Here is a 144,179-nt window from a genome sequence, read left to right on the forward strand (position 1 = left end):
AATTCTGAGGACATTAATAAGATTTTTTTTAATGCCCTTGTACAGATTGGGAATTGTTATTCTAGAGAAGTGGAATCACATTGTAGTGGGGACACAGGACCTCCATTAACTGGGTAAACCCACTGCATTAATGGCGGACACTGGACGCACATCTAATATCAGCATAGCTGTTATGGCGTCAGTAATCTGCTGTGCAGCTGGGTGTTTGCAGTCATACTTGTTCGCCAATGCAAGGGATTGTGTGATAGTCAATTGTTTTGTTGAAATTCCATCACTATAAAAAGTAGTCTTCTTCCTGGTCCCCTTCTGGGATGAAGATCCACTTATAGCAACAGCAGCAGCATCAGGCATAACACAAGGATCCTTCTGAGGAACAACAGATAGGAGAGGAGTCAGTCCTTATGATATTGGATGCAGGACTACTTCCGATCATGAATGAGGATGTCGATGATGATGCAGGTGTTGGTGGTGGATATTGCAGGCGCTTGGATCCAGATAGAAGGGAGCAGCTTGGGGACACTGGGCTGATTGTTGTTGGTTTTTTTGTCCCCAAAGTTTCTGTACCCTTTCCAATTTGAAGAATGCACTTCAAGTGACATAACAGGGAAAAGGTTCCTAGATGGTTAAGGTCCTTACCTCTACTGTTACTTGGAACCAGTTACAATTGGCTTGGCAAAGGTAGTCCGGATTTGGGTGGAAATAATTCCACACATGAGAAGTGAATTTTTAGTTCTTTGCCCAGGCATGGCAACAATAGGATTTTTCTCACCATGGGCAAAACTGATGCCTGATTTACAGTTTTTACACAAACATCCTCCGCAGCAACATCCTCATCATCATCAACATCCTCATCATCCTTATTGTTATCGCCAACTACGTAAATATCCCCCTCATCCTCCTGGTGCAACTCCACAGAAGCATCCTCGATTTCTACGTCAGAGGGCACACAAATGGTGGTTGGAGGATCCTCCTCAAGTACAGTTTTAGAAAGGTCAGGCTCACACATGGCAACCGCGGACACATGTGGACTCTCTTCTGGGATTTCTGATTTTTCCAAGCACACAGTTGGTTCCGGTGTCTTATTCATCTTAACAATTGTAATTTTTTTTGTACCTCTCCTACAAGCAAAGGGGCTTAAATTGCTTTAACAGGGTAAAAGTAGATTTTTTTAGCCTAACATTTTGGCCTGACTTAAGCCCTGGTACATTGGCCTTCATAGATGACGTTGGCGGCCTTGTATCGTCATCATGACTGCTGTCGGCATCTACAAAACTGGTATGTGGATCCTGCTCTCCAGTCATGTGTCCTCCATACTCACTGCGGTCTTACAGCAGTGTCACCAACCAATTATAGCACAGCTAAGTTGGGGCTAATGCAAACAACCACACATAGACATTTTTTGTTTGTTTGTTTGTTTTTTTGGAACACTGCGGTGAACCCCTGAAAGGAGCAGCAGCCCCTTGACAGACAGCATTATCATTTTATTCCATAATCAAACCTCACAGAAAAGTTTTATCCTATTTGTAGTTTAAGAACATGCCTATCAAATATTGCTCTCCTCAACAGTGATTAGCACCATACGTAATGTACTAAGCACATTTTTCTAGCAAGAAATTTCCAAACTATCCAAACATAAATTATTGCTTTAGAAAAACCATTAACTAATCAAAGGAGATACACCTGCACATAAGCTGATACAAACCTTCCTGCAACAAAGAAACCATTGATCCCAAACAAGATGCAATTAAGGGATCTATTTAAGGCAGCAATAGGAAATCAGCATCAAAACAACTGTCCCTGATGAAGCCCGACTGGGAGAAACGCGTTGGCCACGCCCACCATACACCCGCATTCAAGCGGCAGCAAGACATCACGAGTGACAGTACGTACGGCTCGGGGGGCATGAGCTCTGCCGGACGGAGCTACTCTTACTGCTTAAGCCGCCTGTACCTCCAGCACGCAGCCCTGCAAAGTATATAAAGACTTTGCACGGAGGACGCAGCGCTGCCAGAACACCGCCGGAGGATAAAGCCTAAGCCATCCAGATATACAGCTTCAGGATCGGTTAGAGCCCACGGAGGACACAACCCTGGCTGAACCTCATCAGGAGAAGGAATATTGACATTAAAACCCTCACAAGTCCAGAACAAGCCCGAAGGTACCCAGGAACGGGTGAAGGTAGGAGGTGCGGGCACCTAAACAAATGTGGCCACACATTTAATTACAATACTCTCCACTACCCATATTCCGTCCATACTGAGTTTTTGTCATATTTATGGAACTGGACTATACTCTGGTTACTATTGAAAGGACACCCAGCTGACCTGCTATCTATTAACTCTATTTTATAGACCATTTTCATGAGATTTGAATGCATATTTATATATTTATGTTATATCCTATTCATGTTTATACTTGGACTTGTTTTTATTGAGATATATTCAATTTTTCTGTACATCAATATCAATATTTTGTTGTTTTTATATTATTAACCAATTCATGACTTGTAAACATTTTAAACATTCACCTTTCCATACTCACTTTATACATGAAGATCACACCCCATGTGCGCCCAAAAAGACCAGACGCAGGGAGGAGCTGATGGCTGGAAATCCTGTCTTGAGCTGCATGAGGTCTCACAAAGTGGCCAGGTCCAACATTACAGAGGAGGGGGCTAGGACTAGGAGAGAGGGGTCTCAGCAGCCCAGACATATGGACACAGCATAGTGCACTCAGCTTCACACATATTACACTGGACAACAAGACATAGCAAACCATAATCAGGGCAGAAGAGAGTGGTCTCAGGACCAGGGACTTTAGGGGGCGTGGCCTAATCTAAGGAGTTGTGGCCTAATCTAAGGAGGTGTGGCCTAGTATAAGGAGGTGTGGCCTAATCTAAGGAGGTGTGGCCATGCCTCCTTATAGAACATAATAAAGCAAAAATTGCATTTGCGCTGCTATGTCATTCACAAGGGGGCACCGATGTGTCCCCCAGCCAGGAGCAGAGGAATGGGCTGGGGAGACACTGACAGACAAATGCCGATGACAAGAAAGGGGGAGGAGGGTGGTGGGGTTGAGTGGTGGACCCTGACCCCATCTGGTCCCTTTGACATGCTGAGGTCCAGTTAATTAGTACCCAAAATCCCCCCCTCTCAACACCACTGACATAATACAATAACCAATCTGCATCATGCCCCTCTGTCATGTGTAAACATATATACAGAGTAACAAGGCATTCCAACCATAATCAGTGACTGGGACAAAGCAGCTTTATTAGAAGATGGGCTATTACACACAATAAAGCCAGATGATTCAGATTCACTAATGTAGTGTCCTATTAATATCCAATGCACATTACTGGTCACCGCAACTGTGATGCACAAACACTTCATTTGCATTATAATGTGCACAGGTCCATTATCACACAAGCAGTGTTCTGCACAGGAGAGAACAGCTACCCCCTCCTCCCCCTGCCGTTATATACTGAGGAGAAAGGCTTGGAAAAAGCATACCGTCAGGGTCATTACCTGAGACGAGCCAGACGGGGTGTGGGGTGGGGAGTGCAAGTCCTGACAGTTCTCTGCAGTGCTGCAAAGGGGGACAATGTGTCCATTAGCTGCTGACCTGGGCCCTCGTTGGGCACCAACATGCCAGGTCCGGGTAATTAGTACCAATCCCTCTTCCCTCTTGGTGAATAGGGGAAGACTACCTACAACAATACTATCATATAACCTGAGGTAACCAGGTACTACCAGATAAAATGCTGTATGTATCATGTGTAGAAGAATTCTAATATATATATTTATAAATGAGATTGTCAACAAGGAGACAGGGCCTAATTCAGTACAAATCACAACTGTGATCACAAAAGTGATTACGCACGCAATCTCACTGCGATGATACGCTAATCCTCTGTGATCACTATGCCATCGCAGCACAACATAAGGATGTCCACCTTACCTTACACACATCCGTAACACTAAGAAAGTCTGCGAAACCATCGGTAACATGGAGTACCATCACAGCCTCACACACACTTACACAGGCTCTGACCTTACTCAGGAATCACTAACCTCATCACACACAGTGACTACACAAGACTGAGAAACCATCAGTAACATGGAGTACCATCACAGTCTCACACACACTTACACAGGCTCTGACCTTACTCAGGAATTACTAACCTCATCACACACAGTGACTACACAAGACTGAGAAACCATCAGTAACATGGAGTACCATCACAGTCTCACACACACTTACACAGGCTCTGACCTTACTCAGGAATTACTAACCTCATCACACACAGTGATTACACAAGACTGAGAAACCATCAGTAACATGGAGTACCATCAAAGCCTCACACACACTTACACAGGCTCTTACCTTACTCAGGGATTACTAACCTCATCACACACAGTGACTACACAAGACTGAGAAACCATCAGTAACATGGAGTTAGCCTCACACACTTACACAGGCTCTGACCTTACTCAGGAATTACTAACCTCATCACACACAGTGATTACACAAGACTGAGAAACCATCAGTAACATGGAGTACCATCAAAGCCTCACACACACTTACACAGGCTCTGACCTTACTCAGGAATTACTAACCTCATCACACACAGTGATTACACAAGACTGAGACACCATCATTAACATGGAGTACCATCACAGCCTCACACACACTTACACAGGCTCTGACCTTACTCAGGAATAACTAACCTCAACACACGCAGTGACTACACAAGACTGAGAAACCATCAGTAACATGGGGTACCATCACAGCCTCACACACACTTACACAGGCTCTGACCTTACTCAGGAATTACTAACCTCATCACACACAGTGACTACACAAGACTGAGAAACCACCAGTAACATGGAGTACCATCACAGCCTCACACACACTTACACAGGCTCTGTCCTTACTAAGGAATTACTAACCTCATCACACACAGTGATTACACAAGACTGAGAAACCATCAGTAACATGGAGAACTATCATATTCTCACACACACTTACACAGGCTCTGACCGTACTCAGGAATCACTAACCTCATCACACACAGTGATTACACAAGACTGAGAAACCATCAGTAACATGGAGTACCATCACAGTCTCACACACACTTACACAGGCTCTGACCTTACTCAGGAATTACTAACCTCATCACACACAGTGATTACACAAGACTGAGAAACCATCAGTAACATGCAGTACCATCACATTCTCACACACACTTACATATGGTCTGACCTTACTCAGGAATTACTAACCTCATCACACACAGTGATTACACAAGACTGAGAAACCATCAGTAACATGGAGTAACATCACAGCCTCACACACACTTACACAGGCTCTGACCGTACTCAGGAATCACTAACCTCATCACACACAGTGATTACACAAGACTGAGAAACCATCAGTAACATGGAGTACCATCACAGTCTCACACACACTTACACAGGCTCTGACCTTACTCAGGAATTACTAACCTCATCACACACAGTGACTACACAAGACTGAGAAACCATCAGTAACATGGAGTACCATCACAGTCTCACACACACTTACACAGGCTCTGACCTTACTCAGGAATTACTAACCTCATCACACACAGTGATTACACAAGACTGAGAAACCATCAGTAACATGGAGTACCATCACAGCCTCACACACACTTACACAGGCTCTTACCTTACTCAGGGATTACTAACCTCATCACAAACAGTGACTACACAAGACTGAGAAACCATCAGTAACATGGAGTTAGCCTCACACACACTTACACAGGCTCTGACCTTACTCAGGAATTACTAACCTCATCACACACAGTGATTACACAAGACTGAGAAACCATCAGTAACATGGAGTACCTTCAAAGCCTCACACACACTTACACAGGCTCTGACCTTACTCAGGAATTACTAACCTCATCACACACAGTGATTACACAAGACTGAGACACCATCATTAACATGGAGTACCATCACAGCCTCACACACACTTACACAGGCTCTGACCTTACTCAGGAATAACTAACCTCAACACACGCAGTGACTACACAAGACTGAGAAACCATCAGTAACATGGGGTACCATCACAGCCTCACACACACTTACACAGGCTCTTACCTTACTCAGGAATTACTAACCTCATCACACACAGTGACTACACAAGACTGAGAAACCACCAGTAACATGGAGTACCATCACAGCCTCACACACTTACACAGGCTCTGACCTTACTCAGGAATTACAAACCTCATCACACACAGTGAGTACACAAGACTGAGAGACCATCAGTAACATGGAGTACCATCACAGCCTCACACACACTTACACAGGCTCTGGCCTTACTCATGAATTACTAACCTCATCACACACAGTGATTACACAAGACTGAGAAACCATCAGTAACATAGAGTACCATCACAGCCTCGCACACACTTAATCAGTATCATGGAGTACCATTACAGCCTCACACACACTTACACAGGCTCTTACCGTACTCAGGAATTACTAACCTCATCACACACAGTGACTACACAAGACTGAGAAACCATCAGTAACATGGAGTACCATCACAGCCTCACACACACTTACACAGGCTCTGACCATACTTAGGAATTACTAACCTCATCACACACAGTGACTACACTAGACTGAGAGACCATCAGTAACATGGAGTACCATCACAGCCTCACACACACTTACACAGGCTCTGACCTTACTCAGGAATTACTAACCTCATCACACACAGTGATTACACAAGACTGAGAAACCATCAGTAACATGGAGAACTATCATATTCTCACACACACTTACACAGGCTCTGACCGTACTCAGGAATCACTAACCTCATCACACACAGTGATTACACAAGACTGAGAAACCATCAGTAACATGGAGTACCATCACAGTCTCACACACACTTACACAGGCTCTGACCTTACTCAGGAATTACTAACCTCATCACACACAGTGATTACACAAGACTGAGACACCATCAGTAACATGGAATACCATCACAGCCTCACACACACTTACACAGGCTCTGTCCTTACTAAGGAATAACTAACCTCATCACACACAGTGACTACACAAGACTGAGAAACCATCAGTAACATGGAGAACTATCATATTCTCACACACACTTACACAGGCTCTGACCGTACTCAGGAATCACTAACCTCATCACACACAGTGATTACACAAGACTGAGAAACCATCAGTAACATGGAGTACCATCACAGTCTCACACACACTTACACAGGCTCTGACCTTACTCAGGAATTACTAACCTCATCACACACAGTGATTACACAAGACTGAGAAACCATCAGTAACATGCAGTACCATCACATTCTCACACACACTTACATATGGTCTGACCTTACTCAGGAATTACTAACCTCATCACACACAGTGATTACACAAGACTGAGAAACCATCAGTAACATGGAGTACCATCACAGCCTCACACACACTTACACAGGCTCTGACCTTACTCAGGAATTACTAACCTCATCACACACAGTGACTACACTAGACTGAGAGACCATCAGTAACATGGAGTACCATCACAGCCTCACACACACTTACACAGGCTCTGACCTTACTCAGGAATTACTAACCTCATCACACACAGTGATTACACAAGACTGAGAAACCATCAGTAATATGGAGTACCACCGCAGCCTCACGCACACTTACACAGACTCTGACCTTACTCAGGAATTACTAACCTCATCACACGCAGTGATTACACAAGACTGAGAAACCATCAGTAACATGGAGTACCATCACAGCCTCACACACACTAACACAGGCTCTGACCTTACTCAGGAATTATTAACCTCATCACACCCAGTGATTACACAAGACTGTGAAACCATCAGTAACATGGAGTACCATCACAGCCTCACACACACTTACATAGGCTCTGACCTTTCTCAGGAATTACTAACCTCATCACACAGAGTGACTACACAAGACTGAGAAACCATCAGTAATATGGAGTACCACCGCAGCCTCACGCACACTTACACAGACTCTGACCTTACTCAGGAATTAATAACCTCATCACACGTAGTGATTACACAAGACTGAGAAACCATCAGTAACATGGAGTACCATCACAGCCTCACACACACTTGCACAGGCTCTGACCTTACTCAGGAATTACTAACCTCATCACACACAGTGACTACACTAGACTGAGAGACCATCAGTAACATGGAGTACCATCACAGCCTCACACACACTTACACAGGCTCTGACCTTACTCAGGAATTACTAACCTCATCACACACAGTGACTACACTAGACTGAGAGACCATCAGTAACATGGAGTACCATCACAGCCTCACACATACTTACACAGGCTCTGACCTTACTCAGGAATTACTAACCTCATCACACACAGTGATTACACAAGACTGAGACACCATCAGTAATATGGAGTACCATCACAGCCTCACACACACTAACACAGGCTCTGACCTTACTCAGGAATTACTAACCTCATCACACACAGTGATTACACAAGACTGAGAAACCATCAGTAACATGGAGTACCATCACAGCCTCACACACACTTACACAGGCTCTTACCTTACTCAGGGATTACTAACCTCATCACACACAGTGACTACACTAGACTGAGAAACCATCAGTAACATGGAGTTAGCCTCACACACGCTTACACATGCTCTGAGCTTACTCAGGAATTACTAACCTCATCACACACAGTGATTACACAAGACTGAGAAACCATCAGTAACATGGAGTACCATCAAAGCCTCACACACACTTACACAGGCTCTGACCTTACTCAGGAATTACTAACCTCATCACACACAGTGACTACACTAGACTGAGAGACTATCAGTAACATGGAGTACCATCACAGCCTCACACACACTTACACAGGCTCTGACCTTACTCAGGAATTACTAACCTCATCACACACAGTGATTACACTAAACTGAGAAACCATCAGTATCATGGAGTACCATCACAGCCTCACGCACACTTACACAGGCTCTGACCTTACTCAGGAATTTCTAACCTCATCACACACAGTGATTACACAAGACTGAGAAACCATCAGTAACATGGAGTACCATCACAGCCTCACACACACTTACACAGGCTCTGACCTTACTCAGGAATTACTAACCTCATCACACACAGTGACTACACAAGACTGAGAGACCATCAGTAACATGGAGTACCATCACAGCCTCACACACACTTACACAGGCTCTGACCTTACTCAGGAATTACTAACCTCATCACACACAGTGATTACACAAGACTGAGACACCATCAGTAACATGGAGTACCATCACAGCCTCACACACACTTACACAGGCTCTGACCTTACTCAGGAATTACTAACCTCATCACACGCAGGAATCTATTAGTAAATAGCTGTATTTGTTTTTCAGCTGTTTCAGTTTTGCTACAGTTACATTTGATCCTTTGAAACTGGGAAAGCAGTATGTTATTTTTCTATCTTTTTATGTGGCTGCTTCTATTGTGTAGGTAACTGTTGGTATCAACCTTTTCAATGAAGTTTTTAGTAATGATCTTATCTCCTTCATGTATTAGAATTAGATCCATTAATTCGATGGACTGGTTATTGATACTTGATGTGAACTTGAGGTTCATATTATTGTCTGTAATATGGGAAAAGAGCAACCTAAAAGATTCCTCTGAACCATCCCATATTATAATGTCATCTATGTATCTTTTATGCAAGGTGGCAGCTAATACACGGAGCAGTGCGGTGGAACTAACATATCTGACGGAGACGTGAGACCGCAACAAGACGCTGCGTCGGTCAGGTACTTGTCTCGGGTCACAGCCACCACTCCGTCCTACCTACCACGTGGGGACTTTTGCTGCCCATTCCATCGCTGTGCGGAGTGTCATCCCGGTGGATTATTTTTGGTACACTCATCGCTTTGCACTATCTAGCTAAATAAGGGAAGCTCCGGTGCACTACAAGCACCAGTAAAACGTCGGTATACATCAGCTCATTTACTGGATACCAAACATCAAATGTGTCATTAAGCAGTGAGCATTTGAACTCAATTGTCTATATTTTGACTCAACCCAAGACATTTTATATATAGGGATCTATTGTATTATTATATAGATACATTTTTACCAGTCTCAAGAGTTGTTACAGGAATTGTAGCAATGTGCTGAATACATTCTCTTCAGAGATATATTTTATAAAATTATATATTTTTATTGTGTGTGTAATAAATGTTTTTTATGATCAGAGAAGCTTGTTATTTAGATAAATCAGACACACCCAATTACACGGTAACAGCAGCGCAACTCAGTTCCTCTTTTTCTCTTGTGTTTTCTGCTGTGTATGGCAGATCGGCAACTGACATTAAGTTTTGCAGTGCTGTGGCCTATGTATGAGAACAGCAATTACACATTTTGATCTTTATAATATATGTATTTTTTTTCCAAATCATCTCAATTGTGTTTCATGAAGCGCCAGGTGTAGACGGAGGACTTCAGATTTACTGATGTACTGACAAGCCTCAGTTTAGTTATATAGAGTTTTAAACCCAAATTTGGACTCTCTTTCATTGTAGTTGTTGACAATTGCATTGTCCTTCTTCTAAAATGTCTCTTTAATGTGAGATTTCTGCCAAATTTATTAAGCTTTAAAAATGTTTGAAATTTGGTCATATTATTTGTGGGGGCAAAGTTTAGTCCTTTACTTAAAAGCGAGATTTCTGGTTTCGCTAAAATATGTTTGGACAAATGAAAAATGCCCTTTACTTCAGGTTTTATTGTAAGATTGCTGCTCTTGTGGCTTCTCCCTCGTACCACCCCAATTTCCTCATTGTCCCTTAGATTTCTTTTCATAGGGAACGCTAGTCTTGTCATTTCTTTGAAGAATGATCTTCTCTGGTCTATCACTTCTATACCCGGGGATAAAAAATTATCAGAGTCACTATTTGAGTCCAGGTGTTGTAGTGTAGAGAATCTGTTTCCAAATTGTATTGCCCTATGATGGGCGAGTCGGTGTCACATCTCAAGTTTGATTTCCTTTTATATGATAGTGTACCCCCAGTTGTTTCCTTCATAAGCATGGTTGGAGTGTGGTTGTGTTGTATTAGATTTGGCAAATCTACTCCAGTTTTTGATCTTATTTGAGTCATTGGCCCTCATTCAGAGCCGTACGCTCTGAGCAGAGCGCACGCTCTGAATGAGGGCCGGGCTCCATTTTCATGGAGCGTCCTCCTGGACGCTCGTATAGCTGTGGGTCACCACCCACAGGCTATACGAGTGTGCATTGTGATGGTCGCGATGGTCGAGACCATCGCGACCATCGAATTTGCGAGCCGGAGCCTGCGGTTGAGGTTTTCAACCGCAAGCTCCGGAGTGATTTTGGCTCTATCAGAGCCAAAATCACTCCCACTGACATCACTAGTGATGTCAGTGGGCCGGCTTCTGACGGGAGGCGTTCCCGTGGGAACGCCCCCGTCAGGGAGGCACGCCCCCGGCACGCCCACCAAAGGGGGCGTGCTGTCAATCAACATTGACAGCACGCCCCCTTTGATCGGACACAACGAGCGAAGGACTTTCCTTCGCTCGTCGCGTCTGGCGCATGCCGCTCGCGAGTGGGTCTGAATCAGCCGCTCGCGAGTGGGTCTGAATCAGACCCTTAGTCTTTGTTGTCCCTAATATACTCTTTTTCTTTACCTTGCATGATGCCCCCTTCTATTCTCTCCAGCTTGTGACTTAGGACCTTCTCATTGGCCTCGTAGTCTTTCCTTCTCCTTCAGTCCTTCCATTTGCATTTCCTTATTTCTTTATGTCATTTTCTAATTTCAGAACAGTTATTTTTTTCTCCTGTATTATGAGTTTCATAAGACCCTCTGAACATTGGTGTAAGATATTATCCAATTCTCTAATAAACTCTGATTTGTCCAAACCAAATGTTGGGTTTTTAGAAGTCTTAGGCCCTCATTCAGAGCCGTATGCTCTGAGCAGAGCGCACGCTCTGAATGAGGGCCGTCCTCCATAACTATGGAGCGTCCTCCTGGACGCTCGTATAGCTGTGGGTCACCACCCACAGCCTATACGAGCGTGCAGTTTGATGGCCGCGATGGTCTTGACCATCGCGACCATCGAAACTGCAAGCCGGAGCCTGCGGTTGAGGTTTTCAACCGCAAGGCCCGGAGTGATTTTGGCTCTATCAGAGCCAAAATCACTCCCACTGACATCACTAGTGATGTCAGTGGGCCGGCTTCTGACGGTAGGCGTTCCCTTAGGAACGCCCCCATCAGGGAGGCACGCCCCCGGCACGCCCACCAAAGGGGGCGTGCTGTCAATCAACATCGACAGCACGCCCCCTTTGATCAGACACAACGAGCGAAGGACTTTCCTTCGCTCGTCGCGTCTGGCGCATGCGCACGACGGAGCTCCCTCCGTCGTGCGCATGCTCAGTGCAGAACATCGACCCACTTGCGAGCGGACAGCCGCTCGCGAGTGGGTCTGAATCAGACCCTTAGTCTTTTCGGTACTCTATTTACCGAAATGCAATGCTCAAGGCTTTTAATATCCCACCATGCCTTGATTTCTTAGTAATAAATCTCTCCACTTCCCAAATATATTGTCTATATTATCTGCTGGAATATTCCCTTTAGGTGCAGTGATATTTTCATTGAAAATCTTCTGGCATAGGTCACGCCTCTTATTGTGGTGGTCATTATTTCTAACATAGGTAAAAAGAGTGTCAGTCCCTATAGGCAGCTGAGATCAAATAGCCAACAGAGATAGAGATTGTGGATGATCTCAGTGCCAGATAGGTCTAAATACACATATAAAACTTATACTCCAGTAGTGTTTGTGGTACCAACATAAACTCAATGTAATATATATATAAGCATATAGAAATACATAGATATAGATCTCAAGATCTATTTTGCAGGAAATTCCAACTACAGTATTTATTAAGCACATATTGAGCAGTTTATCTTGAAGTTGTGGTACATATGTCAATCCAGTAGTTGGTGCACCAAGACAAATACTACAGTACATATCATAGAGTCACTGCTCATGTTACTTGCACCCTTTTAGTGTTACTGTAGGTTAAGTTGCTTGCTCACGAGTTAGTAGCTCAAAGCATTTTTTGTGCTAATCCCTGAAGGAAAAACTGCAAATATTGTTTACAAAAACAATTTGTGATCAATGTCTTCAATATAAAACATACATCACAGTATTAGGCATTACTGTCTTTGTAAAATTGGTTCCGCTGAGCAATAACAGACATCCATGCGAGCGAAGCTGCGGGCAAACGCTAGTTATTAAATATGTGTGGAATGATCACTGCCCCTTCCCAAAAATTAAAAAACAAAAATACTACAGTATGATCTTGTGAAAATAGTGTTTATGTGTGAGCCAAACTCACCTATAACTCTTTCACGATAGCCTTAGGAGTCTGATCATTCAGGAGTGACACAATAGCAGAGGTACAAGCTATAACTTTATTACACTATACTATACAGTCATGTCAAATCAGCAACTACAGTCTATATACATTATATACAGAAAATAGCAGCATGTAGCCACACTCTGAGGACCTTACTGTACCATGCCCTTGAAACAGGGACTTCTTCGCTAATAGAAATAAACTCAGTTACGCAGTCCCGCTTATCAGGACGCGGCTTCTCCAAATCCTGGCCACTCTGGCCTGATGTGTCTCCCGAACAGGAACCGAGATTCAACACTTCCAGGTTAGGTTATGTCAAGAACTGCACTAAAGAGCATCATCTATGTATCGCTGTGTCCCCACAGTCAGACAAAGGGATTACCTGATGTCTGTAAATCCTGTCTTGAACACACAAAGTGGCCAGGTCTAACATTACAGAGGAGGGGGCTAGGACTAGGAGAGATGGGTCCCAGCAGCCCAGACATATGGACACAGCATAGTGCACTCAGCTTCACACATATTATACAGGACAACAAGACATTGCAAACCATAATCAGGGCAGAAGAGTGGTCTCAGGACCTGGGACTTTAGGGGGCGTGGCCTCATCTAAGGAGGTGTGGCCTCATCTAAGGAGGTGTGGCCATGCCTTACATAACATAATAAAGATTAAATAGCATTTGCGCTGCTATGTGATTCACAAGTGGGCACCAATGTGTCCCTCAGCCAGGAGCAGAGGAATGGGCTGGAGAGACACTGACAGAAAAAAGCCGATGACAAGAAAGGGGGAGGAGGGTGGTGGGGTTGAGCGGTGGACCCTGACCCCATCAGGCCCCTTCAACAGGCTGAGGTCCAGTTAATTAGTACCCATAATCCCCCCCTCTCTTCACCAATAACCATAATACAATAATCAATCTGCATCATGCCACGCTGTCATGTGTAAACATATTATACAGAGTAACAAGGCATTCCAACCATAATCAGTGACTGGGACAAAGCAGCTGTATTAGAAGATGGGCTATAACACACAATAAAGCCAGATGATTCAGATTCACTAATATAGTGTCTGTGACCGGACGCCTTTCGTCTAGGCCGGCCCTGGTCATGGGTTAGTGCTTTTGGACTCCCACTCACCATCAGTGACCGCCTGTCACTGACTCCGCCCACTGCGCCGTGGGCATTTACTGAAGCTACCACAACCAAACTCTACCATCGGCATTTGGAACAGCTTTTTATATTACTCTCAGGCTCCTACCACCGGTGCCTGGAACCGCTCTCCTGCGTATGTGTCGACTAACTGCGGACACACCTCCTGTTTGGTGTTGGCTGTTCCCACCCGATCCCTCGCAAAGGACCAGGTCTGCACAGTAGCTTGGCAGAGGGCTTGAACTTGGAGACACGGAGCTCTTACCCAGAACAGCAGGAGAACGGAATAGCGTTTTGGCACAATTCTGTTAGTCGCAGGATACAGATCTAGTCGAAGTAAAGGCAAAGGTGTTTATTGCTCTTAGTCTTAAAAAAAGACCCTCCCTTCAGATTGAAAGGGAATATCAGCATACAATACAAGATGTTACGGGAATCAAACAGCAGGTCTTCTCCACAAAGGATTGTCAAAGATGTACAATGTTACCAGGCACGAAGCCTTCTTTTATGCCACTCCAATACACAGTTCCACGGGGGGTAAGCCCGCCCTGTGGTTTCCAACCAATCATCCTAAGTGCATGACCTGTGCATGTGCTGGCCACATGCACATTTAACATTGTCCCCTATGGACAGTGGGGAGTGGTGACTCCCCTGAGCCTGAGACTACCTGGGGTTTTGGTCGCCACCCAGGAGTCGGCTCGTCTAGGGCCGGGGGAAGGTTTCCCTCCAAAACCCTACTTCCAGGAATCTGCTAAGGGACCAAGCTTCCTACCTCTGCCTGAATCTGAGCTCCAGAGGTGGGCAAGCAGGATCCCCGGGCACGGTTATCTGACCATGGAAGGGAAGTAATTTGAAGCTCCCTAAACCCACTTAGCTGGCTGCATTAGCCAGCTTCCTATGCACCCCCTCATACCACTTCCAGGCATGAGGATGCATAGGAGGATACTTTATTTCTCTGGAAGGGGCTGGGGGATCCAGCAGCCCACGGAGGACTCTGGATCCCCTGGCCGTCCAGAGAAACCATAGGTAAGTGCACTTTTTACTTTAAATTATACATTTAAACACTTTTAAACACTTGCAGCATTGCAGCCCAGGACCTGCTGTCCGGGCTCAGTGCTGCAGATACATTTAAAATACATTGTTTTTACCTACACACCAAGCCGGTGCCCTGCTTCAGGCTGTTACACACTTGCAGCACTGCAGCCCAGGACCTCCCTGTCCCTGGCTCAGTGCTGCACAAGCCATTTTACATGCAGCGCTGGGCTCCCTTATCCCTGCAGTACTGGACTGCTGGGTTCAGTGCTGGTGCTCTCTCAGCGCTGGGGGTCCCCAGGAGCTTGCTTGCCTGGTCCCCAGTGCTACCAGCCCCCACTGCTTGGCCACACAACCTCCAGAGCTCCTGGGGCTGGCGGCACCACAGACCCCCGGTGCAGTTCACCGGAGGTTTAGCCTACTTACGGGCTGCTTGCATGGGGAGACGGCTTTCCGGGACCACCCCCAGCGTGCGGCTCCGTGCACTCTCAGTGTTGGAGGTACAGGGAGTCCTCCAGCAGGTGGCTACTCAGCCCTGCTGCGCCGTACAGCTGGGGCACCGGGAGCGATGCTACCAGTCCCCAGCATTCAGCACCACCTGGGGGAGCCGGCTAGCCCGGACCCCCCCTGAGCAACTTAGCCCTGCAGTCTGGGATGATCTTATCCCAGCTGCAGCGGCTTCCTGCTGTCCTGGGGCGCCGGAGCTCTGCTCCCAGTCCCCAGCACCCTGCCCTCCACTGCCTGGCCGCAGTAAGCAGCCGGCCAGGAGAGACCAGCGGCATCCCTGTGGAGCTGGGACGCCGGGAGTTACACTCCCGGGTCCCAGCGCGGAGCGCAGAGCGGCTCCCTGCACTCTGTTCTCTGTGTGGCACACCGGGGGTTACCTCATCCCTGCCGCGGCCGCCAGAGCAGGGCCGGGCCACGGCAGAGAAATACATTTAATTTAAAACACTCGGTGCCTAGCGCCCGTTGTCCATTTAAAAATGGCGCCACAGCACAGGGGTTAACCCCTGCAGTGCCGCGGCCACCATTCCACACGTGGGGCCGGCCTCGGGCCACAGTGTCCTATTAATATCCAATGCACAGTACTGGTCACCGCAGTTCATACATGCCTACCCTCCCGGTTTTCGCGGGAGGCTCCCGATTTTTTGGGTAACCCCCCGCACCCCCGGAAGGGTAGGCATTTCTCCTGCTTTCTGCCCACTTCCTAGTGAAGTGGGCAGAATGGGGAGAACTTCAGCAGCAATCGCGGGTCTCTGTGTAGGGGGCTGGGCTTAATTACACAATTCTGCACGAATCGCGTCATTTAGCCCCGCCCCTAATGCAAATGTACGCCAACCGCAGCAATTTACCGCGAAGGGGGCGGTGCCTAATGACGCAAGATGTCAGGCCCCGCCCCCATCACGACCCGATCTTTCTACTCTCCCCAAGTCTCCCGCAAAAGGGAAATACAATGTAGGCAAGTATGCCGCAACTGTGATGCACAAACACTTCATTTGCATTATAATGTGCACAGGTCCATTATCACACAAGCAGCGTTCTGCACAGGAGAGAACAGCGACCCCCTCCTCCCACTGCCGTTATATCCTGAGAAAGAGAAAGGCTTGGAAAAAGCATACCGGCAGGGTCATTACCTGAGACGAGCCAGACGGGGTGAGGGGTGGGGAGTGCCAGTCCTGACAGTTCTCTGCAGTGCTGCAAAGGGGGACAATGTGTCCATTAGCTGCTGACCTGGGCCCTCGTTGGGCACCACCAACATGCCAGGTCCGGGTAATTAGTACCAATCCCTCTTCCCTCTTGGTGAATAGGGGAAGACTACCTACAACAATACTCTCATATAACCTGAGGTAACCAGGTACTACCAGATAAAATGCTGTATGTATCATGTGTAGCAGAACTGTAATATATATATATTTATAAATGAGAATGTCAACAAGGAGACAGGGCCTAATTCAGTACAAATCACAACTGTGATCACAATAGTGATTACGCACACAATCTCACTGCGACGATACGCTAATCCTCTGCGATCACTATGCCATCGCAGCACAACATAAGAATGTCCACCTTTCCTTACACACATCCGTAACACTTAGCAAGTCTGCGAAATCATCGGTAACATCGAGTACCATCGCAGCCTCACGCACACTTGCTACGGTCTGACCTTACTCAAGAATTGCTAACGTCATCGCACACAGTGCAAGCCCAACTGCATATGGCATCGCAGTGGATAATTTATTCACACCCCAACAACGGCATTCAAACGCACTGGCACGCCTGTGTTTTGTCGACTATCCCCCATCACCTTCCCCAAACGGCACTTCCTGTCACTCACTCTGTGATGGGTCTGTGTGGTCTCTGCGATCGCAGTCCTGATTGCAGTGGAGTGTTCGCGCATGGGCGGAACGCAACAATCGGCCGATTGCGTGCGTAATCACAGTTGCAATCACTGCTGGATCAGGCCCTGTGTGAATAGGCAAAGGAATGCTATCTAGACTGATCAGAGACAATAACCCTACTGAATAAAAAAAATAAAAGTAATTGCACCAAACATGAACCAGAATAAAATACTGTACAAGTTGCCGCTGAACAAGATATATATATATATGTGTGAAGCCCCCACCTGGCTTCTCTATATTGGATTACTGGAAAATGAAAATATATATGTATCTATGTCTTCATAATAATGAATGATTCAATTGGTATATAGAAATGTAAGTTTATTCACAATATAAATATTAGCAATCTATAAGAATAACTATACTGAAATCATAACCCTGTGCAGCCTAATACCGGTATACATAACAATACAACACAAACAAAAATATGTACATTTTATTTATCCAAATCCAGGACAGATCAGAGATTCGGTGGAACATGTTATACTTTTTACTTTTTCTGTATGTGGTTGTGTGCGTTAGCCACAACTTAGCTGTGCTATAATTGCTTGGTGACACTGCTGTAAGACCGCAGTGAGTATGGAGGACACATGACAGGAGAGCAGGATCCATATACCAGTCTTGTAGCTGCCGGCAGTAGTCATGATGATGATGTAAGGCCGCCAACGTCGCCGATGCACCAGGGCTTAAGTCAGGCCATGTAAAAAAATCGACATTTACCCTGTTAAAGAAAAAAAAATCTGAAGCTGTCAGCTTTAGAGAAACAAAAAATTGGCAATATGCCATTCACTACACGAAGTGGCAAGGAAAGGATAAGGCATTGGCCTTTATTTATGACTGGTGGTTCTAGTGATGGTTTAAAACCTTCTGCTTGTAGGAGAGGTACAAAAAAAATGTAAATTGTTAAGACGAGTCAGACACCGGAACCAACTGTGTGCTCTGAAAAAAAATCACAAATCCCGAGGAAAGTGAAAGTGTGTCCGCGGTTGCCATGTGTGAACCTGACCTTTCTAATACTGTATTTGAAGAGGATCCTCCTTCCACCATTTGTGTGCCCTCTGCAAATGTGGGGATGAGCAGCACAAGTTTACATGCTGATGTAGAAATCGAGGATGCTTCTGTGGAATTGCACCAGGAGGATGAGGAGGATATTTACATAGTTGGCGATAACAACAATAATGATGAGGATGTTGATGATGATGAGGATGTTGCTGCGTAGGATGTTTGTGTAAAAACTGTAACTCAGGCAACAGTTGTTGCCCATGGTGGGAAAAATCCCATTGTTGCCATGCTTGGGCAAAGGACCAAAAAATCCACTTCTTATGTGTGGAATTATTTCCACCCAAATCCAGACAACCTTTGCCAAGCCATTTGTAACCATTACCATGTAACAGTGAGTAGAGGTCAGGACCTTAACCATCTAGGAACCTTTTCCCTGTTATGTCACTTGCAGCACTTTCATCAAATTGGAAAGGGTATTTCAAATTCTGAAACTTTGGGGACAAAAAAAACGAACAACAATCAGTCCAGTGTCACCTAGCTGCTCCCTTCTATCTGGATCCAAGCACCTGCTATCTCCACCACTAACAGCTGCATCATCATCAACATCCTCATTTGTGATCGGAAGTAGTCCTGCATCTGATTTTATAAGGACTGACTCCTCTCCTAGCCGTTGTTCCTTAGAAGGATCCTTGAGTGCTGTGCCTGCTGCTGCTGCTGCTGTGAGTGGATCTTCATCCCAGAAGGGGAACAAGAAGAAAACTACTTTTAGTAGATCAACCAAACAATTGACTGTCAAACAATCCTTTGCATTTGGGAGCAAGTATGACAGCAGACACCCAGTTGCACAGCGAATTACTGACGCCATAACAGCTATACTGGAATTAGATGTGCATCCAGTATCCACCATTAATGCAGTGGGTTTTAGACAGTTAATTGAGGTCCTGTGTCCCCGCTAACATGTCCCTTCTAGATTCCACTTCACTAGAATAGCAATTCCCAATCTGTACAAGGACATTAAAAAAACCTTATTAATGTCCTCTGAAATGCCATTGTGCCCACTGTACACTTAACCACAGATATGTGGACAAGTGAGACAGGGAAAACTAATGATTACATGACTGTGACAGCCCACTGGGTAGGTGTATTGCCTCCAACAGTTCAAACAGCAGCAGCATCTAACAAATGCCAGCTCATTCAGAGGCAGCTACTCTGTGTATCACCGGTTTCACTAAGAGGCATAATGCTGAGAACCTCTTAGAAAAACTCAGGGAAATCATTGCAAAACGGCTTACCCCACTTGGACTCTCTTCGGGATTTGTGATTTCTGACAATGCCACCAATATTGTGCGAGCATTACATGTGGGCGAATTAAAACACATCCCATGTTTTGCTCACACAATTTGGTGGTGCAACATTTTTTTTAAAATGAGAGGGGCATGCAGGAAATGCTCTCGGTGGCCCGAAAGATTTCGGGCTATTTTAGAAATTCAGCAAATGCATGTCACAGATTGCAGAACCAGCAAGAACTGTTGAATTTGCCCTGCCATCAGCTGAAGCAAGAGGTAGTAACTAGGTGGAATTCTACCCTCTATATGATTCAGCGGATGGAGGAGCAGAAAAAGGCCATCCAAGCCTATACTACGGCCTATGACATAGGGAAAGGAGCTGGAATGCACCTTAGTCAAGTGCAGTGGAGTATAATTTCTGTGTTGTGCAAGGTTCTCAAGCCCTTTGAACTTGCCACATGTGAAGTTAGTTCAGACACTGCCAGCTTGAGTCAGGTCATTCCCCTAATCAGACTTTTGAAAAGCAGCTGGAGAAACTGAAGGAGGAGCTGAAATGGAGTGATTCCACTAAGTATGTCAGACTTGTAGATCAAGTCCTTCATTCACTTCAACAGGATCCAAGGGTCATCAATCTCTTGAAATCAGATAACTATATTTTGGCGACCATACTAGATCCTAGTCATACCTTGTGTCTTTCTTTCTGATGGACATAAATCTGAAAAGATGCAAACATCTGGTGGTGAAAAAATTGTCAGCTCAAGCAGAATGTGACATGGCAGCATCTCCTCCTTCAGTTTCTGCAGCTGCCAGGAAAAAATTTAATTTTCCTAAGAGACCCACTGCTGGTGGTGATGCAGATCAGTCAGCAAAACCTAATGACATCTGGTTGGGTCTGAAAGAACTGCCTACAATGAGTGACATGTCTACCGTGACTTTGTCTGATACGGTCACCATACAGAGAATGGTGGATGACTATTTTAGGGATAGCATACAAATAGGCATGTCACTCAGTCCGTTTCACTACTGGCAGGAAAAAGAGGCAATTTGGAGTCCCTTACACAAACTGGCTTTGTTTTACTTAAGTTGCCCCCCCTGCAGTGTGTACTCTGAAAGAGTTTTCAGCGCAGCCGGGAACCTTGTCAGTGATCGGCGTAGGAGGTTACGTCCCCAAAATGTGGAAAAGATGATGTTCATTAAAATGAATTCCAAATTCCATGAGGAAGACCTTTACCGGCAATTAAGTAAAAAAAATACAGAAGCGTCTGTAATGGTGGATTCCAGCGATGACGAACTAGTATTGTGTGAAGAGGAGAATGCACACACTGATGGGGATGACGAGGATGATGATGACATCTGATCTTACCTATGTTGTAAAGCCAGTTTGTGTATGGGATCATTGCCACCAATGTCCACTGCGCATTGGCAGCTTGTTTTGTGGGGGGTCCAAACAAACCAATCATTTCAGCCACAAGTGTCAGTCCCTGTCGCTGAAGTGATTGGTTTGTTAAACTGTGAATGTCCTGTTTCATATATACAACATAAGGGTGGGTTGGAGGGCCCAAGGACAATTCCATCTTGCATCTTTGTCCTTTCCATTATATGCTGGTTTGGGCATTGCTGCCTGACATTTTTAATGTTATGGTTTATGTATGTCCAGAAATTGTAATGGCCACAGACAGCATCTCCTACATGACCCCTTCATTTTGTTTTAAAGAAAATTCTGAACCAACTGCTGACAGCACAAGTCGCACAACAGTGACATTCAGCCAAGGGTTCTTCAGCCAGTGGCTGCACCAATTATCAAGTATCAACTCTTTTTACTTCAGCCAGTGGCTACACCAATTATCAACTATCAATTCTTGAATCCTCAAGGGGTACCCCAACCATCATATTTGCACAGTCCGCAACTCTATATTAGGGGTGAGCGGGTTCGGATTTCTGAAATCCGAACCCCCCCGAGCCCCCCCGATCCGAGTCCGATCCGAGTCAGGCTCGACTTTTCCCGCCTGACTCGGATCTGAAATCGAGGCAAAACGTCATCATCCCGCCTTCCGAGTCTCGCGGGTTTTGGATCCTATATAAGGTACCCGCGTCGGCGCCATTTTCTCACTCGGCTGTGGACAGTGAAGAGGGAGGGTGGGAGTTAGGGCTGTGTAGTGTAGTGTAGTGTAGTGTAGTGTAGTGCTGCTGTTGTCCACTACTTCAAAGTCCATAGGGGCTGGCTGTGTTGTGCTGTGCTGCTGTTGTTAATAGGGGCTGTGTCCACTACTTCAAAGTCCATAGGGGCTGGCTGGACTGTGTTGTGCAGTCAGTTCTCCATAGGGGCTGTGTCCACTCCAAAGTCCTGTGCAGTGTCCCAGTCCTAAAGGAGTGCTGTAGTGTTGTCCAGGGGGTGCTCTGTCCATCAGGGGTGCTCCCCCCAAGTGCTAAAAAAATAATATATTTTCTGTGTTTGTGAATTGTGTGCGCAGTAGCCGCACGTGCATCAACAAAGTAGTGCCAAGCGTGCGCCTGTGTCATAAGTAAAGGGCCGGCTGGCTTGACCGTTAAAGGGTGCTGTAACCCCCGAAAGTACACTCTAGTCCAAACCAAAAAAAAATTATTTTCTGTGTTTGTGAATTGTGTGAGCAGTAGCCGCACGTGCATCAACAAAGTAGTGCCAAGCGTGCGCCTGTGTCATAAGTAAAGGGCTGGCTGGCTTGACCGTTAAAGGGTGCTGTAACCCCCAAAGTACACTCCAGTCCAAACCAAAAAAAAAATTATTTTCTGTGTTTGTGAATTGTGTGCGCAGTAGCCGCACGTGCATCAACAAAGTAGTGCCAAGCGTGCGCCTGTGTCATAAGTAAAGGGCCGGCTGGCTTGACCGTTAAAGGGTGCTGTAACCCCCGAAAGTACACTCCAGTCCAAACCAAAAAAAAATTATTTTCTGTGTTTGTGAATTGTGTGCGCAGTAGCCGCACGTGCATCAACAAAGTAGTGCCAAGCGTGCACCTGTGTCATAAGTAAAGGGCCGGCTGGCTTGACCGTTAAGGGTGCTGTAACCCCCGAAAGTACACTCCAGTCCAACTCCAAACCAAAAAAAAAATTATTTTCTGTGTTTGTGAATTGTGTGCGCAGTAGCCACACGTGCATCAACAAAGTAGTGCCAAGCGTGCACCTGTGTCATAAGTAAAGGGCCGGCTGGCTTGACCGTTAAGGGTGCTGTAACCCCCAAAGTACACTCCAGTCCAAACCAAAAAAAAAATTATTTTCTGTGTTTGTGAATTGTGTGCGCAGTAGCCGCACGTGCATCAACAAAGTAGTGCCAAGCGTGCGCCTGTGTCATAAGTAAAGGGCCGGCTGGCTTGACCGTTAAAGGGTGCTGTAACCCCCGAAAGTACACTCCAGTCCAAACCAAAAAAAAATTATTTTCTGTGTTTGTGAATTGTGTGCGCAGTAGCCGCACGTGCATCAACAAAGTAGTGCCAAGCGTGCACCTGTGTCATAAGTAAAGGGCCGGCTGGCTTGACCGTTAAGGGTGCTGTAACCCCCGAAAGTACACTCCAGTCCAACTCCAAACCAAAAAAAAAATTATTTTCTGTGTTTGTGAATTGTGTGCGCAGTAGCCACACGTGCATCAACAAAGTAGTGCCAAGCGTGCACCTGTGTCATAAGTAAAGGGCCGGCTGGCTTGACCGTTAAGGGTGCTGTAACCCCCAAAGTACACTCCAGTCCAAACCAAAAAAAAAATTATTTTCTGTGTTTGTGAATTGTGTGCGCAGTAGCCGCACGTGCATCAACAAAGTAGTGCCAAGCGTGCGCCTGTGTCATAAGTAAAGGGCCGGCTGGCTTGACCGTTAAAGGGTGCTGTAACCCCCGAAAGTACACTCCAGTCCAAACCAAAAAAAAATTATTTTCTGTGTTTGTGAATTGTGTGCGCAGTAGCCGCACGTGCATCAACAAAGTAGTGCCAAGTGTGCGCCTGTGTCATAAGTAAAGGGCCGGCTGGCTTGACCGTTAAAGGGTGCTGTAACCCCCGAAACTACACTCCAGTCCAAACCAAAAAAAAATTATTTTCTGTGTTTGTGAATTGTGTGCGCAGTAGCCGCACGTGCATCAACAAAGTAGTGCCAAGCGTGCACCTGTGTCATAAGTAAAGGGCCGGCTGGCTTGACCGTTAAGGGTGCTGTAACCCCCGAAAGTACACTCCAGTCCAAACCCAAAAAAAATTTATTTTCTGTGTTTGTGAATTGTGTGCGCAGTAGCCGCACGTGCATCAACAAAGTAGTGCCAAGCGTGCACCTGTGTCATAAGTAAAGGGCCGGCTGGCTTGACCGTTAAGGGTGCTGTAACCCCCGAAAGTACACTCCAGTCCAAACCAAAAAAAAAATTATTTTCTGTGTTTGTGAATTGTGTGCGCAGTAGCCGCACGTGCATCAACAAAGTAGTGCCAAGCGTGCGCCTGTGTCATAAGTAAAGGGCCGGCTGGCTTGACCGTTAAAGGGTGCTGTAACCCCCAAAGTACACTCCAGTCCAAACCAAAAAAAAAAATATTTTCTGTGTTTGTGAATTGTGTGCGCAGTAGCCGCACGTGCATCAACAAAGTAGTGCCAAGCGTGCGCCTGTGTCATAAGTAAAGGGCCGGCTGGCTTGACCGTTAAAGGGTGCTGTAACCCCCGAAAGTACACTCCAGTCCAAACCAAAAAAAAATTATTTTCTGTGTTTGTGAATTGTGTGCGCAGTAGCCGCACGTGCATCAACAAAGTAGTGCCAAGCGTGCACCTGTGTCATAAGTAAAGGGCCGGCTGGCTTGACCGTTAAGGGTGCTGTAACCCCCGAAAGTACACTCCAGTCCAAACCAAAAAAAAAATTATTTTCTGTGTTTGTGAATTGTGTGCGCAGTAGCCGCACGTGCATCAACAAAGTAGTGCCAAGCGTGCGCCTGTGTCATAAGTAAAGGGCCGGCTGGCTTGACCGTTAAAGGGTGCTGTAACCCCCAAAGTACACTCCAGTCCAAACCAAAAAAAAAATAATTTTCTGTGTTTGTGAATTGTGTGCGCAGTAGCCGCACGTGCATCAACAAAGTAGTGCCAAGCGTGCGCCTGTGTCATAAGTAAAGGGCCGGCTGGCTTGACCGTTAAAGGGTGCTGTAACCCCCGAAAGTACACTCCAGTCCAAACCAAAAAAAAATTATTTTCTGTGTTTGTGAATTGTGTGCGCAGTAGCCGCAAGTGCATCAACAAAGTAGTGCCAAGCGTGCGCCTGTGTCATAAGTAAAGGGCCGGCTGGCTTGACCGTTAAAGGGTGCTGTAACCCCCGAAAGTACACTCCAGTCCAAACCAAAAAAAAATTATTTTCTGTGTTTGTGAATTGTGTGCGCAGTAGCCGCACGTGCATCAACAAAGTAGTGCCAAGCGTGCGCCTGTGTCATAAGTAAAGGGCCGGCTGGCTTGACCGTTAAAGGGTGCTGTAACCCCCAAAGTACACTCCAGTCCAAACCAAAAAAAAATTATTTTCTGTGTTTGTGAATTGTGTGCGCAGTAGCCGCACGTGCATCAACAAAGTAGTGCCAAGCGTGCGCCTGTGTCATAAGTAAAGGGCCGGCTGGCTTGACCGTTAAAGGGTGCTGTAACCCCCGAAAGTACACTCCAGTCCAAACCAAAAAAAAATTATTTTCTGTGTTTGTGAATTGTGTGCGCAGTAGCCGCACGTGCATCAACAAAGTAGTGCCAAGCGTGCACCTGTGTCATAAGTAAAGGGCCGGCTGGCTTGACCGTTAAGGGTGCTGTAACCCCCGAAAGTACACTCCAGTCCAAACCAAAAAAAAAATTATTTTCTGTGTTTGTGAATTGTGTGCGCAGTAGCCGCACGTGCATCAACAAAGTAGTGCCAAGCGTGCACCTGTGTCATAAGTAAAGGTCCGGCTGGCTTGACCGTTAAGGGTGCTGTAACCCCCGAAAGTACACTCCAGTCCAAACCAAAAAAAAAATTATTCTCTGTGTTTGTGAATTGTGTGCGCAGTAGCCGAACGTGCATCAACAAAGTAGTGCCAAGCGTGCGCCTGTGTCATAAGTAAAGGGCCGGCTGGCTTGACCGTTAAAGGGTGCTGTAACCCCCAAAGTACACTCCAGTCCAAACCAAAAAAAAAATTATTTTCTGTGTTTGTGAATTGTGTGCGCAGTAGCCGCACGTGCATCAACAAAGTAGTGCCAAGCGTGCGCCTGTGTCATAAGTAAAGGGCCAGCTGGCTTGACCGTTAAAGGGTGCTGTAACCCCCGAAAGTACACTCCAGTCCAAACCAAAAAAAAATTATTTTCTGTGTTTGTGAATTGTGTGCGCAGTAGCCGCACGTGCATCAACAAAGTAGTGCCAAGCGTGCGCCTGTGTCATAAGTAAAGGGCCGGCTGGCTTGACCGTTAAAGGGTGCTGTAACCCCCAAAGTACACTCCAGTCCAAACCAAAAAAAAAATTATTTTCTGTGTTTGTGAATTGTGTGCGCAGTAGCCGCACGTGCATCAACAAAGTAGTGCCAAGCGTGCGCCTGTGTCATAAGTAAAGGGCCGGCTGGCTTGACCGTTAAGGGTGCTGTAACCCCCGAAAGTACACTCCAGTCCAAACCAAAAAAAAAATTATTTTCTGTGTTTGTGAATTGTGTGCGCAGTAGCCGCACGTGCATCAACAAAGTAGTGCCAAGCGTGCACCTGTGTCATAAGTAAAGGGCCGGCTGGCTTGACCGTTAAGGGTGCTGTAACCCCCGAAAGTACACTCCAGTCCAAACCAAAAAAAAAATTATTTTCTGTGTTTGTGAATTGTGTGCGCAGTAGCCGCACGTGCATCAACAAAGTAGTGCCAAGCGTGCACCTGTGTCATAAGTAAAGGGCCGGCTGGCTTGACCGTTAAGGGTGCTGTAACCCCCGAAAGTACACTCCAGTCCAAACCAAAAAAAAAATTATTTTCTGTGTTTGTGAATTGTGTGCGCAGTAGCCGCACGTGCATCAGCAAAGTAGTGCCAAGCGTGCGCCTGTGTCATAAGTAAAGGGCCGGCTGGCTTGACCGTTAAAGGGTGCTGTAACCCACAAAGTACACTCCAGTCCAAACCAAAAAAAAAATTATTTTCTGTGTTTAGCCGCACGTATATATCAAATCGATATAACATAAATGGAGGACCAAACTTTCTCCGATAATAATAAAATAGAGAAAGATCAAGAACCACTTCCTCCTAGTGCTGAAGCTGCTGCCACTAGTCATGACATAGACGATAACATGCCATCAACGTCGTCTGCCAAGGCCGATGCCCAATGTCATAGTAGAGGGCACATACAATCCCAAATGGCAAAGTTCAGGAAAATGACCTTGAAAAAGACATTTAAATCAGCTGAAGAGAAACGTAAACTTGCCAATATGCCATTTACGACACGGAGTGGCAAGGAACGGCTAAGGTCGATCCCTAGTATGTTCATGACTAGTGGTTCAGCTTCACATGACGATGGAAGCCCTCCTCCCACTAAAAAAATCAAAAGAGTTAAGCTGGCAAAAGCACAGCGAAGAACTGTGCTTTCTAAGAAGATATCACAAATCCCCAAGGAGAGTCCAAGTGTGGTGGTGGTTGCGATGCCTGACCTTCCCAGCACTGGACGGGAAGAGGTGGCTCTTTCCACCATTTGCACGCCCCCTGCAAGTGCTGAAAGGAGCACCCACAGTCCACTTGCTGATATGCAAATTGAAGATGTCACTGTTGAAGTACAACAGGATGAGGATACTGGTGTAGCTGGCGCTGAGGAGGAAGTTGGCGAGGAGGATTCTGATGGTGATGTGGTTTGTTTAAATCAGGCTCCGGGGGAGACAGTTGTTGTCCGTGGGATGAAAAAGCCCATCACGGTCATGCCTGGGCAGAAGACCAAACATTCCACCTCTTTGGTCTGGCAATATTTCTATCCAAATCCGGACAACAACTGTCTTGCCATATGTACCATATGTAAAGGTGAAATAAGTAGGGGTAGGGACGTCAACCACCTAGGAACATCCTCCCTTATACGGCACCTGCAGCGCGTTCATAAAAAGTTACTGTCAAGTTCAGAAACTTTGGCTAAGACCGTAAGCAGTCCAGGGACACCTAAATCCCGTTGTCCTGTTGTATCCAAGCGCCTGCAAACCACACCGTCAACTCCCTCCTCGTCAATTTCCTCCTTAGTCAGGATCGGAAGTAGTCCTGCAGGCCATGTCACTGGCATGACTGACTCTCCTATCCGGGATTCCTCTGGAGGATCCTGCATTGCTACACCTACTGCTGCCGCTGCTGCTGTTGCTGCTGCTGGGAGTCGTTCATCATCCCAGAGAGGAAGTAGGAACACCACTACTTTTACTAAACAATTGACCCTCCAACAGTCCTTAGCGAGGAGGATGAAGTACGACAGCAGTCATCCTGAAGCAAAACGTATAACTGAGGCCTTGACTGCTATGTTGGTGTTAGACGTGCGTCCGGTATCCGCCATTAGTGCAGTGGGATTTAGACAATTGATGGAGGTAGTGTGTCCCCGGTTCCAAATCCCGTCTAGATTCCACTTCACTAGGCAGGCGATACCGAGACTGTACAGAAACGTCAGAAAAAGTGTCCTCAGTGTCCTGAAAAATGCCGTTGTACACAATGTCCACTTAACCACGGACATGTGGACAAGTGGAACAGGGCAGACTAAGGACTATATGACTGTGACAGCCCACTGGGTAGATGTATCACCTTACGCAGCAACAGCAGCAGCGTCACCAGTAGCAGCATCTCAGAAATGCCAGCTCGTTACAAGGCAGGCTACGCTGTGTATCACCGGTTTCAGTAAGAGGCACACCGCCGACAACCTCTTAGAGAAACTGAGGGAAATCATCGCCCAGTGGCTTACCCCACTTAGACTCTCCTGGGGATTTGTGATATCTGACAACGCCACCAATATTGTGCGGGCATTACATCTGGGCAAATTCCAGCACGTCCCATGTTTTGCTCACACAATAAACTTGGTGGTGCAGAATTTTCTGAAAAGCGACAGGGGCGTGCAGGAGACGCTTTGGGTGGCCCGAAAAATTTCTGGCCACTTTCGCCATTCAGCGACTGCGTGCCGAAGACTGGAGCGCCAGCAAACACTCTTGAACCTGCCCCGCCATCACCTGAAGCAAGAGGTTGTGATGCGGTGGAACTCAACCCTCTATATGCTTCAGAGGATGGAGGAGCAGCAAAAGGCCATACAAGCCTATACATCCACCTATGACATAGGCAAAGGAGGGGGTATGCACCTGACTCAAGCGCAGTGGAGAATGATTTCCGTGTTGTGCAAGGTTCTCCAGCCCTTCGAACTTGCCACACGTGAAGTCAGTTCAGACACTGCCAGCTTGAGTCAGGTCATTCCCCTCATCAGGCTTTTGCAGAAGCAGCTGGAGAAAGTGAAGGAGGAGCTAAGACGGAGCGATTCCGCTCGGCATGTGGGACTTGTGGATGAAGCCCTTCATTCGCTTTGCCAGGATTCCAGGGTGGTCAATCTGTTGAAATCAGACCACTATGTTTTGGCCACCGTGCTCGATCCTAGGTTTAAAGCCTATGTGGTGTCTCTCTTTCCGGCCGACACAAGCCTGCAGAGGTGCAAAGACCTGCTGGTGAACACACTGTCAGCTGAAGCGGAACGTGACACGTCAACGGCTCCTTCTTCATTTTCTCCTGCAACTGGGGCTGCCAGGAAAAAACTTAGGTATCCTAAGCAACCCGCTGGCGGTGATGCAGGGCAGGCAGGACCAAGTTTGGACATCTGGTCCGGACTGAAGGACCTGGCAACAATTTCTGACATGTCTACTGTCACTGCATATGATACTGTCACCATTGACAGAATGGTGGAGGATTACATCGGTGACAGCATCCAAGTAGGCATGGCAGACAGTCCATACCTGTACTGGCAGGAAAAAGAGGCAATTTGGAGGCCCCTGTACAAACTGGCTCTATTTTACCTGAGTTGCCCCCCCTCCAGTGTGTACTCCGAAAGAGTGTTTAGTGCAGCCGGGAACCTTGTCAGCGAAAGGCGTAGGAGGTTGCTTCCACAGAATGTGGAGAAGATGATGTTCATCAAAATGAATTATCAGCTCTTCCAGGGAGACCAGCCTCCAGAAGGTACAGAGGGACCTGTGGTGGTGGATTCAAGTGGGGACGAGTTAATACTTTGTGAGGATGAGGATGTACACACTGAAGAGGGTGAGGAATCGGTGGATGAGGAGGATGAGGATGACATCTTGCCTCCATAGAGCCAGTTTGTGCAGGGACACATTAATTGCCAGCTTGTTTTGTGGGGGCCCAAACGAACCAATCATTTCAGCCACAGTTGTGTGGCAGACCCTGGCGCTGAAATGATTGGTTTGTTAAAGTGTGCATGTCCTGTTTATACAACATAAGGGTGGGTGGGAGGGCCCAAGGACAATTCCATCTTGCACCTCTTTTTTTTCTTTGCATTATGTACAGTTTGGGGCCTAGTTTTTCAAACTGCCATCCTGTCTGCCACTGCAGTTTCACGCCTAGATGGGTCACGTGTTTGTGCCGCCCACTCGTGTCGCTTAGCATAGTCATCCAGCTACCTCGGTGCAACCTTTTGGACATAAAAACACTATTGTGAGGTGTGAGGTGTTCAGAATAGACTGGAAATGAGTGGAAATTAAGGTTATTGAGGTTAATAATAGCATAGGAGCAGAAAAACCTACAAATTCTGTGATTTTAGCTGTTTTTATGCTTTTTAAAAAAAAAATACAGATCCAAAACACAAAACCCAGAACCCAAAACACGGAAGGGTGGTTTTGGCAAAACCAATCCAGATCCAAAACACAAAGAAAGATCCAGATCCAAAACCAAAACACAAAACACGAAAAGTGGCCGGTGCACACCCCTACTCTATATATCACTCAGTTTTGAGCCACATAGCAGGATGCAACCTTTTGGCCCTTAACTAGATGAAAAAATCAATATTGTGAGCTGTGAGGTGGTCAAAATTGACTGGAAACAAGTGGAAATAAATGTTATTGAGGTTAATCATAAAGTATACTGTATACTGTACAAACACAGGCAGATTTTGTGATTTTAGCTGTTTTTATGATTTTTAAGAAAAAATCCAGATCCAAAATCAAAACCAAAAAACAAAATATGGAGGTGAGCTTTTGGCAAAACAAATTCAGATCCAAAACCAGGGGAGATCCAGATCCAAAACCAAAATACAGCGGTCGGCGCACATCTCTACTGTTTACATGCAATCCAAAACCCAAGTTCATTGATTAAAACCGAGTCTCGAACTGATAGCAGACCTGAGCCGCTACCAAAAGTGATTCCGTACTGGGACTTGATTTGACTCAGAACCTCTAAGTTCGGGTTTGTTCTTATTTCAGGAAAACTGAACAGCACGTCTCTAGAAGGGATAAGTGAAACCTATATTGTTTAGTAATTGTTTTGAGCTCCAACAGGCCACAAAGAAACCAAGAATTCTCTTGTAACAGAGAGAGTCTGGTGTGTTTAGTTATAATTCTGTTTTCATTCTGTAAGATAAATACTGTCATAAGGTCTGCATAGGTTGTCTTGGAAAGAGATTGCAGAAATACACCTCCAATGTATTAGCAGAGTGACTAGGACTAGGGCACTAGGTACAAAACCCAATTGGCAGGGTTGGGGCTCTTCACAGTATCTGAGCCCTGGGAGTACTGATGGCGCGTGCTGGATTGGTAAAGTGCGCAGTAAAGGTGCTGGTGGTGGTTATTACACACGTGTATCAGCTTAACCAGATGTTTGGTTTATTATCCGGGCAGAACTAAAGGTGGCTGTAGACACAGGGATAAAGCAGGTGCAATACAACTGGGTATAAGATGCAGTCTAGAGCAATTGGGTATGCTGGGCATTGTAGTACTCTAGTGGTGTGTTACACTGTGCTCCACTAGACAAGCAGTGGTGGTACAAGGTGATTGGGGCAACTGTGGAGCCTTGTGTTGCTGTAATGCTGGCAATAGTCTCAGGGCACATGGACCCCAAGAATAAAGATGTTTGGAGAAGTTGAGCATATGAGTAGTGCATGTGAAGATGTCCAATCTCCTGACAGAGCTGTGGTGGGGCCTAGAGACTGCTGGCACTACATGTATTATGGATAGAGGAAGAGAGACTGCTTCTCTACCAACACCCCCCTTCCCCTTGCTCAAGACTGCCTACTATTACATCTATACATAGTATAAAATAAAGTCCCTGGGAGGCGTCTGTCTGTGTGTTCAGGCTGATCTCCAACCACTGGATGGATTTTGATGCAGTTGTCACCAGGGGCGGATTCAGAACAAACTGACAAGGTGGGGCACCACAATAGGGGAAGGTGCGGGCGGACGGGTTTTGCGCTCGCCGAAGGCACGCAAGTTCCTAGAAAGGTGGATGTGTTCTACTAGCAAGGGGTGTGGCCTCACAGGGAATGCCATACCCATGAGCCATGTCCTCATTTTCATCACGCTGAGGGCATGAAGTACATACAATAGCCAAGGTCAAGACAATTAATGCCCTACCTGTCAGGTGGTGTTCTAAGGTCCGCTGGTAGCTGTATAAATCTTGGAAAGTTTCGGCCTGTCTGGAATAGGGAATGAAGAGCTGCATTTAAAAGTGCCAAATAATTGAGATCCCTCCCCCTGAATCTGCAACTGAGCCAAAATAAGACATTAGAGTGCATGGATCTCTCTCATTGCTCATATCTATGTTACTGCCCACTCCATAGCCGTCTAATTGCCCCCCTCCCTCCATATCGCTCTAATTACCCCCTCCATTGTTGTCTGTGCCCTTGCATATCTCTCTGATTGCCCCATTCACAGCTGTCTCTGCCAGTTCCTTCCATATAACACTTACCCTGCACAGCTCACTCATTGACTTCCTTGCTGCCCCCTAACAGCACCCACTGTCCACTTCAGAGCACTCACTGTCCCTTTCCCCCACACAGCACCCACTGTCCACTTCAGAGCACTCACTGTCCCTTTCCCCCACACAGCACCCACTGTCCCTTTCATTGTCCACCACACAGCACCCACTGTCCCTTTCATTGTCCACCACACAGCACCCACTGTCCCTTTCCCCCACACAGCGCCCACTGTCCCTTTCCCCCACACAGCACCCACTGTCCCTTTCCCCCACACAGCACCCACTGTCCCTTTCCCCCACACAGCGCCCCCTGTCCCTTTCCCCCACACAGCACCCACTGTCCCTTTCCCCCACACAGCACCCACTGTCCTCTTCCCCCACACAGCGCCCACTGTCCCTTTCATTGTCCACCACACAGCACCCACTGTCCCTTTCATTGTCCACCACACAGCACCCACTGTCCCTTTCCCCCACACAGCACCCACTGTCCCTTTCCCCCACACAGCACCCACTGTCCTCTTCCCCCACACAGCATCCACTGTCCCTTTCATTGTCCCCCACACAGCACCCACTGTCCTCTTCCCCCACACAGCACCCACTGTCCCTTTCCCCCACACAGTGTCCACTGTCCCTTTCATTGTCCCCCACACAGCGCCCACTGTCCCTTTCATTGTCCCCCACACAGCACCCACTGTCCCTTTCCCCCACACAGCGTCCACTGTCCCTTTCATTGTCCACCACACAGCACCCACTGTCCCTTTCCCCCACACAGCGCCCACTGTCCCTTTCCCCCACGCAGCGCCCACTGTCCCTTTCCCCCACGCAGCGCCCACTGTCCCTTTCCCCCACGCAGCGCCCACTGTCCCTTTCCCCCACACAGCACCCACTGTCCCTTTCCCCCACACAGCACCCCCAGCCTCTTTAGCAAACTCCTCATAGTTCGCCCTCAGCACTCATCACTCACTAACACCCAGTGAGATACATTTTGAGTCCCCCATCCAACTATATATTAATTAATACTTTTACTATTTTTAATATTAAAAAAACAACAATATTGGCCTCCACAGGGAGAAAAACAACCACATTGCTCCTCAGGGGAAAAAATAAAACACATTTGCCCACCCAAAAAAGATAAAAATACACCCCAGCCCCTCACATACGACTGACCTAACCTGTCAGTAGCAGAAGCTGTGGGCGGCGCAGGTCTGGAGTTTGGCAAGGCCGGAAAGTCTTTGGATTCAGGTCTGGTGGAGGACAGGGCGAGTACGCAGAGATGGGTATGGTAAGCGACAGGGTAAGTGTGCGGGCCAGGTCTGCTAGGTGATCGGATTAGTGTATGTGGGGCAGATGTTGTGGGTGACAGGACAAAAGAGTCAGTAGGCAGTTCTGTACACAGCACCCCTTCCCCTTCAATGTGCTCCTTTCACAGCACTTCCCCACTTCATCATATCACAGCACACACCCGTCACCATCATTTTTCACATTGCAGCATCCTAACCCTTCCTTCAATATTCACCTCACATCACCACGGGCAGCACCAGCAAACTGCTTACCTTCATACTAATGCCCCTGCCAATAACAGCAGCCTGCTCTGACCGACTGCAGAGATGCTCCTAGTGTGCTATAAGTGTAATAAATGCAGGGCATTACCCCTGTGTTTCTGCAACCCCAGCCTTGCAGCCAGTCCCCCTTCTCTGTCCCCAGCTTCAGCAGCCCCACCTCTGTGTCTCCATTCCCAGCAGTTACCCTTCTGTGTCCCCAGCTCCAGCAGCCCCCCTTCTGTGTCTCCACCCTCAGCTGCCCCCTTCTGTGTCCCTAGCCCCAGCAAGCCCCCCCTTCTGTGTTCCCATCCCCAGTAGTCCCACTTCTATATCCCCAGACAGCCCCCTGCCCACTTTCTGTGTCCCTAGCCATAGCAGCCCCCTATTAAGTGCACAGCCAGCCCCAGCAGCCCCCCTTCTGTGTCCACAGCCAGCCTCAGCAGTCCTCCTTCTATGTGCCCAGCCAGCCCCAGCAGCCCCTCTACTATGTGTCCAGCCAGCCTCCCTTCTGTGTCCCAAGCTATGTCCCCACTCCCCAGCCAGCCCCAGCCTTTTATGTCACCTACTCCCCACTCCTCAGCCAGCCCAGCATTTTATGTCCCCACTCCACAGCCAGCCCCAGTAGCCCCCTTCTATGTCCCCACTCCACAGCCAGCCTCCACATGCCCCATTCTATGTCCCCACTCCACAGCCAGCCCCAGCAGCCCCTTCTATGTCCCCACTCCACAGCCAGCCCCAGCAGCCCCCTTCTATGTCCCCACTCCACAGACAGCCACAGCCTTTTAAGTCCCCATTCCCCAGCAAGCTCCCTACTATGTCCCCACGGTAGTGTCATGTTCCCAATCCACAACCAGCCCCCGCTGGCCCTCTTCTATGTCCGAGAAAAACTAGATAAATAGACAGCGCTGTTGAGGTAAAAACTAAACATAAATGATAAAAGGTGCCCATAGATATAAAATAATAAATATACCTATAAATAAACTCTGTTCAGCGCCAGTGGCTAATAATATTTAAACAATTACTGCTGTTCCCTTATATATCCCCACTCCTCAGCAGCCCCCTTTCATGTCCCCACTCCACAGCCAGCCTCCACATGTCCCTTCTATGTCCCAACTCCACAGCCAGCCTCTGCATGTCCCTTCTATGTACCCACTCCACAGCCAGCCTCCGCATGTCCCTTCTATGTCCCCACTCCTCAGCAGCCCCCTTTCATGTCCCCACTCCACAGCCAGCCTCCGCATGTCCCTTCTATGTCCCCACTCCACAGCCAGCCTCTGCATGTCCCTTCTATGTACCCACTTCACAGCCAGCCTCCGCATGTCCCTTCTATGTCCTCACTCCACAGCCAGCCTCCACATGCCCCCTTCTATGTCCTCACTCCACAGCCAGCCTCCGCATGCCCCTTCTATGTCCCCACTACACAGCCAGCCTCCGCATGCCCCATTCTATGTCCCCACTGCACAGCCAGCCTCAGCAGCCCCCTTCTATGTCCCCACTCCACAGCCAGCCCCAGCAGCCCCTTCTATGTCCCCACTCCACAGCCAGCCTCAGCAGCCCCTTTCTATGTCCCCACTCAACAGCCAGCCCCAGCAGCCCCTTCTATGTCCCCACTCCACAGCCAGCCTCAGCAGCCCCCTTCTATGTCCCCACTCCACAGACAGCCACAGCCTTTTAAGTCCACATTCCCCAGCAAGCTCCCTACTATGTCCCCACGGTAGTGTCATGTCCCCAATCCACAGCCAGCCCCCGCTGGCAATCTCTTCTATGTCCGAGAAAAACTAGATAAATAGACAGCGCTGTTGAGGTAAAAACTAAACATAAATGATAAAAGGTGCCCATAGATATAAAAAAATAAATAAATATACCTATAAATAAACTCTGTTCAGCGCCAGTGGCTAATAATATTTAAACAATTACTGCTGTTCCCTTCTATATCCCCACTCCTCAGCAGCCCCCTTCTATGTCCCCACTCCTCAGCAGCCCCCTTTCATGTCCCCACTCCACAGCCAGCCTCCGCATGTCCCTTCTATGTCCCCACTCCACAGCCAGCCTCCGCATGTCCCTTCTATGTCCCCACTCCTCAGCAGCCCCCTTTCATGTCCCCACTCCACAGCCAGCCTCTGCATGCCCCCTTCTATGTCCCCACTCCACATCCAGCCTCCGCATGTCCCTTCTATGTCCCCACTCCACAGCCAGCCTCCGCATGCCCCCTTCTATGTCCCCATTCCACAGCCAGCCTCTGCATGCCCCATTCTATGTCCTCACTCCACAGCCAGCCTCCGCATGCCTCATTCTATGTCCCCACTCAACAGCCAGCCTCCGCATGCCCCTTTCTATGTCCCCACTACACAGCCAGCCTCCGCATGCCTCATTCTATGTCCCCACTCCACAGCCAGCCTCCACATGCCCCCTCTTCCTCTTACCTGATGCGGCTCCTCTCCTCTGTCCTCTCTTCAGCGGCGCTGTGTGACGTCAGGATGTCACGAGCCCACGTGCCTGGGTGCACGTGGGTCACCTAATATATAGTGGTGGGGTTGGGGAGAGAGAGCAAGTCGGCAGTGGCCAGTCAGCAGTACACTGAGGTGGGTGACTCAGCTCCTACAGTTCAGCGTGGCGGTGGTGGGGGATCAGAATTTTTCTTTCTTCCCCTGGGCTCCTCTGATTGGCCAGTGACTGAGAAGGGGGCGAGAGAGAACAGGGAGAAGGCAGGGAGACAAAGGTCTTCTCTTCTCCTCTCAGGAGGCACATTACATCACTTCAGGGCTGCCATCAGAACCCGTGGGGGCCGGTACAAATGTAAGAGACAGCAGGGCCCCCCGTCATTGGTTCCTTCCCTGAAAGGCTTGGTAGATGAAGAGGTGTGGCGTTGAGCTCTGGTACCTGGAGCAAGTGCATCCAATGAGCTCCCACCATGTTACTGATGTGCCTCACATGCCCCTCAGACAAACACACACATACAAAACTAGAAACACTGTCACTCCCTTTCCAGCTTAGTAACGTGCCTGGGTGCCCTCCAAATGGGTGAAGACAATGCAGGATTTTAGTAGAGGCACTCTCAGGCTTTAGGTGGAGTAGAAGAAGGCACTGATGCTCTCTCCTATAGTCAAAGTTTCAGTTTATTCACAAACTTTGTACCACATGGCCCTCAGATCTCTCCACAAAAATAAACAATTTAAAGATTAAAAAGGAATAAAGGATTTTTTGATAGAAAACAGAATACTGTGCTTGCCTGCCATCTTTAGGTTCGAGTACTGTATGTGGCATAGAACACAGCACGGACATGGCAAGGGGGCAGAGACACACATAGGGAGAGACACACCTTGGTAAAAGGGGCAGAGGTGAAAATGGGTAAAGGACACAGACACAGATAGGTAAGGAGCAGAGTCACAGATGAGAGAGTGTAGAGGCAGCGATATGGAGGAGGGGCAAAGGCGCAGGTATGGGGAAACAGGGACACAGATATGGGGGGCATTGGCACATACAGTATAGGGAGGGCATAGAGATACAGATTTTGGGAGGGGAGGGCAGAGGCAGGATTCCGGCATAGTAAAGGGGGCAGGGGGAGGCAGATTGTAGAAGATGGGGAGGGGGGCATAGGCACCTCTGTGTGTGCACCTCAGTCACTCTCTCTTCAGTTCAGTCTCCGTCCAATGAAAGCAGGGGGGAGGAGAGCTGAGGGTGGAGCAACTTTGGAGGCAGCAGAGGTGAATAAAACTTATTTGATGATGTCCTGAGAGGAGGGATCCCAGAGCCAGCCCTATGCATAGACAAACTAAGCAAATGTCTAGGGGCACCCAAGCCCATCCAGGGCTGGCAGAGGTTTGGGGCATTCACAGCTGGGGCTCCTGTTGCTGGCTGGGCAGAGACTCTGGCAGCTGCTACTGTCACTGTGCTGCGTCCATGATAAGAGCTCAGCTGAGAGCTCCGATTGGGCCTGGCAGCAGCAAACAGGGAGTGGGCAGCAGCAGTATGCGGGGATCAGGCATCTGGATGATGGCTAGTGGTTAGTGCGGGTGCTGTGCTGGATGTAGGGTACTGTGCTGTGATCTGTGCTGGTAGAAGGGTGCTGTGCTGGGTGATGTGTGCTGTCCTGTAATTTGTGCTGGGGGATGTGTGCTGTCCTGTAATCTGTGCTGGGTGATGTGTTCTGTCCTGTAATCTGTGCTGGTAGAAGGGTGCTGTGCTGGGTGATGTGTGCTGTCCTGTAATCTGTGCTGGGTGATGTGTGCTGTCCTGTAATCTGTGCTGGGTGATGTGCAATGTCCTGTAATCTGTGCTGGGTGATGGGTGCTGTCCTGTAATCTGTGCTGGGTGATGTGCAATGTCCTGTAATCTGTGCTGGGTGATGTGCAATGTCCTGTAATTTGTGCTGGGTGATGTGTGCTGTCCTGTAATTTGTGCTGGTAGAAGGGTGCTGTGCTGTGTGATGTGTGCTGTCCTGTAATCTGTGCTGGGTGATGTGTGCTGTCCTGTAATCTGTGCTGGGTGATGTGTGCTGTCCTGTAATTTGTGCTGGTAGAATGGTGCTGTGCTGTGTGATGTGTGCTGTCCTGTAATCTGTGCTGGGTGATGTGTGCTGTCCTGTAATCTGTGCTGGTAGAAGGGTGCTGTGCTGGGTGATGTGTGCTGTCCTGTAATCTGTGCTGGGTGATGGGTGCTGTCCTGTAATATGTGCTGGGGGATGGGTGCTGTCCTGTAATATGTGCTGGGGGATGGGTGCTGTCCTGTAATCTGTGTTGGGTGATGTGTGCTGTCCTGTAATCTGTGCTGAATGAAGGGTACCGTCCTATGATCTGTGCTGGATGAGGGGTGCTGAGAAACCTATAATCTGTGCTGGGTGATGTGTGCTGTCCTTTAATCTGTGCTGGGTGACGGGTGCTGTCCTGTAATATGTGCTGGGGGATGGGTGCTGTCCTGTAATATGTGCTGGGGGATGGGTGCTGTCCTGTAATCTGTGTTGGGTGATGTGTGCTGTCCTGTAATCTGTGCTGAATGAAGGGTACCGTCCTATGATCTGTGCTGGATGAGGGGTGCTGAGAAACCTATAATCTGTGCTGGGGGATGTGTGCTGTCCTGTAATCTGTGCTGGGTGATGTGCGCTGTCCTGTAATCTGTACTGGGGGATGTGTGCTGTCCTGTAAAATGTGCTGGGGGATGTGTGCTGTCCTGTAATCTGTGCTGAATGAAGGGTACTGTCCTGTAATCTGTGCTGGGTGATGTGCGCTGTCCTGTAATCTGTGGTGGTAGAAGGGTACTGTGCTGGGGGATGTGAGCTGTTCTGTAATCTGTGCTGGGTGATGGGTGCTGTCCTGTAATCTGTGCTGGGTGATGTGCGCTGTCCTGTAATCTGTGCTGGGTGATGGGTGCTGTGCTGGGGGATGTGTGCTGTCCTGTAATCTATGCTGGGTGATGTGTGCTGTCCTGTAATCTATGATGGGTGATGTGTGCTGTCCTGTAATCTATGCTGGGGGATGTGTGCTGTCCTGTAATCTGTGCTGAATGAAGGGTACTGTCCTGTGATCTGTGCTGGATGAGGGGTGCTGAGAAACCAGCACAATGGGGAAGAGGCCACAGCGCAGTGAGACCACGCACCTTCTGTAAGGCCACAGACTTTTTGCAGGAAAATCTTTTGCACACTTTTGCACCCAAAATCTTGCCAAGGGCACTAATTTGGCTAGGACCAGCTCTGGGGGATCCATCTGCGAGAGGGTGCCCAGTGCTCCTAATGTTATTATAATGTTATCCTCCTGCAGCTGCACTCAGTATCTGAAGCTGGTCATTGGTGCCAGGTAGATGTGTGCTGAAGCTTCTAGTGTTGGCTAGAGAACTTCATTAATGAAGTTAATTAACTCATCACACACATAGAACTCTCCAGACAGCACTAGCAGCTTCAGCTGTCCTGTGTGAGAGTGAATAATTAACACTTAATTAACTCACCCCTCAGCTGTCTGTTCCCGTTACAAGAATACTGCCTGTCCCAAAATGGAAAGCTGAGTGACTTAAGTTATCTACAAAGAAATCATATAAGACCTCACTTAAAAAAGATTATTGATGTAAATTCAAAATTGCTCCCATGAGTGGGTCGCTAGTAAATACTTTGAGCATCACACAACTTTTGATGTCCCACCTGTAATATGAGACAAAGGAGGTTATGTTATACACAACACAAATAAATCAACATGTGTTCCAGTCTACATTTTTGCATGAAAACAACATATCAACGGGAAGTAGCCAGCAATACGGAGTGAGGGATGCCGATGGTTAGAAGACCGGCACTGAAATCCCGACCGGTCAAGATCATGGCACCAGTATCCCGAACATCGGCATCCTGAAGGTAAGTACCAGAGTGTTAGGAGGAGGTTAGGGTTAGGTAGCAGGGTTAGGTATTAGGGGGAGAGATAGGGTTAGGCACTGGGAAGGGGGTGTTAGGTTTAGGGTGCGGGGATTGGAAGGTTAGGTTTAGGCACTAGGGGAGAGGTTAGGTTTAGGGTGTGGGGAGGGGGAGGTTAGGTTTAGGCACTAGGGGGGATGTTAGATTTAGGCACTAGGTGGAGGTTAGATTTAGGCACTAGGGGGGAGGTTAGGTTTAGGCACTAGGGGGAGGTTAGATTTAGGCACTATGGGAGAGGTTAGGTTTAGGCCCTGGGGAGGTGGAGGTTAAGTTTAGGCACTAGGGGGAGGTTAGGTTTAGGCACTAGGGGGAAGGTTAGGTTTAGGTGCCAGGGAGGGGGTCTTAGGTTTAGGGTATGGGGAGGGGGAGGTTAGGTTTAGGTACTTTGGGGGTTAGGGTTAGGCACTGGGGAGGGAGAGTTAGGGTAGGGATTAGAAAACTACTTACCATTGCTGTCTATGGGTGTCGAGATTCTGGCTGTCAGGATGCCGCTGTCGGTATTCTGAGCAGCAACATGTCAGCAACACTGTTCTCACTAGATACAATTGCGGTATTCTCACACAGCTCCCTGACACAGTACAATATTAATGGCTTTCTCTGCACCAACGATATCTGGCGCTTTTTTGGACGTATAAATTATATCACGATTTATTGCCTTTGGGGGTAAGGTGTCCCCCTTCTATATGTCTGAGGCAGCCTAAACCCTGTATTTGCGCACCTAGTGAATACTATTATACCATCAGTTGCCTTTATTACACCATCAGTATTCAGGTGGAGCAAGGATGTTTAAATATAGAGACTCTAGGAGTGACCTCCTACAGGAAGTCTTTTCAACTTAAGAAACTCAGGATATAAATGTAAATGATGAGGATCTGACTACTGTTTTAGAAAAATTAGAAACAAATATGTTGAAAGAAAACCGTCTCTGGTAGGAGGTGGCTACATTGGAACATTATTATAAAAATAAATTGGTTCCAAAAGTCAGAGGATCCAGTAGGAGTTGAAAAAGAAAAAGCTACTTTTAAGCCCAGGTCAAAATTTTATCCTAAACATATAAAGGGAGGAAACATAGATTGTTTTAATTCTATTGAATTAAGGAAACTCATGAACAATAAAAAGAAAAATATAACGGAAAAAGAATGGAAATCCATTTAAACCTTACAAAAAAATTAAAATGTAATTATAAAACCGGCTGACAAAAGGGAGGGGGATGGTTTTAATGAATAAACTTGAGTATATAGAGGAAATAAATAGACAGCTGGGAGACCAGCTTACATATAAAAAACTTAGAGGTAATCCCACTGCAAGTGTCACCATAAACCTCTTGGAATTTACAAATAAAGCTATTATAAAGGGTACCATTTCTAAAGATGAAATGGATTTCATTAATATATCCAACCCCTCCACACCCACTAGTTATGTCTTGCTAAAAATCCATAAGAATCTCACCAAACCGCCAGGTCGCCCAATTATAACTGGAACCAACAGTATTACATCCAATTTATTCGCTATGATAGATTTCTATCTGCAACCCCTTGTTTTAAAGACTAAATCTTTTTTGAAAGACACAGGGGATGTGTTAAGAAAATTAGAAGATTTTATTTGGGATACAAATTGTATTTTAGCCAGTGCGGATGTTAGTAGTTTATATACTGTGATTGAGTGGGAAAAAGGAAGAGAAGCTGTCACGTTCTTTTTAAACCAAAGTGAGCATTCGGAAGATCTGAAGAATTTTATAATAGAGGCCATTGATTTTATTCTTAAAAATAATTATATTTATTTCAATGGCTCTTTTTTTCTGCAAATAAAGTGTACCGCCATGGGCACCAGGTTTGCCCCCAGTTATGCCAATTTGTTTATGGCTTACTGGGAAGAATCCACTATTAACACCACGTTGGTGGAGGGGGCAACCTGGTGTGCTGGTGGCAGTTTATATTCCTCAAGAATATACAAATAAATTGTTTGAAAATTCATACAATCTAATTTGTGGAATTTTTTTGTTCTGATTCTGTCTCTCACAGTTAAAGTGTACCTATGATGGAAATTACAGACCTATTTTTTAAAGTGCAACAACTTGCACAATCTGTAGCTGTCCAAAAGCTTTTTTGCCCCACTGTATATATTGAAGATAATGCTATTTGCACAAAAACTCATAGGAAACCTATGGACTCCAACTCTTATATTGATATAAAAAGTGAACACCACAGAAGGTGGCTAGAAAATATTCCTGTGGGACAATATAAGAGGTTAAAGAGGAATTGCACTAAGGAAGGCACTTTAAATGAGCAAATAGACTAGATGACCACACGATTTGAGCAAAAGGGTTATCCAAATGAAATATAATTAGACAAAGTGAAACTTAAGGTCCAAAATATATATAGAGAAAAGATCTGGTAAAAGAAAAAACAAAGGAAGAAAAATATGAGAAGAATGATAATCCCCAACATTGGGCATTTATAACCGTTTATGGGGCACACCATAAAAAGGTAGAGGGGATTATCAAGAAAAATTGGAGAATCCTAAAAGATGATCCAATTTTAGGGAAAGTGATACCTGAAAACCCGAGGTTTATATACAAAATGGCTTCTTCTCTTAAAAAAATCTTGGTAAAAAGTTCACTTCAAAATGACAAAGACCCGAGTACAAGAATGATAGGATTTCACCAGTGTGGATCCTGCCTAATGTGCAGGACCACAACCAGTAAAGATGTGAATAGGAAAACTGCTGAGTTCCATGTTAATGGCAAAAAATATAAAATAAGGGATTTTATTATGTGCCATTCAAGGAACGTCATTTACCTTTTAGAATGTAAATGTGGAAAACTTCAAGAAATTTAAAATGTAGGTCTGCAGAGCATGTATATAATATTAGGAAGGGGTTATCTACCCAACCACTCTCTGAACTTTTCCACTATGCATGATAAATGTGAAGGAGCCATCGTTCGATTTTTAGGTATCTGACAGGTGAAAAATAATTGGAGGAATAAAGATGTAGAAACCAAACTAGCACAAAATGAGATGAGATGGATTTAATTTAAATACATTGCATCCAAATGGTCATAATGCAGACTTTGAGCTGAAATGGTTTTTAGATTAATTTATGTCCTACATTTTTTACCTGACATTATTTATCTATTTTTTATCTTATTTCATGTTTTATTAATCTTTAAATTTTTTTATTGATTTTATTGAATATAACAATCTATGGATTCTAATATTCTTTTCTTTTTTTGTATATATATATATGGAAATTTTGATGTTCCCCACTTCTGGTAATAGGGATGGACCCGGCTGGAATGCAAAGTACAGCCTAGCACATGGGTAATAAAAGTTGGGGAACCAAGGAGGTAGTTAATCGCAAAGCCTTCAACAACAGCATCCAAAATATGAAAGCTTAAATCTGGAAAATGGATGTATACAACAAAATAGCTGCCATTTGGAACGCATGAGGAAACCTAATGGAATGCACATGTCACTTCCTTACAGAGCGAAACCGGAAGTAGACAAATGGAACGCAAGCATCACTTCCGGTGGACGGAAAACCGGAAACTGACAGATCATTGCTTCCTTTGTTAATTTAGAGGGGTATAAATAGCCGTGGATCACACAGTCATGCTATCCAAACTTGAAGAAGGAGTATATCTCCGAAATGCGTAGTTTGGACAGCATGATTTTATCTGGAAAGGATGTTATTTGAAGCCTGCATCTTCATTTACAAGTGCATTGCGGTGGTACCTGACCCCTCCATACTCACCACTATCTGCACTACCTCCCTGACCCCTCCAAACTCACCACTATCTGCACTACTCCCTGACCCCTCCTTACTCACCAGTATCTGCACTACTCCCTGACCCCGCCGTACTCACCACTATCTGCACTACCCCCTGACCCCTCCATACTCACCACTATCTGCACTACTCCCTGACCCACCATACTCACCACTATCTCCACTACTCCCTGACACCGCCATACTCACCACTATCTGCACTACCCCCTGACCCCTCCATACTCATCACTATCTGCACTACTCCCTGACCCTGCCATACTCACCACTATCTCCACTACCCCCTGACCCCTCCTTACTCACCACTATCTCAACAACTCCTGACCCCGCCATACTCACCACTATCTGCACTACCCCCTGACCCCTCCATACTCACCACTATATCCACTACTCCCTGACCCCTCCATACTCACCACTATCTGCACTACCCCCTGACCCCTCCATACTCACCACTATCTGCACTACTCCCTGACCCCGCCATACTCACCACTATCTCCACTACCCCCTGACCCCTCCATACTCACCACTATCTCCACTACTCCCTGACCCCGCCATACTCACCACTATCTCCACTACTCCCTGACCCCGCCATACTCACCACTATCTGCACTACCCCCTGACCCCTCCATACTCACCACTATCTGCACTACTCCCTGACCCCTCCATACTCACCACTATCTGCACTACCCCCTGACCCCTCCATACTCACCACTATCTGCACTACTCCCTGACCCCTCCATACTCTGGTACTCCAGTTGGCTACTCCAGTCCGGAATTCCAGCACTTGAGTCCAATCACCCACTCCAGTTGCCAGTATCATCTCATGCGTAGAAGTTACATACGCCAACCCAGCTTCCTACGCCCACCCAGCTTCCTGCATACTAGCCCCACTTCTAAACCAACTTTTGCATCTACTTCGGGAACACAAGAACCATAAAAATGCAAAACCCATAAACAAGAATATCTCTTTGTTTGCTATCATCTTATTTAAATGAAGACACAAGATCATCATTTGTTTCTATTTTATTAAGATAATGGTAAACTTGAATCCCCTGCAAGTTATATAGGATACTGAATCATAGGTGAGTTCTCTAGCTCTACATCCAGCCATTGTATCAGTGTCCAGCAGTACAGACTCCATCTACCCGTATCCTGCAATCTCCTCAGTACTTTCCAGACCCAGCTATATCCAGTCTGATAAATGTCTAACACGGTTTACCTGTAATACATGAGCTCCACAGTTCTACGCTCTCTATCTAGCACATACTGGTGCAATTACCATCTTGCTGCACTACTGGCTCCAGTATTCCGGTCCCATTCCTGTGATACTGTATTTTGGTGACTTCTGTAATCTGGTCCTATTCCAGTGTTAGCAGCAATCTGGTCCCATTCTGGGGTTTCAGTAATTCAGTCTCATTCCAGCGAGCCATCATTCTGGTTCCATACCAGTTATCTAGCAGTCTGATCTCATTCCAGCTGTCTAGTGCCGGATTCAACGTGATCCAGTGTCGCTTAGCAAACTTGCTGGATGCCAAAGAACTTCCTGAGAATTAATTGAGCCATCTATTGGTAAAGTTCTGCTGCTTAATATACCCTGTTTGGGACATAGAGGAGAGAGTCCTAATTCCAATACCAAATACTACAGGAGCAGATTTAAGTGAATTATTTTATGGTTTTTTTATGTCTTTATTATGTGTCTATATACTAGTATGTCTTTATTATGATCCTATATACTAATATTTCTTTATTATGTGCCTATATACTAGTATGTCTTTATTATATGTCTATATTCTAGTAGGTCTTTATTATGTGTCTATATACTAGTATGTCTTTATTATGTGTCTATATACTAATATGTCTTTATTATGTGTCTATATGCTAGTATGTGTTTATTATGTGTCTATATACTAGTATGTCTTTATTATGTGTCTATATTCTAGTATGTCTTTATTATGTGTCTATATACTAGTATGTCTTTATTATGTGTCTATATACTAGTATGTCTTTATTATGTGTCTATATTCTAGTATGTCTTTATTATATGTCTATATACTAGTGTCTTTATTATGTGTCTATATACTAGTGTCTTTATTATGTGTCTATATTCTAGTATGTCTTTATTATGTGTCTATATACTAGTATGTCTTTATTATGTGTCTATATTCTAGTATGTCTTTATTATATGTCTATATACTAGTATGTCTTTATTATGTGTCTATATTCTAGTATGTCTTTATTATGTGTCTATATACTAGTATGTCTTTATTATGTGTCTATATTCTAGTATGTCTTTATTATATGTCTATATACTAGTATGTCTTTATTATGTGTCTATATTCTAGTATGTCTTTATTATGTGTCTATATACTAGTATGTCTTTATTATGTGTCTATATTCTAGTATGTCTTTATTATGTGTCTATATACTAGTATGTCTTTATTATGTGTCTATATTCTAGTATGTCTTTATTATATGTCTATATACTAGTATGTCTTTATTATATGTCTATATACTAGTATGTCTTTATTATGTGTCTATATACTAGTATGTCTTTATTATGTGTCTATATTCTAGTATGTCTTTATTATATGTCTATATACTAGTATGTCTTTATTATGTGTCTATATTCTAGTATGTCTTTATTATGTGTCTATATACTAGTATGTCTTTATTATGTGTCTATATTCTAGTATGTCTTTATTATGTGTCTATATTCTAGTATGTCTTTATTATATGTCTATATACTAGTGTCTTTATTATGTGTCTATATACTAGTGTCTTTATTATGTGTCTATATTCTAGTATGTCTTTATTATGTGTCTATATACTAGTATGTCTTTATTATGTGTCTATATTCTAGTATGTCTTTATTATATGTCTATATACTAGTATGTCTTTATTATGTGTCTATATTCTAGTATGTCTTTATTATGTGTCTATATACTAGTATGTCTTTATTATGTGTCTATATTCTAGTATGTCTTTATTATGTGTCTATATACTAGTATGTCTTTATTATATGTCTATATACTAGTATGTCTTTATTATGTGTCTATATTCTAGTATGTCTTTATTATATGTCTATATACTAGTATGTCTTTATTATGTGTCTATATTCTAGTATGTCTTTATTATGTGTCTATATACTAGTATGTCTTTATTATGTGTCTATATTCTAGTATGTCTTTATTATGTGTCTATATACTAGTATGTCTTTATTATATGTCTATATACTAGTATGTCTTTATTATGTGTCTATATTCTAGTATGTCTTTATTATGTGTCTATATACTAGTATGTCTTTATTATATGTCTATATACTAGTATGTCTTTATTATGTGTCTATATACTAGTATGTCTTTATTATGTGTCTATATACTAGTATGTCTTTATTATGTGTCTATATTCTAGTATGTCTTTATTATATGTCTATATACTAGTGTCTTTATTATGTGTCTATATACTAGTGTCTTTATTATGTGTCTATATTCTAGTATGTCTTTATTATGTGTCTATATACTAGTATGTCTTTATTATGTGTCTATATTCTAGTATGTCTTTATTATATGTCTATATACTAGTATGTCTTTATTATGTGTCTATATTCTAGTATGTCTTTATTATGTGTCTATATACTAGTATGTCTTTATTATGTGTCTATATTCTAGTATGTCTTTATTATGTGTCTATATACTAGTATGTCTTTATTATATGTCTATATACTAGTGTCTTTATTATGTGTCTATATACTAGTGTCTTTATTATGTGTCTATATTCTAGTATGTCTTTATTATGTGTCTATATACTAGTATGTCTTTATTATGTGTCTATATTCTAGTATGTCTTTATTATATGTCTATATACTAGTATGTCTTTATTATGTGTCTATATTCTAGTATGTCTTTATTATGTGTCTATATACTAGTATGTCTTTATTATGTGTCTATATTCTAGTATGTCTTTATTATGTGTCTATATACTAGTATGTCTTTATTATATGTCTATATACTAGTATGTCTTTATTATGTGTCTATATACTAGTATGTCTTTATTATGTGTCTATATTCTAGTATGTCTTTATTATGTGTCTATATACTAGTATGTCTTTATTATGTGTCTATATTCTAGTATGTCTTTATTATGTGTCTATATACTAGTATGTCTTTATTATATGTCTATATACTAGTATGTCTTTATTATGTGTCTATATTCTAGTATGTCTTTATTATATGTCTATATACTAGTATGAGTTTATTATGTGTCTATATTATAGTATGTCTTTATTATGTGTCTATATTCTAGTATGTCTTTATTATATGTCTATATACTAGTATGAGTTTATTATGTGTCTATATTATAGTATGTCTTTATTATGTGTCTATATGCTAGTATGTCTTTATTATGTGTCTATATACTAGTATGTCTTTATTATGTCTCTATATGCTAGTATGTCTCTCATGAACACCGTATGATATACTGTACACTTTTGCACAGGTGTGCATATACTAGTAAATTATATAAATACCTACTGGTAAATTCTAAACCGTCCATCATTTGTATGTTTTTGTTTCTCGCTGGTTTTTATGTTTTTTTGCAGGGGTGGACTGCCTAAGAAATAAAGGAAAACACTGCTCATGCTATGCCCCCGTGGAAACCTGGGGTTAGTACAGGTATAGGGGACAGACACAGGATCACAGGTCCACCCCCTCCCTCCCTAAAACCTCCACAGCCCATAACACCCATAATAGTTACTGCTGCTGGGCTGACTCCCTTCTCTGTTTATCTATGAGGTCTCAGAGTCAAGCAGGGAGTAAGGGACAGTCTTCAAACTACTTGCCACTATACAAATGAATAACAACAGTGTTTGAAAACACTTGTAAAGTGGCAGATAGTGTGCAGACTGTCCCTTGTTCCCAGTGTGGCCATAACTCCTGAGATGATCAGACTGACTCCCTGGGGTAAATTCACTAAGAACCGAGTTTGGCCTGAGTTCTCTAGGGTGATTTTACCATTATTTCACTCGCAAATTTACCAGACAATTTGGGCCAAATCGAGTTGGTCGATAGTGAAGCAGATCGAGATATCTCCCCCGAGTATCAAGTTTTGAAGGAGATTACTCACCTGAGATTGCAGTGTTTCCTCTCTGCACAACTCTCCAGAGCAAGGAGCCTGCACATATCAGTGGAGATATGCGTTAGCTGCTTGTGTGTTGTACCTGTAAAAAATGGGTTAAATGTTTAAAAAAAATTACGTAGGGTCCCCCCCAATAGACATAACCAGCCCCGGACTGGTCCGCTAATCCTGGTTCCTAAAATTACAGGGAACAAAACGAGTAGGGTTCCACCATGATTTAGGAACCAGCACCTGGCGCAGGGCCAGTCCTGCTTTTAAATTTCAGGGGAAGTGGGGACCCCCCCAAAAAAGGGGGGTCCCCACTTCTACCGAAACCCCAGGCTTGGGCTGAAGCCTGGGGCTCTTCTCTGCACCCCTGGGCTGTGGGTACGGGGGTAATAATGTGTTAAATAGTTGAAAACTATTGAATTTTACAGTGGAACTACAGGTGCCAGCATGCCTGCCCTTTAGCACTTGTGGAACTACAAGTCCCAGCAGGCGGCCAGCACCTGTGCCCCCACTGTAAATTAAATAGTTAAAAAAAACATAGTACACACACACCATATACAGTAAAAGTTTATTACATACACCTATTCCATTCACACATATTGTTCTTACTGCCAGATGTTTCTGTCCTCTTCTCCAAGTAGATTCCAATGTGTGTACCTGAAAGAAAGATCTGATACTCACCTCCTTCCTCGCGCTGGTCTCCGTAGCATCTAGGGGTCTTGGCAAAATAAACCGAGTAAGTGAACCCATATGGACAAGTGTCGGTATGTATGCTATCACATATGCCAATACTTCACAAATGCCAGCTGACGGGATGCTTCCAGAAATCCCATGGCCCACCAGCCAAACAGAGGCCACTTTACGTACAGCAGCCGCTCAATGGCTGGTTACACGTGGGTCCCAGCCAATGAGCAGATGCTATATGTACAGCGGCCTCTGATTTGCTGGCGGGCCGTGGGATTTCCAAAGCGTCCCGCATGCTGCTACTTATGGTTCTCCAAGTACCAGCATGTGGGGGAGGCTTGCTGGGACCTGTAGTTCCACTGTAAAGACAATGTTGTTAATTCTATTTTTTAAACACTACATACACTATCAACCTACCACCCTAGGGTTGTGGGGATAGGCAGCCTAGGCCAGGGGTGCCCTGTAGAGGGAGACCCCTTTATTGGGGGAGTCTGCAACTCCCCAGGGATCCCTGGCCTGGGCTGACTAGTGGTCAGGACTGATGCTGCGGCTGGGGGGCCCGATGAAAGAGCTCCCTTGGCTGTGGCATCGGTCCCCGCTAGAAAGGGTCCAGTGCTGGTTTTAATTATAGGGATACCTCTACATAATTTTTTTCCCCCTATAATTAAATCCAAGACTGGCCCTGCAGCCTGGTGCTGGTACCTAAATTATGGTGGAGCACTACTTGTTTTGTTCCCCATAATTTTAGGTACCAGGACAGGCTGGCAAGTTGGGGCTGGTTAGGGGAGGGACCGTTTTTTAAAAAAAAATACACCCTATTTAAACTATTTGCTGGCAGAAACATACACAAATCACAATGATTTGTGAAAGTTTTAGCCAAACTCGCAGCTCTGGAGGTGAGTGTTTAAAATGTCAATTTGGCAGAGAGTTTGCAGGCATCTCACCCGAGATTGTCATCTCAATTCTTCTTAAATATGTGTGCTGTCGGCCTGATTCAGACCCGCTCACAAGCGGGTCAATGGTTGTGCAGTGCACACACGCGGTGTGCGCAATGCACCTGCGCAAGCCCCATAGCGAGAGAGAAATTCTCTCGCTCCGGGGCTTGCTACAAACGGGGCAGCTGTCGATGTTGATCGACAGCTTGCCCCGTTTTGTAGGCGGGGTGGCCGGACAAATGGAGGCATTCCTGAAGGAACACCTACTATTTGGGGGCGTCTCTACTGACTCACCCGACTTTGCCTTTAGTCAATTTGCGAGTTGAAAATCACGCCTAAACTCTCCTGAGATTGGCATCTTGACCATTCTCGATTCTTAGTAAATTTACCCCAGATGTTAGACAGACAATAGGTCGACAGGTACAAAAGGTCGACACACTAAATGTCGATATGTAAGAAGGTCGACGTGCAAAAGGTCAACAGGGTCAAAAGGTCGACATGAAAATGGTCGACACATTACATTTTTTGTTTTTTAGCCCTAATCTTCACCCTAACCCTCCCCTTGGTGCCTAACCCTAACCGTCCCTTCTAGTGCCTAACCCTAACCCTCTGGTAAGTGCCTAACCTTAACCATGGGGGTAATTGCCTAACCCTCCAGTAGGTGCCTAACCCTAAAAACAAAACAAAAATAATAATGTGGTGACCATTTTCATGTTTCACCTTTTGACCCTGTCAACCTATTGACTGTCTAACATCTGGTGTCTATCTAGAGATTGTCTAATTACTATCTATCTACAGTCCAGAACCCACCACCCCGTAGTCGTGTCTGAAGTTATCGTAAAGAGAAGGCTCTGCCGCTGCTGTGTTTGTTCCTAGGTGAGCTGCTTCCTTCCATCAGTCCCTCCTTCACCTCGGCTCCATCTCTCTCAGCTGCCACTGCTTCCCTGCATCCCCCCCGCTTTCTGCTTCTCCCCTGACCTGGCTTCCTTTTCCCTCACCTCGGCTCCATCTCTCTCAGCTGCCACTGCTTCCCTGCATCCCCCCCGCTTTCTGCTTCTCCCCTGACCCAGCTTCCTTTTCCCTCACCTCGGCTCCATCTCTCTCAGCTGCCACTGCTTCCCTGCATCCCCCCCGCTTTCTGCTTCTCCCCTGACCTGGCTTCCTTTTCCCTCACCTCGGCTCCATCTCTCTCAGCTGCCACTGCTTCCCTGCATCCCCCCCGCTTTCTGCTTCTCCCCTGACCCGGCTTCCTTTTCCCTCACCTTGGCTCCATCTCTCTCAGCTGCCACTGCTTCCCTGCATCCCCCCCGCTTTCTGCTTCTCCCCTGACCCGGCTTCCTTTTCCCTCACCTCGGCTCCATCTCTCTCAGCTGCCACTGCTTCCCTGCAACCCCCCCGCTTTCTGCTTCTCCTCTGACCCAGCTTCCTTTTCCCTCACCTCGGCTCCATCTCTCTCAGCTGCCACTGCTTCCCTGCATCCCCCCCGCTTTCTGCTTCTCCCCTGACCCGGCTTCCTTTTCCCTCACCTCATTGGCCAGATCATGCTGCTGATGCTCAATACTCCAGACACTGTAACCTGTCTCCTCCACCGAGAGGTTTAGGAAAGCTGTTCCGGGTGATGTCATTGGTCACATGAACTTCTGGAATGGCTTTCCTGAAATATAGCCCTGCTAGTGGGTCCTGTCACTTGTGGAGATGAGCTGTATGTGTACATACAGCTCTTCTACTTCTACTGTATGTCCATTATGCCCGGGATGCCAGTTTGTTTTTGTAAATGCCCGGGATGTCAGTTTGTTTTTGTAAATGCCCGGGATGTCAGTTTGTTTTGTAAATGCCTGGGATGCTACTGGAGAATCAGACCAACCTGCGCCAAGGGTAAGGTGAGTATTTTTTTTTCCAAACAGCGGGCTTTTACTGGACAAGAGGACCAAACACCAGGGAAATGGTGAGTACAGTCCGATTGTGAGTGTATGTAATAAAATGTTACTTTCAACGGTGTGTGTTCTTTCTTTGTTTTAATACTTTCTTAGGGGAAATATAGGGGTCTATTTACTAAGCGGTGTTAGGAGACAGAGTGAAAATTGATAAGAAAGTGATAAGGTGCCAGCCAATCAGCTCCCAACTGTCATCTCACAGGCTGTGTTTGAAAAATGACAGTTGGGAGCTGATTGGTTTGTACCTTATAACTTTCTTATCACTTTTCACTCTCTCCTAACACTGCTTAGTAACTAGACCCCTTAGTTACCAATAGCCCCTTAATGCCTCGCATGCTGGTACTTGCAGATTTACAAGTACCGGCATATGGGGGAGGCTTGCTAGGACCTATAGTCCTCATGTAAAAGACAATATTACTATTATTCTATATTTTAACGTATCAACCCTGCACCTACTTCCCAGGGGTGCGGAGGATAGCCCTAGGATTCAGCCCTGGCCCGGGAATACCTGGAGAGAGGGGCCCCTTTATTTGGTGTTCCCATGAGTCTGGTGCTGGTTGTTCTTTGGGGAGGTGGGATGTTATTATCTTATTTTGGGGATGTGGTGTTCAATTTCAATTCAAATATTAGTAAATCAGGGGATCCTATATTGGTCTATGTAGATTGGAGATTTTATTTTATTTTCGAGTTCACATTCAATTTTGATTTAGTAAATCTCTGATAATCAAAATCTAAAGCAATTAGAATGAAAAAAAAATCACCCGAAATGCTAAATTGAACTTTGATAAATAGACCCCTTATTGTGTGAGAAAAAAGGGAGGGGGAGATAAAAAAAAAAAGAATTATATAAATATAAAAATAAATACAAAATTGAAATGAAAAATAGAAATTCCATATAAAATGTGTAGAACTATGAATGAAGACTACTGATGAGTCCCTATAATTATACTTGATATTCCCATTTAATAACTAGATTAAATCAAGAATATGTATTTTTCCTGGTTTATTGTATGAGATTCATGTAACTACATAGAATTGTCTCACTCTGATTACAGATATTAGGTTACTGTGCTCACCCTAAATATCAGTCATTTACATATCAGATGTAACTTAGAGTGTCTGTTGTTGTGAACACAGCAATTTAGCATACGGTATGTTCTGCTGAATATTTCCGCCCTGATGCCCATATGGACGTAACTGTCCTTATCTGTTTATATAATATTTATTCTAAGGCGGGGACCGTTTATCTCGTTTCAGGGGAATTTCCTTCTTTTATACTCTTTGTGACCTTGACCTTTTAATGAAAAATAAAAGTTACATTATAGATTTGATGCCATAAATGAAGATGAAGTATTTACTCTCTTCTCATCCTGCTAATGTATTACCTCTTTTCCTGATCCTATACCATCACAAACCATTAAAGCTCTGTCTCCTGTGATCATCCCAACTTTGACTAAAATCTGTAATCTCTCTCAACACAATTCTGGCACTAAGGGCCTGATTCAGACCCGGACGCTAAGCCGCGAACGCATGCTATGGCCTATAGTCACCCGTCTGCGTATGTGTCAATATGCGCATTCGTGAACCAGTCACTGCGCTCGGGAATTGTGCGCTTGTAGTACACAGACTGGACGCTAATATGAGTGACAGAATGTGCCGATTGTGGGTGGTAACAGGGGAAGGTGCTTGTGAACGGGGGAGTGGTGCTGGGAACACAGGCGTGTCTGAGTTTTATGGGTGTGCATAATTAGCACAGAGGAATCATTGTACACGTCACTTGGTTGTATTTCAGCCGGCAGTGATCGCAGTGCATGCGGCGGTCGAACTCAAGGGCTGTGTGCAGCTCCGATGGCGCTCGATGGTTCTGATTAATCATACACTTCCTGGAGATGATGTGTGCCATGAAAGAAAAGTGGGCGTCTTTATACTGGCGTGCGATCACTTTGCTGTCGCTCTCTATGACATATTGGGAGTTCTTACACCAGACAGTGCGATCGCGGAATTTGCATACCCGGCACCTTTTGCCTGCAAGAGAGCGCAACTTAGCGTCTGGGTCTGAATTTACCCCTAAGTCTCTCTGAAATCAATGTCCCATCTCCCATGCCCCTCCAAGCTACTGGAGAGACTTGCCTACACCCGCCTCACACACTTTCTTCTCTCGCACTTATTGGACCCACTTCAGTCAAACTTTTATTCCCAACACTCCACAGAGACAGCACTGACTAAGGTAGTAAATGATCTGGTCACTACCAAGGCTAAAGGACATTACTCACTTCTTATTCCTCCAGATATCTCTCCTGCATGTGACACTGTGAGCACTCTCTTCTCTTACAGGGGGAGATATACTAAGACTTTACAGACTGTTCTTGAAAAACAACAGTGAGGAACTGATTGGTTGGTACTTTGGGCCTGATTCAGACCCACTCATGAGCGCTTAGCTCTCGCAAGCGGGTCGATTGGCAGGGCAGTGCGCGCGTGCTTGCCCCGGAGAGAACGAGAAATCACTCGCTCTGGCGCTCGTATCCAAAAGGGGCAGCTCTCCAATGATTAGTACATAGGCTACACAAACACCACAATCCCTAGGTCTTCAGGACACAGCCCTATCCTAGTTCTCATCCTACCTATCTAATCGCTCTTTCACTGTTCATTTCTCTGAATCTACCTCCTCTGCACCAGGGTTTAAAGTGGTCCTGAAGAGGTGGTGGAACTCATCTCCCCCAAGGCCTACACCCCCCCTCACCACCACTACTCTAGGCGGCAGATCCGTAACAAGACTTTTTGGTGCCCTGTGCAAGAAAGAGCATTGGCGCCCCCTTATTTTTCAAAGGGACATAATGCACTCAAAAAAGGGCCATGGCCTCATGGGGAAGGGCTAGGGAAGAGATAGGAGAGGCCAGGAGATGCTGGGGATAAATAGGGACATAATATAGTGCACCTGAGAGAGGGCCATGGCCTCATGGGGAAGGGCCAGGGAAGAGATAGGGGAGGCCAGAAGATGCCGGGGATAAATAGGGGCATAATATACTGCACCTGAGAGAGGGCCATGGCCTCATGGGGAAGGGCCAGGGAAGAGATAGGGGAGGCCAGGAGATGCTGGGGATAAATAGGGACATAATATAGTGCACCTGAGAGAGGGCCATGACCTCATGGGGAAGGGCCAGGGAAGAGATAGGGGAGGCCAGGAGATGCAGGGGATAAATAGGGACATAATATAGCGCACCTGAGAGAGGGCCATGGCCTCATGGGGAAGGGCCAGGGAAGAGATAAGAGAGGCCAGGGGATGCCGGGGATAAATAGGGACATTATATAGTGCACCTGAGAGAGGGCCATGGCCTCATGGGGAAGGGCCAGGGAAGAGATAGGAGAGGCCAGGAGATGCTGGGGATAAATAGGGACATTATATAGTGCACCTGAGAGAGGGCATGGCCTCATGGGGAAGGGCCAGGGAAGAGATAGGAGAGGCCAGGAGATGCAGGGGATAAATAGGGACATTATATAGTGCACCTGAGAGAGGGCCATAGCCTCAAACAGTGCCCCCTGCCCTGTGGTGCCCTGTGCCATGGCACTGGCCGCAGTACCCTAGTTACAGCCCTGAGTCTGACACCTAGTACTTCTCACTGTAATCCCCAGTCACTCATTGGCTGACTCACTGGTCTATGATCTGTATGTTCATAGGTGTGCACACATGGGATCCTGGGGGTGTCTGGCACACCCTAATGCTGGTCAGCTAAATATGAATTGGGTCATTGAAATTATGGAGTAGGGGGTATTGATGCAGATATAATATGGGGGAGATTGGGGCTACACAGCTAGTAACAGGAATTGTTTAAATGAAAATAAAGCCAGACACACGCCTTATTACAGAGTATCCCCCCTAGATTTCCTTGGATACACCCCATAATGTGTTGCGCATGCCTGTGATGTGTAGGCTGATACAGTAATGGATGAACTGCTCAGGGTGACTAAATTTACACTCACTGGAACTTTCCTACAGGGCTGGATCCGGCTGGACCCTATTTTGAATATACCCCTCCCCAGGTGCAGCTGAACCCTACAGATGCTGACTTTGTTGTCACCGACGGATCTTCCATCTTCCTCCATCTTGGTATAACCTCAATGTTCTATATTGGCACATGTGACCCAACTCTGAATAAGTAACACAACCCCCAATATGTAACGTATAAACAGAACAATGTCTTAAAATGGCTTCTTTACCACTTGCTCCAAACAGTACAATGCAATTAGTTTTTTTGCTGTAATCCTTTCCTCAATATTTTGGATTGAAAAGTTTTATTTTTAAATACATCAATTAGAAACCAAACAAAAGCAACAATAGACACCTCCCATTAATGTCAGGATACAAAGCTCCCTATATGATCTGTCACTTAGGAGAAGTAGCAACAATAGACACCTCCCATTAATGTCAGGAGATAGCTCCCTATATTGCATGATCTGTCACTTAGGAGATGTAGCAACAATAGACACCTCCCATTAATGTCAGGAGATAGCTCCCTATATTGCATGATCTGTCACTTAGGAGATGTAGCAACAATAGACACCTCCCATTAATGTCAGGAGATAGCTCCTTATATGATCTGTCACTTAGGAGATGTAGCAACAATAGACACCTCCCATTAATGTCAGGAGATAGCTCTTTATATGATGTCACTTAGGAGATGTAGCAACAATAGACACCTCTCATTAATGTCAGGAGATAGCTCCCTATATGATCTGTCACTTAGGAGATGTAGCAACAATAGACACCTCCCATTATAGTCAGGATACAAAGCTCCCTATATGACCTGTCACTTAGGAGATGTAGCAACAATAGACACCTCCCATTATAGTCAGGATACAAAGCTCCCTATTTGCTCTGTCACTTAGGAGATGTAGCAACAATAGACACCTCCCATTAATGTCAGGAGATAGCTCTTTATATGATTTCACTTAGGAGATATAGCAACAATAGACACCTCTCATTAATGTCAGGAGATAGCTCCCTATATGACCTGTCACTTAGGAGATGTAGCAACAATAGACACCTCCCATTAATGTCAGGAGATTGCTCCTTATATGATGTCACTTAGGAGAAGTAGCAACAATAGACACCTCCCATTAATGTCAGGAGATAGCTCCTTATATGATCTGTCACTTAGGAGATGTAGCAACAATAGACACCTCCCATTAATGTCAGGATACAAAGCTCCCTATTTGCTCTGTCACTTAGGAGATGTAGCAACAATAGACACCTCCCATTAATTTCAGGAGATAGCTCCCTATATGATCTGTCACTTAGGAGATATAGCAACAATAGACACCTCCCATTAATGTCAGGAGATAGCTCCTTATATGATGTCACTTAGGAGAAGTAGCAACAATAGACACCTCCCATTAATGTCAGGAGATAGCTCCTTATATGATCTGTCACTTAGGAGATGTAGCAACAATAGACACCTCCCATTAATGTCAGAATACAAAGCTCCCTATTTGCTCTGTCACTTAGGAGATGTAGCAACAATAGACACCTCCCATTAATTTCAGGAGATAGCTCCTTATATGATCTGTCACTTAGGAGATGTAGCAACAATAGACACCTCCCATTAATGTCAGGATACAAAGCTCCCTATTTGCTCTGTCACTTAGGAGATGTAGCAACAATAGACATCTCCCATTAATTTCAGGAGATAGCTCCCTATATGATCTGTCACTTAGGAGATATAGCAACAATAGACACCTCCCATTAATGTCAGAAGATAGCTCCTTATATGATCTGTCACTTAGGAGATGTAGCAACAATAGACACCTCCCATTAATGTCAAGAGATAGCTCCCTATATTGCATAATCTGTCACTTAGGAGCTGTTGCAACAATAGACACCTCCCATTAATGTCAGGAGATAGCTCCCTATATGATCTATCACTTAGGAGATGTAGCAAAAAAAATCAGATTCTAGACATCATTTTGTAGAATTATGGCAAGAATCTGAGTGTTATGGACAAAACCTAATTTTATTATTTTTAGAAAGCTTGATAAATGTCCCTATTAACATCTGTTAGAACTATTAAACCTGCAGTAAATGTACACTAGAGATACCTCATAAACACTGCCATTGTCTGAGGGTTAACGCAATACTAAGGTCCACAGCAGATGGCTCCCATAGTTTGAGCAGTGCTACAGTACAACGCCCTATAGGATTCTATGGTGGGGATGCATTGTGCCCGAAGGCCTCACGCTCCACAAAGCGTACAGTATCTTCCCAGAGCTTGGCTAGAGAAGCCTGTGGGCTCTTTGCAACAAACCAGAGAGGGATCCTTGTTATAGGTCCCTTGCATGGGCCGATGTACGTGCATTCAACCATTGGGTCAGGAACCAGGAATTCAAGTAATTGCCGGAGCTGTACCAGCAAGATACGGATAATAGTGTACATGTCAGCAGGCTATCCCGGAGGCGAGTATGCAAATATGGTCCTTAACATACATTTTGTAAATTCAGTAATTAAAATCGTACATGTTGTAAATGCAATAATTAAAACATCTCACCCTTACCTGTATCTTCAATTGTTTGCTCCATTCTTTCACTGACTTGTGCAATCAAAGGGGAATCATACCCCATTTCCCCTGGTATAATGATGGCAGTGATTAATGATGGGTTTGGAGGGCAATATGGGTTCCAAGTACAGGTGAAGGAATGATGAAACCAGTAAAGGAACTGTACAGCTCATAGCCTTCTGTGGGACTCTTTCTATTGTGGAATAATGTTATATACATGCAGAGAATACACCAATAAATAGAAGTGTGGCTGCTTTCTCAGACGCTATATTGTCACCTAGAGATGAGTAAGTAACTCACAGCTGTCCTGCACCATACTCTGCCACGACTCACTACATGGTTGGCTCCAGCTCTGCCACAACCAAGCTGCAGAGGGGAGACTCATGAATGGTCTGTCATTCTCTAGATTACGTAGTCCACAAATGGGTTTTCACAAATAGTGTTGAAGCCAAAGCAGAACTGGGCTGTCCTATTACTGTACTTGCCATCTCAATACCGTACTACGAAGTCATTCAACTGTCTTCTAGGAATAGTCCAGAGTAACAGACTCCTCTCCTCTGCTAGATCAGGGGTAGCTTTCTAATTTTATATGTCAACAGTTATTTGGATTCTCACCATTATACCATATACAGACACTATATACAAAAGTATCAGTGGTTATAATAGAGGCTAAACAATGTCTGTGGCTTTCCTTGTCCTTCACCTTTTCTTAGGATACAGATTTCTCAGGATATAAATGTGCTTCAGATCTGTGTACTGTTTGATGCAGCAGAACTAACCAGCAGGGTTCACCCACTATAGACCCAGACCTCGCTTGGTATGCAGGCCATGCTTGATGAAAGCAAATGTAGTATGAGGGTAGGAGCAGTGCAGCACATACTGGCAGAGGGACTGACCTTGCAGGTGCCACTCACCACATCCTGTAATGCCAGGAGTTGCCTGTCCCTGCACTAGTTAATGTGTTTTTTTCTGATGTTGTAATTTAATATGAAGGTCTTGGAGGCTTTGGAATGTTGGAACCAGCTGGTCATCTAGACTTCTATCCAAATGGAGGAGAACACCAGCCTGCATGTGACCGAATGCATATTAAGCATGGAGACATTGATCATCTGATTTATGGTACAGACGTCAGTCACTGTATTGGTGGCTGGTGATCTCGCAGGTGACAAGGGTTCTGATTGGCTGTCTGCTCTACCTTTCAGGAATTGAGGATAAGGTGCTGTGTAACCATGGAAGGAGCCACCAGCTTTTCACACACAGTATTGTCAGTCCTGGTGGGTTTATCAGTTACCCAGGTTCTTCGTACAGCGCTTTTCAGGATGTAAGTGGTGATAACAACATTGGAAATTTCCGCAAACAGGAGTGATAAAATGATAAAAGAGCTGGTGTAATGCGCTATATTGTATGCTCTAGTCTGACATTTGTCCATGAGAGAATTCCTCATATAAATCATTATAAGGAATTACTGAATGGACTCACATTATTGCCTTATATGGTATGGGAGCTCCTATATACTCCCCAGTGTGGTGCCTGTATATACTGATTCCACATGGCTATAAACATCGCTGAACAGACTGTCACTTATGAAACAATTATTGGTAGAATCTATGATGTTAATAATGGAGGTGTCAGCTGTGAGCAATGGAGGTTAGTCCACAGGACTGACAACATAACCAGGGATTGGTTTATTAACCGGTAGAAAGCAGGTGCAGAATAACACTGGGTTAAGCAGCATACAGAAGGTACAGGATGTAATATCTCCAGGTGTTGCCAGGAACGTATGGTGTTAATGCTGATTGGTATTGTAACAAGAATCACATAGACCGGGTAAAATCCATCAATAGCTGTATTACTCACCACAGGCAGGTACACAGGATACGTCAGTTTCACAGGCAAGATGTTACACAGTCTTCCAAACAGCAATATAGTTCTTCAGTGGATTTGCAGGTCCAGGACCCCTAACACTATTCACTCCCGAAGCCTATAACCTGGGCGACTATCTCACCATCAGGATCAATTTCCCCAGTGTCTCTGCAGCTCTTAAACCAGCCTCACACAGGTGTCTGCAATCAGCTGCCTTTCCAGACTCTGATTAAGGAAACACCTTCACTATGGACAGAGGAGAACGCATGGATAACCACGTATGCGCAGTACCGCACTTTGCCAAGTGGGGGGCTGTGCGTCTGGTGGTCCATAGTCCTTACCAAAAACTTGGCTTCCTGATTGGCCCTAGCTATCCCCTCCATGGTATAACCAGACCTAATGGGCATTATTCCTGGCCACAGATAATACCTGCAAAGCAGTTTACCTCACTCATGTAGCAAATGGTCTCTCCATTCTCTGGGAGCTGAGCAGGTCTTTGATACGATTGTTTTGTCTGTCATGTGCCCAGGGGTGCTGAGAGGGGGGGGAGCGGGTACAAACTACCCGGGCCTGGGCTTCCTAAGGGGCCCGGCAGGTGCCCAGGTATGACGCCGCCTCCCCTCCCTCACAGCAGTCCAGCACACAGCGTGTGGGGGAGACTGCTCGTGCAGCAGCCACAGCAGTCTCCTATGCCTGTGGGGGGGAGCGATCACACTGATCACACTCCCCCTGGCTCTGCACTGGGCTGAGGGGGTCAGAGCGCCCCCCTCGCTTCGTGGCGGTGACATTTGTTTTTTTTCAAAGGGGGCATGGCCACGCCTCCCGCGATAGGCTGCGCCCCCTGTTACCCGGGCCCGCCGTGGCTCTTGGTGGGCCTGCATGTGCCTTGTCCTACAGGCTTTTGGATTCTAATTAAAGAAAAAAGAAAAAAATATGTGAGACTCGTGAGTGCACTCTCGGGTGATTAAGAAAAAGAGAGGGCTGGGCTCAATGAGCAATAATGCGCATCCTCTGTTCTAATTAATACAGAAGTAATAACTTCTAGATTACTACATGACCCAGCAGCTTTATCAGGAATTTTTATTAACACTTTTTCCTAACTTTATACATCACTTCTTATATTTTATCAATCTTGTTATGTAATTTTTAAATGTATAAATAAAAGTTTTTTTTTATTATGATGCTAAAAATACCCCATATCATGAGAGCTCAGCCCCTCTCCCTCTTTCTTATTCACCCGAGAGTGCACTCACGAGTCTCACATATTTTTTCTTTTCTCTGTAATTAGTATACATTACGTGAGCAGGGCAGCACCACTTCCTTTATTTCTTTCTATTGAAAATGACTAGATCAATGTAACTAGGAAGAGTTGACTAATTATTGCAGAAATAGAAAACCAATATTAAGGGTGACAGAGGTTAAGGATTAATTCACAAGGTTCACAGGCAACACAGACTCCTGCTCCTCCCCCCCCCCCTCTCCTTTTTGCTGTAGAACTACTGGTCTCAGCATGGTAGCACCTATTATCATGTTTAATATTAGGATGTGCAGCCCAGCCCCTCCCATTTCCTGTGTGTGTGTATTTAAGGTACATTCTGAAGGTGAGACCCCTTCTTTGGGCTAGCACTCTTCCTGCCTGCCCCAGGTGATTTTAACTGGTATGGGTCCTTGCATTGCAGTGCACACATCTAATGGGCTCTATGATAGGTAAGACCTAGATAAATTAATTAGTGTGTTAGTATTAGAGATGTTAGGGACCCACCTGTATAAGGTTCACCGTGACGTGGTAGGTGGGCAAACATCCTTGGCCAAACATGTACTAAGAAACCTTACATTTAAAACCATGTTAATTATTGCAGTCTATTATAGATATTTTGATCATTTGTATTCTTGGTGCTTATAGTGTGCACCTGCTCCTACCCCCCCCCCCTCTCCTTTTTGCTGTAGAACTACTGGTCTCAGCATGGTAGCACCTATTATCATGTTTAATATTAGGATGTGCAGCCCAGCCCCTCCCATTTCCTGTGTGTGTGTATTTAAGGTACATTCTGAAGGTGAGACCCCTTCTTTGGGCTAGCACTCTTCCTGCCTGCCCCAGGTGATTTTAACTGGTATGGGTCCTTGCATTGCAGTGCACACATCTAATGGGCTCTATGATAGGTAAGACCTAGATAAATTAATTAGTGTGTTAGTATTAGAGATGTTAGGGACCCACCTGTATAAGGTTCACCGTGACGTGGTAGGTGGGCAAACATCCTTGGCCAAACATGTACTAAGAAACCTTACATTTAAAACCATGTTAATTATTGCAGTCTATTATAGATATTTTGATCATTTGTATTCTTGGTGCTTATAGTGTGCACCTGCTCCTACCCCCCCCCCCCTCTCCTTTTTGCTGTAGAACTACTGGTCTCAGCATGGTAGCACCTATTATCATGTTTAATATTAGGATGTGCAGCCCAGCCCCTCCCAACACAGACTCCCACCTATTGTGTGAGCTGATGGAGAAGCAGACTGTAATGGTTTCCTCTCCCCATACACAATCTTCTGGTGTCAATGGAAAACAGGCCTAATACAACTACTTACAAATTCAGGGTTTTCATTTTTACATGGGATGATTGTTCCACAGCATATAACCTCCTGACTTATTTATAGAATAACAGCACTCTCTGCCTAGATCATAACCCCCCATCTTTTCTACTCGGCCCTGGACTTTTACCCGCCATGTATTTTACAAAGCTCTAGGATCACTAATTCATTCCTCCTGAAACATTCTTAGCACTTCGATCAAGGAAATTAGATACTTTATGGCTGTGTAGGTGTAATATAAAAATATTGATATTAGGACATTGGGAGCTAGTTACATAGGCTTGTGTGGCGGAATAGCTTATACTTGTCTCTTCTCCTCCTCCCCAGGGTGCTGGGTTCCCATGTACCAATGGAAGCTGTGCAATGATGGGATACTACGCAGAACTTTATCTCAGAGACCCAACTACCAGCCAGAAGTTTTACTTGAACACAGGAAATGCTGAGAACTTTCTGCGTAAGTTCTACATGAGGAAACCATGGGAGGGACAAACTGGTGGCGGGTGTCAGTGTGGACTACATCCATCTGACAAGTGTAGTGGTTTCCCTGAATGATGCAGACTGGGGATATAGTGTGTGTGTGTGTGTGTGTGTGTGTGTGTGTGTGTGGGGTGACAGCCTGTAGCTGTGAGCACACAAAGATACATCACTCTATACAAGACCATAGCGGTTATGAACCGATCAGTAGGTGTGAAGCCTTTAGTTGAGGGATAATCGGGGATAAACTGATACACAGAGGCTACATAATACAATGGGTGAGGGGGCACTGTACCTAACAGGGGGATGTTGATAAACCCATTCCCCTACCCTTGAGACCATTCAAGTTGCATGTCTGATCAAGTGTGGTACCCCTGGTTTAGGTATTAGAATCCTCTGCAATCAGACGTGGGCACCTACAAGGAACAGGTACAAGGTGTGATCAGAGAGGCAAAACCTAGTTGTGAGTTTGCCCCTGTTTCATAGACACAATGACAATGTATTCTCAGGTACAATGATATTTTATTGTATAGGTCAAGAAATTTGCTTTATACAAACAAATATTAGAATGTCATATTGCTGTAACCAATAGTGTCATACAGGAAAAGGGGAAGAAGATTGATTGCACAGGAAAACAGTTAATTCTAACGATCTAATTATAGATTTATTGGATACACGTATCTAGGTATATTTCAAAAACTGGAGGTGCATCCCAGGAGTAAATATTATCAAGGTTTAGAAGAGGAGAGAAAAAAAAGAAAAGACTCCTATCAGGGAACACTCCTGTACTGTATTGATGGCTACAAAATTAGTATTGGAGAAATAGGACAAACTGATTACATCTAAGTGAGATCATGATCATATGTGAAATTTACATTAATGTCTCAATTAGCAGACAGACCACCATATATTTACCCATCTAATATATCTGAAATAGATGTATTGATGTTGATATTAAAACTAAAGTTTATTAAATTCTTAAAATGAAACATAGACACTCGAAAGCAACTTATTATACAAAGACAGCATAGATAAATAAGAACATTAATAGTGTATGATACACTATATCTATTACCAGTGATCCACTATATCCAGGTCTATTTGACAGTACTGGAAGTATAGATATAAATATTTGCTAATGATATACACAATTGAAATCGACAATTCATCGAAATGCCACCCTAAATAGTACACATGCGATACTTCACTAATCACAGAAACCATGCATATGGTGCTGGGGGTATAGTTATAAATATATGGACAATTGGAATAGATAATTCATCAAAGTACCACCCTACCTAGTACACATATTAAGATGCAATATTTCAATGATCACAGGAAACATACATATGGTATGTCTAGTGAAAGTAGTCCCTCAATAATCCACCGGAACCAGTGAAAAAATAATACATAGGATGATCCCACCACAGCCTTCTAATGTGATATTAGTTAATAAAGGTGTAATGTACTGTTATCTAGGGTAGGATATTCTAAGGTTGAGTGGATCCACCTGTATATTTAGATATACAAATAACATATAAATATAAAAAACATGTATCACAATTGACATACAAATACAAAACTAAAGGCGAAATAATAAACAAATACATACAACATGCAAAAGGTATAATGATACCACAATATTAAAATGCTGAACACCACGGATACCACCTATATATATATATAATATGGAGGTTATTAGAGGCGTCCCTCTATTCCGATCTGGGAGAGTACATATGGTACTAAATATTTTCCTGATGTAGATACAGGTATAGAGTGGTGTGCTTATATGCCCAGGATCTGCTGTTGCTGGTCTTAGATATTAGAGGACAGGGAATGAGAGTCCCAGGAACTGGCACCAGAAATTAGAGAGCTGCTTCCGCTGTTACAGCCCAGTCTCACCTGTATCCCTGTTGCCGTACAGCAGCGCAGGAAATCCAGGCAGCTGGCTATAATGAGAGAGCAGGAAACAGTAGAAGGAAGAAAGTACCTGCCAATATTATCCCCCTTCTGTATGATCGTCCGTGGTGCAGGGGTCCAGAGTGCGCACTGTGGAGCCCACCAGCAGGCTGTCTGACACGTGTTTCGCAGGGGCTTTATCAAAGGAAGCTTCTCATTATAGCCAGCTGCCTGGATTCCCTGCGCTGCTGTACGGCAACAGGGATACAGGTTAGACTGGGCTGTAACAGCGGAAGCAGCTGTCTAATTTCTGGTGCCAGTTCCTGGGACTCTCATTCCCTGTCCTCTAATATCTAAGACCGGCAACAGCAGATCCTGGGCATATAAGCACACCACTCTATACCTGTATCTACATCAGGAAAATATTTAGTACCATATGTACTCTCCCAGATCGGAATAGAGGGATGCCTCTAATAACCTCCATATTATATATATATATAGGTGGTATCCATGGTGTTCAGCATTTTAATATTGTGGTATCATTATACCTTTTGCATGTTGTATGTATTTGTTTATTATTTCGCCTTTAGTTTTGTATTTGTATGTCAATTGTGATTAGGGGTGTGCACCGGCCACTTTTTGTGTTTTGGTTTTGGATCTGGATCTTTCTTCGTGTTTTGGATCTGGATTGGTTTTGCCAAAACCACCCTTCCGTGTTTTGGGTTCTGGGTTTTGTGTTTTGGATCTGTATTTTTTTGAAAAAAAGCTTAAAAACAGCTAAAATCACAGAATTTGTGTGTTTTTCTGCTCCTATGGTATTATTATTAACCTCAATAACCTTAATTTCCACTCATTTCCAGTCTATTCTGAACACCTCACACCTCACAATAGTGTTTTTATGTCCAAAAGGTTGCACCGAGGTAGCTGGATGACTATGCTAAGCGACACGAGTGGGCGGCACAAACACGTGGTCCATCTAGGAGTGACACTGCAGTGGCAGACAGGAAGGCAGTTTGAAAAACTAGGCCCCAAACTATACATAATGCAAAGAAAAAAAAGAGGTGCAAGATGGAATTGTCCTTGGGCCCTCCCACCCACCCTTATGTTGTATAAACAGGACATGCACACTTTAACAAACCAAACATTTCAGCGCCAGGGTCTGCCACACGACTGTGGCTGAAATGATTGGTTCGTTTGGGCCCCCACAAAACAAGCTGGCAATTAATCTGTCCCTGCACAAACTGGCTCTACGGAGGCAAGATGTCATCCTCATCCTCCTCATCCACCGATTCCTCACCCTCTTCAGTGTTGTGTACATCCTCATCCTCACAGAGTATTAATTCGTCCCCGCTGGAAACCACAACCACAGGTCCCTCTGTACGTTCTGGAGGCTGGTCTCCCTGGAAGAGTTGATAATTCATTTTATGAACATCATCTTCTCCACATTTTGTGGAAGCAACCTCCTACGCCTTTCGCTGACAAGGTTCCCGGCTGCACTAAACACTCTTTCGGAGTACACACTGGAGGGGGGGCAACTCAGGTAAAATAGAGCCAGTTTGTACAGGGACCTCCAAATTGCTTCTTTTTCCTGCCAGTACAGGTACGGACTGTCTGACATGCCTACTTGGATGCTGTCACCGATGTAATCCTTTAACAGACAGATGCACGCTTGTCGCTGCTGCTTTGAGGATGCAAGTGCGGCTACAGCCCACACAATTCACAAAGACAGAAAAAAGAAGAAGAATATTTTTATTGTTTGTGTAGCACACTTTGAGGGTGTCACCACCCTTTAACAGACAGACTCACGCTTGTCGCTGCTGCTTTGAGGATGCAGGTGGAATCTAGACGGGATTTGGAAACGGGGACACACTACCTCCATCAATTCTCTAGATCCCACTGCACTAATGGCGGATACCGGACGCACGTCTAACACCAACATAGCAGTCAAGGCCTCAGTTATACGTTTTGCTTCAGGATGACTGCTGTCGTACTTCATCCTCATCGCTAGGGACTGTTGGAGGGTCAATTGTTTAGTAAAAGTAGTGATGTTCCTACTTCCTCTCTGGGATGATGAACAACTCCCAGCAGCAGCAACAGCACTAGGAGGAAGTGGTTCTTGATCTTTCCCTATTTTATTTTTATCGGAGAAAGTTTGGTCCTCCATTTATGTTATATTGATATATACGTGCGGCTAAAGCACACACAAACACAGAAAATATTTTTTTATTTTTGCCGGAGAGTAGTGCACTTTGTGGGTTACACCACCCTTTAAGAAATGAGCCAGCCGGCTCTTTACTTATGGGACACAGGCGCACGCTTGGCGCTGCTCTTTTGTTGATGCACGTGCAGCCACAGTGCACACAATTCACAAACACAGAAAATATATATTTTTTTGGTTTGGACTGGAGTGTACTTTGGGGGTTACAGCACCCTTTAACGGTCAAGCCAGCCGGCCCTTTACTTATGACACAGGCGCACGCTTGGCACTACTTTGTTGATGCACGTGCGGCTACTGCGCACACAATTCACAAACACAGAAAATAATTATTTTTTTGGTTTGGACTGGAGTGTACTTTGGGGGTTACAGCACCCTTTAACGGTCAAGCCAGCCGGCCCTTTACTTATGACACAGGCGCACGCTTGGCACTACTTTGTTGATGCACGTGCGGCTACTGCGCACACAATTCACAAACACAGAAAATAATTATTTTTTTGGTTTGGACTGGAGTGTACTTTGGGGGTTACAGCACCCTTTAATGGTCAAGCCAGCCGGCCCTTTACTTATGACACAGGCGCACGCTTGGCACTACTTTGTTGATGCACGTGCGGCTACTGCGCACACAATTCACAAACACAGAAAATAATTTTTTTTTTGGTTTGGACTGGAGTGTACTTTGGGGGTTACAGCACCCTTTAACGGTCAAGCCAGCCGGCCCTTTACTTATGACACAGGCGCACGCTTGGCACTACTTTGTTGATGCACTTGCGGCTACTGTGCACACAATTCACAAACACAGAAAATATATTATTTTTTTAGCACTTGGGGGGAGCATCCCTGATGGACAGAGCACTCCCTGGACAACACTACAGCACCCCTTTAGACTGGGACACTGCACAGGACTTTGGAGTGGACACAGCCCCTATGGAGAACTGACTGCACAACACAGTCCAGCCAGTCCCTATGGACTTTGAAGTAGTGGACACAGCCCCTATTAACAACAGCAGCACAGCACAACACAGCCAGCCCCTATGGACTTTGAAGTAGTGGACACAGCCCCTATTAACAACAGCAGCACAGCACAACACAGCCAGCCCCTATGGACTTTGAAGTAGTGGACAACAGCAGCACTACACTACACTACACTACAGTACACTACACAGCCCAGCCAGCCCTAACTCCCACCCTCCCTCTTCACTGTCCACAGCCGAGTGAGAAAATGGCGCCGACGCGGGTACCTTATATAGGATCCAAAACCCGCAAGACTCGGAAGGCGGGATGATGACGTTTTGCCTCGATTTCAGATCCGAGTCAGGCGGGAAAAGTCGAGCCTGACTCGGATCGGACTCGGATCGGGGGGGCTCGGGGGGTTCGGATTTCAGAAATCCGAACCCGCTCACCCCTAATTGTGATACATGTTTTTTATATTTATATGTTTATTTGTATATCTAAATATACAGGTGGATCCACTCAACCTTAGAATATCCTACCCTAGATAACAGTACATTACACCTTTATTAACTAATATCACATTAGAAGGCTGTGGTGGGATCATCCTATGTATTATTTTTTCACTGGTTCCGGTGGATTATTGAGGGACTACTTTCACTAGACATACCATATGTATGTTTCCTGTGATCATTGAAATATTGCATCTTAATATGTGTACTAGGTAGGGTGGTACTTTGATGAATTATCTATTCCAATTGTCCATATATTTATAACTATACCCCCAGCACCATATGCATGGTTTCTGTGATTAGTGAAGTATCGCATGTGTACTATTTAGGGTGGCATTTCGATGAATTGTCGATTTCAATTGTGTATATCATTAGCAAATATTTATAACTATACTTCCAGTACTGTCAAATAGACCTGGATATAGTGGATCACTGGTAATAGATATAGTGTATCATACACTATTAATGTTCTTATTTATCTATGCTGTCTTTGTATAATAAGTTGCTTTCGAGTGTCTATGTTTCATTTTAAGAATTTAATACATTTTAGTTTTAATATCAACATCAATACATCTAATTCAGATATATTAAATGGGTAAATATATGGTGGTCTGTCTGCTAATTGAGACATTAATGTAAATTTCACATATGATCATGATCTCACTTATACCCCTTTTACACCGGAGCTAAAACCCGGGTTTTTGAAGGGTTAACCCGGGCAGCTCCCTGGTGTAAAAGGGGAGAGGGTTGGATCGCCGGGTCGAGTGACCCGGCAATCCAACCCAGGTAACTAGCAGGGTTTAACATGGGAACAGCGCACTCTGGGTCACGAAGACCTGGAGTGCGCTGCTAGCCAGCCGATTGGCCCGGCTTCAGTGGCGCTTGGAGATTACGTCATCTCCAAGCGTCCACTTTCACTCCGCAAAAGCCGGGTCTATGCAGACCCGACTGCGGTGTGAGCGGCGCTGACTCGGGAATATCCCGAGTCAGTGCCGGCAAAATTCCGGGTCTGATCCGGATAGGAACTTTGTTCCAACTCCGGGTCAGACCCAGAATTTAGGTGTAAAAGGGGTATTAGATGTAATCAGTTTGTCCTATTTCTCCAATACTAATTTTGTAGCCATCAATACAGCACAGGAGTGTGCCCTGATAGGAGTCTTTTCTTTTTTTTTTCTCCTCTTCTAAACCTTGCTTTAACTAATAGCACAGGATATGTGCTTGTATTAGATTGTACCAAAAAACACCCCTTATGTATCAATTTTATCTTTTTCTATTCAATACTGATTGGAGGCGATACCACGCACAACTATAGAAAATAAAGAGTCATCATATGCAGTGCACATAGTAATAGTATATATATATATACTAATACTATGTGCACTGCATATGGCAGCTAATTTCTATAGCTGTGCGTGGTAGCACCCCCTATCAATATTGAACAGAAAAAGATAAAATTGATTATTATGTCACGGTCTGATTGTTTTGTAGATCTGGCTCAGGCCCCCTGGGTCTAGCCGATGTGCATGTAAGACAAGGTGACTTGATCCAGCTCTGTCTCATGAGTGACAGCAGGAGGCTAGCAACCAATGCCAGTGTAGGAACCACAGACTTATGATATGCAAGGATACTAAACTGGAACCAAGGTGATTACCCCCTCGCTTAGTGACCGCAAGAGCCCAACTAGAACAGGGAAATGCTCCAGCACTAGAGAGACCCCGGGATCTAAGGATAGCACTGTACTGGCATATAGGAACTCAGGATAGCACTGTACTGGCATATAGGAACCCAGAAATCAGGAGTCTTATGTGTCTCCAACTTTCATGCTGGGAATAATTCTACGTTTTTTGTCAGCTTGAATTTTGTAATGTTTGGTAGACTTAAGCAGGGCCTCTCTCACGTGACACTAGTTATCCACAAAGTTTCGGACAAATTGTCCAGAGGCAGGAGCAGTTTCTGCTGGAAGAGGTGTGGTAGAACTCTAGGATGCAGCCCACAAACTGGAAACAATGGAGTAGAAGATGAAGGCTCATGATGATATTGGTTATGAGCAAATTGAGCCCACGATAGTAATTGGACCCAGTCATCCTGTGAAGAAGAATGAACCTTCGTAAAAAAGGCTGTAGATTCTGATTCATTCTCTCCGTTAGACTGTGGATGGTATGCAGATGAGAAATTGAGTTTGATTTGTAGACTTTGACATAATGAATGCCAGAATTTGGCCCCTCTATCTGACACGATATCCTCAGGACGTCCATGCAGTCTGAACATTTCCTTAACAAACAACTGTGCAAGAAATGTAGCAGTTGGAAAATCACGGAGTGGAATGAAATGTGACATTTTGGAAAATCTATCAATCACTACCCAAATAGTAGTGAAACCATCACAACTGGATAGGTAGAAGTTCCCCGGCTGAACCCAGTCTTGAACCTTTGTGTTGAGCACAGATGGCACATGTTGATATGAATTGCTGGACATCTTGCAGTAGTGAGGGCCACCAATAACGTCTGGAAATAAAAGCATAAGTTTTATGTACCCCAGCATGTCCAGCAAATTTTCGAGCAATGAGCCCACTGTAACAACTTTTTTCTCAAGTTCTCAGCCACTAAAGTTTTGCCTAAAGGAGGAGTGTCTTCTGGTTTACTGACTGCAATGCTCAGGGGTGAGAATGGGCTATGGTTGTGAAGACTCAGGAGTTCCTTCCTCCATCATGGACCATGACAGAGCATCAGCCTTACAGTTCTTATTCCCTGGACGAAATCTGACTCATAAGACAAAACGGGAGATAAACAGAGCCCATCTGGCCTGTCGAGGATTCATACATTGTGCTGACATGAAATACAACAAATATTTGTGGTCAATAAGAACAGTCACTGGGTAACAAGCTCCTTCTAGAAGATGTCACCACTCTTCCAAGGCAAACAGTTCTTGGTCACTGATAGCATAATTTCTTTCAGCAGGAAAACATTTCTGAGAAAAAAAATCCACATGGATGCCATAGATCATCAGAAGATTTTTGTGAGGGAACTGCTCTTACTCCTACGAATGATACATCCACTTCCAAGAGAGAAGGACTGTCAATCTCAGGCTGTTTCAGGATAGGAGCTGAAATAAATGCTTGTTTCAACTGTTGGAAGGCCAATTGAGCCTCTTCAGGCCATTTAGCAGGTTTAGTCCCTTTTTTTGTTAGTGCTGTGATGGGAGCAACAACAGTAGAATATCCCCAAACACATTTTCGGTAGTAGTTTGCAAAACCCCCAAAATTTTGTATTGCTGATAAAATAGATGGCTGTGGCCAATTCAGAATGGCTTGCCCTTTCTCAGGATCCATGGCCTGACCAGTTCCAGAAATAATATATCCCAAGAATGGAATGAATGGGGTCTCAAATGTGCACCCTTCCATTTTACAATACAATTGATTGTGACTAAGGGCAAAATTTCCTAAGCGGCGGGTTCTAAACCCCGGTGGTTTGGTGGCAGTTTGACGGCAGGTTCTATTCTGTTCTAAACGACAGCCCTGTTCTATTTTATGTTTTGACGGTGGTTTGGCGGCAGTTTTGCTATCTGCAGATTTACTAATGCCAAAACTGCTGCAAAACTGCCGTCAAAACACATTTTAGAATAGAATAAAACAGGTCTGTCATTTAGAAACTGCTGCAAAACCTCCACCAAACCCCCGGGGTTTACAACAGAATAGAACCCACTGTCAAACCACCACCAAACCACCGGGGTTTAGAACCTGCTGCTTAGTAAATTTTGCCCTAAGTTTCTGAAGTTCTTCCTTCACATGACACTGACATCAGAAGAAAAATATATTGTCCAGATATACTACCACAATCTTGTACAACAAATCACAAAAAAATTAATTCACAAAGTTCTGAAAAACTGCGGGTGCATTACTTAGACCGAATGGCATCACGAGATTTTCAGAATGACCGTCTCTGGTATTGAACACTGTTTTCCATTCATCACCTTGTCAAATACATATCAGATTGTTTGCACCTCATAAATCCAATTTTGTAAAGATTGTGGCTCCTTTGACCCTGTCAAATAATTCCATTATAAGTGGCAACGGGTATCTGTTGTTCATGGTTATTTCATTGAGACCTCAATAATCGGTGCATGGACGTAATCCTCCATCTTTTTTCTTTACAAAAAAGAATCCTGCACCAGAGCAGACCAATCGATGTGTGGGTTATGATAATGCAACTATGGATAAACCAAAACAATTGGACTAGTAGACTTTTTTCCAACTGTCTCTATCTGAACCCGATATCTGCACGATTACAAATGGTAATGAGATTGTTCAGGTTAGCAGGTAATTCCTTGGATGCAAGTTCATCTATTACTTTATCATATAGGCCTTGCCAAAAAACTGTTACTAAAGCCTCATTGTTCCAAGATAATTCAGAAGATAATGTCCTGAAATGAATGACATACAGGTATTGCCCCACAGTTTGATGACCTTGTTTCAGTCGCAAGATGTCTGATTCAGCTGAAGAGGATCTTCCGGGTTCATCAAATATCTTGCGGAACATAGAAATCCGGAAATATCTGCAAGTACAGGATCCAATCTCTCCCACAGTGGTGAAGCCCAGTAAAAGGCTACTGTAGTAGTGAGATGATGTAAGCAGGCTTAGATTTTTCAGTGGGAAAATTCGGAGGTAGTCCCTGTGTTACTGCATGATTTGTTAATGCATTGCTTCTTGTCTATTAACACGTTCGGTCAGACATGGCGTCCTCCCTTGGGGTATGTTCCCCTGCCCGATCCATTGGGCCTGAACAATCTGTCACGGTTTGATTATTTTGTAGATCTGGCTCGGGACCCCTGGGTCTAGCCATTGTGAATGTAAGACATGATGGCTTGATCCAGCTCTGGCTCATGAGTAACAACAGGAGACTAGTCACTAATGGCAGTGTAGGAACCACAGACTTGTGATATGCAAGGATGCTAAACTGGAACCAAGGTGTTTACCAAGCTCACTGGGCACTCCCTCGCCTAGTGACCAAACGAGGCCAACCAGACCAGGGATAGGCTCCAACACTAGAGAGACCCCGGGAACTTAGGATAGCATTGTAGTGGCAGATAGGAACTCAGATCAGGAATCAGAATCATGTATCCAGGGTACAAGCTGAGGAACTTGAAACCCTGGCACCGTTTTGACTCAAGACCTGGAACACCACCACCGAGCTACAGGATTCCAGGAGAGCCGGTCAAAGCATCCACACTTCTGAAGCCTTATCCGACACCTATTCCTATACCACACAAGCAGAGGTCCCGCAGTGAGATCGCGGCAATCTAAGACGCGGCAGCCGGACAGACAATCTAACCATCATACCTACAGTGTAAAGGAATATACAACACACAGCTCCTATTCATTGTGTTTCCCATAACTGACTTGCCTGCATAGTGCATACTAATGAGCCTCACAACACATCATCAGGAAACTTGATGACTTGATACCTTGGATCATAATCCAACTAATTGTTTCTTCATTTATCCAGTGACTCTGGTTTTGTTGGATTATGGACAAATACTTGTGCAAATGCACAAATAATACAGGTATATTGTCTTTAATCACAGATCAATATTATAACACACTGTAAGCCCAGGATGCACTTCTCCTCCTGTGGACAGCATTAGATACAGGTCCGGTCACCGGTACTCAGGGATACAATCCTGGGTCCTCACTTCGGGGTCCTCTGGTCATTGCATCAGGCATTGCCTCTCACCACTGGCGCTGATCCAGGAACTGCTGCTCTCACACTTTTCTGCACTGGGGTCCTCAGGTCCTGGTGAAAATCTACTGCGCCGTTTTTATTCCTCCATGGTCAACAGGGGTCTTCTGTGGTATCTGGAGGGGAAATCTTCCTTTGCTCCATCAGTCTCCACTGCATCCTTCATGCATTCTTTACCTGTGGGGTACTCTAGGCCCACTGCCAGACAGGCCTTGTATTGCCTGCGTTCTGACGATCCATAAGCCAGAGTCCTTCTGGACTGATTTCTATCCCGCACTTAGGATTCTAATTGATAGGGGTCCTCTCAGGACTTTGCCACTTTCAGGATACTCCATTCTTTAGCCCCATCAGCGGCCATGGGTCCCATTCTCAGGTGGGGAGTGTTCCTCAGGCCCTGATGGTAGCAACCATCCTGCTCCAGCGGTCAGATGTGGTCCTCACTTCAGCCGGTGTCAACTCCTCAGGTGCACTGCTCTGTGACCAGGGGCAGATTGGGCGTTAAAGTCACCGGGCACTTTCCCGGGAGGCCGGCCAGACTTTGGGGCTGAATGTTGCACCTGGCCCAGCCCCCGATCGCTCGTCACTGACTCACCATTCGTGGATGACAGGCACTTGGCAGCCACTATCAGTGCCTGTCACTGGCCCGCAGCGCAGACGTGGAGGTGCTGTCTCCTATCTGAGGTTTTGGAGGCACAGCTCCTCCTCGGTCACCACTCCCCGGCCCACCCTGACAAATCTGCGCAAGGGAATGGCAGAAGGAGGCGCTGGCGCCTTATGGTAAGCCAGACAATTTATTTAAATTCTAATTTTACTGCCAGAGGGGCCAAAAAAAATGACTGTGTGCTGCAGAAATTCAGTGCTGCTTCAATATAGCTCACTGTGGGCTCTATTTACTACAATCCGCATATTGAATGCAGATTGTAGTGTGATATTACCGAGTGAATTCGCATTGCGAATTCAGGCAATATCACAGGGATTTACTACAAATCCCTTGCAGGGACAGAGCTTGCGATAAAGCTCTTTCCCTGCTAATCCCCTCCGCACACTAGTCACAGTATTTTTGCAAAAAATACCATGACAAAGTGCCTGCGCATGCGCCGACCGACCGTCGCTGCTACTCCCCGGTGCTAAGCCCCACCCCTGTTGTTAAGCCCCACCCCCCATGATCGCGGACCCCCCGCTACCCCCCCACAATCCCCCCTCCCTTAATAGCACTTACCTGCAGTCATCGGTGCTCCGGTGATGTCTTCCATGCCTCCGGTCAGCTGATATCCCATACTGCACTGGGACCCGATCACCTGATGACCGGGCCCCAGTACACCATGGGAGACCAGCTGACCAGAGGGGAGTTATCACCGGAGCCCCGATCACTGGTCCCTGGAGTCAGATCATTTTTTTTTTTACTTTGGCGTTATTATCACAGGGCTTTCCCCGGTATTTTTTCACAATTTATTTTTAGTTACTTTGATCGGATCACATTTCCCACAGTTATGGGAAATGCGATCTGATTACTAAAAATAAGTGATACTTAGGGGTTGGAGTAGAATTTTACGAATTCTACTCCAATTGCCCTGTAATAACTATAGGTGATACTAACATAATGTGACAAGGGTGTGACAACACAAAGCAGCCTTTATCACTTTATTTTACTAAAAATAATGATAATAAATAGGGCCCTATTTGTGTAAATAATCTCCACTGGTCTGTAACAGGGGATGGGGCGCACATTGCAATGATGAGCTGTTCTGTGTCTTCTCTACTACAAGTGCATTGCTGTATGGAAATGAAGGCTGAGGGAGCTACATGTTCATTCATCATTCGTATTTTTTACTTTTCTAGGGCATAAAACACTAATGTCTGCTGTCCACAGGGTGATGGTCTCTTCTTCTAAGTTACTGACGTCTAATATCTTCTTACCTACTAACTTCATTACCATCTATTGGATAAATGACTCTACAGCTGCTACTAATTTCCCTTTACTAAATCTATTTAGGGGGCTATTTATCATTAAATATTTGTGGCATATTCCCAGAAAAACACCTGTTATCAGGGGAGAGACTCCAATATTTAGTATCCCCCGGATGTATCATGGAGGGATCACAGCAGCTATCTCCAATACCTGCTGTGATCCCTCCTTTCCCGCTAGCAGCCGCATCACCCACAGGTTTCTATGGGGATGCGATGTTGTATTTACCAACTTCAGGAAACACCGACGGATGAGATAGCGGCATCCTGATGGTTCAAATCCCGACAGGGGAATGGTAAGTAATGATCCCCTGTCCTATTTACCCCTTAACCCTCCTTTCCTGCACCCTTATACTAACCCTCCCTACTACGCTCCCTAACCCTAACTCTCCCGGTAAGTGCCTAACCCTAACCCTCCCCCATTAGTGCATAACCTGACCCTCCCCCCTTAGTGACTTACCCTCCCCCCTTAGTCCCTAACCCTCTTCCCATAGTGCTTAACCGTAATCCTCCCCCTTAGTGTCTTACCCTCCCCTCTTAGTGCCTAACCCTCTCCCCTTAGTGCCTAACCCTAATCTTCCCCCCTTAGTGTCTTACCCTCCCCCCTTAGTGCCTAACCCTAATCCTCCCCCCTTAGTGTCTTACACTCCCCCCTTAGTGCCTAACCCTAACCCTCCCTCCTTACTGCCTAAACCTAACCCTCCCCCCTTAGTGCCTAACCCTAACCCTCCCCCCATTGTGCCTAAACCTAACCTTCCCCTCTTAGTGCCTAACCCTAACCCTCCCCCTTAGTGTCTTACCCTCTCCCCTTAGTGCCTAACCCTAATCCTCCCCCCTTAGTGTCTTACCCTCCCCCCTTAGTGCATAACCCTAATCCTCCCCCCTTAGTGCCTTAACCTAACCCTCTCCCCTTAGTGCCTAACCCTAATCCTCCCCCTCAGTGTCTTACCCTCCCCTCTTAGTGCCTAACCCTAACCCTCTCCCCTTAGTGCCTAAACCTAATCCTCCCCCCTTAGTGTCTTACCCTCTCCCCTTAGTGCCTAAACCTAATCCTCCCCCCTTAGTGTCTTACCCTCCCCCCTTAGTGACTAAACCAAACCCTCCCCCCTTAGTGCCTAACCCTAACAATCCCCCCTTATTGACTAACCCTAACCCTCCCCCCATAGAGCCTAACCCTAACCTTCCCCTCTTAGTGGCTAACCCTAACCCCTCCCCCCTTAGTGCCTAACTCTAACCCTCCCCCCTTAGTGTCTAACCCGAACCCTCCTTCCTTAGAGCCTTACCCCCCATAGTGCATAACCATAACCCTCCCCCCTTAGTGCCTAACCCTCCCCCCTTAGTGCCTTACCCTAACCGTCCCCCTTTAGAGCCTAACCCTAACCCTCCCCCCTTAGTGCCTAACCCTAACGCTCCCTCCTTACTGCTTAACCCTAACCCTCCCTCCTTAGAGCCTTACCCCCCATAGTGCATAACCATAACCCTCCCCCCTTAGTGCCTAACACTAACCTTCCCCCCTTAGTGCGCTACCCTCCCCACTTAGTGCCTAACCCTTACCCATCCACCTTAGTGCCTAACCCTGACCTCCCCACTTAGTGCCTAACCCTAACCATCCCCCCTTATTGACTAACCCTAACCCTCCCCCCTTAGAGCCTAACCCTAACCTTCCCCTCTTAGTGGCTAACCCTAAGCCCTACCCCCTTAGTGCCTAACTCTAACCCTCCCCCCTTAGTGTCTAACCCTAACCCTCCCCCTAAGTGCCTAACCCTACCCCTCCCCCCTTAGTGCCTAACCTATCCCCATTAGTGCCTAACCCTCCCACCCAAGTGCCTTACCCTAACCGTCCCCCTTTTTACTGCCTAACCCTAACCCTCCCCCCTTAGTGCCTAACCCTAACGCTCCCTCCTTAGTGCCTAACCCCAACCCCTCCCCCTTAGTACCTAAACCTAACCCTCCCCCCTTAGTGCCTAACCCAAACCCTCTCCCCTTAGTGCCTAACCCAAACCCCTCCCCCTTAGTGCCTTTCCCTATCCCCTCCCCCTTAGTGCCTAACCCTATCCCCTCCCCCCTTAGTGCCTAACCCTAACCCCGCCCCCCTTATTACCTACCCCTAACCCTCTCCCCTTAGCACCTAACCCCAAACCCTCCCCTCTTAGTGCCTAACCCTATCCCCACCCCCTTAGTGCCTTACCCTAACCCTCTCACCTTAGTGCGTAACCCCAACCCCTCCCCCCTTAGTGCCTAATCCTAACCCTCCCCCCTTTGTGCCTAATCCCAACCCCTCCCCCCTTAGTGCCTAACCCTCCCCCCTTAGTGCCTAACCCTCCCAACTTAGTGCCTAACCACAACCCTTCCCCCCTTAGTTCCTAACCCTAACCCTCCCCCCTTAGTGCCTAACCCTAACCCTAAACCTCCCCCTTATTGCCTAACCCTCCTCCCATAGTGCCTAACCCTATCCCCTCCCCTCTTAGTGCCTACCCATATCCCCTCCCCTTAGTGCCTAACCTTATCCCCTCCCCCCTTAGTGCCTTACCCTAACCCGCCCCCCTTAGTGCCTAACCCCAACCCCTCCCCCCTTAGTGCCTAATCCTAACCCTCCCCCCTTAGTGCCTAATCCCAACCCGTCCCCCCTTAGTGCCTAACCCTCTCCCCTTAGTGCTTAAACCCAACCTTCCCCCCTTAATGCCTAACGCCAACCCCTCCCCCCTTATTGCCTTTCCTTATCCCCTCCCCCTTAGTGCCTAACCCTACCCCCTCCCCCCTTAGTGCCTTTCCTTATCCACTCCCCCTAAGTGCCTAACCCTAACCCCTCCCCCCTTATTGCCTAACCCTAACCCTCTCTCCTTAGTGCCTAACCCCAACTCCTCCCCCCTTAGTGCCTAACCCTAACCCTCCCCCCTTAGTGCCTAATCCCAACCCCTCCCCCCTTAGTGCCTAACCCTATCCCCTCCTCCCTTAGTACCTAACGCTATCCCCTCCCCCCTTAGTGCCTAACCCTATCCCCTCCCCCCTTAGTGCCTAACCCTAACCCTCCCCACTTAGTGCCTAATCCCAACCCCTCCCCCCTTAGTGCCTAACCCTCCCCCCTTAGTGCCTAACCCTAACCCTCCCCCCTTAGTGCCTAACCCTAACCCTCCCCCCTTAGTGCCTAACCCTAACCCTCTCCCCTTAGTGTCTAACCCTAACCCTCCCCCCTTAGTGCCTAACCCTAACCTACCCCCCTTAGTGCCTAACCCTAACCCTCCCCCCTTAGTGCCTAACCCTAATCCTCCCCCCTTAATGCCTTACCCTAACCCTCTCCCCTTAGTGCCTAACCCCAACCCCTCCCCCCTTAGTGCCTATCCCCAACCCCTCCCCCCTTAGTGCCTAACCCTAACCCCTCCCCCCTTAGTGCCTAACCCTAACCCCTCGGCCCTTAGTGCCTAACCCTAACCCTTTCCCCTTAGTACATAACCCCAACCCCTCCCCCTTAGTGCCTAACACTATCCCCTTCCCCCTTAGTGCCTAACCCTAACCCTTTCCCCTTAGTACATAACCCCAACCCCTCCCCCCTTAGTGCCTAACCCTATCCCCTTCCCCCTTAGTGATTAACCCCAACTCCTCCCCCCTTAGTGCCTAACCCTCCCCCCTTAGTGCCTAACCCTAACCCTCTCCCCTTAGTGTCTAACCCTAACCCTCCCCCCTTAGTGCCTAACCCTAACCTACCCCCCTTTAGTGCCTAACCCTAACCTACCCCCCTTAGTGCCTAACCCTAACCCTCCCCCCTTGGTGCCTAACCCTAATCCTCCCCCCTTAATGCCTTACCCTAACCCTCTCCCCTTAGTGCCTAACCCCAACCCCTCCCCCCTTAGTGCCTATCCCCAACCCCTCCCCACTTAGTGCCTAACCCTAACCCCTCCCCCCTTAGTGCCTAACCCTAACCCCTCGGCCCTTAGTGCCTAACCCTAACCCTTTCCCCTTAGTACATAACCCCAACCCCTCCCCCTTAGTGCCGAACCTTATCCCCTCCCCCCTTAGTGCCCAACCCTAACCCTCCCCCCTTAGTGCCTAACGCTAACCCGCTCCCCTTAGTACCTAACCCCAACCCCTCCCCCTTAGTGCCTAACCCTATCCCCTTCCCCCTTAGTGCCTAACCCCAACCCCTCCCCCCTTAGTGCCTAACCCTATCCCCTTCCCCCTTAGTGATTAACCCCAACTCCTCCCCCCTTAGTGCCTAACCCTCCACCCTTGGTGCCTAACCCTAACCCTCTCCCCTTAGTGTCTAATCCTAACCCTCCCCGCTTAGTGCCTAACCCTAATCTACCCCCCTTAGTGCCTAACCCTAACCTTCCCCCCTTGGTGCCAACCCTAATCCTCCCCACTTAGTGCCTAACCCTCCCCCCTTGGTGCCTAACCCTAACCTTCTCCCCTTAGTGTCTAATCCTAACCCTCACCCCTTAGTGCCTAACCCTAACCTACCCCCTTAGTGCCTAACCCTAACCTTCCCCCCTTGGTGCCAACCCTAATCCTCCCCACTTAGTGCCTTACCCTAACCCTCTCCCTTTAGTGCCTTACTCCAACCCCTCCCCCCTTAGTGCCTATCCCCAACCCCTCCCCCTTTAGAGCCTAACCCTATCCCCTCCCCCCTTAGTGCCTAACCCTAACCCCTCCCCCCTTAGTGCCCAACCCTAACCCCTCCCCCCTTAGTGCCTAACCCTAACCCCTCGGCCCTTAGTGCCTAACCCTACCCCTTTCCTCTTAGTACATAACCCCAACCCCTCCCCCTTAGTGCCTAACCCTATCCGCTTCCCCCTTAGTGCCTAACCCTAACCCTTTCCCCTTAGTACATAACCCCAACCCCTCCCCCCTTAGTGCCTAACCCTATCCCCTTCCCCCTTAGTGATTAACCCCAACTCCTCCCCCCTTAGTGCCTAACCCTCCCCCCTTAGTGCCTAACCCTAACCCTCTCCCCTTAGTGTCTAACCCTAACCCTCCCCCCTTAGTGCCTAACCCTAACCTTCACACCTTGGTGCCAACCCTAATCCTCCCCACTTAGTGCCTTACCCTAACCCTCTCCCTTTAGTGCTTTACTCCAACCCTCCCCCCTTAGTGCCTATCCCCAACCCCTCCCCCCTTAGTTCCTAACCCTATCCCCTCCCCCTTAGTGCCTAACCCTAACCCCTTCCCCCTTAGTGCCCAACCCTAACCCTCCCCCCTTAGTGCCTAACCCTAACCATCTCCCCTTAGTACCTAACCCCAACCCCTCCCCCCTTAGTGCCTAACCCTAACCCCGCCCCCCTTAATACCTAACCCTAACCCTCTCCCCTTAGTGCCTAACTCCAAACCCTCCCCTCTTAGTGCCTAACCCTATCCCCACCCCCTTAGTGCCTAACCCTATCCCCACCGCTCTTAGTGCCTAACCCTATCCCCACCCCCCTTAGTGCCTAACCCCAAAACCTCCCCTCTTAGTGTCTAACCCTATCCCCACCCCCCTTAGTGCCTAACCCTAACCCTCCCCCCTTAGTGCCTAACCCTAACCCTGCCCCCTTAGTGCCTATCCCCAACCCCTCCCCTTTTAGAGCCTAACCCTATCCCCTCCCCCCTTAGTGCCTAACCCTAACCCCTCCCCCCTTAGTGCCCAACCCTAACCCTCCCCCCTTAGTGCCTAACCCTAACCCTCTCCCCTTAGTACCTAACCCCAACCCCTCCCCCCTTAGTGCCTAACCCTATCCCCTTCCCCCTTAGTGCCTAACCCCAACCCCTCCCCCCTTAGTGCCTAACCCTATCCCCTCCCCCTTAGTGCCTAACCCTAATCCTCCCCCCTTAATGCCTTACCCTAACCCTCTCCCCTTAGTGCCTAACCCCAACCCCTCCCCCCTTAGTGCCTATCCCCAACCCCTCCCCCCTTAGTGCCTAACCCTAACCCTCCCCCCTTAGTGCCTAACCCTAACCCTCTCCCCTTAGTGTCTAACCCTAACCCTCCCCCCTTAGTGCCTAACCCTAACCCTCCCCCCTTAGTGCCTAACCCTAACCCTCCCCCCTTGGTGCCTAACCCTAATCCTCCCCCCTTAATGCCTTACCCTAACCCTCTCCCCTTAGTGCCTAACCCCAACCCCTCCCACCTTAGTGCCTATCCCCAACCCCTCCCCACTTAGTGCCTAACCCTAACCCCTCCCCCCTTAGTGCCTAACACTAACCCCTCGGCCCTTAGTGCCTAACCCTAACCCTTTCCCCTTAGTACATAACCCCAGCCCCTCCCACTTAGTGCCTAACCCTATCCCCTTCCCCCTTAGTGCCTAACCCCAACCCCCCCCCTTAGTGCCTAACCCTATCCCCTCCCCCCTTAGTGCCTAATCCCAACCCCTCCCCCCTTAGTGCCTAACCCTCCCCCCTTAGTGCCTAAACCTAACCCTCCCCCCTTAGTGCCTAACCCTAACCCTCCCCCTTAGTGCCTAACCCTAACCCTCTCCCCTTAGTGTCTAACCCTAACCCTCCCCCCTTAGTGCCTAACCCTAACCTACCCCCCTTAGTGCCTAACCCTAACCCTCCCCCCTTAGTGCCTAACCCTAATCCTCCCCCCTTAATGCCTTACCCTAACCCTCTCCCCTTAGTGCCTAACCCCAACCCCTCCCCACTTACTGCCTATCCCCAACCCCTCCCCCCTTAGTGCCTAACCCTAAACCCTCCCCTCTTAGTGCCTAACCCTCTCCCCTTAGTGCCTAACCCTAATCTTCCCCCCTTAGTGTCTTACCCTCTCGTCTTAGTGCCTAACCCTAATCCTCCCCCCTTAGTGTCTTACATTCCCCCCTTAGTGCCTAACCCTAACCCTCCCTCCTTACTGCCTAAACCTAACCCTCCCCCCTTAGTGCCTAACCCTAACCCTCCCCCCATTGTGCCTAAACCTAACCTTCCCCTCTTAGTGCCTAACCCTAACCCTCCCCCTTAGTGTCTTACCCTCTCCCCTTAGTGCCTAACCCTAATCCTCCCCCCTTAGTGTCTTACCCTCCCCCCTTAGTGCATAACCCTAATCCTCCCCCCTTAGTGCCTTAACCTAACCCTCTCCCCTTAGTGCCTAACCCTAATCCTCCCCCTCAGTGTCTTACCCTCCCCTCTTAGTGCCTAACCCTAACCCTCTCCCCTTAGTGCCTAAACCTAATCCTCCCCCCTTAGTGTCTTACCTTCTCCCCTTAGTGCCTAAACCTAATCCTCCCCCCTTAGTGTCTTACCCTCCCCCCTTAGTGACTAAACCAAACCCTCCCCCCTTAGTGCCTAACCCTAACAATCCCCCCTTATTGACTAACCCTAACCCTCCCCCCATAGAGCCTAACCCTAACCTTCCCCTCTTAGTGGCTAACCCTAACCCCTCCCCCCTTAGTGCCTAACTCTAACCCTCCCCCCTTAGTGTCTAACCCGAACCCTCCTTCCTTAGAGCCTTACCCCCCATAGTGCATAACCATAACCCTCCCCCCTTAGTGCCTAACCCTCCCCCCTTAGTGCCTTACCCTAACCGTCCCCCTTTAGAGCCTAAGCCTAACCCTCCCCCCTTAGTGCCTAACCCTAACGCTCCCTCCTTACTGCTTAACCCTAACCCTCCCTCCTTAGAGCCTTACCCCCCGTAGTGCATAACCATAACCCTCCCCCCTTAGTGCCTAACACTAACCTTCCCCCCTTAGTGCGCTACCCTCCCCACTTAGTGCCTAACCCTTACCCATCCACCTTAGTGCCTAACCCTGACCTCCCCACTTAGTGCCTAACCCTAACCATCCCCCCTTATTGACTAACCCTAACCCTCCCCCCTTAGAGCCTAACCCTAACCTTCCCCTCTTAGTGGCTAACCCTAAGCCCTACCCCCTTAGTGCCTAACTCTAACCCTCCCCCCTTAGTGTCTAACCCTAACCCTCCCCCTAAGTGCCTAACCCTACCCCTCCCCCCTTAGTGCCTAACCTATCCCCATTAGTGCCTAACCCTCCCACCCAAGTGCCTTACCCTAACCGTCCCCCTTTTTACTGCCTAACCCTAACCCTCCCCCCTTAGTGCCTAACCCTAACGCTCCTTCCTTAGTGCCTAACCCCAACCCCTCCCCCTTAGTACCTAAACCTAACCCTCCCCCCTTAGTGCCTAACCCAAACCCTCTCCCCTTAGTGCCTAACCCAAACCCCTCACCCTTAGTGCCTTTCCCTATCCCCTCCCCCTTAGTGCCTAACCCTATCCCCTCCCCCCTTAGTGCCTAACCCTAACCCCGCCCCCCTTATTACCTACCCCTAACCCTCTCCCCTTAGCACCTAACCCCAAACCCTCCCCTCTTAGTGCCTAACCCTATCCCCACCCCCTTAGTGCCTTACCCTAACCCTCTCACCTTAGTGCGTAACCCCAACCCCTCCCCCCATAGTGCCTAATCCTAACCCTCCCCCCTTTGTGCCTAATCCCAACCCCTCCCCCCTTAGTGCCTAACCCTCCCCCCTTAGTGCCTAACCCTCCCAACTTAGTGCCTAACCACAACCCTTCCCCCCTTAGTTCCTAACCCTAACCCTCCCCCCTTAGTGCCTAACCCTAACCCTAAACCTCCCCCTTATTGCCTAACCCTCCTCCCATAGTGCCTAACCCTATCCCCTCCCCTCTTAGTGCCTACCCATATCCCCCCCCCTTAGTGCCTAACCTTATCCCCTCCCCCCTTAGTGCCTTACCCTAACCCGCCCCCCTTAGTGCCTAACCCCAACCCCTCCCCCCTTAGTGCCTAATCCTAACCCTCCCCCCTTAGTGCCTAATCCCAACCCGTCCCCCCTTAGTGCCTTTCCTTATCCCCTCCCCCTTAGTGCCTAACCCTACCCCCTCCCCCCTTAGTGCCTTTCCTTATCCCCTCCCCCTAAGTGCCTAACCCTAACCCCTCCCCCCTTATTGCCTAACCCTAACCCTCTCTCCTTAGTGCCTAACCCCAACTCCTCCCCCCTTAGTGCCTAACCCTAACCCTCCCCCCTTAGTGCCTAATCCCAACCCCTCCCCCCTTAGTGCCTAACCCTATCCCCTCCTCCCTTAGTACCTAACGCTATCCCCTCCCCCCTTAGTGCCTAACCCTATCCCCTCCCCCCTTAGTGCCTAACCCTAACCCTCCCCCCTTAGTGCCTAATCCCAACCCCTCCCCCCTTAGTGCCTAACCCTCCCCCCTTAGTGCCTAACCCTAACCCTCCCCCCTTAGTGCCTAACCCTAACCCTCTCCCCTTAGTGTCTAACCCTAACCCTCCCCCCTTAGTGCCTAACCCTAACCTACCCCCCTTAGTGCCTAACCCTAACCCTCCCCCCTTAGTGCCTAACCCTAATCCTCCCCCCTTAATGCCTTACCCTAACCCTCTCCCCTTAGTGCCTAACCCCAACCCCTCCCCCCTTAGTGCCTATCCCCAACCCCTCCCCCCTTAGTGCCTAACCCTAACCCCTCCCCCCTTAGTGCCTAACCCTAACCCCTCGGCCCTTAGTGCCTAACCCTAACCCTTTCCCCTTAGTACATAACCCCAACCCCTCCCCCTTAGTGCCTAACACTATCCCCTTCCCCCTTAGTGCCTAACCCTAACCCTTTCCCCTTAGTACATAACCCCAACCCCTCCCCCCTTAGTGCCTAACCCTATCCCCTTCCCCCTTAGTGATTAACCCCAACTCCTCCCCCCTTAGTGCCTAACCCTCCCCCCTTAGTGCCTAACCCTAACCCTCTCCCCTTAGTGTCTAACCCTAACCCTCCCCCCTTAGTGCCTAACCCTAACCTACCCCCCTTTAGTGCCTAACCCTAACCTACCCCCCTTAGTGCCTAACCCTAACCCTCCCCCCTTGGTGCCTAACCCTAATCCTCCCCCCTTAATGCCTTACCCTAACCCTCTCCCCTTAGTGCCTAACCCCAACCCCTCCCCCCTTAGTGCCTATCCCCAACCCCTCCCCACTTAGTGCCTAACCCTAACCCCTCCCCCCTTAGTGCCTAACCCTAACCCCTCGGCCCTTAGTGCCTAACCCTAACCCTTTCCCCTTAGTACATAACCCCAACCCCTCCCCCTTAGTGCCGAACCTTATCCCCTCCCCCCTTAGTGCCCAACCCTAACCCTCCCCCCTTAGTGCCTAACGCTAACCCGCTCCCCTTAGTACCTAACCCCAACCCCTCCCCCTTAGTGCCTAACCCTATCCCCTTCCCCCTTAGTGCCTAACCCCAACCCCTCCCCCCTTAGTGCCTAACCCTATCCCCTTCCCCCTTAGTGATTAACCCCAACTCCTCCCCCCTTAGTGCCTAACCCTCCCCCCTTGGTGCCTAACCCTAACCCTCTCCCCTTAGTGTCTAATCCTAACCCTCCCCGCTTAGTGCCTAACCCTAATCTACCCCCCTTAGTGCCTAACCCTAACCTTCCCCCCTTGGTGCCAACCCTAATCCTCCCCACTTAGTGCCTAACCCTCCCCCCTTGGTGCCTAACCCTAACCTTCTCCCCTTAGTGTCTAATCCTAACCCTCACCCCTTAGTGCCTAACCCTAACCTACCCCCCTTAGTGCCTAACCCTAACCTTCCCCCCTTGGTGCCAACCCTAATCCTCCCCACTTAGTGCCTTACCCTAACCCTCTCCCTTTAGTGCCTTACTCCAACCCCTCCCCCCTTAGTGCCTATCCCCAACCCCTCCCCCTTTAGAGCCTAACCCTATCCCCTCCCCCCTTAGTGCCTAACCCTAACCCCTCCCCCCTTAGTGCCCAACCCTAACCCTCCCCCCTTAGTGCCTAACCCTCTCCCCTTAGTACCTAACCCCAACCCCTCCCCCCTTAGTGCCTAACCCTATCCCCTTCCCCCTTAGTGCCTAACCCCAACCCCTCCCCCCTTAGTGCCTAACCCTATCCCCTCCCCCTTAGTGCCTAACCCTAATCCTCCCCCCTTAATGCCTTACCCTAACCCTCTCCCCTTAGTGCCTAACCCCAACCCCTCCCCCCTTAGTGCCTATCCCCAACAACTCCCCCCTTAGTGCCTAACCCTAACACCTCCCCCCTTAGTGCCTAACCCTAACCCCTCGGCCCTTAGTGCCTAACCCTACCCCTTTCCTCTTAGTACATAACCCCAACCCCTCCCCCTTAGTGCCTAACCCTATCCGCTTCCCCCTTAGTGCCTAACCCTAACCCTTTCCCCTTAGTACATAACCCCAACCCCTCCCCCCTTAGTGCCTAACCCTATCCCCTTCCCCCTTAGTGATTAACCCCAACTCCTCCCCCCTTAGTGCCTAACCCTCCCCCCTTAGTGCCTAACCCTAACCCTCTCCCCTTAGTGTCTAACCCTAACCCTCCCCCCTTAGTGCCTAACCCTAACCTACCCCCCTTTAGTGCCTAACCCTAACCTTCACACCTTGGTGCCAACCCTAATCCTCCCCACTTAGTGCCTTACCCTAACCCTCTCCCTTTAGTGCTTTACTCCAACCCTCCCCCCTTAGTGCCTATCCCCAACCCCTCCCCCCTTAGTTCCTAACCCTATCCCCTCCCCCTTAGTGCCTAACCCTAACCCCTTCCCCCTTAGTACCCAACCCTAACCCTCCCCCCTTAGTGCCTAACCCTAACCATCTCCCCTTAGTACCTAACCCCAACCCCTCCCCCCTTAGTGCCTAACCCTAACCCCGCCCCCCTTATTACCTAACCCTAACCCTCTCCCCTTAGTGCCTAACTCCAAACCCTCCCCTCTTAGTGCCTAACCCTATCCCCACCCCCTTAGTGCCTAACCCTATCCCCACCGCTCTTAGTGCCTAACCCTATCCCCACCCCCCTTAGTGCCTAACCCCAAACCCTCCCCTCTTAGTGTCTAACCCTATCCCCACCCCCCTTAGTGCCTAACCCTAACCCTCCCCCCTTAGTGCCTAACCCTAACCCTGCCCCCTTAGTGCCTATCCCCAACCCCTCCCCTTTTAGAGCCTAACCCTATCCCCTCCCCCCTTAGTGCCTAACCCTAACCCCTCCCCCCTTAGTGCCCAACCCTAACCCTCCCCCCTTAGTGCCTAACCCTAACCCTCTCCCCTTAGTACCTAACCCCAACCCCTCCCCCCTTAGTGCCTAACCCTATCCCCTTCCCCCTTAGTGCCTAACCCCAACCCCTCCCCCCTTAGTGCCTAACCCTATCCCCTCCCCCTTAGTGCCTAACCCTAATCCTCCCCCCTTAATGCCTTACCCTAACCCTCTCCCCTTAGTGCCTAACCCCAACCCCTCCCCCCTTAGTGCCTATCCCCAACCCCTCCCCCCTTAGTGCCTAACCCTAACCCCTCCCCCCTTAGTGCCTAACCCTAACCCCTCGGCCCTTAGTGCCTAACCCTACCCCTTTCCTCTTAGTACATAACCCCAACCCCTCCCCCTTAGTGCCTAACCCTATCCCCTTCCCCCTTAGTGCCTAACCCTAACCCTTTCCCCTTAGTACATAACCCCAACCCCTCCCCCCTTAGTGCCTAACCCTATCCCCTTCCCCCTTAGTGATTAACCCCAACTCCTCCCCCCTTAGTGCCTAACCCTCCCCCCTTAGTGCCTAACCCTAACCCTCTCCCCTTAGTGTCTAACCCTAACCCTCCCCCCTTAGTGCCTAACCCTAACCTACCCCCCTTTAGTGCCTAACCCTAACCTTCACCCCTTGGTGCCAACCCTAATCCTCCCCACTTAGTGCCTTACCCTAACCCTCTCCCTTTAGTGCCTTACTCCAACCCCTCCCCCCTTAGTGCCTATCCCCAACCCCTCCCCCCTTAGTGCCTAACCCTATCCCCACCCCCCTTAGTGCCTACCCCCAAACCCTCCCCTCTTAGTGCCTAACCCTATCCCCTCCCCCTTAGTGCCTAACCCTAACCCCTCCCCCCTTAGTGCCCAACCCTAACCCTCCCCCCTTAGTGCCTAACCCTAACCCTCTCCCCTTAGTACCTAACCCCAACCCCTCCCCCCTTAGTGCCTAACCCTATCCCCTTCCCCTTAGTGCCTAAGCCTATCTCCTCCCCCCTTAGTGCCTAACCCTAACCCCGCCCCCCTTATTACCTAACCCTAACCCTCTCCCCTTAGTGCCTAACCCCAAACCCTCCCCTCTTAGTGCCTAACCCTATCCCCACCCCCTTAGTGCCTAACCCTATCCCCACCGCTCTTAGTGCCTAACCCTATCCCCACCCCCCTTAGTGCCTAACCCCAAACCCTCCCCTCTTAGTGTCTAACCCTATCCCCACCCCCCTTAGTGCCTAACCCTAACCCTCCCCCCTTAGTGCCTAACCCTAACCCTCTCCCCTTAGTGTCTAACCCTAACCCTCCCCCCTTAGTGCCTAACCCTAACCCTCCCCCCTTAGTGCCTAACCCTAACCCTCCCCCCTTGGTGCCTAACCCTAATCCTCCCCCCTTAATGCCTTACCCTAACCCTCTCCCCTTAGTGCCTAACCCCAACCCCTCCCCCCTTAGTGCCTATCCCCAACCCCTCCCCACTTAGTGCCTAACCCTAACCCCTCCCCCCTTAGTGCCTAACACTAACCCCTCGGCCCTTAGTGCCTAACCCTAACCCTTTCCCCTTAGTACATAACCCCAGCCCCTCCCCCTTAGTGCCTAACCCTATCCCCTTCCCCCTTAGTGCCTAACCCCAACCCCCCCTTAGTGCCTAACCCTATCCCCTCCCCCCTTAGTGCCTAATCCCAACCCCTCCCCCCTTAGTGCCTAACCCTCCCCCCTTAGTGCCTAAACCTAACCCTCCCCCCTTAGTGCCTAACCCTAACCCTCCCCCTTAGTGCCTAACCCTAACCCTCTCCCCTTAGTGTCTAACCCTAACCCTCCCCCCTTAGTGCCTAACCCTAACCTACCCCCCTTAGTGCCTAACCCTAACCCTCCCCCCTTAGTGCCTAACCCTAATCCTCCCCCCTTAATGCCTTACCCTAACCCTCTCCCCTTAGTGCCTAACCCCAACCCCTCCCCACTTACTGCCTATCCCCAACCCCTCCCCCTTAGTGCCTAACCCTAACCCCTCCCCCCTTAGTGCCTAACCCTAACCCCTCGGCCCTTAGTGCCTAACCCTAAACCTTTCCCCTTAGTACATAACCCCAACCCCTCCCCCTTAGTGCCTAACCCTATCCCCTTCCCCCTTAGTGCCTAACCCTAACCCTTTCCCCTTAGTACATAACCCCAACCCCTCCCCACTTAGTGCCTAACCCTATCCCCTTCCCCCTTAGTGATTAACCCCAACTCCTCCCCCCTTAGTGCCTAACCCTCCCCCTTTAGTGCCTAACCCTAACCCTCTCCCCTTAGTGTCTAACCCTAACCCTCCCCCCTTAGTGCCTAACCCTAACCTACCCCCCTTTAGTGCCTAACCCTAACCTACCCCCCTTAGTGCCTAACCCTAACCCTCCCCCCTTGGTGCCTAACCCTAATCCTCCCCCCTTAATGCCTTACCCTAATCCTCTCCACTCAGTGCCTAACCCCAACCCCTCCCCCCATAGTGCCTATCCCCAACCCCTCCCCACTTAGTGCCTAACCCTAACCCCTCCCCCCTTAGTGCCTAACCCTAACCCCTCGGCCCTTAGTGCCTAACCCTAACCCTTTCCCCTTAGTACATAACCCCAACCCCTCCCCCTTAGTGCCTAACCTTATCCCCTTCCCCCTTAGTGCCTAACCCCAACCCCTCCCCCCTTAGTGCCTAACCCTATCCCCTTCCCTCTTAGTGATTAACCCCAACTCCTCCCCCCTTAGTGCCTAACCCTCCCCCCTTGGTGCCTACCCCTAACTCTCTCCCCTTAGTGTCTAATCCTAACCCTCCCCCCTTAGTGCCTAACCCTAACCTACCCCCCTTAGTGCCTAACCCTAACCTTCCCCCCTTGGTGCCAGCCCTAATCCTCCCCACTTAGTGCCTTACCCTAACCCTCTCCCTTTAGTGCCTTACTCCAACCCCTCCCCCCTTAGTGCCTATCCCCAACCCCTCCCCCTTTAGAGCCTAACCCTATCCCCTCCCCCCTTAGTGCCTAACCCTAACCCCTCCCCCCTTAGTGCCCAAACCTAACCCTCCCCCCTTAGTGCCTAACCCTAACCCTCTCCCCTTAGTACCTAACCCCAACCCCTCCCCCCTTAGTGCCTAACCCTATCCCCTTCCCCCTTAGTGCCTAACCCTATCCCCTTCCCCCTTAGTGATTAACCCCAACTCCTCCCCCCTTAGTGCCTAACCCTCCCCCCTTGGTGCCTAACCCTAACCCTCTCCCCTTAGTGTCTAATCCTAACCCTCCCCCCTTAGTGCCTAACCCTAACCTACCCCCCTTAGTGCCTAACCCTAACCTTCCCCCCTTGGTGCCAACCCTAATCCTCCCCACTTAGTGCCTTACCCTAACCATCTCCCTTTAGTGCCTTACTCCAACCCCTCCCCCCTTAGTGCCTATCCCCAACCCCTCCCCCTTTAGAGCCTAACCCTATCCCCTCCCCCTTAGTGCCTAACCCTAACCCCTCCCCCCTTAATGCCCAACCCTAACCCTCCCCCCTTAGTGCCTACCCTAACCCTCTCCCCTTAGTACCTAACCCCAACCCCTGCCCCCTTAGTGCCTAACCCTATCCCCTTCCCCCTTAGTGCCTAACCCCAACCCCTCCCCCTTAGTGCCTAACCCTATCCCCTCCCCCTTAGTGCCTAACCATAATCCTCCCCCCTTAATGCCTTACCCTAACCCTCTCCCCTTAGTGCCTAACCCCAACCCCTCCCCCCTTAGTGCCTATCCCCAACCCCTCCCCCCTTAGTGCCTAACCCTAACCCCTCCCCCCTTAGTGCCTAACCCTAACCCCTCGGCCCTTAGCGCCTAACCCTAACCCTTTCCTCTTAGTACATAACCCCAACCCCTCCCCCTTAGTGCCTAACCCTATCCCCTTCCCCCTTAGTGCCTAACCCTAACCCTTTCCCCTTAGTACATAACCCCAACCCCTCCCCCCTTAGTGCCTAACCCTATCCCCTCCCCCCTTAGTGCCCAACCCTAACCCTCCCCCCTTAGTGCCTAACCCTAACCCTCTCCCCTTAGTACCTAACCCCAACCCCTCCCCCCTTAGTGCCTAACCCTATCCCCTTCCCCTTAGTGCCTAACCCTATCCCCTTCCCCTTAGTGCCTAAGCCTATCTCCTCCCCCCTTAGTGCCTAACCCTAACCCCGCCCCCCTTATTACCTAACCCTAACCCTCTCCCCTTAGTGCCTAACCCCAAACCCTCCCCTCTTAGTGCCTAACCCTATCCCCACCCCCCTTAGTGCCTAACCCTATCCCCACCCCTCTTAGTGCCTAACCCTATCCCCACCCCCCTTAGTGCCTAACCCCAAACCCTCCCCTCTTAGTGTCTAACCCTATCCCCACCCCCCTTAGTGCCTAACCCTAACCCTCCCCCCTTAGTGCCTAACCCTAACCCTCCCCCCTTAGTGTCTAACCCTAACCCTCCCCCCTTAGTGCCTAACCCTAACCTACCCCCCTTAGTGCCTAACCCTAACCCTCCCCCCTTGGTGCCTAACCCTAATCCTCCCCCCTTAATGCCTTACCCTAACCCTCTCCCCTTAGTGCCTAACCCCAACCCCTCCCCCCTTAGTGCCTATCCCCAACCCCTCCCCACTTAGTGCCTAACCCTAACCCCTCCCCCCTTAGTGCCTAACCCTAACCCCTCGGCCCTTAGTGCCTAACCCTAACCCTTTCCCCTTAGTACATAAACCCAACCCCTCCCCCTTAGTGCCTAACCCTATCCCCTTCCCCCTTAGTGCCTAACCCCAACCCCTCCCCCCTTAGTGCCTAACCCTATCCCCTTCCCCCTTAGTGATTAACCCCAACTCCTCCCCCCTTAGTGCCTAACCCTCCCCCCTTGGTGCCTAACCCTAACCCTCTCCCCTTAGTGTCTAACCCTAACCCTCCCCCCTTAGTGCCTAACCCTAACCTACCCCCCTTAGTGCCTAACCCTAACCTTCCCCCCTTGGTGCCAACCCTAATCCTCCCCACTAAGTGCCTTACCCTAACCCTCTCCCTTTAGTGCCTTACTCCAACCCCTCCCCCCTTAGTGCCTATCCCCAACCCCTCCCCCTTTAGTGCCTAACCCTATCCCCTCCCCCCTTAGTGCCTAACCCTAACCCCTCCCCCCTTAGTGCCCAACCCTAACCCTCCCCCCTTAGTGCCCAACCCTAACCCTCCCCCCTTAGTGCCTAACCCTAACCCTCTCCCCTTAGTACCTAACCCTATCCCCTTCCCCCTTAGTGCCTAACCCCAACCCCTCCCCCCTTAGTGCCTAACCCTAACCCTCTCCCCTTAGTACCTAACCCTATCCCCTTCCCCCTTAGTGCCTAACCCCAACCCCTCCCCCCTTAGTGCCTAACCCTATCCCCTCCCCCTTAGTGCCTAACCCTATCCCCTCCCCCCTTAGTGCCTAACCTTGACCCTCTCCCCTTAGTACCTAACCCCAACCCCTCCCCCCTTAGTGCCTAACCCTCTCCCCTTAGTACCTAACCCTAACCTACCCCCCTTTGTGCCTAACCCTATCCCCTTCCCCCTTAGTGCCTAACCCCAACCCCTCCCCCCTTAGTGCCTAACCCTCTCCCCTTAGTACCTAACCCTAACCTACCCCCCTTAGTGCCTAACCCTAACCCTCCCCCCTTGGTGTCTAACCCTAATCCTCCCCCCTTAGTGCCTTACCCTAACCCTCTCCCCTTAGTGCCTAACCCCAACCCCTCTCCCCTTAGTGCCTATCCCCAACCCCTCCCCCCTTAGTGCCTAGCCCTATCCCCTCCCCCCTTAGTGCCTAACCCTAACCCCTCCCCCCTTAGTGCCTAACCCTCCCCCCTTAGTGCCTAACCCTAACCCCAACCCCTCCCCCCTTAGTGCCTATCCCTATCCCCTCCCCCCTTAGTGCCTAGCCCTATCCCCTCCCCCCTTAGTGCCTAGCCCTAACCCCTCCCGGTGGTGTCTGAACCTAACTCCCCCTGCTTGGAGCCTAAGCCTAACCTCCCCCCTCCTGCAGCCTAAACCTAATTCCCCCCCATGGCTGACACTTAACTTTCCCCGGTGTCCTTGCGATAGGGATGCTGTCTGCCGGGATCCCAATGTCATCATCCCAAGTCATGTCAGGATTTCGGTGCCGGTGTTGTCTCGCCGATCGGAATTCCGATGCCTGGTTTCTGGCAGATGGCATCCCGCTTGTCAGGATCCTCACCGCATCCCCTTGTGAAGGCTCTTTGATACATGTTGGCGCTAAGGATGCATCCTGCAATGTGGGGTGGTTAAACAAACACAGGCATCTTGGGACCGTTGTCGCTCGCAGCTAGAGACCCCTCAGCGTGTCAGGAGAGCTGCTCTGTCTGAAACAGCGTAGGACAGTCGAGCGATGTGCGTGCAATGGTTACGATCTTTCCGCTCTTGCACACAAGCAGCCGATGTGAGAAGCCGGCAGTGATCATCTGTATACACAAGACAGCGCCTGAGTCATTAGCAATTGTACAGTGCGTGCGATTGCAGCAGCCATTGCATTAGCGTACAACTGTGAATTAGGCCCATACTTCTTACATCTTTTGTATGTATTATAATGTGTTGTATGCATTATAATGTGTTGTATGTATTATAATGTGTTGTATTCATTATAATGTGTTGTATGTATTGTGCTGTATGTATTATAATGTGTTGTATTCATTATAATGTGTTGTATGTATTATAATGTGTTGTATGCATTATAATGTGTTGTATGTATTATAATTAGGGGTGTGCACCGGCCACTTTTCGTGTTTTGTGTTTTGGTTTTGGATCTGGATCTTTCTTCGTGTTTTGGATCTGGATTGGTTTTGCCAAAACCACCCTTCCGTGTTTTGGGTTCTGGGTTTTGTGTTTTGGATCTGTATTTTTTTGAAAAAAAGCATAAAAACAGCTAAAATCACAGAATTTGTAGGTTTTTCTGCTCCTATGCTATTATTAACCTCAATAACCTTAATTTCCACTCATTTCCAGTCTATTCTGAACACCTCACACCTCACAATAGTGTTTTTATGTCCAAAAGGTTGCACCGAGGTAGCTGGATGACTATGCTAAGCGACACGAGTGGGCGGCACAAACACGTGACCCATCTAGGAGTGACACTGCAGTGGCAGACAGGATGGCAGTTAGAAAAACTAGGCCCCAAACTGTACATAATGCAAAGAAAAAAAGAGGTGCAAGATGGAATTGTCCTTGGGCCCTCCCACCCACCCTTATGTTGTATAAACAGGACATGCACACTTTAACAAATCAATCATTTCAGCGCCAGGGTCTGCCACACAACTGTGGCTGAAATGATTGGTTCGTTTGGGCCCCCACAAAACAAGCTGGCAATTAATGTGTCCCTGCACAAACTGGCTCTACGGAGGCAAGATGTCATCCTCATCCTCCTCATCCACCGATTCCTCACCCTCTTCAGTGTGTACATCCTCATCCTCACAAAGTATTAACTCGTCCCCACTTGAATCCACCACCACAGGTCCCTCTGTACGTTCTGGAGGCTGGTCTCCCTGGAAGAGCTGATAATTCATTTTGATGAACATCATCTTCTCCACATTCTGTGGAAGCAACCTCCTACGCCTTTCGCTGACAAGGTTCCCGGCTGCACTAAACACTCTTTCGGAGTACACACTGGAGGGGGGGCAACTCAGGTAAAATAGAGCCAGTTTGTACAGGGGCCTCCAAATTGCCTCTTTTTCCTGCCAGTACAGGTATGGACTGTCTGACATGCCTACTTGGATGCTGTCACCGATGTAATCCTCCACCATTCTGTCAATGGTGACAGTATCATATGCAGTGACAGTAGACATGTCAGAAATTGTTGCCAGGTCCTTCAGTCCGGACCAGATGTCCAAACTTGGTCCTGCCTGCCCTGCATCACCGCCAGCGGGTTGCTTAGGATACCTAAGTTTTTTCCTGGCAGCCCCAGTTGCGGGAGAAAATGAAGAAGGAGCCGTTGACGTGTCACGTTCCGCTTCAGCTGACAGTGTGTTCACCAGCAGGTCTTTGCACCTCTGCAGGCTTGTGTCGGCCGGAAAGAGAGACACCACATAGGCTTTAAACCTAGGATCGAGCACGGTGGCCAAAATGTAGTGGTCTGATTTCAACAGATTGACCACCCTGGAATCCTGGCAAAGCGAATGAAGGGCTTCATCCACAAGTCCCACATGCCGAGCGGAATCGCTCCGTCTTAGCTCCTCCTTCACTTTCTCCAGCTGCTTCTGCAAAAGCCTGATGAGGGGAATGACCTGACTCAAGCTGGCAGTGTCTGAACTGACTTCACGTGTGGCAAGTTCGAAGGGCTGAAGAACCTTGCACAACACGGAAATCATTCTCCACTGCGCTTGAGTCAGGTGCATACCCCCTCCTTTGCCTATGTCATAGGTGGATGTATAGGCTTGTATGGCCTTTTGCTGCTCCTCCATCCTCTGAAGCATATAGAGGGTTGAGTTCCACCGCGTCACAACCTCTTGCTTCAGGTGATGGCGGGGCAGGTTCAAGAGTGTTTGCTGGCGCTCCAGTCTTCGGCACGCAGTCGCTGAATGGCGAAAGTGGCCAGAAATTTTTCGGGCCACCCAAAGCGTCTCCTGCACGCCCCTGTCGCTTTTCAGAAAATTCTGCACCACCAAGTTTATTGTGTGAGCAAAACATGGGACGTGCTGGAATTTGCCCAGATGTAATGCCCGCACAATATTGGTGGCGTTGTCAGATATCACAAATCCCCAGGAGAGTCTAAGTGGGGTAAGCCACTGGGCGATGATTTCCCTCAGTTTCTCTAAGAGGTTGTCGGCGGTGTGCCTCTTACTGAAACCGGTGATACACAGCGTAGCCTGCCTTGTAACGAGCTGGCGTTTCTGAGATGCTGCTACTGGTGACGCTGCTGCTGTTGCTGCGTAAGGTGATACATCTACCCAGTGGGCTGTCACAGTCATATAGTCCTTAGTCTGCCCTGTTCCACTTGTCCACATGTCCGTGGTTAAGTGGACATTGTGTACAACGGCATTTTTCAGGACACTGAGGACACTTTTTCTGACGTTTCTGTACAGTCTCGGTATCGCCTGCCTAGTGAAGTGGAATCTAGACGGGATTTGGAACCGGGGACACACTACCTCCATCAATTGTCTAAATCCCACTGCACTAATGGCGGATACCGGACGCACGTCTAACACCAACATAGCAGTCAAGGCCTCAGTTATACGTTTTGCTTCAGGATGACTGCTGTCGTACTTCATCCTCCTCGCTAAGGACTGTTGGAGGGTCAATTGTTTAGTAAAAGTAGTGGTGTTCCTACTTCCTCTCTGGGATGATGAACGACTCCCAGCAGCAGCAGCAACAGCAGCAGCGGCAGCAGTAGGCGTAGCAATGCAGGATCCTCCGGAGGAATCCCGGATAGGAGAGTCAGTCATGCCAGTGATATGGCCTGCAGGACTACTTCCGATCCTGACTAAGGAGGAAATTGACGAGGAGGGAGTTGACGGTGTGGTTTGCAGGCGCTTGGATACAACAGGACAACGGGATTTAGGTGGAATGTTTGGTCTTCTGCCCAGGCATGACCGTGATGGGCTTTTTCATCCCACGGACAACAACTGTCTCCCCCGGAGCCTGATTTAAACAAACCACATCACCATCAGAATCCTCCTCGCCAACTTCCTCCTCAGCGCCAGCTACACCAGTATCCTCATCCTGTTGTACTTCAACAGTGACATCTTCAATTTGCATATCAGCAAGTGGACTGTGGGTGCTCCTTTCAGCACTTGCAGGGGGCGTGCAAATGGTGGAAAGAGCCACCTCTTCCCGTCCAGTGCTGGGAAGGTCAGGCATCGCAACCACCACCACACTTGGACTCTCCTTGGGGATTTGTGATATCTTCTTAGAAAGCACAGTTCTTCGCTGTGCTTTTGCCAGCTTAACTCTTTTGATTTTTTTAGTGGGAGGAGTGCTTCCATCGTCATGTGAAGCTGAACCACTAGTCATGAACATACTAGGGATCGACCTTAGCCGTTCCTTGCCACTCCGTGTCGTAAATGGCATATTGGCAAGTTTACGTTTCTCTTCAGCTGATTTAAATGTCTTTTTCAAGGTCATTTTCCTGAACTTTGCCATTTGGGATTGTATGTGCCCTCTACTATGACATTGGGCATCGGCCTTGGCAGACGACGTTGATGGCATGTTATCGTCTATGTCATGACTAGTGGCAGCAGCTTCAGCACTAGAAGGAAGTGGTTCTTGATCTTTCTCTATTTTATTTTTATCGGAGAAAGTTTGGTCCTCCATTTATGTTATATCGATTTGATATATACGTGCGGCTAAACACAGAAAATAATTTTTTTTTTGGTTTGGACTGGAGTGTACTTTGTGGGTTACAGCACCCTTTAACGGTCAAGCCAGCCGGCCCTTTACTTATGACACAGGCGCACGCTTGGCACTACTTTGTTGATGCACGTGCGGCTACTGCGCACACAATTCACAAACACAGAAAATAATTTTTTTTTGGTTTGGACTGGAGTGTACTTTCGGGGGTTACAGCACCCTTTAACGGTCAAGCCAGCCGGCCCTTTACTTATGACACAGGCGCACGCTTGGCACTACTTTGTTGATGCACGTGCGGCTACTGCGCACACAATTCACAAACACAGAAAATAATTTTTTTTTTGGTTTGGACTGGAGTGTACTTTCGGGGGTTACAGCACCCTTAATGGTCAAGCCAGCCGGCCCTTTACTTATGACACAGGCGCACGTTTGGCACTACTTTGTTGATGCACGTGCGGCTACTGCGCACACAATTCACAAACACAGAAAATAATTTTTTTTTTGGTTTGGACTGGAGTGTACTTTCGGGGGTTACAGCACCCTTAACAGTCAAGCCAGCCGGCCCTTTACTTATGACACAGGCGCACGTTTGGCACTACTTTGTTGATGCACGTGCGGCTACTGCGCACACAATTCACAAACACAGAAAATAATTTTTTTTTTGGTTTGGACTGGAGTGTACTTTCGGGGGTTACAGCACCCTTAACGGTCAAGCCAGCCGGCCCTTTACTTATGACACAGGCGCACGCTTGGCACTACTTTGTTGATGCACGTGCGGCTACTGCGCACACAATTCACAAACACAGAAAATAATTTTTTTTTTGGTTTGGACTGGAGTGTACTTTCGGGGGTTACAGCACCCTTAACGGTCAAGCCAGCCGGCCCTTTACTTATGACACAGGCGCACGCTTGGCACTACTTTGTTGATGCACGTGCGGCTACTGCGCACACAATTCACAAACACAGAAAATAATTTTTTTTTAGGTTTGGACTGGAGTGTACTTTCAGGGGTTACAGCACCCTTAACGGTCAAGCCAGCCGGCCCTTTACTTATGACACAGGCGCACGCTTGGCACTACTTTGTTGATGCACGTGCGGCTACTGCGCACACAATTCACAAACACAGAAAATAATTTTTTTTTGGTTTGGACTGGAGTGTACTTTCGGGGGTTACAGCACCCTTTAACGGTCAAGCCAGCTGGCCCTTTACTTATGACACAGGCGCACGCTTGGCACTACTTTGTTGATGCACGTGCGGCTACTGCGCACACAATTCACAAACACAGAAAATAATTTTTTTTTAGGTTTGGACTGGAGTGTACTTTCGGGGGTTACAGCACCCTTAACGGTCAAGCCAGCCGGCCCTTTACTTATGACACAGGCGCACGCTTGGCACTACTTTGTTGATGCACGTGCGGCTACTGCGCACACAATTCACAAACACAGAAAATAATTTTTTTTTTGGTTTGGACTGGAGTGTACTTTCGGGGGTTACAGCACCCTTAACGGTCAAGCCAGCCGGCCCTTTACTTATGACACAGGCGCACGCTTGGCACTACTTTGTTGATGCACGTGCGGCTACTGCGCACACAATTCACAAACACAGAAAATAATTTTTTTTTGGTTTGGACTGGAGTGTACTTTCGGGGGTTACAGCACCCTTTAACGGTCAAGCCAGCTGGCCCTTTACTTATGACACAGGCGCACGCTTGGCACTACTTTGTTGATGCACGTGCGGCTACTGCGCACACAATTCACAAACACAGAAAATAATTTTTTTTGGGGTTTGGACTGGAGTGTACTTTCGGGGGTTACAGCACCCTTAACGGTCAAGCCAGCCGGCCCTTTACTTATGACACAGGCGCACGTTTGGCACTACTTTGTTGATGCACGTGCGGCTACTGCGCACACAATTCACAAACACAGAAAATAATTTTTTTTTTGGTTTGGACTGGAGTGTACTTTCGGGGGTTACAGCACCCTTAACGGTCAAGCCAGCCGGCCCTTTACTTATGACACAGGCGCACGTTTGGCACTACTTTGTTGATGCACGTGCGGCTACTGCGCACACAATTCACAAACACAGAAAATAATTTTTTTTTTGGTTTGGACTGGAGTGTACTTTCGGGGGTTACAGCACCCTTAACGATCAAGCCAGCCGGCCCTTTACTTATGACACAGGCGCACGCTTGGCACTACTTTGTTGATGCACGTGCGGCTACTGCGCACACAATTCACAAACACAGAAAATAATTTTTTTTTTGGTTTGGACTGGAGTGTACTTTCGGGGGTTACAGCACCCTTAACGGTCAAGCCAGCCGGCCCTTTACTTATGACACAGGCGCACGCTTGGCACTACTTTGTTGATGCACGTGCGGCTACTGCGCACACAATTCACAAACACAGAAAATATTTTTTTTTGGTTTGGACTGGAGTGTACTTTCGGGGGTTACAGCACCCTTTAACGGTCAAGCCAGCCGGCCCTTTACTTATGACACAGGCGCACGCTTGGCACTACTTTGTTGATGCACGTGCGGCTACTGCGCACACAATTCACAAACACAGAAAATATATTATTTTTTTAGCACTTGGGGGGAGCACCCCTGATGGACAGAGCACCCCCTGGACAACACTACAGCACCCCTTTAGGACTGGGACACTGCACAGGACTTTGGAGTGGACACAGCCCCTATGGAGAACTGACTGCACAACACAGTCCAGCCAGCCCCTATGGACTTTGAAGTAGTGGACACAGCCCCTATTAACAACAGCAGCACAGCACAACACAGCCAGCCCCTATGGACTTTGAAGTAGTGGACAACAGCAGCACTACACTACACTACACTACACAGCACTAACTCCCACCCTCCCTCTTCACTGTCCACAGCCGAGTGAGAAAATGGCGCCGACGCGGGTACCTTATATAGGATCCAAAACCCGCGAGACTCGGAAGGCGGGATGATGACGTTTTGCCTCGATGTCAGATCCGAGTCAGGCGGGAAAAGTCGAGCCTGACTCGGATCGGACTCGGATCGGGGGGGCTCGGGGGGGTTCGGATTACAGAAATCCGAACCCGCTCACCCCTAATTATAATGTGTTGTATGTATTGTGCTGTATGTATTATAATGTGTTGTATTCATTATAATGTGTTGTATGTATTATAATGTGTTGTATGTATTATAAAGTGTTGTATGCATTATAATGTGTTGTATGTATTATAATGTGTTGTATGCATTATAATGTGTTGTATGTATTATAATGTGTTGTATGTATTGTGCTGTATGTATTATAATGTGTTGTATTCATTATAATGTGTTGTATGTATTAATGTGTTGTATGTATTATAAAGTGTTGTATGCATTATAATGTGTTGTATGTATTATAATTAGGGGTGTGCACAGGCCACTATTCGTGTTTTGTGTTTTGGTTTTGGATCTGGATCTTTCTTCGTGTTTTGGATCTGGATTGGTTTTGCCAAAACCACCCATCCGTGTTTTGGGTTCTGGGTTTTGTGTTTTGGATCTGTATTTTTTTGAAAAAAAAGCATAAAAACAGCTAAAATCACAGAATGTGTTGGTTTTTCTTCTCCTATGCTATTATTAACCTCAATAACCTTAATTTCCATTAATTTCCAGTCTATTCTGAACACCTCACACCTCACAATAGTGTTTTTATGTCCAAAAGGTTGCACCGAGGTAGCTGGATGACTATGCTAAGCGACACGAGTGGGCGGCACAAACACGTGGTCCATCTAGGAGTGATACTGCAGTGGCAGACAGGAAGCCAATCAGCGTTATGGTGCCCATTTGCATGTAGCACGAACCCGGGAGATTCGTGCTACATGCATCTGTGTGATTGGCAGAGCAATGACAGGTCCGTGAGACCCGTCTGTGCTGCTGTGGTAAAAAAAAAAAAAAAAAAAAACCTGTGTAAAAAAAGAAAAAAATGGCGTGCACCCCCCCAAAAAAGAGCAACCAGCCCCGGGCATTAGTAACCCAGTGCTGGGTGTGCTTAAATACAGGGGACAAACGATGTAGGGGTCCCCTGTACTTAAGCACAACCAGCACCGGGCTAGTCAGAACCAGCGCTGGTTGCCAAAATACGGGGGACAAACGACGTAGGGGTCCCCCGTATTCTGCGCAACCAGCTCTGGGCTCTGATCCAGTCCTGGTTCTGGAAATACAGGGGAAAAAAATTGGTAGGGTTCCCCTGTATGTTCCAGAACCAGCACTGGACTTTTTCTAGCGGGGGGCTGATGCCACAGCCAGGGGAGCCCTTTCACCGGGCACCCCAGCTGCAGCATCAGCCCTGACCGCTAGTCAGCCCAGGCCGGGGATCCCTGGAGAGCTGGGGACCCCCCCAATAAAGGGGTCACCCTCTCCAGGGCACCCCAGGCCCAGGCTGATAGCCCGGGGCTATCCCCGCCACCCCTGGTGGCGGTGGGTGGCGGGTTGATTGTGTGGTGTGGTGTAAATAAAGAATATCAAACATTGTCTTTACAAGTAGAACTGCAAGTCCCAGCTAGCCTGCCCCGCATGCTGGTACTTGGAGAACCACAAGTACCAGCATGCAGGGCATTAAGGGCCCACTAGTACCTGTAGTTCACCTGTAAAAATTTTTTTTAAAAAAACACAGGACACACACACCGTGACAGTATAAGGTTATTAAAGTTTACCCTGCGGCTCCCACCATTGACTACAATGGAGGGAGCCGTTCATTGGCTGAGAGACGGGAGATGACCTCTCTCAGCCAATGAACGCTTAGCAGCGGGGTTTCCATGGTGATACCCCGCCGCTAAGCTCTCATTCGGGAAGTTCGTGGATCGCGTTTTCGTTTTTTTTTTTTGCCAAGTCCGGGGATGCCTACTTTGGAACGAAGAGGACAGAACCTCGCATAGGAGATGGTGAGTATGTTTTTTTTCACAGGTCCCCTATGGATACTTTACCGGACAAGTGGACCGATGCTGCAGGTTACATAGGTGAGTATGTGTACATGTGTGTGTGTGTGTATGTATGTTTAATAAACTTATACTGTCACGGTGTGTGTGTCCTGTGTTTTTTTTAAACATTTTTTTACAGGTGAACTACAGGTACTAGTGGGCCCTTAATGCCCTGCATGCTGGTACTTGTGGTTCTCCAAGTACCAGCATGCGGGGCAGGCTTGCTGGGACTTGCAGTTCTACTTGTAAAGACAATGTTTGATATTCTTTATTTACATCACACCACACAATCAACCTGCCACCCACCGCCACCAGGGGTGGCGGGGATAGCCCCGGGCTATCAGCCTGGGCCTGGGGTGCCCTGGAGAGGGTGACCCCTTTATTGGGGGGGGTCCCCAGCTCTCCAGGGATCCCCGGCCTGGGCTGACTAGCGGTCAGGGCTGATGCTGCAGCTGGGGGGCCCGGTGAAAGGGCTCCCCTGGCTGTGGCATCAGCCCCCCGCTAGAAAAAGTCCAGTGCTGGTTCTGGAACATACAGGGGAACCCAACTAATTTTTTTCCCCTGTATTTCCAGAACCAGGACCGGATCAGAGCCCAGAGCTGGTTGCGCAGAATACGGGGGACCCCTACGTCGTTTGTCCCCCGTATTTTGGCAACCAACGCTGGTTCTGACTAGCTCGGTGCTGGTTGTGCTTAAATACAGGGGACCCCTACGTCGTTTGTCCCCTGTATTTAAGCACACCCAGCACTGGGTCACTAATGCCCGGGGCTGGTTGCTCTTTTTTGGGGGGGGGGGGCACGCCATTTTTTTCTTTTTTTACACAGGTTTTTTTTTTTTTTTTTACCACAGCAGCACAGACGGGTCTCACGGACCCATCAGTGCTCTGTGTCAATGACACAGATGCAAGTAGCACGGATCTCCTGGTCCGTGCGTGCATCTGTGTCATTGAAATACACAGCAGCACAGACGGGTCTCACTGACCCATCTGTGCTCTGTGTCACTGTCAGTCACACAGATGCATGTAGCACGGATCTCACGAGTCCGTGCTACATGCAAATGAGCACCATAATGCTGATTGGCTGAGAGCCGTGACAGACGGCTCTGTCAGCCAATCAGAACTTTGCCCATTAAAGGCAAAGGCATTTTTTTTAAAATGGCCGCTCGAGGCAAAACCTCGAGATCCGACAGCAGATCTCGAGGTTTTGCCTCGGGAGAGGGATCCGGGGCAGACAGGGAGATCCGAGCTTGGGCTCGGATCGCCCCGGATCCCCTAAGTTTGGGTGGGTTCGGTTCTCAGGGAACCGAATCCGCTCAACCCTAGCTTGGATACAACAGGACAACGGGATTTACGTGTCCCTGGACTGCTTACGGTCTTAGCCAAAGTTTCTGAACTTGACAGTAACTTTTTATGAACGCGCTGCAGCTGCCGTATAAGGGAGGATGTTCCTAGGTGGTTAACGTCCCTACCCCTACTTATTCCACCTTTACATATGGTACATATGGCAAGACAGTTGTTGTCTGGATTTGGATAGAATTATTGCCAGACCAAAGAGGTGGAATGTTTGGTCTTCTGCCCAGGCATGACCGTGATGGGCTTTTTCATCCCACGGACAACAACTGTCTCCCCCGGAGCCTGATTTAAACAAACCACATCACCATCAGAATCCTCCTCGCCAACTTCCTCCTCAGCGCCAGCTACACCAGTATCCTCATCCTGTTGTACTTCAACAGTGACATCTTCATTTTGCATATCAGCAAGTGGACTGTGGGTGCTCCTTTCAGCACTTGCAGGGGGCGTGCAAATGGTGGAAAGAGCCACCTCTTCCCGTCCAGTGCTGGGAAGGTCAGGCATCGCAACCGCCACCACACTTGAACTCTCCTTGGGGATTTGTGATATCTTCTTAGAGCGCACAGTTCTTCACTGTGCTTTTGCCAGCTTAACTCGTTTGATTTTTTTAGTGGGAGGAGGGCTTCCATCGTCATGTGAAGCTGAACCACTAGTCATGAACATAGGGAAAGACCTTAGCCGTTCCTTGCCACTCCGTGTCGTAAATGGCATATTGGCAAGTTTATGTTTCTCTTCAGATGATTTAAATGTTTTTTTCAAGGTCATTTTCCTGAACTTTGTCATTTGGGATTGTATTTGCCCTCTACTATGACATTGGGCATCGGCCTTGGCAGACGACGTTGATGGCATGTTATCGTCTATGTCATGACTAGTGGCAGCAGCTTCAGCACTAGGAGGAAGTGGTTCTTGATCTTTCCCTATTTTATTTTTATCGGAGAAAGTTTGGTCCTCCATTTATGTTATATTGATATATACGTGCGGCTAAGGCGCACACAAACACAGAAAATTATTTTTTATTTTGTTGGAGACTAGTGCACTTTATGGGTTACACCACCCTTTAAGAAATGAGCCAGCCGGCCCTTTACTTATGGGACACAGGCACACGCTTGGCGCTGCTCCTTTGTTGATGCACGTGCGGCCACAGTGCACACAATTTACAAACACAGAAAATATTTTTTTATTTGGTTTGGAGTGTACTTTGGGGGTTACAGCACCCTTTAGCGGTCAATCCAGCCGTCCCTTTATTTATGGGACACAGGCGCACGCTTGGCACTACTTTGTTGATGCACGTGCGGCTACTGCGCACACAATTCACAAACACAGAAAATATTTTTTTATTTTTTTTTGGAGTGTACTTTGGGGGTTACAGCACCCTTTAGCGGTCAATCCAGCCGGCCCTTTATTTATGGGACACAGGCGCACACTTGGCACTACTTTGTTGATGCACGTGCGGCTACTGCGCACACAATTCACAAAGACAGAAAATATTTTTTTATTTTGTTTGGAGTGTACTTTGGGGGTTACAGCACCCTTTAAAGGACAAGCCAGCCGGCCCTTTACTTATGACACAGGCGCACGCTTGGCACTACTTTGCTGATGCACGTGTGGCTACTGCGCACACAATTCACAAACACAGAAAATATTTTTTTATTTTTTTTTGGAGTGTACTTTGGGGGTTACAGCACCCTTTAGCGGTCAATCCAGCCGGCCCTTTATTTATGGGACACAGGCGCACACTTGGCACTACTTTGTTGATGCACGTGCGGCTACTGCGCACACAATTCACAAACACAGAAAAAAAATATTTTTTGTAGCACTTATGGGGAGCACCCCTGACGGACAGAGCACCCCCTGGACAACACTACAGCACCCCTTTAGGACTGGGACACTGCACAGGACTTTGGAGTGGACACAGCCCCTATGGACAACTGACTGCACAACACAGTCCAGCCAGCCCCTATGGACTTTGAAGTAGTGGACACAGCCCCTATGGACAACAGCAGCACAGCGCAGCACAGCACAGCACAGCACTACTCTGCACTACACTACACTACACTACACAGCCCAGCCAGCCCTAACTCCCACCCTCCCTCTTCACTGTCCACAGCCGAGTGAGAAAATGGCGCCGACGCGGGTCGGATCCAAAACCCGCGAGACCCGGAAGGCGGGATGCATACTTGCCAACTCTCCCTCATTGTCAGGGAGACTCCCTGAAGTAGTAGCAATCTCCCTGTCTCCCTGTAGAGTCTAGCAATCTCCCTCATTTCATTCTTACCCCTATTATGAAGCTGTTATATTAAAAAACTAGATATATACATTCAATTGGGATCATTAGTGTCATTTCCTTGCATTGGTTATTATAAGGCACAATGATCCCTATCAATTTCTGAAAAGTATTAGTGCGTTTTCATCAACAAACAGATCTTACTAACTGCTTTTGGGCTGGGTTTACATTTGGATGTAAGTCAGGTTTAGGACACGCCTCTCAGATTTATCAGTACACGCCCATCACATGTAGGACACGCCTCTCAGATTTATCAGTACACGCCCACTTTACCGCCGCGCTCATAGGTGCTGCTTTCACAATCTCCCTGAAATGCTTTTTCAAAAGTAGGCAAATATGGCGGGATGATGACGTTTTGCCTCGATTTCAGATCCGAGTCAGGCGGGAAAAGTCGAGCCTGACTCGGATCGGCCTCGGATCGGGCGGGCTCGGGGGGGTTCGGATTTCAGAAATCCGAACCCGCTCACCCCTAATTATAATGTGTTGTATGTATTATAACGTGTTGTATGTATTATAGTGTGTTGTATGTATTGTGCTGTATGTATTATAATGTGTTGTATGTATTATAACGTGTTGTATGTATTATAATGTGTTGTATTCATTATAATGTGTTGTATGTATTATAATGTGTTGTATGTATTATAACGTGTTGTATAGATTATAATGTGTTGAATTTTTACATCTGACATCATCCCTGCTAGACAGACAGCGTTCCACTTGGTTCCGTTATTTCTGTTGATCTTTTTGTGGGTTGGCTAATCTTTGCGGTAATGGCGGTCGGCCAGCAGTGGGATTTTGCTCTGTTTTACTGATATTTGTGATTGTTGTTCATTAGTGTCCTATGGGCTTATCCTCTGATCTATTGATGGTAGAGATGAGTTGATCCGGTTCCCTGAGAACCGGACCCACCCGAATTTCATGAATCCGGGGCTATCTGAGTGCAGCTCATATCTCCCTGCCTGCCCCGGATCCCTGACCCGAGGCAAAACCTTGTGACCCCTCTGTCGAGTCGCGAGGTTTTGTTTTCAGTGAGCTGAACGCTGATTGGCTGAGAGAGCCGTCTGTCACGGCTCTCAGCCAATCAGCGTTAAGCCCATGGAAAACACTACAAGGGAGGGAAAAAAGATGAAGCCCGCCATCCCCTGCCGCCTGACACCGCCAACACCCCTTGCTGCCGACACCGTTAGGCACCCCCACTGGCAGCATCCCCCACTGCCGACACCACCTCTGCCGACACTCCTGCACTGCTGCCCAACGTACTGAGGACACCGTCAGTGACCCCCACACTGCCGACACTCCCACAGTGAGGACACCACCAGCACCCCTGCACTGCTGACACAGTCAGCAAACCTGCACTGAGGACATCACTGGCACCCCCACTCTGCTGACACTGCCAGCACCATGCAATGAGAACACCCCTGCACTGCCGACACAGTCAGCAAACCTGCAATGAGGACACTGCTGGCACTCCCACACTGCCAACACAGTCAGCAAACCTGCACTATAGACACCGCTGGCACCCCTGCACTGCCAGCATCACTGGTACTCTTCACTGAGGGCACTGCCAACACCGCAGCACTGCCATTCCATGTACTGAGGACACCGTCAGCAACCCCCGCTCTGCCGACACTGCTGTCACAGTATGTGCACTATTGGTGTATCCAACCCACACTGTATAACACACTGGAAATTAGAAGCTAAGCTGCCACATGTTAGTGCCGTCCACTGTATCACGTAGCGTAGTCAGCCAGCTAGCTGGATGCAACCTTTTGGCCTTAACTAGATGAAGCAAATAATATTGTGAGGTGGTCAAAATTGATTGTAAATTACTGGAAATAAATGTTATTGAGGTTAATTATACTGTAGGAACAAAAACAGGCCCATTTTATGTGATTTTAGCTGTTTTTATGATTTTTTAAGAAAAAAATCCAGATCCAAAACCAAAACACAAAAACAAAACACAAAGGTGAGATTTTGGCAAAACCAATCCAGATCCAAAACCAGGGGAGATCCAGATCCAAAATCAAACCCAAAACACGAGGGTCGGCGCACATCTCTAATTGATGGCTGGAGTTACAAGGCTCCGCTCACCTATTAGAGCTTAGCCAGAATTAAGATTAATAATAATATGTCATAAATGGCCATGGAGGCAGACTTATTATTACTTTACTACCAGTTATTATATATAGCGCACACATATTCTGCAGTGCTTTACAGAGAATATCAGGCCATTCACATCTGTCCCTGCCCGAGGGGAGTTCACAACTATGGTTCCTTACCACACGCTCACACACATACACAATAATAGGGTTCATTTTTGTTAGGAGCTAATTAATCTATCAGTATATTTTTGGAATGTGCATGGAAACCAAAGTACCCTGGGGAAACCCACGCAAGAATGGGGAGAATATACAGACCACACAGAATACAGACTTTTAAGTAACTATTTACTGCTGGGGCAGGGTGAGCTATGAGGGGATGTGCCCAGTAAGGGATGTAGTCAGCATCCCAGTGTGCGGAATCCGATCGTCTAAATAACGGCGCCGAAATCCAGACAGGTCGGGATCCCGGCACCAGTATTCCGAACATCGGCATCCCGAAGGGTAATTATCGGGGTGTAGGTTAACGTTAGGTAGCGGGGTTACGTTTAGGCATTAGGGGGAGGGTTAGGCATCAGGGAGGGAGTCTTAGGATTAGGGTGCAGGGAGGGGGAGGTTAGGTTTAGACACTAGGAAGGGGTGGTTAAGTTTAGGCACCGGGGAGGGAGGGTTAGGGTGGGGGTAGGGAAAATACTTACCATGGCATCCTATGGGTGTTGGTATTCTGAACAGCGCCATCCTGACAGACGGATATCATACCCATTCCACCCAGTAGTGTGTGCTTTATGCTGGATGCACAATCCTCATGCTGTTTGTCCTGCAGAGAGGGTAGTGTAGAAGTTGGGCAGCATTATGGAGGGGCAGTGAGGAGAACAGAGCTGTTGGGTCAAACGGAGGATAGATGACATTGGGGCCCGTTTATCATTCTATATTTGCGGCTATGATCCCAAAACACCAATTTTTGGGGGTTAACCGCAAATATTTGGTATGACCCGGATGTATTAAGGAGGTACCTCTATTCCCGCAGGCAGTTGCATCCCCCATAGGTTTCTATGGCGGATGCGATGCTGCCAGGCTTACCAATATCTGGAATGCTATGTATTCCTGATATTGGCCCCCGCAGCTAACGCTATCTGAAGATGGTGTTAGCCGCTCTAGCCTAGTGTCGGTATGTTAACCCTGTCGGGATCCTGTCATTGGGATTCTGAATGCCAGGATCCCGACTGTTGGTATTTTATACCGATTCCCATACATGGTTGTGGCTGCAACATGGGTGAGGGAGGGGAATGTGTTACTAAAGTGGTGAGCAGGGTTATTTGTGTAATTACAGAGGTGAGGGAGGGGAATATGTTACTACAGGTTTAAGTGAGGGGAATGTGTTACTACAGGTGTGAAAGAGGAATTGTATTTCTACAAAGGTGAGGGAGGGGAATGTCACATGTTTTACAAGTGTGGGATATATACTGTATGTATTTTCATGGATCTTTAAAGCTCTGCTTGGCCAGATACTGTGCCACAATTCTGAAATGAATGTACTGAGGACATTTCGTGTTAATGAAAGGATAAAGGGCCTGATTCAGACATGCTCGCAAGCGCTATACGCTCGCAAGCGGTCGATTGTTAGGCAGTGCGCATGCCCCTGAGTGAGAGAGAAATTCTCTCGCTCCGGAGCTCGCTACAAACGGGTTGTTGATCGACAGCTCGCCCCATTTTGTAGGCGGGGAGGGGGGTGGCTACACAAACACAGGCATTCCCGAAGGAACGCCTGCTGTTTGTGGGAGGCACCACTGACATCACCAGAGATATCAGTGGAGAGCTACCTGCTCTGTTAGAGCAGGAAGCTCTCTGGGGCTTGCAATGGACCACAAGGGTCTCGTCGCAAGCCCTGATGGTCGCGACCATCGCGACCATCACGTAGCCGCTCGTAATAGCTGTGGGTGGTCACCCACAGCTTAGTGTGCAGCCAAGAGGCCGGTGTAAACAAAACACCGGCCCGCCCTGATTCAGAGCAAGTGCTTGCTTTTTGCGAGCGTCTCTGAATCAGGCCCAAAGTTCATACAATAACTACTTCTCACTCTACACTAGGCACTAGGTGCCATCACATCCCCAGTGTCATATTATCTCTGTTATACCCCTTTCAGACAGAAAAAAGAACCTGATAATTTTCAGGCTCTAGCCGGGTCGACCCGGGTTTTTTTTCTGTCTGAAAGGACCAACATGGGACCTAAATCCCGGTACTTCGACCCAGGTATTTACCTGGGTTTTTCCAGAGTCTTATACCCCTTTTACACCGGAGCTAAAACCCGGGTTTTTGAAGGGTTAACCCGGGCAGCTCCCTGGTGTAAAAGGTGAGAGATGGATCGCCGGGTTGAGTGACCCGGCAATCCAATCCAGGTAACTAGCAGGGTTTAACACGGGCGTAGCCCGAGAAACCCTGCTGTGAGAACAGCGCACTCCGGGTCACGATGACCTGGAGTGCGCTGCTAGCCGGCCGATTGGTCCGGCTTCAGTGGCGCTTGGAGATGACGTCATCTCCAAGCGACCACTTTCACTCCGCAAAAGCCGGGTCTATGCAGACCCGACTGCGGTGTGAGCGCCGCTTACTTGGGAATATCCCGAGTCGGCGCCGGCAAAATTCCGGGTCTGATCCGGATAGGAACTTTGTTCCAACTCCGGGTCAAACCCGGAATTTAGGTGGAAAAGGGGTATTACACAGGTTGGCGGCTGTCTGAAAGGCGCCGACCTGGGTTTTTCTACTCCGGGCATAGTAAGCAGCGTTTATTGGCTGAGATGGCCAAGTCACCACCCACTTTTCATGGCCTCATCTCTGTGTGCCATAAAAGCAGTCCATTTATTATGACACACTGTATATTGCAGGGATAATCTGGGTTCTGTGTGAAAGGGGTCGACCCAGGAATTTCCCAGGAATTATGTGCTGTGTGAAAGGGGGTTAGGAGCAAATTCCCGGGTCCTTCCCAGGTTGAAAGATACTGGAAAAACCCGGGTTTTGGGGATTTTTCTGTTTGAAAGTGTTATTAGCCTAACTTCCAGCAGCTCCATCCCACAGGTGTGTGACCGGTAACTACAGACATAGGGAGTCTAAGAGCAGTAATAACCTCCCAATCATCAGTGCAGTCGTGTGTGTGTGTGTGGGAGCAGACTCCATGTATGGGGACAGGAGGTGCAGGAGGAGGTGCAGGGGATGTTGCTGACTTTGATCTCTGCCTCAGAACATATGAGACTTATTGTACTATCCCTGTGTCCTATGTCCAGGCTGGAGGCACCATGTAGATGTCACCATTACCGGCACAAATATTGTTTGGGGATCATTTCGCATCTCTCTCTGTGGAAGTAATGGGTGCAGTCCTCAGTATGAGATCCACACGTAAGTCCATCTCTCAGATATCTGTAGGGCAGGGTCCAGACTTGTTTCTCTAAGTCTTTGTTCCATTCTTTTCCTAGTGTATTAATTTACCCACGTACCTCATATGCTGCTTTAATCGATGTGGAGAAGGACGTTTACCCAGTCAAAGAAGTGACCTTTGTCTGGCACAAGAATGTGCTCTACTTTCTTCATCCATCGCTGGCGGCTTCAGCTGTGTCTGTCCAATATGGATCCAATGGAAGAACGTATGTAACCTGTATGCACCTCATACACTTACTGCAGAATACTCTGAATATTGAATGTGAAGGGAGACTGTAAAGTGTCCTATCAGGGACTATAGTGGCTTAGGTGGATTTCCTCAGCTTGCTCTGTCCTGTTACATCCAACGTCATGGCTTTTCCCTAGAACACCTCAGTGATTGTACCTGATCTCTATAAATGGTGATTACATATTTCTATCAACTGCTGGGTGGTTTTTAGATAATGGCCAGGAATAGAGTCAGGGACTTAGAAGCCATTTTACCATTTACACTTCTATAGCTATTAACTTGTACTAGACTTGAACTGAAAGTTACAATGTATCACTGAAAATACAGTAATTACTTGGCTGTCATCTGTTATTGCCCCTAGTGGTTTCCTCCCTAGTTCTCTGTACTGTAGTTGGGGATTATCAGGGGAATATTCCCTATAGTGGATGTTTGTGCTCTGACTTCTCTCCTGGATGCTAAACGCTGACTTATCCTGTAATAAACTGATTTTATGTCTCTGCAGATCCACCTTCTGCGGCACAGACCCAACAATAGAAGACATTAATCAGACTCTGGAATCTTGCTAGATGTTACATAAGGAAATGCTAATAAATCCAGTGATTTCATATGTTTGTTTCCTGCCTGTTGACTGACTTATTAGTGCCCTGTGAGTCTGCAATATGTGAGACCATCATCATCATCTTCATCATCCCCATCAGTTGTTGGTGGCAGCATTTCCCATTCCTCTAAAAGCTTCATCCTAAACAAAGCAACCAAAACAGGTGGTCACTAGTTTACCTCCTCCCTCTGACTATTTTCTCTCTTTTGATCTTTCCCATCCAGCTACACTTCTCCCCACCCCAAGGTCATCATTCAGTGGTAAATTTACTAAGAATCGAGTCTGGTAGAGTTTGCTTTTTTTAACTCGATTAGCTTCACCGAAACTCGGGTGATTTGTGGCTCCTGAGACTCTCATATTTACCAAGAAGTGAGTTTAGCTGAGAGTGAGATGTCCGATGGTGAAGCAGAACGAGATTTCTCCCCCGAGTAGCAGGTTTTGCAGGAGATGACTCACCTGAGATTGCATGAACTGTCATTAGCGTATTGTATCTACATGCTGTAACGTGTTGTTACAGTGTATCCGGTGCCCTTATTGGTTTACTGCAGAGAACATCGTGGGACAAAAGGTGAGTATTGGATCTTTTTTTCAGGTACAACCATTGGATACTTTACGTTGAGAAGGGGACGTGAACATCTGGGAACAGGTGAGTATGTGTGCGTATGGATGTAATAAATCTTTATTTTCACAGTGTGTGTCTTGAGTTTTTTCACATTTCTTTACAGGTAAACTACACGTACCAGCAGCCCCTTAATGCCCCGCATGCTGGTACTTGTGGTTCTCCAAGTACCAGCATGTGGGGGAGGCTTGCTGGGACCTGCAGTTCTACTGTACAGACAATGTTGTTCATTCCATTTTTAACACTACACCTACACTATCAACCCGCTACCCACTGCCACGGGCTATCAGCCTAGGAGAGGGGTGCCCTGGAGAGGGGGACCCCCTTTAATGGGGGGATCCCCAACTTCCCAGGGATTCCTGGCCTGGGCTGACTATCAGTCAGGGCTGATGCTGAGGCTGGGGGGCCCGGTGAAAGGGCACCCCTGGTTGTGACATCAGACCCCCACTAGAAAGGGTCCAGAGCTGGTTTTAAATATAAGGTGAACCTCACGCAATTTTTTTCTCCTTATATTTAAAACCAGGTCTGGCCCTGCTGCCTGGTGCTGGTTCTTAAATTACTGTGGAACCCTACACATTTTGTTCCCTGTAATTTTAAGAACCAGGACAGGCTGGCAAGTCCGGGGCTGGTTAATCTTTTGGTGGGGGGCCATATGTCATTTTTATTATAAACTTTTAACCCATTTTTTTTTACAGCCTAGAACACAAGCAGCTTACACATATCTCACTGATATATCTCACTGATACTGATATGTGCAGGCTGTTTGCTCGGGAGAGATTTGCAGAGAGAGGACACTGCAATCTCAGGTGAGTAATCTCCTGCAAAACCTGCTACTCGGGGGAGAAATGTCATTCTGCTTCACCATCGGACATCTCACTCTCAGCTAAGCTCACTTCTTGGTAAATATGAGAGTCTCAGGAGCCTCGAATCACCCGAGTTTCTGTGTAGCTAATCGAGTAGAAAAAAAAGCAAACTCTCCCAGACTCGATTCTTAGTAAATTTACCCCTAAGTGTCTTCATCATCCTCAAATATTAGGTAAGCCCCAGAACTCAAGATCAATTACTGTACATATGATGGAGAGACAAACAAGGCAAATGCACCCACATATAGGACCTCATTCAGAACCGCTCGCAAAAAGCGAGCACTCGCTCTGAATGAGGGCGGCCACTTTTCTTTTGAAAGGCGGCCTCCTGGCCGCTCATTAAGCTGTGGGTTACCACCCACAGCTTTAGCGAGTGACTAGGTGATGGTCGTGACCATAGGAGCTTGAGACGAGACCCTTGCGGTAGGGTCTCATCTACCGCAAGCCCCAGGTAGCTTCCTGCTCTAACAGAGCAGGAAGCTCCCTAATGACATCACTGGTGATGTCAATAGGGCCGCCTACAAATGGCAGGCGTTCCTTCAGGAATGCCTCCTTTTGTCCGGCCACCCCCCACCCTGCCTACAAAATGGGGAAAGCTGTCAATCAACATCATCAGCTGCCCCTTTTGTAGCGAGCCCCGGAGCGAGTGCATTTGTCACTTGCTCCAGGGCTTATGCACGCGCAGTGTGAGCGCTGCGTATGCGCAGGCCCTCACCATTGACCCGCTTGCAAGCGCATAGCGCTTGCGAGTGGGTCTGAATGAGCGCCATAGTGTGATACAGTAGTTAGTCTGAAAACAAGTTTTAATGAAACAAAAATATGTACTAATAACAAAGAATCCACTTATCTGTATAGCTCTATATTGTCCAAGCCTGTGCCAACGTGTAGATAGAGCCGAGTCAAACACAATGGGTGAGAACAGTGAACAGGCTCTGCCCCCACTGCAATCTCATAGCAATGTCTCAGGTTGCTCTGGTGCCCATTTGGCAGGGGGGTCACAGAGTGCTGATGGGGTGTGCTGGATCTGGTGCTTCAAGGCATTATCTGAATGTAGTCACATGGTATAACCCTAAGTGCAAAGAACATAGGGCTGATTCAGAGCCGCTCGTTCGCTCCGAGCAATGTTCGCACATCTGCGCATGCGTATGGGTTGTTATGTGCATGCGCCAACCAGTCAGTGCGGTCGGAAATCATGTGTTCGCAAAATAGCGAGTGCCTGCTAATTTGAGTGACAGGATGAGGCGTTTGTGGGTGGTAACAGGGGAAGGTGCTTGAAAACGGGGAGTGGAGATCCGAATGCAGGCGTGCCAAACGGTCAAAACGGGCGTTTTATGGGTGTCCATAATTAACAAACCAGAGTCATCGGCCATGTCACTTGGTTGTCTCTTAGCCTGAACTGTTCGCATGATTGCGGTAGGAAAATCCAACCACAAGCACTGCGAACAGTTCAGACGCCTTTCGATGTACTCGATTAATCTAATAAATAGAGGAGATGACGTAGGATGTGAGCGGCCAGGGGGCGTCTTTACAAAATAGCGAGCGCATGTTTCGTTTGCTCGCTCAGACATAGAGGCATCAACAGAACGCAAAGAGCGAGCGCTCAATTTAAATAGCCGGCCCCTTTTTCTGAACTACCGTTCGCAAATAGTGTCCGGCTCTGAATCAGGCCCATAGATCATTAATGATCCCTATCACAGAAACACAATAGTGAAGATCTAATGTAGAGATGAGCGGGTTCGGTGTTCAGAAAACCGATCCCACCCAAACTTACCTGATCCAGGTGGTTCTGAACCGGGGCTCAGATCTCCCTGCCATTTTTGGATTCCAAAATGAGGCAAAACATCATCATCCCAACGTCAGATCTTCCGTGCTTTGGATGTGATATAAGTTTCCTCCCACAGTGATTCGGGCGCCATTTGTCACAGGAACGCCGGAGGAGTAAGATTATACAGCAAAGCTGCGGAGGCACTCGGTTCAAGTTTAACTTCAAAGCGACACTGTTTGATGCGCACTGGGGCCCACATGTCCCTTAGAGTAAATACTGGCCAAGCTAGATTAGATTTAGGCAGTTAGGAAAACATTGTTTTTTATTTGTATAGGGCAGAAACATCTGTAATATATAAGTTATTACTATTATCAGTGTCACACTGGTGCTATAACTCTGCACTGCAGCATTAACCCTTGGTGCACTGGTATTCACTATTTATCCACACTGCTGTGCCGCTGCTCTGGTGCTTAGTTTAGCCAACCAGCTCGCTGCAGCCTTTGGACAATATCGGTGAACAATACTGTGAGCAGTGAGGTGGACAAAAGTGACTGGAGATGACTGGTGTTGTGGTTAATAATACTCTAGGAACAAAACAGGCCCAAATTACATTATTTTAGCTGCTTTTATCAATTTTTGATAAAAAAATATAGATCTAAAGACAAAATACATAAGGGTGGTGTTGGCAAAACAAAATCATGATGATGAATTAGAGAACCAAACCAAACTAAAACCAAAACATGGGGGTTGGTGCACATCTCTACATCAAATAAAAGAAAATCATAAACACAAATGAAAATAAGATACTGATAAATAACTGTTGGGCTTTTTCAGAAATTACATGAAGAATAAGGGGTAATTTACTAAAGTAGGAGTTTTTAGAAGTGAGTTTTAGAAGATAAGAGCTAGAATCTGATAGGTTGCTATGGGCAACATTACTTTTAAAACTCTAACTTTAGTAAATTTACCCCTAAGTGTCTTGTGCAAAACAGCAATATTGACTAAATACTGTCCGGGCAGTTAATTCATTAATATAGTCAATGAACAGATGAAAATCATCATTAATTCAAACCAGTTTATGTTCAGTTTAAATTCTCAATGAGAATCTTCAGAGAGTGTTTGGTGTAACAATAAATTAATGATTCCTTTCCAAACAAAATGTCTGAATGTGGCACCTACACAGATAAATCTCTGAGACATTCCAGTCTGTAACCTGGTATATCACTACCCCCTATCTGTAACCCAGTATACCACTGCCCCCTATCTGTAACCTGGTATATCACTGCCCCCTATCTGTAACCTGGTATATCACTACCCCCTATCTGTAACCTGGTATATCACTACCCCCATCTGTAACCCGGTATATCACTACCCCCTATCTGTATCCTGGTATATCACTGTCCCAAATCTGCAACCCGGTATATCACTGACCCCATCTGTAACACGGTATATCACTGTCCCAAATCTGTAACCTGGTATATCACTACCCCCTATCTGTAACCTGGTATATCACTACCCCCATCTGTAACCTGGTATATCACTGCCCCCTATCTGTAACCTGGTATATCACTGCCCCCGATCTGTAACCTGGTATATCACTACCCAAATCTGTAACCTGGTATATCACTGCCCCCTATCTGTAACCTGGTATATCACTGCCCCCTATCTGTAACCTGGTATATCCCTGCCCCCTATCTGTAACCTGGTATATCCCTGCCCCTTACCTGTAACCTGGTATATCACTACCTGCATCTGTAACCTGGTATATCACTGCCCACTATCTGTAACCTGGTATATCACTGCCCCCTATCTGTAACCTGGTATATCACTGCCCCCTATCTGTAACCTGGTATATCACTGCCCCCTATCTGTAACCTGGTATATCACTGCCCCCTATCTGTAACCTGGTATATCACTGCCCCATCTGTAACCCGGTATATCACTGCCCCTTATCTGTAACCCGGTATATCACTGCCCCCTATCTGTAACCCGGTATATCACTGCCCCCTATCTGTAACCCGGTATATCACTACCCCCTATCTGTAACCCGGTATATCACTGCACCCATCTGTAAGCTGGTATATCACTGCCCCCAATCTGTAATCGGGTATATCGCTGCCCCCTATCTGTAACCCGGTATATCGCTTGCCCCCTATCTGTAACCCCTATCTTTAACCTGGTATATCACTGCCCCCAATCTGTAAACCGGTATATCACTGCCCCCAATCTGTAACCCGGTATATCACTGCACCCTATCTGTATCCCGGTATATCATTGCCCCCTATCTGTAACTTGGTATATCATTGCCCCCTATCTGTAACCTGGTATATCCCTGCCCCCAATCTGTAACCTGGTATATCACTACCCGCATCTGTAACCTGGTATATCACTGGCCACTATCTGTAACCCGGTATATCAATGCCCCCTATCTGTAACCCGGTATATCGCTGCCCCCTATCTGTAACCCGGTATATCGCTGCCCCCTATCTGTAGCCCGGTATATCGCTGCCTCTATCTGAAACACGGTATACCAATGCCCCCTATCTGTAACCCGGTATATCACTACCCCCTATCTGTAACCCGATATATCACTGCCCCCATCGGTAACCCGGTATATTACAGCCCCCTATGTGTAACCTGGTATATCACTGCCCCCTATGTGTATCCTGGTATAACACTGCCCCCTATCTGTAACCCGGTATATCACTGCCCCCTATCTGTAACCCGGAATATCACTACCCCCTATCTGTAACCAGGTATATCACTGCCCCCATCTGTAACCCGGTATATCACTTCCCACTATCTGTAACCCGGTATATTACAGCCCCCTATGTGTAACCCGGTATATCACAGCCCCCTATCTGTAACCTGGTATATCACTGCCCCCTATCTGAACCGGGTATATCACAGTCCCCATTCTGTAACCTGGTATATCACTGCCCCCTATCTGTAACCCGGTATATCACTGCCCCCAATCTGTAACCCGGTATATCACTTCACCCAATCTGTAACCCGGTATATCACTGCCCCCGATCTGTAACCTGGTATATCACTACCCAAATCTGTAACCTGGTATATCACTGCCCCCTATCTGTAACCTGGTATATCACTGCCCCCTATCTGTAACCTGGTATATCCCTGCCCCCTATCTGTAACCTGGTATATCCCTGCCCCTTACCTGTAACCTGGTATATCACTACCTGCATCTGTAACCTGGTATATCACTGCCCACTATCTGTAACCTGGTATATCACTGCCCCCTATCTGTAACCTGGTATATCACTGCCCCCTATCTGTAACCTGGTATATCACTGCCCCCTATCTGTAACCTGGTATATCACTGCCCCCTATCTGTAACCTGGTATATCACTGCCCCATCTGTAACCCGGTATATCACTGCCCCTTATCTGTAACCCGGTATATCACTGCCCCCTATCTGTAACCCGGTATATCACTGCCCCCTATCTGTAACCCGGTATATCACTACCCCCTATCTGTAACCCGGTATATCACTGCACCCATCTGTAAGCTGGTATATCACTGCCCCCAATCTGTAATCCGGTATATCGCTGCCCCCTATCTGTAACCTGGTATATCGCTTGCCCCCTATCTGTAACCCCTATCTTTAACCTGGTATATCACTGCCCCCAATCTGTAAACCGGTATATCACTGCCCCCAATCTGTAACCCGGTATATCACTGCACCCTATCTGTATCCCGGTATATCATTGCCCCCTATCTGTAACTTGGTATATCATTGCCCCCTATCTGTAACCTGGTATATCCCTGCCCCCAATCTGTAACCTGGTATATCACTACCCGCATCTGTAACCTGGTATATCACTGGCCACTATCTGTAACCCGGTATATCAATGCCCCCTATCTGTAACCCGGTATATCACTGCCCCCTATCTGTAACCCGGTATATCGCTGCCCCCTATCTGTAACCCGGTATATCGCTGCCCCCTATCTGTAGCCCGGTATATCGCTGCCTCTATCTGAAACACGGTATACCAATGCCCCCTATCTGTAACCCGGTATATCACTACCCCCTATCTGTAACCCGATATATCACTGCCCCCATCGGTAACCCGGTATATTACAGCCCCCTATGTGTAACCTGGTATATCACTGCCCCCTATGTGTATCCTGGTATAACACTGCCCCCTATCTGTAACCCGGTATATCACTGCCCCCTATCTGTAACCCGGAATATCACTACCCCCTATCTGTAACCAGGTATATCACTGCCCCCATCTGTAACCCGGTATATCACTTCCCACTATCTGTAACCCGGTATATTACAGCCCCCTATGTGTAACCCGGTATATCACAGCCCCCTATCTGTAACCTGGTATATCACTGCCCCCTATCTGAACCGGGTATATCACAGTCCCCATTCTGTAACCTGGTATATCACTGCCCCCTATCTGTAACCCGGTATATCACTGCCCCCAATCTGTAACCCGGTATATCACTTCACCCAATCTGTAACCCGGTATATCACTGCCCCCAATCTGTAACCTGGTATATCACTACCCCCTATCTGTAACCTGGTATATCACTACCCCCTATCTGTAACCCGGTATATCACTACCCCTATCTGTAACCAGGTATATCACTGCCCCCTATCTGTAACCCGGTATATCACTGTCCCAAATCTGCAACCCGGTATATCACTGACCCCATCTGTAACACGGTATATCACTGTCCCAAATCTGTAACCTGGTATTTCACTGCCCCCTATCTGTAACCTGGTATTTCACTACCCCCATCTGTAACCCGGTATATCTCTGCCCCCTATCTGTAACCCGGTATATCACTGCCCCCTATCTGTAACCCGGTATATCACTGGCCACTATCTGTAACCGGGTATATCAATGCCCCCTATCTGTAACCCGGTATATCACTGCCCCCTATCTGTAACCTGGTATATCGCTGCCCCCTATCTGTAACCCGGTATATCGCTGCCCCCTATCTGTAGCCCGGTATATCGCTGCCTCTATCTGTAACCCGGTATATCAATGCCCCCTATCTGTAACCCGGTATATCACTGCCCCCTATCTGTAACCCGATATATCACTGCCCCCATCGATAACCTGGTATATCATTGCCCCCTATGTGTAACCCGGTATATCACTGCCCCCTATCTGTAACCCGGTATATCACTGCCCCCTATCTGTAACCCGGTATATCACTACCCCCGATCTGTAACCAGGTATATCACTGCCCCTATCTGTCACCCGGTATATCACTTCCCACTATCTGTCACCCGGTATATTACAGCCCCCTATGTGTAACTCGGTATATCACTGCCCCCTATCTGTAACATGGTATATCACTGCCCCCTATCTGAACCGGGTATATCACTGTCCCCATTCTGTAACCGGGTATATCACTGTCCCCATTCTGTAACCTGGTATATCACTGCCCCCTATCTGTAACCTGGTATATCACTACCCCCATCTGTAACCTGGTATATCACTGCCCCTTATCTCTAACCTGGTATATCACTACACCCTATCTGTAACCTAGTATATCACTGCCCCCTATCTGTAACCCGGTATATCACTGCCCCTATCTGTAACCCGGTATATCACAGCCCCCTATCTGTAACCCGGTATATTACTGCCCCCTATCTGTAAAACGGTATATCACTACCCCCTATCTGTAACCCGGTATATCACTGCCCCCATCTGTAACCCGGTATATCGCTGCCCCCAATCTGTAACCCGGTATATTGCAGCCCTCTATGTGTGACCCGGTATATCACTGCCCCCTATCTGTAACCTGGTATATCACTGCCCCCTATCTGTAACCGGGTATATCACTGTCCCCTACTGTAACCTGGTATATCACTGCCCCCTATCTGTAACCAGGTATATCACTGCCCCCAATCTGTAATCTGGTATATCACTTCACCCAATCTGTAACTGCCCCCAACCTGTAACCAGGTATATCACTGCCCCCAACCTGTAACCTGGTATATCCCCGCCGCCAATCTGTAACCTGGTATATCACTGCCCCCTATCTGTAATCCGGTATAACACTGCCGTCAATCTGTAACCCTGTATATCACTGCCTCCTATCTGTAACACGGTAAATCACTGCCCCATATATTTAACCTGGTATATCACTACCCCCAATCTGTAAGCAGGTATATCACTACCCCCAATCTGTAACCCGGTATATCACTACCCCCAATATGTAACCAGGCATATCCTTGCCCCCTATCTTTAACTTGGTATATTACTGCATCTATCTGTAATCCGATATATCACTGCCTCTATCTGTAACACGGTATATCATTACCCCCAATCTGTAACCTGGTATATAACTGCCCCCATCTGTAACACGGTATTTCACTGCCCACATCTGTAACACGGTATATCACTGCCCCTATCTGTAACCCAGTATTCACTGCCCCTCTCTGTAACACGGTACATCACTACACCAATCTGTAACCTGGTATATCACTGCCCCTTATCTGTAACCTGGTATATCACTATATCACTACCCCCTATCTGTAACCCGATATATCACTGCCCCCATCTGTAACCTGGTATATCGCTGCCCCCAATCTGTAACCCGGTATATCGCTGCCCCCTATCTGTAACCCAGTATATCACTGCCCCCTATCTGTAACCTGGTATATCACTGCCCCCTATCTGTAACCTGGTATATCACTGCCCCAATCTGTAACCTGGTATATCACTGCCCCAATCTGTAACCTGGAATATCACTGCCCACTATCTGTAACCTGGTATATTACTTCCCACTATCTGTAACCCGGTATATTACAGCCCCCTATGTGTAACCCGGTATATCACTGCCCCTTATGTGGAACCCGGTATATCACTGCCCCCAATCTGTAACCCGGTATATCACTGCCCCCAGTCTGAAACCCTTTATATCACTGCCCCCTATCTATAACCTTGCATAATACGGCCCCCTATCTTTAACCTGGTATATCACTACACCCAGTCTGTAAACAGTTATATAACTGCACCCTAACTAAAACCTTGTATATAACTGCCCCCAATCTGCCCCTTGTAACCAGGTATATCAGTGCTCTCAATCTGTAACACGATATATCAGTGCCCCCAAATAGTAACCCTGTATATCATTGCACCCAATCTGTAACACGGTATATCACTTCCCTCAATTTGTAACCTGGTATATCACTGCCCTTAATCTGTATCCAGGTATATTACAGCCCTTAATCTGTAACCTGGTATATCACTGCCCCCATCCTGTATCCCGGTATATCACTGCCCCCAATCTGTATCTTGGTATATCACTGCCCCCAATCTAACCAGGTATATCACTGCCCACAATCTGTATCCTGGTATATCACTGCCCCCAATCTGTAACCCGGTATATAACTGTCCCAAATCTGTAACTTGGTATATCACAGCCCCCTATCTTTAACCTGGTATATCACTACCCACATCTGTAACCTGGTATATCACTGCCCCCTATCTGTAACCCGGTATATCACTGCCCCCTATCTGTAACCCGGTATATCATTGCCCCCTATCTGTAACCCGGTATATCACTGCCCCCTATCTGTAACCCGGTATATCACTGCCCCCTATCTGTAACCCGGTATATCGATGCCCCCTATCTGTAACCCGGTATATCACTAACCCCTATCTGTAACCCGGTATATCACTGCCCCCATCTGTAAGCTGGTATATCACTGCCCCCAATCTGTAATCCGGTATATCGCTGCCCCCTATCTGTAACCCGGTATATCGCTTGCCCCCTATCTGTAACCCCTATCTTTAACCTGGTATATCACTGCCCCCAATCTGTAAACCGGTATATCACTGCCCCCAATCTGTAACCCGGTATATCACTGCACCCTATCTGTATCCCGGTATATCATTGCCCCCTATCTGTAACTTGGTATATCATTGCCCCCTATCTGTAACCTGGTATATCCCTGCCCCCAATCTGTAACCTGGTATATCACTACCCGCATCTGTAACCTGGTATATCACTGGCCACTATCTGTAACCCGGTATATCAATGCCCCCTATCTGTAACCCGGTATATCACTGCCCCCTATCTGTAACCCGGTATATCGCTGCCCCCTATCTGTAACCCGGTATATCGCTGCCCCCTATCTGTAGCCCGGTATATCGCTGCCTCTATCTGAAACCCGGTATACCAATGCCCCCTATCTGTAACCCGGTATATCACTACCCCCTATCTGTAACCCGATATATCACTGCCCCCATCGGTAACCCGGTATATTACAGCCCCCTATGTGTAACCTGGTATATCACTGCCCCCTATGTGTATCCTGGTATAACACTGCCCCCTATCTGTAACCCGGTATATCACTGCCCCCTATCTGTAACCCGGAATATCACTACCCCCTATCTGTAACCAGGTATATCACTGCCCCCATCTGTAACCCGGTATATCACTTCCCACTATCTGTAACCCGGTATATTACAGCCCCCTATGTGTAACCCGGTATATCACAGCCCCCTATCTGTAACCTGGTATATCACTGCCCCCTATCTGAACCGGGTATATCACAGTCCCCATTCTGTAACCTGGTATATCACTGCCCCCTATCTGTAACCCGGTATATCACTGCCCCCAATCTGTAACCCGGTATATCACTTCACCCAATCTGTAACCCGGTATATCACTGCCCCCAATCTGTAACCTGGTATATCACTACCCCCTATCTGTAACCTGGTATATCACTACCCCCTATCTGTAACCCGGTATATCACTACCCCTATCTGTAACCAAGTATATCACTGCCCCCTATCTGTAACCCGGTATATCACTGTCCCAAATCTGCAACCCGGTATATCACTGACCCCATCTGTAACACGGTATATCACTGTCCCAAATCTGTAACCTGGTATTTCACTGCCCCCTATCTGTAACCTGGTATTTCACTACCCCCATCTGTAACCCGGTATATCTCTGCCCCCTATCTGTAACCCGGTATATCACTGCCCCCTATCTGTAACCCGGTATATCACTGGCCACTATCTGTAACCCGGTATATCAATGCCCCCTATCTGTAACCCGGTATATCACTGCCCCCTATCTGTAACCTGGTATATCGCTGCCCCCTATCTGTAACCCGGTATATCGCTGCCCCCTATCTGTAGCCCGGTATATCGCTGCCTCTATCTGTAACCCGGTATATCAATGCCCCCTATCTGTAACCCGGTATATCACTGCCCCCTATCTGTAACCCGATATATCACTGCCCCCATCGATAACCTGGTATATCATTGCCCCCTATGTGTAACCCGGTATATCACTGCCCCCTATCTGTAACCCGGTATATCACTGCCCCCTATCTGTAACCCGGTATATCACTACCCCCGATCTGTAACCAGGTATATCACTGCCCCTATCTGTCACCCGGTATATCACTTCCCACTATCTGTCACCCAGTATATTACAGCCCCCTATGTGTAACTCGATATATCACTGCCCCCTATCTGTAACATGGTATATCACTGCCCCCTATCTGAACCGGGTATATCACTGTCCCCATTCTGTAACCGGGTATATCACTGTCCCCATTCTGTAACCTGGTATATCACTGCCCCCTATCTGTAACCTGGTATATCACTACCCCCATCTGTAACCTGGTATATCACTGCCCCTTATCTCTAACCTGGTATATCACTACACCCTATCTGTAACCTAGTATATCACTGCCCCCTATCTGTAACCCGGTATATCACTGCCCCTATCTGTAACCCGGTATATCACAGCCCCCTATCTGTAACCCGGTATATTACTGCCCCCTATCTGTAAAACGGTATATCACTACCCCCTATCTGTAACCCGGTATATCACTGCCCCCATCTGTAACCCGGTATATCGCTGCCCCCAATCTGTAACCCGGTATATTGCAGCCCTCTATGTGTGACCCGGTATATCACTGCCCCCTATCTGTAACCTGGTATATCACTGCCCCCTATCTGTAACCGGGTATATCACTGTCCCCTACTGTAACCTGGTATATCACTGCCCCCTATCTGTAACCAGGTATATCACTGCCCCCAATCTGTAATCTGGTATATCACTTCACCCAATCTGTAACTGCCCCCAACCTGTAACCAGGTATATCACTGCCCCCAACCTGTAACCTGGTATATCCCCGCCGCCAATCTGTAACCTGGTATATCACTGCCCCCTATCTGTAATCCGGTATAACACTGCCGTCAATCTGTAACCCTGTATATCACTGCCTCCTATCTGTAACACGGTAAATCACTGCCCCATATATTTAACCTGGTATATCACTTCCCCCAATCTGTAAGCAGGTATATCACTACCCCCAATCTGTAACCCGGTATATCACTACCCCCAATATGTAACCAGGCATATCCTTGCCCCCTATCTTTAACTTGGTATATCACTGCATCTATCTGTAATCCGATATATCACTGCCTCTATCTGTAACACGGTATATCATTACCCCCAATCTGTAACCTGGTATATAACTGCCCCCATCTGTAACACGGTATTTCACTGCCCACATCTGTAACACGGTATATCACTGCCCCTATCTGTAACCTGGTATATCACTGCCCTATCTGTAACCCAGTATTCACTGCCCCTCTCTGTAACATGGTACATCACTACACCAATCTGTAACCTGGTATATCACTGCCCCTTATCTGTAACCTGGTATATCACTATATCACTACCCCCTATCTGTAACCCGATATATCACTGCCCCCATCTGTAACCTGGTAAATCGCTGCCCCCAATCTGTAACCCGGTATATCGCTGCCCCCTATCTGTAACCCAGTATATCACTGCCCCCTATCTGTAACCTGGTATATCACTGCCCCCTATCTGTAACCTGGTATATCACTGCCCCAATCTGTAACCTGGTATATCACTGCCCCAATCTGTAACCTGGAATATCACTGCCCCCTATCTGTAACCTGGTATATTACTTCCCACTATCTGTAACCCAGTATATTACAGCCCCCTATGTGTAACCCGGTATATCACTGCCCCCTATGTGGAACCCGGTATATCACTGCCCCCAATCTGTAACCCGGTATATCACTGCCCCCAGTCTGAAACCCTTTATATCACTGCCCCCTATCTATAACCTTGCATAATACGGCCCCCTATCTTTAACATGGTATATCACTACACCCAGTCTGTAAACAGTTATATAACTGCACCCTAACTAAAACCTTGTATATGACTGCCCCCAATCTGCCCCTTGTAACCAGGTATATCAGTGCTCTCAATCTGTAACACGATATATCAGTGCCCCCAAATAGTAACCCTGTATATCATTGCACCCAATCTGTAACCCGGTATATCACTTCCCTCAATTTGTAACCTGGTATATCACTGCCCTTAATCTGTATCCAGGTATATTACAGCCCTTAATCTGTAACCTGGTATATCACTGCCCCCATCCTGTATCCCGGTATATCACTGCCCCCAATCTGTATCTTGGTATATCACTGCCCCCAATCTAACCAGGTATATCACTGCCCACAATCTGTATCCTGGTATATCACTGCCCCCAATCTGTAACCCGGTATATAACTGTCCCAAATCTGTAACTTGGTATATCACAGCCCCCTATCTTTAACCTGGTATATCACTACCCACATCTGTAACCTGGTATATCACTGCCCCCTATCTGTAACCCGGTATATCACTGCCCCCTATCTGTAACCCGGTATATCATTGCCCCCAATCTGTAACCCGGTATATCACTGCCCCCTATCTGTAACCCGGTATATCACTGCCCCCTATCTGTAACCCGGTATATCGATGCCCCCTATCTGTAACCCGGTATATCACTACCCCCTATCTGTAACCCAGTATATCACTGCCCCCATCTGTTACAAGGAATACCACTCCCCACTATGTGGAACCCAGTATATCACTGCCCCCATTTGTAACCTGGTATATCACTGCCCCCTATCTGTAACTTGGTATATCACTGTCCCCTATCTGTAACCTGGTATATCACTGCCCCCTATCTGTAACCGGGTATATCACTGCCCCCAATCTGTAACCTGGTATATCACTGCCCCTATCTGTAACCTGGTATATCACTGCCCCCAATCTCTAACATGGTATATCAATGCCCCCAATCTGTATCCCGGTATTTCACTGCCGCCAATCTGTAACCAGGTATATCACTGCCGCCAATCTATAACCTGGTATATCACTGCCCCAAACTATAACCGGAAATATCACTGCACCCTATCTGTAATCCGGTATATCACTGCCTCTTATCTGTAACACGGTAAATCACTGCCCCCAATCTGTGACCAGGTATATCACTACCCCCAATCTGTAACCCGATATATCACTACCCCCAATCCGTAACCCGGTATATCACTACCCCCAATCCGTGACCAGGTATATCAGTACCCCCAATCTGTAACCCGGTATATCACTTCCCCCAATCTGTAACCCGGTATATCACTACCCCCAATCTGTAAGCTGGTATATCACTACCCCCAATCTGTGACCAGGTATATCACTACCCCCAATCTGTAACCCGGTATATCACTACCCCCAATCTGTAACCCGGTACATCACTACCCCCAATCTGTAACCCGGTATATCACTACCCCCAATCTGTAACCCGGTATATCACTACACCCAATATCTAACCAGGTATATCACTGCCCCCAATCTGTTACCAGGTATTTCACTGCCCCCAATCTGTAACCCGGTATATCACTACCCCCAATATGTAACCAGGTATATCACTGCCCCCAATCTGTTACCAGGTATTTCACTACCCCCAATCTAACTGGGGAAAACACTACCCCCAATCTAAAACCCGGTATATCACTACCCCCAATCTGTAAACCAGTATATCACTACCCCCAATATGTAAACAGGTATATCACAGTCCCCAATCTGTAACCCGGTATATCACTACCCCCAATCTGTAACCCCGTATATCACTACCCCCAATATGTAACCAGGTATATCACTACCCCCATCTGTAACCCGGTATATCACTGCCCCCATCTGTAACCCAATATATCACTGCCCCTATCTGTAACACGGTACATCACTACCTCCAATCTGTAACCCGGTATATCACTTCCCCCAATCTGTAACCCGGTATATCACTACCCCCAATCTGTAACCCGGTATATCACTACCCCCAATCTGTAACCCGGTATATCACTACACCCAATATCTAACCAGGTATATCACTGCCCCCAATCTGTTACCAGGTATTTCACTGCCCCCAATCTGTAACCCGGTATATCACTACCCCAATCTGTAACCCGGTATATCACTACCCCCAATATGTAACCAGGTATATCACTGCCCCCAATCTGTTACCAGGTATTTCACTGCCCTCATCTGTAACCCAATATATCACTGCCCCTATCTGTAACATGGTACATCACTACACCCAATCTGTAACCTGATATGTCACTGACCCCTATTTGTAAAATGGTATATCACTGCCCCCGATCTAAAACCGATATATCACTGCCCCCATCTGTAACCCTATATATATCACTGCCCTCTATCTGAAACATGGTACATCACTACCTCCAATTTGTAACCTGGTATATCATTGCCCCCTATCTGTAACCCGGTATATCACTGCCCCCTATCTGTAACCCGGTATACCACTTCCCTCAATCTGTAACCCGATATATCACTGACCTCTATATATAACCCATTATATCACTGCCCCCAGTCTGTAACCAGGTATATCACTGCCCCCAATCTGTAACCAGGTATATCACTGCCCCCTATCTATAACCTGTTATATCACAGGCCCCAGTCTGTATCCTGGTATATCACTGTCCCCAATCTGTAACACGGTATATCACTGTGCCCAATCTGTATCCTGGTATATCACTGCCCCCAATCTGTATTCTGGTACATCACTGTCCCCAATCTTTAACCCAGTATATCACTGCCACCAATCTGTATCCTGGTATATCACTGCCCCCAATCTGTATTCTGGTACATAACTGTCCCCAATCTTTAACCCGGTATATAACTTTCCCCAATCTGTAAACTGGTAAATCACTGCCCAAGATCTGTAACCCGGTATATCACTGCCCCCAGTCTGAAAACAGGTTTATCACTGCCCACTATCTGTATCCTGGTATATCACTGCCCCCAATCTGTAACCCGGTATATCACTGCACCCTACCTGTAACCCGGTATATCACTTCCCCCAATCTGTAATCCGGTATATCACTGCCCCCAATCTGTAACCCGGTATATCACTACCCCCAGTCTGTAACCCAGAATATAACTGCCCCCTATCTATATCCTGGTATATCACAGACCCCATTCTATAACCCGGATTTATCACTGCCCCCAGTCTGTAACCAGATATATCACTGTCCCCAATCAGTAACCCGATATATCACTGCCCCTATCTGTATCTTGGTATATCACTGCCCCCAATCTGTATCCTGGTATATCACTGCCCTCAATCTGTATCCTAGTATATCACAGCCCCATATCTGTAACGCCATATATCACTGCCCCCTATCTGTATCCTGGTATATCACTACCAATAATCTGTAACCTGGTATATCACTGCCCCTTATCTATAACCTGGTATATCACTGCCCGCAATCTGTAACCAGAAATATCACTGCCCCCTATCTGTAACACGATATATTAGTGCCCCCAATCCATAACCTTGTATATCACTGCCCCCAGTCTGTAACCAGGTATATCAGTGCCCCAAATCTGTAACACGATATATCAGAGCCCCCAATCTGTAACCCGGTATATCACTGCCCCCAATCTGAAATCTGGTATATCACTGCCCCCAATCTGTAACCCGGTATATCACTGCCCCCAGTCTGAAACCCTTTATATCACTGCCCCCTATCTATAACCTTGTATAATACCACCCCCTATCTATAACCTGGTATATCACTACCCCCAGTCTGTAACCAGGTATATCACTGCCCCCTATTTACCACCTTGTATATCACTGCCCCCAGTCTGTAACCTGGTATATCACTGCCCCATCTGTAACCTGTTATATCACTTTCCCCTTCTGTAACCCATTATGTCACTGCACCTATCTGTAACACGGTACATCACTACCCCCAATCTGTAACCTGGTATATCACTGCCCCCATCTGTAACCCGAATTATCACTGCCCCCTATCTGTACCACGGTATATCACTACCTCCAATTTGTAACCTGGTATATCATTGCCCCCTATCTGTAACCCAGTATATCACTGCCCCACATCTGTAACCCGGTATACAACTGCCCTCTATCTGTAACACGGTATATTACTGCCCCCTATATATAACCCGGTATATCACTGCCCAAGTTTGTAACCAGGTATAACAATGCCCCCTATCTATACCCTGGTAAATAACTGCCGCCAGTCTGTAACCAGGTATATCACTGCCCCCTATCTGTAACCAGGTATATCACTGCCCCCTATCTATAACCTGTTATATCACTGCGCCCAATCTGTATCCTGGTATATAACTGCCCCCTATCTATAACCTGGGTTTATCACTGCTCCCAGTCTGTAACCAGGTATATCACTGTCCCCAATCTGTATCCTGGTATATCACTGCCCCTATCTGTATCCTGGTACATCACTGCCCCCAATCTGTATCCTGGTATATCATTGCCACCAATCTGTAACTCAATATAACACTGCCCCAATCTTTAACTCGGTATAATACTGCCCCCAATGTGTGTCTCTTTATATCTCGGCCCTAAGTCGATAACCCGCTATGTCACTGCCCCCAATATGTAATTTGGTACATCACTGTCCCCAATCTGTAACCTGGTATATCACTTCCCCCAATATGTAATCCGGTATATCACTGTCCCCAATCTGTAACACGGTATATCACTGCCCCCAATCTGTAACCCAGTATATTTCTGCCCCCAATCTGTATCCTGGCATATCACTGCCCCCAATCTGTAACAAGGTATATCACTGCCCCCAATCTGTATCCTGGTATATCACTACCCATAATCTGTAACCAGATATATCACTACCCCCTATCTGTAACACGATATATTAGTGCCCCCAATCTATAATCTTGTATATCACTGCCCCCAGTCTGTAACCAGGTATATCAGTGCCCCCAATCTGTAACAAGATATATCAGTGCCCCCAATCTGTAACCCGGAATATTACTGCCCCCAATCTGCAATCTGGTATATCACTGCGCCCAATCTGTAACCCGGTATATCACTGCCCCCAGTCTGAAACCCTTTATATCACTGCCCCCTATCTATAACCTTGTATAATACCGCCCCCTATCTATAACCTGGTATATCACTACCCCCAGTCTGTAACCAGGTATATCACTGCCCCTTATCTATCACCTTGTATATCACTGCCCCCAGTCTGTAACCAGGTATATCAGTGCCCCCAAACAGTAACCCAGTATTTTATTGCCCCCAATCTGTAACCCGGAATTTCACTGCCCCCAATTTGTAACCTGGTATATCACTGCCCACTATCTGAACCGGGTATATCACAGTCCCCATTCTGTAACCTGGTATATCACTGCCCCCTATCTGTAACCCGGTATATCACTGCCCCCAATCTGTAACCCGGTATATCACTTCACCCAATCTGTAACCCGGTATATCACTGCCCCCAATCTGTAACCTGGTATATCACTACCCCCTATCTGTAACCTGGTATATCACTACCCCCTATCTGTAACCCGGTATATCACTACCCCTATCTGTAACCAGGTATATCACTGCCCCCTATCTGTAACCCGATATATCACTGTCCCAAATCTGCAACCCGGTATATCACTGACCCCATCTGTAACACGGTATATCACTGTCCCAAATCTGTAACCTGGTATTTCACTGCCCCCTATCTGTAACCTGGTATTTCACTACCCCCATCTGTAACCCGGTATATCTCTGCCCCCTATCTGTAACCCGGTATATCACTGCCCCCTATCTGTAACCCGGTATATCACTGGCCACTATCTGTAACCGGGTATATCAATGCCCCCTATCTGTAACCCGGTATTTCACTGCCCCCTATCTGTAACCTGGTATATCGCTGCCCCCTATCTGTAACCCGGTATATCGCTGCCCCCTATCTGTAGCCCGGTATATCGCTGCCTCTATCTGTAACCCGGTATATCAATGCCCCCTATCTGTAACCCGGTATATCACTGCCCCCTATCTGTAACCCGATATATCACTGCCCCCATCGATAACCTGGTATATCATTGCCCCCTATGTGTAACCCGGTATATCACTGCCCCCTATCTGTAACCCGGTATATCACTGCCCCCTATCTGTAACCCGGTATATCACTACCCCCGATCTGTAACCAGGTATATCACTGCCCCTATCTGTCACCCGGTATATCACTTCCCACTATCTGTCACCTGGTATATTACAGCCCCCTATGTGTAACTCGGTATATCACTGCCCCCTATCTGTAACATGGTATATCACTGCCCCCTATCTGAACCGGGTATATCACTGTCCCCATTCTGTAACCGGGTATATCACTGTCCCCATTCTGTAACCTGGTATATCACTGCCCCCTATCTGTAACCAGGTATATCACTGCCCCATATCTGTAACCTGGTATATCACTACCCCCATCTGTAACCTGGTATATCACTGCCCCTTATCTCTAACCTGGTATATCACTACACCCTATCTGTAACCTAGTATAGCACTGCCCCCTATCTGTAACCCGGTATATCACTGCCCCTATCTGTAACCCGGTATATCACAGCCCCCTATCTGTAACCCGGTATATTACTGCCCCCTATCTGTAAAACGGTATATCACTACCCCCTATCTGTAACCCGGTATATCACTGCCCCCATCTGTAACCCGGTATATCGCTGCCCCCAATCTGTAACCCGGTATATTGCAGCCCTCTATGTGTGACCCGGTATATCACTGCCCCCTATCTGTAACCTGGTATATCACTGCCCCCTATCTGTAACCGGGTATATCACTGTCCCCTACTGTAACCTGGTATATCACTGCCCCCTATCTGTAACCAGGTATATCACTGCCCCCAATCTGTAATCTGGTATATCACTTCACCCAATCTGTAACTGCCCCCAACCTGTAACCAGGTATATCACTGCCCCCAACCTGTAACCTGGTATATCCCCGCCGCCAATCTGTAACCTGGTATATCACTGCCCCCTATCTGTAATCCGGTATAACACTGCCGTCAATCTGTAACCCTGTATATCACTGCCTCCTATCTGTAACACGGTAAATCACTGCCCCATATATTTAACCTGGTATATCACTACCCCCAATCTGTAAGCAGGTATATCACTACCCCCAATCTGTAACCCGGTATATCACTACCCCCAATATGTAACCAGGCATATCCCTGCCCCCTATCTTTAACTTGGTATATCACTGCATCTCTCTGTAATCCGATATATCACTGCCTCTATCTGTAACACGGTATATCATTACCCCCAATCTGTAACCTGGTATATAACTGCCCCCATCTGTAACACGGTATTTCACTGCCCACATCTGTAACACGGTATATCACTGCCCCTATCTGTAACCTGGTATATCACTGCCCTATCTGTAACCCAGTATTCACTGCCCCTCTCTGTAACACGGTACATCACTACACCAATCTGTAACCTGGTATATCACTGCCCCTTATCTGTAACCTGGTATATCACTATATCACTACCCCCTATCTGTAACCCGATATATCACTGCCCCCATCTGTAACCTGGTATATCGCTGCCCCCAATCTGTAACCCGGTATATCGCTGCCCCCTATCTGTAACCCAGTATATCACTGCCCCCTATCTGTAACCTGGTATATCACTGCCCCCTATCTGTAACCTGGTATATCACTGCCCCAATCTGTAACCTGGTATATCACTGCCCCAATCTGTAACCTGGAATATCACTGCCCCCTATCTGTAACCTGGTATATTACTTCCCACTATCTGTAACCCGGTATATTACAGCCCCCTATGTGTAACCCGGTATATCACTGCCCCCTATGTGGAACCCGGTATATCACTGCCCCCAATCTGTAACCCGGTATATCACTGCCCCCAGTCTGAAACCCTTTATATCACTGCCCCCTATCTATAACCTTGCATAATACGGCCCCCTATCTTTAACCTGGTATATCACTACCCCCAGTCTGTAAACAGTTATATAACTGCACCCTAACTAAAACCTTGTATATAACTGCCCCCAATCTGCCCCTTGTAACCAGGTATATCAGTGCTCTCAATCTGTAACACGATATATCAGTGCCCCCAAATAGTAACCCTGTATATCATTGCACCCAATCTGTAACCCGGTATATCACTTCCCTCAATTTGTAACCTGGTATATCACTGCCCTTAATCTGTATCCAGGTATATTACAGCCCTTAATCTGTAACCTGGTATATCACTGCCCCCATCCTGTATCCCGGTATATCACTGCCCCCAATCTGTATCTTGGTATATCACTGCCCCCAATCTAACCAGGTATATCACTGCCCACAATCTGTATCCTGGTATATCACTGCCCCCAATCTGTAACAAGGTATATCTCTGCACCCTATCTGTAACCCGGTATATAACTGTCCCAAATCTGTAACTTGGTATATCACAGCCCCCTATCTTTAACCTGGTATATCACTACCCACATCTGTAACCTGGTATATCACTGCCCCCTATCTGTAACCCGGTATATCACTGCCCCCTATCTGAAACCCGGTATATCATTGCCCCCTATCTGTAACCCGGTATATCACTGCCCCCTATCTGTAACCCGGTATATCACTGCCCCCTATCTGTAACCCGGTATATCGATGCCCCCTATCTGTAACCCGGTATATCACTACCCCCTATCTGTAACCCAGTATATCACTGCCCCCATCTGTTACAAGGAATACCACTCCCCACTATGTGTAACCCAGTATATCACTGCCCCCATTTGTAACCTGGTATATCACTGCCCCCTATCTGTAACTTGGTATATCACTGTCCCCTATCTGTAACCTGGTATATCACTGCCCCCTATCTGTAACCGGGTATATCACTGCCCCCAATCTGTAACCTGGTATATCACTGCCCCTATCTGTAACCTGGTATATCACTGCCCCCAATCTCTAACCTGGTATATCAATGCCCCCAATCTGTATCCCGGTATTTCACTGCCGCCAATCTGTAACCAGGTATATCACTGCCGCCAATCTATAACCTGGTATATCACTGCCCCAAACTATAACCGGAAATATCACTGCACCCTATCTGTAATCCGGTATATTACTGCCTCTTATCTGTAACACGGTAAATCACTGCCCCCAATCTGTGACCAGGTATATCACTACCCCCAATCTGTAACCCGATATATCACTACCCCCAATCCGTAACCCGGTATATCACTACCCCCAATCCGTGACCAGGTATATCAGTACCCCCAATCTGTAACCCGGTATATCACTTCCCCCAATCTGTAACCCGGTATATCACTACCCCCAATCTGTAAGCTGGTATATCACTACCCCCAATCTGTGACCAGGTATATCACTACCCCCAATCTGTAACCCGGTATATAACTACCCCCAATCTGTAACCCGGTATATCACTACCCCCAATCTGTAACCCGGTATATCACTACACCCAATATCTAACCAGGTATATCACTGCCCCCAATCTGTTACCAGGTATTTCACTGCCCCCAATCTGTAACCTGGTATATCACTACCCCCAATCTGTAACCCGGTATATCACTACCCCCAATATGTAACCAGGTATATCACTGCCCCCAATCTGTTACCAGGTATTTCACTACCCCCAATCTGTAACTGGGGAAAACACTACCCCCAATCTAAAACCCGGTATATCACTACCCCCAATCTGTAAACCAGTATATCACTACCCCCAATATGTAAACAGGTATATCACAGTCCCCAATCTGTAACCCGGTATATCACTACCCCCAATCTGTAACCCCGTATATCACTACCCCCAATATGTAACCAGGTATATCACTACCCCCATCTGTAACCCGGTATATCACTGCCCCCATCTGTAACCCAATATATCACTGCCCCTATCTGTAACACGGTACATCACTACCTCCAATCTGTAACCCGGTATATCACTTCCCCCAATCTGTAACCCGGTATATCACTACCCCCAATCTGAAACCCGGTATATCACTACCCCTTATGTGGAACCCGGTATATCACTGCCCCCAATCTGTAACCCGGTATATCACTGCCCCCAGTCTGAAACCCTTTATATCACTGCCCCCTATCTATAACCTTGCATAATACGGCCCCCTATCTTTAACCTGGTATATCACTACACCCAGTCTGTAAACAGTTATATAACTGCACCCTAACTAAAACCTTGTATATAACTGCCCCCAATCTGCCCCTTGTAACCAGGTATATCAGTGCTCTCAATCTGTAACACGATATATCAGTGCCCCCAAATAGTAACCCTGTATATCATTGCACCCAATCTGTAACACGGTATATCACTTCCCTCAATTTGTAACCTGGTATATCACTGCCCTTAATCTGTATCCAGGTATATTACAGCCCTTAATCTGTAACCTGGTATATCACTGCCCCCATCCTGTATCCCGGTATATCACTGCCCCCAATCTGTATCTTGGTATATCACTGCCCCCAATCTAACCAGGTATATCACTGCCCACAATCTGTATCCTGGTATATCACTGCCCCCAATCTGTAACCCGGTATATAACTGTCCCAAATCTGTAACTTGGTATATCACAGCCCCCTATCTTTAACCTGGTATATCACTACCCACATCTGTAACCTGGTATATCACTGCCCCCTATCTGTAACCCGGTATATCACTGCCCCCTATCTGTAACCCGGTATATCATTGCCCCCTATCTGTAACCCGGTATATCACTGCCCCCTATCTGTAACCCGGTATATCACTGCCCCCTATCTGTAACCCGGTATATCGATGCCCCCTATCTGTAACCCGGTATATCACTAACCCCTATCTGTAACCCGGTATATCACTGCCCCCATCTGTAAGCTGGTATATCACTGCCCCCAATCTGTAATCCGGTATATCGCTGCCCCCTATCTGTAACCCGGTATATCGCTTGCCCCCTATCTGTAACCCCTATCTTTAACCTGGTATATCACTGCCCCCAATCTGTAAACCGGTATATCACTGCCCCCAATCTGTAACCCGGTATATCACTGCACCCTATCTGTATCCCGGTATATCATTGCCCCCTATCTGTAACTTGGTATATCATTGCCCCCTATCTGTAACCTGGTATATCCCTGCCCCCAATCTGTAACCTGGTATATCACTACCCGCATCTGTAACCTGGTATATCACTGGCCACTATCTGTAACCCGGTATATCAATGCCCCCTATCTGTAACCCGGTATATCACTGCCCCCTATCTGTAACCCGGTATATCGCTGCCCCCTATCTGTAACCCGGTATATCGCTGCCCCCTATCTGTAGCCCGGTATATCGCTGCCTCTATCTGAAACCTGGTATACCAATGCCCCCTATCTGTAACCCGGTATATCACTACCCCCTATCTGTAACCCGATATATCACTGCCCCCATCGGTAACCCGGTATATTACAGCCCCCTATGTGTAACCTGGTATATCACTGCCCCCTATGTGTATCCTGGTATAACACTGCCCCCTATCTGTAACCCGGTATATCACTGCCCCCTATCTGTAACCCGGAATATCACTACCCCCTATCTGTAACCAGGTATATCACTGCCCCCATCTGTAACCCGGTATATCACTTCCCACTATCTGTAACCCGGTATATTACAGCCCCCTATGTGTAACCCGGTATATCACAGCCCCCTATCTGTAACCTGGTATATCACTGCCCCCTATCTGAACCGGGTATATCACAGTCCCCATTCTGTAACCTGGTATATCACTGCCCCCTATCTGTAACCCGGTATATCACTGCCCCCAATCTGTAACCCGGTATATCACTTCACCCAATCTGTAACCCGGTATATCACTGCCCCCAATCTGTAACCTGGTATATCACTACCCCCTATCTGTAACCTGGTATATCACTACCCCCTATCTGTAACCCGGTATATCACTACCCCTATCTGTAACCAGGTATATCACTGCCCCCTATCTGTAACCCGGTATATCACTGTCCCAAATCTGCAACCCGGTATATCACTGACCCCATCTGTAACACGGTATATCACTGTCCCAAATCTGTAACCTGGTATTTCACTGCCCCCTATCTGTAACCTGGTATTTCACTACCCCCATCTGTAACCCGGTATATCTCTGCCCCCTATCTGTAACCCGGTATATCACTGCCCCCTATCTGTAACCCGGTATATCACTGGCCACTATCTGTAACCCGGTATATCAATGCCCCCTATCTGTAACCCTGTATATCACTGCCCCCTATCTGTAACCTGGTATATCGCTGCCCCCTATCTGTAACCCGGTATATCGCTGCCCCCTATCTGTAGCCCGGTATATCGCTGCCTCTATCTGTAACCCGGTATATCAATGCCCCCTATCTGTAACCCGGTATATCACTGCCCCCTATCTGTAACCCGATATATCACTGCCCCCATCGATAACCTGGTATATCATTGCCCCCTATGTGTAACCCGGTATATCACTGCCCCCTATCTGTAACCCGGTATATCACTGCCCCCTATCTGTAACCCGGTATATCACTACCCCCGATCTGTAACCAGGTATATCACTGCCCCTATCTGTCACCCGGTATATCACTTCCCACTATCTGTCACCCGGTATATTACAGCCCCCTATGTGTAACTCGATATATCACTGCCCCCTATCTGTAACATGGTATATCACTGCCCCCTATCTGAACCGGGTATATCACTGTCCCCATTCTGTAACCGGGTATATCACTGTCCCCATTCTGTAACCTGGTATATCACTGCCCCCTATCTGTAACCTGGTATATCGCTGCCCCCTATCTGTAACCCGGTATATCGCTGCCCCCTATCTGTAGCCCGGTATATCGCTGCCTCTATCTGTAACCCGGTATATCAATGCCACCTATCTGTAACCCGGTATATCACTGCCCCCTATCTGTAACCCGATATATCACTGCCCCCATCGATAACCTGGTATATCATTGCCCCCTATGTGTAACCCGGTATATCACTGTCCCCATTCTGTAACCGGGTATATCACTGTCCCCATTCTGTAACCTGGTATATCACTGCCCCCTATCTGTAACCTAGTATATCACTGCCCCCTATCTGTAACCCGGTATATCACTGCCCCTATCTGTAACCCGGTATATCACAGCCCCCTATCTGTAACCCGGTATATTACTGCCCCCTATCTGTAAAACGGTATATCACTACCCCCTATCTGTAACCCGGTATATCACTGCCCCCATCTGTAACCCGGTATATCGCTGCCCCCAATCTGTAACCCGGTATATTGCAGCCCTCTATGTGTGACCCGGTATATCACTGCCCCCTATCTGTAACCTGGTATATCACTGCCCCCTATCTGTAACCGGGTATATCACTGTCCCCTACTGTAACCTGGTATATCACTGCCCCCTATCTGTAACCAGGTATATCACTGCCCCCAATCTGTAATCTGGTATATCACTTCACCCAATCTGTAACTGCCCCCAACCTGTAACCAGGTATATCACTGCCCCCAACCTGTAACCTGGTATATCCCCGCCGCCAATCTGTAACCTGGTATATCACTGCCCCCTATCTGTAATCCGGTATAACACTGCCGTCAATCTGTAACCCTGTATATCACTGCCTCCTATCTGTAACACGGTAAATCACTGCCCCATATATTTAACCTGGTATATCACTTCCCCCAATCTGTAAGCAGGTATATCACTACCCCCAATCTGTAACCCGGTATATCACTACCCCCAATATGTAACCAGGCATATCCTTGCCCCCTATCTTTAACTTGGTATATCACTGCATCTATCTGTAATCCGATATATCACTGCCTCTATCTGTAACACGGTATATCATTACCCCCAATCTGTAACCTGGTATATAACTGCCCCCATCTGTAACACGGTATTTCACTGCCCACATCTGTAACACGGTATATCACTGCCCCTATCTGTAACCTGGTATATCACTGCCCTATCTGTAACCCAGTATTCACTGCCCCTCTCTGTAACATGGTACATCACTACACCAATCTGTAACCTGGTATATCACTGCCCCTTATCTGTAACCTGGTATATCACTATATCACTACCCCCTATCTGTAACCCGATATATCACTGCCCCCATCTGTAACCTGGTATATCGCTGCCCCCAATCTGTAACCCGGTATATCGCTGCCCCCTATCTGTAACCCAGTATATCACTGCCCCCTATCTGTAACCTGGTATATCACTGCCCCCTATCTGTAACCTGGTAT

At 47.4% G+C, this 144,179-nt stretch overlaps 1 protein-coding gene across 1 annotated transcript; it reads left to right on the top strand.

Moving 5' to 3' along the window:
- The first annotated feature begins 1,247 nt into the window (after positions 1 to 1,247).
- Positions 1,248 to 115,477, top strand: LOC148430835 (pancreatic lipase-related protein 2-like). The gene is made up of 8 exons (XM_088466429.1): positions 1,248 to 1,275; positions 57,593 to 57,703; positions 61,140 to 61,265; positions 61,349 to 61,467; positions 64,926 to 65,052; positions 114,532 to 114,643; positions 114,721 to 114,888; positions 115,414 to 115,477. Exons 1-8 carry the CDS (start codon positions 1,248 to 1,250, stop codon positions 115,475 to 115,477), a joined length of 855 nt encoding a protein of 284 aa, XP_088322555.1.
- The last annotated feature ends 28,702 nt before the right edge of the window (positions 115,478 to 144,179 follow it).

The sequence above is a fragment of the Taudactylus pleione genome, unplaced genomic scaffold (assembly GCF_031769625.1).
Source record: "Taudactylus pleione unplaced genomic scaffold, aTauple2 ptg003137l, whole genome shotgun sequence".
Classification (NCBI taxonomy): domain Eukaryota; kingdom Metazoa; phylum Chordata; class Amphibia; order Anura; family Myobatrachidae; genus Taudactylus; species Taudactylus pleione.

Bases quoted from the DNA above. Each gene is read 5' to 3' on its own strand.
- LOC148430835 (XM_088466429.1), top strand. From the start codon at position 1,248: ATGACTGCTGTCGGCATCTACAAAACTG. The intron at 65,053-114,531 runs GTAAGTTCTACA...TCCTATGTCCAG, and splicing joins AAATGCTGAGAACTTTCTGC to GCTGGAGGCACCATGTAGAT. The intron at 114,644-114,720 runs GTAAGTCCATCT...TTCTTTTCCTAG, and splicing joins CCTCAGTATGAGATCCACAC to TGTATTAATTTACCCACGTA.